Consider the following 121,931-nt stretch of genomic DNA (forward strand, 5'->3'; position numbering starts at 1 on the left):
GCGTTAGCTATTGCTAATAAAGCTTGAGAGTCCCATGGGATTCTCTATGTAATAAACGTCAATGACTGTTTACTCGACTGCAGAGCTCAAACTATGATTTGCTACAGTATGTAATAGTTAGACAATAACACTGGTGAGAAGTTATTACGCACATCTAATCGAACCCACCAGACAATATGTTAACGCAAGCAGTTTAATTTAAATACATTTTTTGCTAAGCAGTTTTTCAAGTTAAAGATCACTCATGGGAGATAAGGTTGTCTGGGCACATTGTGCTGCTGGCATTTGAAAACCTGTCAACTTTTGTGAGTTTGAGACTATGTGTGTATGTGGGGGGCATACCTTATTACGTAGCGTAGGCTTGTGAATCTTCAGGGGGCGAAATTAACAGAAAGACAAAAAGTTTACGGATTTCTCACACTGATGTTGAGTGGTTGTGTCATTCAGCATAAACCACATAGTTATTCCAGTTGCCTAGGATGGTTTGTCCCTTGGTAAAGGCCCAAAATGGGGCATAATACAATGTTTTCATACCTACAGAGACCATGAAATGGAATTTTTTGTTTGTGTCACATTCATTTTACCAAGTCATAAATCATATTTATTGGTGGAACGTTCACAAAAGATACCCTTCATACGCTGTGGACTCACAAAGGACAGTGTTGCTATCTTACTTCCCACACACCCTTTACCAGCTATATATGCACCACAAGCTGACTTGGACAAGACTCCGAAGTATACAGTAGAACTGAAGAATGTCAAAATAAAGGCAAAACTTACCATAAGAGTAAAGAATGTGTTTGTGTTTTCAAGACTGGTTGAGATGACGATGATGATGAGTCTTCAGTGGGACTCTGATAAGGGAAAAGGCAGAGATGCAGATATGAGACTTTATATTGCTTTCAATAATGGGAATTGTACATAAGATGGTCCGTTGCATATCACAGAACAGTTAGTGTATGGGTTGTTTGAACAGTATTGACAGCAGTTGACCAACCAGTAGCCTAATCTTTGAGTCTTTGTCTTTTTAATCAGGGTTGGGCTCAATTCTAATAGAACAAATGCAGTCAATTTGGGAAATATTGAATTTATTTTGGGCAACAGACATATACAACAAAATGCACTATGTGGACCCAGAGGATATCACTTGACAGTATTAATTAAAATGCATGTTTCCAAAGTGGCCGATGGTAAAAACAATAACACATATAATATACTGAAATTCTAATTCAATAATTGAACAAATGTCATCTGTTTTCAATTAGTTCTCAATTAACTGAAAAGCAGAAGCTTGTTTCAAAAGTTTTTACATTTTTGAATTTTAAATTCAATCACTTCCTGAATTGACTGCCTTCAATTCAAATTGACTCCAACCCTACTTTTAATGTTGATGAATTAATTGGCTGTTGAATGCTACAATATTAGACCATTTTAAAATGGTCAAAAGAAACAGAAAACGCTTTTTAGCGAACAGCAATTTCTCAAGCAAAAATGTAGCTAGAACTATCTGGGAGTGGTCTGAATGAGGGGACTAATTGGACGAGGCTAACGGGAAGGAGATTTAACCTGACCTAGCTGTTTTTGGCAAAGAGGTTTGAAACTGTCTTTGTTATTGGTCAGGCAGGCCAAATCTCCATCCCACCAAAACAGGCTGAAATTTCAGGCAGTCTTTTCAAACAGTTCTTACACTAAAAAGGCACTATCATAATTGTCTCAATTTCACACTATTATTCCAACCTCATAGTGTGGAAATACATATAAAATTCAGGGAAATCGAGATTTTGAATGCATTGGACCTTTCAAACCGTTTAAAACAGTGTACAGTAATTGTATTTGTTAAATTATTTTGATGTGATATGAAAGTAGAGGGCTTTATATTTCTAGAACCATATCGCAATTGAGAATCGATTCATGTTAAGATTGAGTATTTGACTGTTTTGGCTGCAAGAGCCAGTTTACCTCTGAACATAGTATATAAGGTCCTTAGACATTAATGGAGTAGGCTCACCTACACTCCTTAACAGTGCATTCTTGGGCTATTGTGGCCTTAGCAGGCCAAAGCAGGCTAGCTACTATTGGCTAGGCTAGGCCTAGCATATTCTAAGTGGCAAGCAGCAAACAATGTAAGGCTCATAAGCTCATAGGCAAGCAAGCAGCATCAGCAATTAAAGATCATATCTTCATTTCTATAACTTAAATAAATGCACAATCCTTCAGGTGCAAATAATTATTGAGTGTCAGTTACGTTAGGTTGTTGTCAATAACGTTATATCTCATTCCATTTCAAACGTTCATTACCATGGGTGTATTCAATAGGAACCAAACGAGACGAAACAGGGAGGACCTACCTGAATTTGTCCAATAGAAACAAATTTTCATTGCAAAAACGTTTTCCATTTGGAGTTTACGGTTTCCATTGCAAAACATTTTGGACTAATGATTACACCCCAGCTGGGGGGCAAGCGCCAGCTCCACTGCAATATAATGCAGAAACACAGCTGGATTAGCTAGCATTACAGCCCTATGTCTCAATATTGGCCAACATTAATTGGATATTTGATTGATATACAATAAAAGCATTCTATACCTTACAAGTATGTGTGGTTTAAGTACATTTTCCATCCAATATGGGCTATGCAAGTAGCAGAAGTATGCATTTGCCTATGTAGCAATAATGTATCTACTGTACCTAGCTAGAAATAATATTAAGCTAGCTAGCTAAAAACGTAGCTAAAGATTCCTAAACATTGCTGTGAGCTTACTTTTTTCTCCAAATAACGTCAATTATCAAATAATTTTCAACATAAATAAAGTAAATTAATCAAGTGATATAACAGTTGCTGTAGGCTTACTTGCAATTGGACGTTAAACTGATTAGCTAGCTAGCTAGCATGTTAGCAGGCAATTAGTGGTCGAAATGTTACAAAAATTATCTTCGTGCCTGGTGAGTAGGCTACACATTGTTGTCGTTTTCAATGAAATTAGAATTCAATAAAATCACTGACCATAACAAAATGCCATGCGGCCGAATATTTGATTTTATTCATTTTGATTTATAACAGATATGTATTCAATTGGTCAACTGAGTCAGTTCTGTTGATTTACATTGTTCCCCTCTTACAGTGAGTAATTCAATTAACGAACCTGGATCAGTAAAGACAACGGTGGACAAATGACCTGATAGAGCTGTCATGTTTCCCAGTGATGGAGCGGTTACCAGAGAAAATAAGTCCAATTCCACAAAGAAAGACAAATGGCTGACGCGGTGGTGCACGGCTGGAGAGATCTATCAATAGCTAATTTAGTTGATTTTCTGTCTTAAAATTTGTTGAATTAAACATTATTTATTTATGACATACACAATATGTATTACTTATTAAATCACATGTAAAGCTCATGCAGTTTAACAACCTCCAACAAAGCACATTTGGTAGAAGAAACAAAACATCTGCAGGGAGTGTAGCTTGTACATGCTGAACAGAAGTACATTGAGTGGTGTCGGCTTAGGGTGTATGATGAATGTCTTAATGTAAATGCCACTAGAATCGATTGCCTACTGTCTTGTTTGTAGTGAACAGGTGTGCAGTTGTGCTGCATCCTTGTTGCAGCCAGAAAATGTAAATCTAACTTTATATTGTATCTCTGTGGTTACAGCACTCTCATTTCTTCTACTGTAATCCATTTTTGTTCAACTCACCATTATTCTATGGTGCAGTAGCCCACAGTGTAATTGTGTATAATATGTGTTAGGGATATGGTTTGCAAAGCCTCTTAATGTAGCCCTAATTTGTTTGGGAGTTTATTTTCTGTTTCTACTATACAGTAGGAAGATACTGGTCATTTCATTTCCTGATGAAATATACCACACACTTCCAATCTTGCACCATAGTGCAGTATGCCTGTTTCGCCTCTCTCTGGCCCATGTTGGCTGTCTGTTGTGTATGATTGATAGAGCGACTATCAATCAGGAAGGACTCTGGGAGACGGGCATGGCGCGGACTTTCCATTCTTAACCCGGTGACAAATGTAACCTCTAAGTGTCTGTGACAGGCCCTGATCCTATAGGACCCTTCGTGTTAGATATTGGAGCGAGATTTTTTTATTGACTCCAGGTGTACGGCCCGTCTCATCCTCTCTGCCGTCACAGGCCCGTCTGAGTCCCCCACCACCCCCACAGACACCCCCACACACACACGCACACACACACACAAGCATGCGCACACAGCACCAGTTTTCCCTTTCCGCTCCGTCAAAACAGTGTCCACCCAGGGAGTCTCATGAGGCCCTCACACAACACCAAACCCACACATATAGCATACACAAAGGCCACAGAAAGGCCACAGAAACAAAGGCCACAGAAACATCCCGCCCCAAGAGAAGACAGAGAGGAGGCCCAGTTTTGAGTACCTTCTTGTGAATGTCCTTGGGGGAACTCAAGGCTAGGTTCCCCTTGGGTGGTCACAAGGGAAAGAAGGGATGGTTTGGTGCCACTAGCGGTTCTGGGGGGGGGGGGGGGGGGGCAGTGCCCCTGTGACAACAGGCCCCCTTGTGGCCCCCCTAAATGTGGAGTATTAAATAATTTTGACATAACACATTTTTACTATCGTTCTTTTTTTTACATCCGTTAGTAGACAGTGGCAACGATGATGATTATGAACATGGTCTTTTGCCTGCTAATGCCTGCAATGCAGTGAAGAAAAAGATATCACAACAATAACGTCTAATGTAACTGGCCCCTCTAACAGTACAACTGGCCCCAGCTTGGCCCCCCCAGTTGAAATGGTCTAGAACCGCCACTGGTTGGTGCCCCACTTTATGAGATTCCAGAGTAGTCTACAACTTTACTCATGCCCCCCTAGCTGAGCCTATGTAACTGCTTTGAAATGCAGTGTTTATTTACACTGACTGAAGCATTGTACTGTTAGATTAGAGTTATTGGTGCAACATACTGTAGCTCTTGAGAGACCATATGTTACAGAGTGGCAGTTCTGTGAAGTATTGAGTGTGTGGTTGTAAATGTCTGACTGTCTGCCACAGTACAGATACAACCTGTCCCAAAGCCACTCAAAATGAACGGGCATCCAAGTATGTTAATTGGACATGGTGGCAGCACTACAACACCTAAAACTTTTATGTGGGAGAGACCAACTGAACGACTCCCAGGGGGGTTCCATTATAGCTGAGTTCATGGAGTCTGTCACTGTGAGATTTGGTTTGAGCCATTGTGGGTACAATTATCAAGCTATCATTATTTTTTAAATAGGCCTTGAGACACACTTTAGTTTGATTTTAAAAGCCTAAATATATTTCTAATCATTCTCTGCTCAAGGACTCAGGGAACGAAACTAGAAATAACTTCATAAATAGCTCCCGGTCATTCTAAACAGGATAAATGTCTACAATTCTGATTATTTTATGATACCATTAGAGCTACCTCAACACGGTCTCTAGTCTATCTGGGGAGAAAGGTGACAGAGTCACAAAAGCAATTAAAATGAGTGTTGAAAAGAAAATATTTCCAATTAGATGGTGGAGTTTGTACCACAGGCTAGTGCAAGGAATGACTGTACGGGTGAGCTGTATGGTGCTTTTATTATTCTCTGCAGAGGGTTGTATTGTTATTCCTCACAGCAGCAGTCACTAGCAGGGGCAGAGGGAGGTCACGATGACGACTCCACAGCACCTGGTGCTTTACTATTGTACTTCCACAGGGCAACATATCATCAACAGTCACACAGGGTTAATTGAGACTCATTCACAGTGTTCAAAGCTCCGGAGCACCGGAAAGATATTTCAAAGCAGCTACTAAAGAGTAATTCTCTCCTTGCCTGTGGAAGATTAAAGAGGTGAAATACTCTTATACTTGTTCAGAAAGCCAGCTTTCCTCTCATGGTAGTCTCAGTTCTCAGAGCCCCAGACACCATTTATTCCCAGTTATCTCTCCCAGTTCCCCGGGATGGTGGGATACAGCGATTCAGAGACTACTCTCTAAAGCCCATGCTATTACACTCCAGTCTGATTCAACGTGTGTGTGCATGCGTGTGTGTGTAGGTGCACCCACACCATCATTAAACCCCAGTTGGCTGCTGCCCCTGGTGAGGGGGGTCTGGAATTAAGCTACCAACCCAGCAGGCGATTCAGTCCCTGAAATTCTGTGTGGCGTGAGAAGGGGGACTGGGGCTCAGATTAAACCCACACAGGCCATGCTGGCTGTAATACACTGTTGACGGGAAGAAAAAAACACACTCACCCACGTGTTGATGAATCAGCCATCCCTGCTGCTCCTGAGCTGTGAAAGCTGATTTTCGAGCTCTTTAAATAATCAGGTTGGGATCTGGGAATAGCCAACTGGGGCAGCTGTGCCAGTGTGCTGCGTGTCACTACCCCCCTCCCTCCCGGGCGGTGAGGCAGCAGGTAAGTCAACCTGACCACCCAAAGGGGACAGGTGCCCTCAGCGAATGATCACGAACAGGGACAAATCATTAGGGGACTGCTGGGTGGCTGCGTTAGCTGTAGTGCAGGTTATGAGCACAAACAGTCCACTGTTTACAGTGCGCCCGGGGTGACATAGATAAAATGAGCCATGCACTTATCTTCAGCAGAACTCTATATGAGACCTTCTGCTTATTCAAAATAGCTTTTAACAAGGTGATGCCGAAGTAACAAATACATAATCATAGTCTATGTTTGAAATAGGGATAAGTCATACAACGCTAAAATAATACCATTCTAAATTTGGCTTAACATCAGAAATAACTGTAAATATGTTAATGACAAAAAGCTGATATGTTCAAGCAAAGTGTCATGTTCATAGGAGCATTTAATGTATACTGAACAAAAATATAAAAGCATCATGTAAAGTGTTGATCCATGTTTCATGAGCTGAAATAAAAGATCCCAGAAATGTTCCATATGCACAAAAAGCTTATTTCTCTCAAATGTTGTTTACATCCCTGTTAGTGAGCATTTCTCCTTTGCCAAGATAATCCATCAACCTGACACGTGTGGCATATCAAGAAGCTGATTAAACAGCATGCTCATTACACAGCTGCACCTTGTGCTGGGGACAATAAAAGGCCATCCTAACACATGCAGTTTTGTCACACAACACAACACCAATGGGATCATCTGAGACCAGCCACCCGGACAGCTGAAACTGTGGGTTTGGACAACCAAAGTATTTCTGCCCAAACTGTCAGAAACCATCTCAGGGAAGTTCATCTAAATGCTCGTCGTCCTCACCAGGGTCTTGACCTGACTGCAGTTTGGCGTAGTAACCAATTTTAGTTGGCAAATACTCAGCTTCGATGGCCACTGGCACGCTGGAGAAGTGTGCTCTTAACGGATGAGTCTGGTTTTCACTGTACCGGGCAAATGGCAGACAGCGTGTATGGTGCCATGTGTTGCGAGCAGTTTGCTGATATCAACATTGTGAACAGAGTTCCCCATGGTGGCGATGGGGTTATGGTATGGGAAGGCATAAGCTATGGACAACAAACACAATTGCATTTTATCAATGGCAATTTGAATGCACAGACATACCGTGTCCGAGATCCTGAGGCCCATTGTCGTGCCATTCATCCATCGCCATCAGTTGGATAATACACAGCCCCATGTCGCAAGGATCTGTATACAATTCCTGGAAGCTAAAAATGTCCCAGCTCTTCCAAGACTTGCATACTCACCAGACTAGTCACCCGCTGAGCATGTTTGGGATGCTCTGGATTGACATTTTTGTTCAGTGTATAATCATAGGCTAACACTAATGGAAGGAGTTGACAGTACATCAGATGCATAACAATACCTCTAAAAACATTACTATTCGTTCAAATCCATTTCACAAAACCTGCCATGAGGGTTCAATGCATTATCTCAGTGAAAATGTCACTGCATTTAATAAATCAATTACAATGAATGTAAACAAACACTGATGATAGGCGTCATTCACATTTGGAATGGATTCAGTCCCAGCCAAATGTGTACCCTAGTAGAGTGCTAAGTGATTTTTTTAAGTGATTTGATTTGATGATTTATGTTTGAGTGCTTTGAAAGAGGAGAGGTGAAACATTCATCTGCCTTAAAGTCTGTTTTCAAGTCCCATGACAGGCACATCCCAATGGGAGTGTGTGTGTGTGTGATTATTGTTACTGCATGAGCATCTGCGACATCTTTGATAAGACAGCCGACCGCCCCATATTCTCACACGTTCACTCTGCCCTAGGAAAGTTTCCCAAAATGTCATCTACAAACTGACAAGACAATATTAAACCCGTTTGAACTTTTGACAATTGGACTGAAAATAGCAGCCGGAAACCTACTCGAAAAGGGCTATGTGAAACTATCTTAGGGGGTGTTCATCTCTTTTGAATGAGTGATAGAGGACGCAACACAATAACAGAGACAGGCAGCCGTTTGTACTGTATTGAGGGACTAGTATTTGGAAAGGCTGAAGTTGTCAAGTGCTTGTGTAATGAGTGAATATAATAGGAAACAGATAGACAGTCTGTAGCGGTAGTAGTCATCCATCAACCATAATGGAGGGAAAAGAAGGAAGTACAGGTACGGGTAACTGCCAAATTAAAGGAAACACGAACGGCTTCGATGCACCTTGGCATAGATTCTACAAGAGTCTGGAACTCTGTTGGAGAGATGCGACACCATTCTTCCACAAGAAATTCCATCCTTTGGTGTATTGTTGATGATGGTGAAAAACGCTGTCTCAGGCGCCGCTCCAGAAGCTCCCATAAGCGTTCAAGTTCGTTGAGATCTGGTTACTAAGACGGCCATGGCATGCGGTTTGCATCGTTTTCATGCCATATCAAACCATTCAGTGACCACTTGTGTCCTGTGGAATGGGACATTGTGATCTTATGGGGGCATAGCAATGGTTGCCAAAATAATGGCCTGTTCAGCATTTTTTTAAATGACCCTAAGCATGATGGGATATTAATTGCTTAATAATTAACTCAGGAACCACACCTGTGTGTAAGCACCTTTCAATATTCACTGAACAAAAATATAAAACGCAACATGCAACAATTTCTAAGATTTTACTGAGTTACAGTTCTGAGTTACAGTTCAGAAAATCATTCAATTGAAATACATTCATTAGGCCCGAATCTATGGATTTCACATGAATGGGAATACAGATATGCATCTGTTGGTCATAGATACCTTAAAAAAAAGATAGGGGCGTGAATCAGAAAATCAGTCAGTATCTGGTGTGACCACCATTTGCATCATGCAGCGCAACACATCTCCTTCACATAGAGTTGATCAGGCTATTGATTGTGGCCTGTAGAATGTTATCCTACTCCTCTTCAATGGCTGTGCGTAGTTGTTGAATATTGGAGGGAACTGGAACACGCTGTCATACTCATCGATCCAGAGCTTCCCAAACATGCTCAATGGGTGACATGTCTGGTGAGTAGGCCTCTAAAATGATATTGGAGGTGGCTTATGGTAGAGAAATTAACATTAAATTCTCTAGCAACAGTTCTGGTGGACATTTCTGCAGTCAGCATGCCAATTGCATGCTCCCTCAAAACTTGAGACATCTGTGGCATTGTGTTGTGGGACAAAAATGCACATTATAAAGTGGCCTTTTATTGTCCCCAGCACAAGGTGCACCTGTGTAATGATCATGCTGTTTAATTAGCTTATTGATATGCCACACCTGTCAGGTGGATGGATTATCTTGGCAAAGGAGAAATGCTCACCAACAGGGATGTAAACACATATGTACACAACATTTGAGCGAAATAGGCTTTTTGTGTTTATGGAACATTTCTGGGATCTTTTATTTCAGCTCATGAAACATGGGACAGACACTTTACATGTTACGTTTATATTTTTGTTCAGTAGACGTTGTATCCCTCATTTACTCAAGTGTTTCCATTATTTTGGCAGTTACTTGTACATGTAATGACATCTGTCAGTACTCAGTGTACAAGTGTGGGTTGGTTTCCATGGTGAACATTGATTAACCAACCCACCTTATCTCTTTCTTGTCCCTTTCTTTCTTTGAGTGATGAATGCTAAGCTTCAAGTGCCTTGAAAAATAAACCAGTACGTATATGTCTCTATATACTGAGTCTACCAGACTCAGAACAGCCTCAATTCATCAGGGCGTGGACTCTACAAGGTGTCGAAAGGGTTCCACAGGAATGCTGGCCCATGTTGACACCAACGCTTCGCACAGTTGCGTCAAGTTTGCTGGATGTCCTTTGGGTGATGGACCATTCTTGATACACACAGGAAACTGTTGAGCATAAACAAATTAAATCAAATCGTTATTTGTTACATGCGCCGAATACAACAGGTGTAGTAGACCTTACAGTGAAATGCTTACTTACAAGCCCTTAACCAACAATGCAGTTTTAAGAAAAAATAAGTGTTAAGTAAAAAATCGATCAATTAAAAATAACAGCAACAAATAATTAAAGAGCAAAAGTAAAATAACAATAGTGAGGCTATATACAGAGGGTACCGGTACAGAGTCAATGTGCGGGGGCACCGGTTAGTCGAGGTAATTGAGGTTATATGTACATGCAGGCAGAGTTAAAGTGACTATGCATAGATAATAAACAGTGAGTAGCAGCAGCGTAAAAGGGGGGTGGGAAATGCAAAGTCTGGGTAGCCATTTGATTAGCAGTTCAGGAGTCTTATGGTTTGGGGGTAGAAGTTGTTAAGAAGTCTTTTGGACCTAGACTTGGCGCTCCGGTACCGCTTGCCATGTGGTAGCGGAGAGAACAGTCTATGACTAGGGTGGATGGAGTCTTTAACAATTTTTTTGGCCTTCATCTGACACCACCTGGTATAGAGGTCCTGGATGGCAGGAAGCTTGGCCCCAGTGATGTACTGGGCCGTACGCACTCCCCTCTGTAGTGCCTTGCGGTCTGAGGCCGAGCAGTTGCCATACCAGGCGGTGATGCAACCAGTCAGGATGCTCTCAATGGTGCAGCTGTATAACTTTCTGAGGATCTGAGGACCCATGCCAAATATTTTCAGTCTCCTGAGGGGGAATAGGCGTTGTCGTGCCTTCTTCACAACTGTCTTGGTGTGTTTGGACCATGATAGTTTGTTGGTGATGCGACACCAAGGAAGATGAAACTATCAACCTGCTCCACTACAGCCCCGTCGATGAGAATGGGGGCGTGCTCGGTCATCCTTTTCCTGTAATACACAATCATCTCCTTTGTCTTGATCACGTTGAGGGAGAGGTTGTTGTCCTGACACCACACTGCCAGGTCTCTGACCTCCTCCCTATAGGCTGTCTCATCGTTGTCAGTGATCAGGCCTACCACTCTTGTGTCATCAGCAAACTTAATGATGGTGTTGGAGTTGTGCCTGGCCATGCAGTCATGAGTGAACAGGGAGTACAGGAGGGGACTGAGCACGCACCCCTGAGGGGCCCCCGTGTTGAGGATCAGTGTGGCGGATATGTTGTTACCTACCCTTACCACCTGGGGGCGGCCCGTCAGGAAGTCCAGGATCTAGTTGCAGTGGGAGGTGTTTAGTCCCAGGGTCCTTAGCTTAGTGATGAGCTTTGAGGGCACTATGGTGTTGAACGCTGAGCTGTAGTCAATGAATAGCATTCTCACATAGGTGTTCCTTTTGTCTAGGTGGGAAAGGGCGGGGTGGAGTGCAATAGAGATTGCATCATCTGTGGATCTGTTGGGGCAGTATGCAAATTGGAGTGGGTCTTGTGTTTTTGGGATAATGGTGATGATGTGAGCCATGGCCAGACTTTTAAAGCACTTCATGGCTACAGATGTGAGTGCTACGGGTCGGTAATCATTTAAGCAGGTTACCTTAGTGTTCTTGGGCACAGGGACTATGGTGGTCTGCTTGAAACATGTTGGTATTACAGACTCAGTCAGGGACAGGTTGAAAATGTCAGTGAAGACACTTGCCAGTTGGTCAGCGCATGCATGGAGTACACGTCCTGGTAATCCGTCTGGCCCTGCGGTCTTGTGAATGTTGACTTGTTTAAAGGTCTTACTCACATCGGCTACTGAGAGCGTGATCACACAGTCGTATGGAACAGTGGATGCACTCATGTATGTTTCAGTGTTACTTGTCTCGAAGCGAGCATAGAAGTAATTTAGTTAGTCTGGTAGGCTCGTGAAACCGGGCAGCTCGCGGCTGTGCTTACCTTTGTAGTTTGTAAAGGTTTGCGAGCCCTGCCACATCCGACGAGCGTCTGAGCCAGTGTCGTACGATTCAATCTTAGTCCTCAATTGACGCTTTGCCTGTTTGATGATTCGTTGGACAGCATAGCGGGATTTCTTATAAGCCTCCGGGTTAGAGTCCCGCTCCTTGAAAGCAGCAGCTCTACCCTTTACCTCAGTGCGGATGTTGCCTGAAATCCATGGATTCTGGTTGGGGTATGTACGTACGTACAGTCACTGTGGGGACGATGTCATTGATGCACTTATTGATGAAACCAGTGACTGATATGGTGTACTCCTCAATACCATCGGAAGAATCCCGGAACATATTCCAATTTGTGCTAGCAAAATAGTCCTGTAGCTTAGCAGCTGCTTCATCTGACCACGTTTTTATTGACAGAGTCACTGGTGCTTCCTGCTTTAGTTTTTGCTTGTAAGCAGGAATCAGGAGGAATTATGGTCAGATTTACCAAATGGAGGGTGAGGGAGAGCTTTGTATGTGTCTCTGTGTGTGGAGTAAAGGTGGTCTAGAGTTTTTTTCCCTCTGGTTGCACATTTAACATGCTGATAGAAATTAGGTAAAATGGATTTAAGTTTTCCTGCATCAAAGTCCCCGGGTACTAGGAGCGCCGCCTCTGGATGAGCGTCTTCCTATTTGCTTATGGCGGTATACAGCTTATTGAGTGCGGTCTTCGTGCCAGCATTTGTTTGTGGTGGTAAATAGATAGCTACGAAGAATATAGATGAAAACTCTCTTGGTAAATAGTGTGGTCTACAGCTTATCATGAGATTCTCTAACTCAGGCGAGCAAAACCTTGAGACTTACTTAGATTTCATGCACCAGCTGTTGTTTACAATTACACATAGACCGCCACCCTTGTCTTACCAGAGGCTGCTGTTCTATCCTGCCGACAGAGTTTACAGTGGCAAGAAAAAGTATTTGAGCCCTTTGGAAATTCCTGGATTTCCTCATAAATTGGTCCTAAAATTTGATCTGTACTTCATCTAGGTCACAACAATTAACAAACACAGTTTGCTTAAACTAATAACACACAAACAAGTATACGTTTTCATGTCTTTATTGAACACACCGTGTAAACATTCACAGTGCAGGGTGGGAAAAGTATGTGAACCCTTGGATTTAATAACTGTAAAACCCACCAGTTGTATGTTATTCATGTCGTCGTTCAGCCACGACTTGGTGAAACATAAGATCTTCGTTTTTTATGTCCCGTTAGTAAGTTATATGTGCTTGTAGTTCGTCTATTTTATTATCCAGTGATTGTACATGGCTAATAGGATCAATGGTAAAGGCAGATTACCCACTCGCCGTTGGATCCTTACAAGGCACCCAGACTTACCTCCCCGATATCTCTGTCTCTTTCTCCTGCGAATGACGGGGATGAGGGCCTTGTTGGGTGTCTGGAGTAAATCCGACTTGAACCCAGAAAAATTTTTCTTACAGTACGGGGTGAGTAATCGCTGTCCTGATATCTAGAAGCTATTTTCGGTCATAACTGGCGGTGGCAGAAACATTATGTACAAAATAAGTTACAAATAACGCATAAAAACACACACAATAGCACAATTGGTCAGGGGACCGTAAAACAGCAGCCATCTCCTCTGGTGCCATTATGTTCACAGACCCAGCAAAGTTGCAGTTCTTGACACAAACCGGGGTGCCTGGAACCTAGTACCATACACCACTCAAAGGCACTTAACTCTTTTGTTTTGCCCATTTACCCTCTGAATGGCACACATACACAATCCATGTCTCAATTGTCTCAAGGCTTAAAAATCCTTCTTTAACCTGTCTCCTCCCCTTCATCTACACTGATTGAAGTGGATTTAATACTGATTGAAGTGGATTTTCTTAATGTTTTGTATACTCAGTATATATCAACCATTGTTATTAACTGGCAAATATTATGTCAATATATTTGTCACTTTAAACATCATGCTGACCACAAACTGTTAAATGGGTCTGTGAATGAGACTAAACGTGTTTTTTTTTATTTCACCTTTATTTCAAATCAAATTCAAATCAAATCAAATTTATTTATATAGCCCTTCGTACATCAGCTGAAATCTCAAAGTGCTGTACAGAAACCCAGCCTAAAACCCCAAACAGCAAGCAATGCATGTGAAAGAAGCACGGTGGCTGGGAAAAACTCCCTAGGAAAAACTCCTGAGAAAGGCCAAAAACCTAGGAAGAAACCTAGAGAGGAACCAGGCTATGAGGGGTGGCCAGTCCTCTTCTGGCTGTGCCGGGTGGATATTATAACAGAACATGGTCAAGATGTTAAAATGTTCGTAAATGACCAGCATGGTCAAATAATAATAATCATAGTAATTGTCGAGGGTGCAGCAAGCACGTCCGGTGAACAGGTCAGGGTTCCGTAGCCGCAGGCAGAACAGTTGAAACTGGAGCAGCAGTATGGCCAGGTGGACTGGGGACAGCAAGGAGTCATCATGCCAGGTAGTCCTGAGGCATGGTCCTAGGGCTCAGGTCCTCCGAGAGAAAGAAAGAAAGAGAGAGAGAATTAGAGAGAGCATATTTACATTCACACAGGACACCGGATAAGACAAGAGAATACTCCAGATGTAACAGACTGACCCTAGCCCCCCGACACATAAACTACTGCAGCATAAATACTGGAGGCTGAGACAGGAGGGATCAGAAGACACTGTGGCCCCATCCGATGATACCCCCGGACAGGGCCAAACAGGCAGGATATAACCCCACCCACTTTGCCAAAGCACAGCCCCCACACCACTAGAGGGATATCTACAACCACCAACTTACCGTCCGAAGACAAGGCCGAGTATAGCCCACAAAGATCTCCGCCACGGCACAACCCGAGGGGGGGGGGGGCGCCAACCCAGACAGGAAGACCACGTCAGTGGCTCAACCTACTCAAGTGACGCACCCCTCCCATGGACGGCATGGAAGAACACCAGTAAGTCAGTGACTCAGCCCCTGTAAAAGGGTTAGAGGCAGAGAATCCCAGTGGGAAGAGGGGAACCGACAAGGCAGAGACAGCAAGGGCGGTTCGTTGCTCCAGCCTTTCCGTTCACCTTCACACTCCTGGGCCAGACTATACTTGATCATAGGACCTACTGAAGAGATAAGTCTTCAGTAAAGACTTAAAGGTTGAGACTGAGTCTGCGTCTCTCACATGGGTAGGCAGACCATTCCATAAAAATGGAGCTCTATAGGAGAAAGCCCTACCTCCAGCCGTTTGCTTAGAAATTCTAGGGACAATTAGGAGGCCTGCGTCTTGTGACCGTAGCGTACGTGTAGGTATGTACGGCAGGACCAAATCGGAAAGATAGGTAGGAGCAAGCCCATGTAATGCTTTGTAGGTTAGCAGTAAAACCTTGAAATCAGCCCTTGCCTTAACAGGAAGCCAGTGTAGGGAGGCTAGCACTGGAGTAATATGATAAAAATTTTTGGTTCTAGTCAGGATTCTAGCAGCCGTATTTAGCACTAACTGAAGTTTGTTTAGTGCTTTATCCGGGTAGCCGGAAAGTAGAGCATTGCAGTAGTCGAGCCTAGAAGTAACAAAAGCATGGATAAATTTTTCTGCGTCATTTTTGGACAGAAAGTTTCTGATTTTTGCAATGTTACGTAGATGGAAAAAAGCTGTCCTTGAAGCAGTCTTGATATGTTCTTCAAAAGAGAGATCAGGGTCCAGAGTAATGCCGAGGTCCTTCACAGTTTTATTTGAGACGACTGTACAACCATCCAGATTAATTGTCAGATTCAGCAGAAGATCTCTTTGTTTCTTGGGACCTAGGACAAGCATCTCTGTTTTGTCCGAGTTTAAAAGTAGAAAATTTGCAGCCATCCACTTCCTTATGTCTGAAACACAGGCTTCTAGCGAGGGCAATTTTGGGGCTTCACCATGTTTCATTGAAATGTACAGCTATTTAACCAGGTAGGCTAGTTGAGAACAAGTTCTCATTTGCAACTGCGACCTGGCCAAGATAAACGCATAGCAATTCGACACATACAACAACACAGAGTTACACATGGAATAAACACAACATACAGTCAATAATACAGTAGAACAAAAGAAAACAAAAAGTCTATATACAGTGAGTGCAAATGAGGTAAGTTAAGGCAATAAATAGGCCATGGTGGCGAAGAAATTACAATATAGCAATTAAACACTGGAATGGTAGATGTGCAGAAGATGAATGTGCAAGTAGAGATACTGGGTTGCAAAGGAGCAAGATAAATAAATAAATAAATACAGTATGGGGATGAGGTAGGTAGATAGATGGACTGTTTACAGATGGGCTATGTACAGGTGCAGTGATCTGTGAGCTGCTCTGACAGCTGGTGCTTAAAGCTAGTGAGGGATATTTGAGTCTCCAGCTTCAGAGATTTTTGCAGTTCGTTCCCGTCATTGGCAGCAGAGAACTGGAAGGAATGATTGCTACAGAATGTATTCTACTATTAGGCCAGACAAAATTGATTCACTGTTTAATGGATTTTCCCCCCAGAAAAGTGAGGTGAGTGAGCAAAAAATACAAATAAAAATAATAAGGTGGATAAGGAATAACAACTTTACCACCTTGTTCTAGGCTATATGGACATGAACAATAGGCAAAATATTCAATTTCAGACTGATTTTCAGATTATTATTATTAAAACACAAATTAACATTAATGAACATTATTCACACAGGATGTATAATAGAATACAATATTCTATCATCTAAAAAAAATAAAAAAGTAATGTATACATTATCAGTTCATTAATCTACTAAATTGTATTGTCTAACAAATTCAAGAATGATTAACAATAAATAATTGTAATCAAATTAAAATTATGCATAATGAGTTTATTACCTGAATGCATCTCTATAGACTAGGCATTAACAAAATATTCATACAAATACGATAAGGCCTCTCAGACTAGTAGGCCTTGTAGAAAGAGGGTCAATCAAGTTAGGTCTGCCAAATTAATGCAGCAGTGGAAAAAATACATAAATCCAGCCATAGACTATAACCTTTCATCACAAAAAAGAATGTTTATAACATGCACAATTAGTAACATCAATCTATATAGAGCATGCTGACTCAATTCGAGCCCAGTAACTTTGCTCAACGCGTCCTCCTTCGATTGTCTCGTCTGGCTGCCACGAAAAGCCCCCACCTGCTGATCTGCACGAAGTGTGTGCGTGCCACTGGCGATGTACTTTGCTGGACAAGCTAGCTGTTCGCGGCGGTGCATCATCACTTCAAACGTATTCCGTCATGGTGTTATCGGTTGGCCTATTACTACTGGTAGTACCTGTAAAATGTAAGTTATGAATCGCAAATCTGACACACTTCGAGTTCATCAATCATTTTGACTTCAATTTGGTTGTCCAAAATACTATCAGTTTACACTGCGTCTTTGCTGATGAATGCCCTAATCTCTGGCCAGTACAGATGTTTGTTTCGTCTATGAATCGCTTCAAATATATCTGAAAATGATGCAATAACCATACATTTTACCGACTGTTTGTTTATGAGGGACGTCCCACGTTCAACCTGGACACATAAGGAATTAGCGCCGGCTTCAGCCATGACTGCATGATAGAATTGAAACATCTGTACGTCACCTGCAGGCGCCAGCGTGTGTTTCACTGTCCAAACTGAGGCTGGAACATGATCTGAGCGCATGATCTGAGGCTGTTAGGTCTCTTGGACGTCAACTTGGGAAAGCCTCAAGGGAGAGCAGACAGTGCATTATAAACAAAGAGCCGCATGTATTGGCCAAAAAATAACACATCTGATTATTCTTAATTTTTTTTCGGGGCGTGGAGAAAAGTGAGGCGGGGCATCCGTTAAACAGTAATTCAACTTTGTCTGGCCTTATTTGTTTGCTATTTATACATGCAGCATAAATAAGAAACTGAAGCCGAAACGTAATCACCCTTGTCCAGTGATTTAGATTGTTGGTTTTGTGAAAGTCTTTGCAGGGATAGTTAGAGACAGTGAGCTCGCCTCCTTCATTTAACACACAATGAAACTCGTTCTCGCTATAGGGCGAGGTAATTGAGCGATGAATTACTTTTTTCATGAGCAACACACAATGGCACTGATTCTGGTGTAGTTATCTCCCATTATGGGGTAATTCATCCCTCTAATGACAACCCAAAGGAAAATGTACAGTCTTCTCCTTTAGGGGTGGCAGCGTAGCCTAGTGGTTAGAGCATTGGACTAGTAACCGAAAGGTTGCAAGATCAAATCCCCGAGCCGACAAGGTACAGTTCTGCCCCTGAACAAGGCATTTAACCCACTGTCATTGAAAATAAGAATTTGTTCTTAACTGACTTGCCTAGTAAAATAAAGGTAAAATAAAAAATCAGACCTGGAAAAACAAACTGCCCTCATCTAGGGGAAAATGCAATGTATTTGAGTTTCATATTTCCAACCCCTTTTGCATGGGGGCTTCACATGTTTTCCTGTTGAAAGTATGAGTTTGAAGGCCTATGGAGGTGCCTTTTCATTTTATGGAGTCAAGTCTTGGGAGTTTGACTTTCGTACATTGTTGTTCCCTCGGGAAAGGAAATAAATTAGTTTTACATTGAAAGTAATGCAATTAGCCTCTGCCAGACGTAGATCTCCCAAAGTTGATTATATCAGCAATAATTGAGTAGATGACTCTACCCAGAATTACATTATAATAGCAAAGAGCAGGGAGCAGTGTGGAAGAAGGATATAAAAAATATATAGGGAGATTGAATGAGAGGGAGGTAGAGGGAGAGTAGTACATGTGTAGGAGGGCGGGCTCATTGTAATAGCTGGAATAGAATAAATGGAAAGTTATCAAACCTGTTGAGGACAGACGTTCCGCTAGCGGAACGCCTCGCCAAATATCCAATGGTAGAGCGTGGCACGAAATACAAAAACCTTAAAAATGCTATAACTTAAATTTATCAAACATATCACTATTTCACACCATTTTAAAGATAAGACTCTCGTTAATCCAACGACATTGTCCGATTTCAAAAAGGCTTTACAGCGAAAGCAAAACATTAGATTATGTCAGGAGAGTACCCAGCCAAAAATAACCACACAGCCATTTTCAAAGCAAGCATATATGTCACAAAAACCCAAACCACAGCTAAATGCAGCACTAACCTTTGATGATCTTCATCAGATGACACTCCTAGGACATTATGTTATACAATACATGCATGTTTTGTTCAATCAAGTTCATATTTATATCAAAAACCAGCTTTTTACATTAGCATGTGATGTTCAGAACTAGCATACCCACCGAAAACTTCCGGTGAATTTATTAAATTACTCATCATAAACGTTAACAAAATACATAACAATTATTTTAAGAATTATAGATACAGAACTCCTTTATGCAATCGCTATGTCAGATTTTAAAATAGCTTTTCGGCGAAAGCACATTTTGCAATATTCTGAGTACATAGCTCAGCCTTCACAGGCTAGCTATTCAGACACCCGCCAACTTCGGGGCTCACTAAACTCAGAATTACTATTACAAAAATTGGATTACCTTTGCTGTGGTCCTGTGTGGCTCAGTTGGTAGAGCATGGTGTTTGCAACGCCAGGGTTGTGGGTTCGATTCACACGGGGGACCAGTACGGGGAAAAAAATGTATGAAATGTATGCATTCACTACTGTAAGTCGCTCTGGATAAGAGCATCTGCTAAATGACTAAAATGTAAATGTCTGTTCTTCGTCAGAATGCACTCCCAGGACTTCAACAACACGTTGTTTTGGTTCCAAATACGTTCAGGTCACTATCCAAAGGGTAACGCGCGAGTGCATTTCGTGACAAAAAAATTCAAAATATTCCATTACCGTATTTAGAAGCATGTCAAACGCTGTTTAAAATCAATTTTTATGCTATTTTCTCGTAAAATAGCGATAATATTCCAACCGGACGTTGTATTCATTCAAAGAGGGAAAGAAAAAAAATGGCGAGGTCTCGTGAACGCGCATCTCCAGTCTCTCTGTCCCCAGGCAGACCACTGACAAACTGTGCTGCTGTTATCTGCCCAGAGACAGGAGATGCGTCAATCCGCTTTCTGAAGGCTTTAGAGAGCCAATGGAAGCCTTAGAAAGTGTCACGTAACAGCTCAGATGCTGTAATTTCGATAGAGATGCAACAGGACTACAAATTGTCAGACAGGCCACTTCCTGCTTGGAATCTTCTCAGGTTTTTGCCTGCCATATGAGTTCTGTTATACTCACAGACACCATTCAAACAGTTTTAGAAACTTTAGTGTTTTGCATATTCTAGTTTCTGGGCAAGAGTAGTAACCAGATTAAATCGGGTACGTTTTTTATCCGGCTGTGAAAATACTGCCCCCTATCCACAACAGGATATTATCAAACATTTGGAAACCACGTTTCATTGTTCCATTTATTCTATTCCAGCCATTACAATGAGCCCGTCCTCCTATAGCTCCCCCACCAGCCTCCTCTGAAGTATACATAACAGTGTTTCAGTGAAGAACAAACAGGCGTCAAGTCAACAAGAAAAAGAGGACAATCTTTATTTCAAACCAGTAATAAAGTGTGACAATCTCAATTCAAACCCAATGAGCAGAGTTTGGCAGAGAATGCTAGGCAACTACAATGACCAGAATGCAAGGCAAGGGTATGTTGGTTTCCATAGTGCAGTTTCACAGTTGTCTTCTGAAAACCAAGATTAGTACTTGGGTTCGGGTGCCTAATTTTGTCAACTAAACGCTAGACACAAGCACAATAGACGGGTTAGCCGACGTCACGAAAACGATGCGCGTTCTTCAAGGGGTCAGAGGGCCGTGTGTTGTGATTCTGGATGGCCAGATAGCTAGCAACAATGACAAGGAGCTGCCATGTGAGGAATCGTAGCTAGCTAGTTTTATCTTGTTCTTGATACCATGTCTTGTTTTTGAGGTGCTTTGACTGAAGTCATGTCTATGCTAATATGGCTCAAATTTGCTAGCCAACTAACAACTGTAACGGTCTATTTGAGATAAGTGCTCATTGTGCAAATGTATTGTTTTCGATAAACATTGGAGACTAAATATATAACATTTCGTCATCAATCTAACACAATCTGTTTTGCCCTATAGTTGCGCACGTGTCGGTTTTGTTTCTAAACTATCAACACGTCTGTGAAATACGCTAAAGAAAAAAGTTGAACAAAAACGTAACAATTGTTAGGTAATATAGTTTTACTGGGTAACTTAACGAGAGGGCTGGAGATCACGTTTTTCGTAATACTTATATGACCTTGATCTAACATTTCACAAACATTTCATTAACATCAGTATGCCATGTATCCATAAGACAAACCGTTGTAGTGGTTGATCTGGTATTGTTCATCAACCGTAGGTCATATCAAATACATGGTTTATGTCACGTCAATGCTTATGTAGGCCTAAGAATATAAACGACAGTGTACCCCTTTAAACGCCACATGACCCTTTTATTGCAATGTACTGTCATTAAGTACTGTAAAAACTCCCAACAGGTTTTTGTCAGTGCATTGAGTAAACTCACACTGAATTGTATTGTAATCAGTGCATTTGGATGCAATCTGATACCATTTCCTTCCCAGAAACATAGCCTACCATAACTAGTGATGGACAACAGGTGGTGAAGATCTTTCAGAGGAGAGCAAAGAGCGGACCATTTTGGATCTGATCAGCCATTGTCTTCAAGTGTATTACCATTCCATGTTTGCATCCAAAATGGCACCCTATTCCCTATATAGTGCACTACCTTTGACCAGGCTGGTCAAAAGTAGTGCACTATATATAGGGAATAGGGTGCCATTTCAGATGAACAAACCCATATTGATGTCATTAAGCCTGTCTCCCATTACATTAACCATCTAAAATAGAGGAAAAACAACTTACTGTACAGTGTGTCTATTTAAAACTACAGCAGGGTAAATAAGCCAGACATCCCTTCAACCTTACATTATCCAGATTGTGGGCTCTATTTATGTAATTGTTTGCATCATTTCCACTGTTGTACACTGTTCTATGAATAAGTGTCCGGAGTTAAACGTGAGATACCATTTGAAATGCATGAGAATTCATTTTATGGCAAATTTTCCTTCATGGGCACTTCCTCTGCAGTCGACTATGGGTAAATTGCAACATTGGGGGGGGGGGGTTTAATCAAAAGCTTTGATTAGGGAATTCTAAATTCCAACAGAACAAAGTGTATAAATCAATATCAAATATTTCAATGCCCTTGGACATGGGAAAAATGGGTCACCTTTTTTTTAACACAAATGCTACCTGATTCAAAGTATGGAATGACCCTGTGTAGTGGTTGTTTAAGAGACGATAATAATACATTTAGCTAAAATGTGGCTTATTTCCTTCCTTTCTTCTCTGCAACACTTATCAATGACTAATCTTTGTAATTCCATTTCAAAAAGGCTAATTTAATAAAGGACATGATTTTTTTTAGTGCTTTGCCTAGCGGCTGACCTAACTGACTTGAGATTCAATAGCAATAAAAAACAGTCTGCGAAAAGAAAACAGTATGGCAGGGGGGAAAAAAGGATGATAAAGATGAAAAAAAAATATAAAAACCACACATTGTTGATATGTGTCTGAGTTTCATGTTGCTGTATGTCAATAGGCCTGTTCCTCCGCCTCCACTACCCTTGGCATTAATCTGCTTTCTTGTCGACCGGGTTCTTCTCCTCCTGCTCCTCCTCTTCCTCATTCTCTCCGTCCTCCTCGGGGCCCTCCAGCTCTCCGGAGGCCTGCCGAGGCTCATCCTCCTCTTCGTCCTCCTCCTCGTCGTCCTCCCTCTTCATGAGCTCCATGTCCTCCTGGCCATCGTCCGACTCGGCTGTGCAGATGCCATAGCACATCAGGCTGATCACGCCCAGCGGCAGACCAAACAGGAAACAGCCCAGCACTGGGGAGCTGCGAAACACAGACTGAGAGGAGGGAGGGGTGATCGGGGGAAAAGTTGAAGAGGAAGAGATGGAGAGATTGATAGAGAAAGAGAGAGGAGGTTTGGCAGTGGTGGACAGAAGGTAGGGTGGAACAGTGGAAAGAGTCAAATAGATTTATGCTGTTGGATTCTGGGTTAAACTTGGAACATTGCTATCCTAGAGACATGATACATCAGAAGTAAGACTATGGTATCTGAGGGGTGATACACTGGTTTTTACATCAGAAGTTAATGGTTATCTGTAGGAGCCAGATGGCTTTGGAATGTGCTGGGTAGCCGGGAGGCAGTCACATGATTGCTATGGGTGGAGATCTTTGGGTTAGGCATCAAGGGGTTTGAGGTCAGATCACCTTAAGGGAGAAGGAACGGTTTATTACCCCATCACTTCATCTTCCTGTCGAATCATAAAAGATTGGAGAGAAGGAGGAGCGCCTAAATTGGAGTATATATACTTGTGGTGGTGGAAACATGTTTTGTCTAATGCAGCTGTATTGATCCTCTGGGAAGAATTAAACTTGGTTAAGCTTTCATAGTGTTTTTTTTACTCTGATAATTAGATCCTAACAATGCCCTCTAAGCCCAAAACATAAACACATATTCAATGCCAAACATATCATTACCTAACATGCACTTTTTACACTTGCCTTGCTCAGTTTTCCCTTCTAAAACAAGCTAAACGACCCTCACCTACAGACACACGCGGTCACACACACAACCCCAGGAACCTCAAACATGACTGTATAATTTGCCCTCTTTGCTCAGCGTTCCCTTATAAACCAACCTAAATTAGCTTCACCTACGGGCACAGATGAGCTCAGGGCACTACTCCAGTGACGCACAATGTCTTCCTCTAAAATATAGATGAGTGGCAGTGAATCATTGGGCCTTAATAGAGCGGGTTGCAGGGGAGACAATGTGCCGAGAGGCAAGACATTCGGTCAAAGGCTGCTGTCATCCAGGAAGGAAAGGAAGAGAAATCCTGCCGACAACGCCAGGGGAAGAAGAGGGATGGTAATTGCCAGGCGTGTAATGTTAAAGATGGGTGTGCTATGCTAACTCATGCAGCATCATGAGTCATTGGGTCTAATGCGGACCGTTGCTTCCTTGCAGTGATGTGTGTTTGTGTGCACTCCGAGGGCAAGGTGATAGCTGCTTGCTCATCTCGTTCACTTTGAGTGACCAAGACTAGCATGGGCACTACTCAAAAGAAACAACTGAGTGCTTCACAATAAAAAATTATGACATTCAAACTGAACAAAAAATAACGACATCCTTCTTTCCCATTACAGATTTTAGTGAGGCATGCTTGAACTTCACACAAAAAAAAACTGAAACTTCAATACAACATTTCAAAAAGGTAATTTTAAACAAAAAAAAAACAATTTCCCTTTCCCCCCCTCAGGTGACCATTTTTCCATCAATTTATTTTTCGTGCCAGATTACAATTTTTCTAAATATAATCTATCATTTTCTTTTCCATTTGAGGGCACCTTTAAGGTTTATTCTTGGTTCGGGTATAGTCTACTTTCTGTATAGCATTACGCTACTACATCCCATTTTCATTCATATCACACAGTCAGTCAAATAAACACTAGTCCTCCCTGTTACGAAACCAACTAGCTAGCCTACTGACTTCACTACACTCGCTAAGTCTAGGGGTCCTAGGCCTAGCTATAACCTGATTTGATGTGTGCGGACCGTGATGTATGCATCTGCCGAGGAGACAGCAACCTTACTTGGGTCCAGGGCTTGCTCAGTCTTGACTCCTTTGTCAGCCAGCTCAAACAAAGTTATGGATGTTCAAAGTGGTGACAAAAATATATAAATACAAAAAAGAAAACTACACAAAAGACATGCCCAAAAAATAACGATTCAAACCAAAGGCCCAAATGGCCCTCAAACTGCAGCAGCCTCACGGCTATGCAAGCTGCCACACTGACTGATTACCCACACCTGTGCACAATCAACACTTAACAAAACTTCCTGGCAGAGCACAACACCTGACCCAGTTGGTGCTGTCACCTGGGGATGGAGTGTGAAAGTGGTAGTGTAGTGTCTAATTGTACTATAAGAACAGCTCCAACAGTTCAAAGAAAGATTTATTTTCTATCCTTCCTCATTCCCTTCCCTCTCTTTCTGTTATCTTTTCTCTCTGTCACAGTTGCCACTTCCTTTTTCAATACACCACTCTTCTATTGATGAGTCATCTCCTTGTCATACTGGTAACTATCGGAATAATAGTGGGCCTTATGACACATACTAGGGATGCACGATATATCGGTGAACATATCAGAATCGGCCGATATAAGCTAAAAATGCCAACATTGGTATCGGCCCAAGTCTAGTTTAACCGATGTCGTGCATACCTATATTACGTAGGTTCATGACGTAATGACGCCATGTAAAATGTTGCGCTATACGTGCAACACAGCATTCCTAAACTAGCCCACAATGTATGATGTGTGGAGTAACAAAGAGTAACAAAATTTCAGCGAGACAAATCAAAAGCGAAATCCATTAAAGCCAAGATAATGGAAATTCATTGCCCTTGACAATCAACCGTTCTCTGTCATGGGTGATGTTGGCTTTCGCCAACTGGTCAAGCACCGGTACACAATACCAAGTGCGCTATTTTTCAGATGTTGCCCTACCGGAGTTACACAGTAATAGCGTCACTGCTATTAACTTCACCACATACATACTATGGAACGTCGTTTGGGTCTTTGCGTGTCAAAAAAGAAACAGTAGCACTGTCAAAGCTGTACAAAAAAAGCAAACCTCAGCCACGAACGATGTGTTTACAATACCGCGTTGGTAATAAAGCACAATTTGTTCAACCGCAACTTCTGGGGTAGCTAGCTTTAGCTTGGTACCTAGCTAGCACCAATACAACCAGCCTGAAAACAATGACCAGAAGAACCTGCAGTCATTTTCATTATTCTTAGCAATGATTTAGGAATCCTTGTGAGTAAGTATTAGCTAGGTTGCCACTTGTTCGCCTATTGAAATTGAACTTCAGTTCATGAAAATAACTAGCTGGTCAGCAACTTAAACCTGTTGCCCAAAGCTAACGTTATAATCTGGCTAGTGAGGCTCGACCACACTGGGTTATGTGTTGTGAAGCTAGCCACAATAAGGATTAGGCACAATAGTGGAATTTGCGGTTTGCCTTCAAAATAAAAGAACGTCATTGACAGTAATGCAAATGAATACAAATAGTACAATTATGCCATACTTTTATTTTGAAGGCTAACCGCAAAGTCCACTAATGTGGCTAATCCTTATTGTGGCTAGCTTCACATAGATGGGTCCGCCCACCATTAGTCAAATAAGAGACGAATTAGGGTTATTTTAGATGATGACACCAAGTATATAGTTAGCTAACTATAGCTACTGAAACATATGTCGTGTTATTTGATGTGTATATCTTTTTCGACACACAAAGACCGGTTTCTTTCATCCTGTTTTAATTGCTTTAATTGTTGCCATGCACCTGCAACAAGACTGCTCAGATGTGCGAGTGCCTTTTGAATCTTGCGACACACAAAGACCCAAACGGCGTTCCATAGAAATCCTGGTTGAGAATGAAACGACTGAACAAATGAACAACGAAACATCACAGCAAGTAAGTGAAAGAAATAGGTTTTGTGTGTCCATATGTGTTTTAACTATTTAACTGTACTAGAATGCTTAAAAGGCTGCTAAAATTGTAAATATCGGTTATCGGCATCAGGTTTTTTGGCAAGGAAAATATTGGATATCGGTATCGGCCAAAAATCGGTGCATCACTAACATACTGTAGCTAGCTACACAGGATATTGTACAGAGGGCTGTTTCCCTCCATATTCTACTTGTTATTCAGAAAATATAATGAGAAATATTATTCAAATGAAAAACGGCAACCAAATGTTGTTTTTTCTTAAATGTTTTGGAGACATCACGACAGCATTAAACTTATGCTGCATACATGGCCAATTTATCCTCCCACAATCATCTTGTTTTCCCATTTCCCCCTGCATTTCCCCCTGCAATTTGCCTAATGCTGATTGTGCCCAGCCACTCACCATAATGGTGGACTTGGCGTCGAAGGCCACTCGTTTGACCCTCTGGAACATGCCGTCTCCTCCCTGGGCCTGAGGGGAAACACACAGGCAGAGGATGTGGTGTTAGAGTGGAGCACTGGGGAGACTGGAATGTGAGTGTGAGAGAGAGAGAGAGAGAGAGAGAGAGAGACATCAGCCTGCCAGCGCTTCCTCATTAGAGTCTTTGACAGCATAGCAGCCATGAGGTGAGCTGGCACAAGCCTGGGGAACAGAACAGGGTTCTCACTCTCCACTGCTGTTTACTTGGTGGGGTTTTGGTTTGTTTTGCCAGGTGAAAAATAACCCTGCTGAACGCTCTGGGAAAGAGAAGGACTTCTGTTGTGTTTGGATTACGGTTTTATTCATCTTTGACTTTATAATAAACAAGAGGGGGAAAGGTTGTCACTTTTTCCAGCTGCCATGTAGTGGATTCAATGATCTATTGAAACCCCTGATGGCTGATGCTATGTATTGGCCATTGAGAGGCTTTAAAGCCACCGGTCGGCCATATTGGCCCTCCCTAGTAGGAGCAGTCCTCCATAGGAATTAATGGAATCCTACAGTATTTAAATTACATGTATTTAAGTATTTGGTTGTTGGAGTGGGGATAGTTACATAAGTCATCTCTAAATATTATACTTTAAGGAATTAAAAAAATATATATATTTTATTTGTATGTTTAGCTCACATAATATAATTTAAAAGTATGCATTAACCTGTTTGGGGTAGGGGGCAGTATTGAGAATTTTGGAAAAAATATGTTCCCATTTTTAACTGCCTCCTACACCAACTCAGAAGCTAGAATATGCATATTATTGTTCAGGTTTGGATAGAAAACACTCTGAATTTTCTAAAACTGTTTGAATGGTGTCTGTGAGTATAACAGAACTCCTATGGCAGGCAAAAACCTGACAAGGTTTCAAGCAGGAAGTACCCTGTCTGACAAGGAGTCGTGCGTCTTACCTCTTTTTATTGAAAAGTAAGGATCTTAGCTGTAACGTGACAATTCCCAGGGCTCCAATAGGCTCTCAGAGCCCGCGAAATAACTGAAGGTTTACGAGGGAACCTCAGGTTGAAATATATTATCGCCTTTTGTAAGTGGATGCTCGGAGGACCTTTCAATGATGCGCGTGCATGAGTCGCTTCTGAGGAGAAATTTTATTCGGCTGTTTAGGCTCAATGCATACTCCCGGTCGGAATATTATCACTTCTCTACGACATAAATGGCATAAAAATTGGTTTTAAACATCGGTTGACATGCTTAGAAGTACGGTAATGGAATATTTAGACATTTTTGACACGCCAATGCGCCATGCGCGACACCGCGAAGAAGCATTCTAGAACTCACGAACAAAACGTCGCTGTTTGGATATAACGATGGATTATTTGGGACCAAACCAACATTTGTTATTGAAGTAGAAGTCCTGGCAGTGTATTCTGATGAAGAACAAGCAAGGTAAGAACATCTTTCTTATAGGAAATGTGATTTTGGTGGAGGCTGACCTGGGTGGGTATCTAAATAGCTAGCCCTGTAATGCCGGGCTATGTACTTAGATTATTGCAAAATGTGCTTCATCCGAAAAGCTATTTTAAAATCGGACATATCGAGTGCATAGAGGGGTAATGTATCTATAATTCTTAAAATAATTGTTATGCTTTTTGTGAACGTTTATCGTGAGTAATTTAGCAAACTGTTAGTAAATTCACCGGAAGTTTGCGGTGGTTATGCTTTTTCTGAACGTCACATGCTAATGTAAAAAGCTGGTTTTTGATATAAATATGAACTTGATTGAACAGACATGCATGTATTGTATAACACAATGTCCTAGGTGTGTCATCTGATGAAGATTATAAAAGGTTAGTGCTGCATTTAGCTGTGGTTTGGGTTTATGTGACATGATATGCTAGCTTGAAAAATGGGTGTCTGATTTTTTCTGGCTGGGTACTCTGCTGACATAATCTAATGTTTTGCTTTCGTTGTAAAGCCTTTTTGAAATCGGACAGTGGGGTTAGATTAACGAGATTCTTGTCTTTAAATAGCTGTGAAATAGTCATATGTTTGAGAAATTGAAGTTATAGCATTTCTAACGATTCAAAAATCGCGCCACTGGATTTCAGTGGCTGTTACGTAGGTGGGACGAGTTCGTCCCACATGTACTAGAGAGGTTAAGGTGTCTCAAATAGAATGAATAGGGGGGGGAAATAATAAAGATGGAGGCATGGTGGCTTCAACACAGCACCCCCTATATGTCATCTAGTGTACATAAGTCCTTGAGTGGAGTATATTATAATGTCAAATACTGATACTGGAATATATTATATGCCAAATACTGACACTGTAAATAAATATTTAGGAGCCAGTGTAATGGCAGAAAGGCTATGTAGAAGAAAAACGATTCAACATAAATGTCAATCTCAATAAAGGATATTGCCAAAGAGTCCATCCAGTCTCATTGGAATTCCCTGGATAAATAAAGACTAAACAAAACATGGACAGCTGCACAAACAATTTGAGCTTTCTGTTGCAGTTAGAATGGTCAAATAAATAGGGGAAGGGAAAAGAAAACCAGCTGGAGCCAAAATGGCGGAGGGGAGTGAGAGAAGAGTAGAGTTGTGGACCTGAGCGGAGCCGTCTAGAACACTGTTGATGAAGTGAACCAGCTGCTCCAGGGTCTCCACGGGCTCGCTGGGCAGGAAGTACTGCTCATTAGACGTGTTGAGGATGATGATGGACGGCACTGACACCTCGCTGTGGGGGAGAGAGAAAGAGGAAGAGGAGATTATCATTCTAAAAAAGGTCACAGAGATATGGCAGATAACCAATTCAGAAGATAAACTATGCAGCAAAATGTCAATCTCAATAAAGGATGATTGCAATCGTTCGACTGCAATCATTTTTGCAGCGGAAGGATTGAGGTACAGGCAGGTGAAAGAAATAGATTGGAGGGTTGGAGCAGGGATTGAACCCCAGTCTATGGTGAGGAGAGCAGTATATATGTGTTTAAGCCAGGAGCATTAGCACTAGACCACGGACTCGGCCATGTACACTGCAATCTAAGCTCACATGTCCCAATTTGACCCCTAGGTCTTCAGATTTGACCTCCAGCACCTATTTCGAGACACTGGAATGTAAAAGTTTTCTATTTTTTATATACTGCAGAATATCCCTCTACGCATATCATATAGGGCCAGGAGTTTTTCCTGACCATGTGAGCTGACCAGAGAACTCAGGGCCCCACTTATCAAATCAAATTTTATTTGTCACATGCGCCCGAACACAACAGGTGACTGTGATTACAGGGCTACAGTAGGCAGGAGGCACTGGGCCAGTGGGAGGTCAGGGGTGAGGGCTCTCCATTTCAAGCACACTCACTACCTCTATCAAATCCAATCCCATTTTGTTTCTCACATGCGCCGAGTACAACCTTACCGTGAAATGCTTACTTAAAACTGCATTGTTGGTTATTGTTGTAAGGAAATAGATTTAAGCAAATATTTACTAAAGTAAAACATTTAATACGAGAAGTAACACAAAATAACTATAATGTGACTATGTACAGGGGGGTACCGGTACCGAGTCAATATGCGGGGGTACAGGTTATTGAAGGTAATTTGTACATGTAGGTATGAGTAAAGTGACTATGGATAGACAAACAGCGAGTAGCAACAGTGTAAAAATAAATTGTTCAGCTGTCTTATGGCTTGGTGGTAGAAGCTGTTAAGGAGCCTTTTGGATCTAGACTTGGCTCTCCGGTACCGCTTGCCGTGCAGTAGCAGAGAGAACAGTCTATGACAATTTTTTGGGCCTTCCTCTGACACCGCCTAGTATATAGGTCCTGGATGGCAGGAAGCTTGGCCCCAGTGATCTATTGGGCTGTACGCACTACCCTCTGTAGCGCCATACGGTCGGATGCCGAGCAGTTGCCATACGATGCGGTGATGCAACCAGTCAGGATGCTCTTGATGGTGCAGCTGTAGAACTTTTTGTGAATCTGGGGACCCATGCAAAATCTTTTCAGTCTCCTGAGGGGGAAAAAGGCGTTGTCGTGCCCTCTTCACAACTTTCTTGGTGTGTTTGGACCATGATAGTGTGTTGGTGATGTGGACACTAAGGAATTTGAAACTCTCGATCTGCTCCACTACAGCCCCGTCGATCTGAATGGGGGCGTGTTCGGCCCTCCTTTTCCTGTAGTCCACAATCATCTCCTTTGTCTTGCTCGTGTTGAGGGAGAGGTTGTTGTCCTGGCACCACACTGCCAGGTCTCTGACCTCCTCCCTATATGCTGTCTCATTGTTGTAGGTGGTCAGACCTACCATCATTATGTCGTCAACAAACTTAATGATGGTGTTGGAGTCGTGCTTGGCCACGCAGTAGTGGGTGAACAGGGAGTACAGGAGGGGACTGAGCACACATCCCTGATGGGCCCCCGTGTTGAGGATCAGTGCGGCAGATGTGTTGTTGCCTATCCTTACCACCTAGGGTCGGCCCGCCAGGAAGTGCAGGATCCAGTTGCAGAGGGAGGTGTTTAGTCCCACGGTCCTTAGCTTAGTGATGAGCTTTGTGGGCACGATGGTGTTGAACGCATATCATCCATGATGCCAATTAAATAGTAGATTATAGTGCAAGAAGCACAAGAAACAAAAATAACAAAGAAGCTTTATAGTCAAGATGGGATACACAGCTCTTTTCTTTTCGATGCGGCTCGACTTTTCTTGAGGGCATTGGTATTTGGTATGAATGAAAGGCAATGCGATGCAGAGTTTTTGGAGTGTCATCTTGATCTTTATGCAAACAGTGTGCGACTCTGGCGGCATCATGGGGCCACAGTTAAAGGAACCTTTACAAATTAGAGCTGACAACTGAATCAGAGGGAGTCCAGCACTGGGTGGCCACACAGCTGAGGTGACATATACAGTGTCACACAGACACACAGTGTAACCCAGAAGATCAGACACAACTGCACAGCTCAACTGAGAGAAGGCACACGTATAGATACAATGTACACGTGCGTGTGCACACACACAACTACACAGACCAGCTGAGATAAAGCATGTTGTGCATCACTGTGCACACCGCAGCTGAGCTTAGGCACACAAGCTGCGCACACACACTAGCTTTGTAGACAGCCCTCCACTACACCACCATTAGGCTGAGATCTGGAGCTGTGCATGCACACACACACACACCCCCCATCCACAAACCCTACGTGAGTACTCCATCTGACATTCAGCCGAGAACCAACAGATGGCAGACATTTTGAATCAACATGGATTAGCCCATTCACCTTTCAGAGAGCAGACTGCTGGGTCTTTTCAGCAGCACTTCCACTCTCACTCTGCCTGCTTTGCCCATGCATATTGCAGAATGGCTCTCAGTCATAGCAACGGCCATTACGGAGAGTGCGAGAGTCGCCACGGCTCTGGCTCTTCCAGTTTCCACCCAAACACAATGCAATGAATGCATACCAGATGCACGGCTGTGATGTTGCAGCAGCATTGCTAAGGCGCTAATCCTATACTCAAACAGACGGGCAGAAACACTAAAACCAGCCTCAGACGTTAAACTACATTGGACTAGGGAGTGTGCGTGCTTGCGTGTGTGTGTGTGTGTCTGCCAGATATGACTGGGCGCTTCTCGCTGCCAGAGAAGGAGCCCAGTAATCTGTGTGATGAAGGAGGGGAGGATAAAAAGCCATCAGATTTATTTCCCTGGCCTTCCTAAAGGAGCGGGATTAGTGGCCATTGACAGGCCGGGATTTTATTCCTCAAAGGAGGCCAATTAATCCTGGGCAAACTCGGTCCAGGGCCGTCCAAAAGAATCACAGAGGACACACACACACACACACACACACACACACACACATATCCAAACAACTGTGTAATCACTACCCACCCTATACACATGTTAATATGTATGTCTATTATAATCCCCCATCACAGTATCAGCATTACACATAGACACACACACAGTGTACTTCGATCACAGACATATTCACAGTAACACATTTGCTGTCATCACAAACACACACTGTAAGCCCCTGGTGTGATTAAAAGAGCATGATTACTATAATCTCCCTCACATAAACAATAACATTCTGAGGTATTTAACCCCCCCCCTCTCCACATACACTAGGGTTGTCATGATGCTAATATCGCAATTCATCCGAAATACCGTGTTAAGGAAACAAAAACATGAAGCAGACTTGTTTTTGGAGGAAAACAGTCAATGTTGAAAAAAGATATAGATTTTACAGAAAGTGATTTTTTCAAGGACCATCTAAATCAGTCTGCTCTGTGTTTACTTTTTTGCCATGGAAAATCTGGTATCACGACAACCCTAACCACACACACACGCTTTGGTCACGCTCATATTAAAAAAGCTATGATCCCTTATTGATGTCACCACGTCAATCAGTGTAGATGAAGGGGAGGAGACAGGTTAAAGAAGGATTTTTAAGCCTTGAGACATGGATTGTGTATATGGGCCATTCAGAGGGTGAATGGGCAAGAGAAAAATATGTAAGTGCCTTTGAACAGGGTATGGTAGTAGGTGCCAGGCACACTGTTTTGTGTCAAGAACTGCAACACTGCTGTGTTTTTGACATAGTTTTCTGTGTGTATCAAGAATGGTTCAGCACCCAAAGGACATCCAGCCAACTTGACCCAACTGTGGGAAACATTGGAGTCAACATGGGCCAGCATCCCTGTGGAACGCTTTTAATACCTTGTATAGTCTATGCCCCGATGAATTGAGGCTGTTCTGAGGGCAAAGGGGGGTGCAACTCAATATTAGGAAGATGTTCCTAATGTTTGGTATACTCCGTGTATTATTATTATTATTATTATTATTATTATTATTATTGTATGTATGTATGTATGTATGTATGTATGTATGTATGTATGTATGTATGTATGTATGTATGTATGTATGTATACATTACACACACACACACACACACACACACACACACACACACACACACAAGCTAGAAACACACACCATGTCCTGTGCCCCCGCTGCGCTCCTGCTGGCCCTGCCAGGCTTGGCGGTCCGGGCTAATTAACAGTGTGGTGGTGTCAGAGCAGCGGCAGCACAGGCCTCTCAGAGCATGACACCACACCACGCAGCAGCGAGCCCTGTCACGCAGCTCCATACTGGGGCTTACTGCATCATTAGCACAGCTCTCCCTCTGACAGCCATTAAAGCACAGGCCCAATAAGACTCTAATCCACCAGCTTCATAGGTAAACCTGGCAGGGAGCTAGCATTAGTGATGGGGAAAAAAATAAAAATAAAGTTACATATCGGGATGTTATTTTTTTACAATATATTGTATAGTTTTGACAACGTCGCAATATTTTTGCGCTAGTTGGCTGTACCTGCACCAAAACGGCAGTATTTGTCCTTGATAGCTTGTTCTCGATCTTCTTAAATAGGGAGCCATTTTGTTTTTAGCACTTTTATTTCCCTGACTGATCAAAACTCATTCTCATGGCTCTCTCTTGTCCCTCTGCAGCAGACATATGGTGAGCAATATGTTTGGAACATCGAATCGCACTAAAATCACAGTATCGAATCACAATACATATAGAATCGTGAGAATCGCAATACATATCGTATCAGCACCTAAGTATCATGGTAATTCTGGCAATTCCCAGCCCACTAAAAGCAAATGACGGTCAGTCCCGGGTAATTGACGGATCCAACAGAGTGCATTTTAATAGCGGAGGCCGACTTTAAATTGCGGTTTTATGGAGTCTGACAGTGTGAGGTTACTGCGGTAGCCTAGGAAACCTGAGAAGGGAGTAGGGGGAAGAGAGGAGGCGGCAGTAGAAGGGAGGAGGAAGAGACAGGAAGGTGGTGGTAGAAGAAAGGGGTGGTAGAGGAGAGGAGGAGAGGAAGTACAGAAGAGGAGGTAAAGAAGCAGAGAGAGAGAGGAGAAAAAGGAGGAGACGCTCACCCCATAATGAGGCTGTTGATGTAGTCGTTTCCATCCATGTGGCCAAACTGGAAGTCTCTGGGGAGATAGAACAAGACAAGCAACAAAGTGAGACACAACATGCATACAAACGAGCTCATTTATGACAAACAACTCATCATAAGACCAACAAAATGAAAGGAGACCAACTCATATAAGCATTGCTATCCTAACAAGAGTCATAACACAAGACCTAGTTTCCTATGAAGACTGAACCAAGGACTCCCTTCTCTCTCCAACGGCACGTCATAGCGAAATAACACAAAATTCCCATCTTCTTTCCAAAAAAGTATCAGATGATTTACCTAACAACGGTAAGGCAGAGGAAGGAAGAATTCCATTTGTATCTCATTGTGTTGTTCTGTGTCGGCGCCTGTGTGATGCATTGTGGGAAGAAAGCAGGCGATAGGGATGGAAGGGGACTAACCCAGTCATTTGCACTGAGAGACGGATTATGGCCGCCTCAACATATATATTACATTCATATTGAATCATGGTTCCATCTGGAACACCTGTCCCCTGGGTGCCAAACGATACAGCCGGTGACAATATCAATGACATGTTTATGAAGACACTCAACTATTATTAAACCCGATCTAATCTGGTTAGGCTGAAGCTCAGTCAGATAATATTGGGCTAAAGACTGAGTACTTGAAAGAAGTGAGGCTTGTTGAATTCTTATTTTAAGATACCAAGCAATTGTGAGACATTACTCTTACCCAAGAGGAAGCTAGTTTATGGACTTCAATGAATGAATTCAGTGTGCGTGTGCGTACATGTGAGAGACTTTTGGAAGAATATATTATACACATTTTATGTGGCGAGCGTGTCTATAAATGTCAGTTCATCATAGCAATCACCATAGCTCTCCCCGCTCAACCGCATAAATATTGCTGTCTCCCTCCCGTTCCCCCTGTCTTCACCTCCCTCCCACTCTCTTTTCAACTCCCTGCTGTGCAACAGACCCACAACGCTAACTCACAATCACTCAAATACATATATCCCCAAACCATAGCACACAGAAACACACACCTAGCCAGCACCCAAACACACACAGAGAGAATAACACACACCACACACACACACACACACACGTCTCCTTGGGTAGTCTCCTCTCAGAGATTGCATTTATCGCTCTGTCACACTGTTGCGGATGGAGGGCGAGCTGAATGCCACAGTATTCATTACCGCCCTCACACACCGCCTCAATCATCCAAATGACATCTATCTGCCTCAGTCTCCGTGTCTGCCCCAGTCTCCGTGTCTGCCCCAGTCTCCGTGTCTGCCCCAGTCTCCGTGTCTGCCCCAGTCTCCGTGTCTGCCCCAGTCTCCGTGTCTGCCCCAGTCTCCGTGTCTGCCCCAGTCTCCGTGTCTGCCCCAGTCTCCGTGTCTGCCCCAGTCTCCGTGTCTGCCCCAGTCTCCGTGTCTGCCCCAGTCTCCGTGTCTGCCCAACAGAAGGGGCACTAACGAGGGAGGTGTGACGTAATTACAACGAGCCATCTAGCATTTAGGTTGTGTCAAAGCACTGGGCTATAATCTAACTGTAAATCAGGAGAGTGTGATGACTTCAAAAACAAGGCGCGATAGCGTGGCAGATAGTCTAACTGATGATAGGGATCTGTGAAATTCAATCAGCTCTAATGTGGCTGCCTGGAGAGGAGAAGAAACACTTTGATCATAGAGATTTTAGATAATACCTCTTCATTTAGCTAGAGGGCCAGCACCGGTGAATAAACTAGTAAAGAGAAAGAGCAATATGGAGTGTGTGCCAAATATGGTGAGATTCTGTACATTGACACTAATATGTATGACTATGTATGGGACGAGGGTCTGTACTACAGCGAATGCATTTGATGTGCGTGTTCGTACGCATCAGCCTTATGAAATCCCATTTGGAGTTTGTTGCGAGGTAGATCACTTCTTAATTAAAGCTAAATGAATCCATTGTACGCACCATTCTGTAATGTAGTGTTCCATTCACACTGGTGATAGTTTAATAAGGTATTCTTACAGGAGAACAAAGTCTCGTGAGGTAATAAGTTCCTCCAACTGTGCAGCGACTGACAGCTCCAGAGGAGCGCCTATTTTTGGTAAGCCTGACATTTTGCATAATTACCTCCCCACTGATACTGAATGAAACCAGACATGTCCTCAAAGAAGTATAGCTGGTTAGGCTGTCTCCCCACAGCGATCCCTTGTAATGTGTGTGTGTGTATATACACTTGTTCTTCTATCCTCGTGGGGACCTGAAATCTCCAAATGTTCCCACAAGGATAGTAAAACAAGTACCATGAAGACAAAAGACTATTTTAAGCTTAGGGGTTAAGTTTAGAGTTAAAATAAGGGTTAGAATTAGGGGGTAGATTTAGGATTAGAGTTAGGGGTTAAGGTTAGGGATTAGAGAAAATAGGATTTTGAATGGAAATACATTTTAGGTCAGCCACAAGGACAGAAAAACGAACGTTTGTTTGTGTGTGTGTGTGTGTGTGTGTGTGTGTGTGTGTGTGGTTATGAATATAAGAATGACTCATCTTCATCCAAACACTCTTACCTGTTAAAATGCTCCCTGTATTCCTTTGCCACTCTCTGAATCAGAGTCTTTAATCTAACAGACAAATCAACAACAACAAAAAAAAGAGAAAGGTACCACATTAGTTCACATCAGTCCACATCGTGATGCTCTTCCCACATGCATCAATTTGTGGGCAATCCAAACAATAAATGCAGCGCTTATCTTTAGTTGAAAAAGCTGGGCGTTTTTAAATGCCGCCGCAGCGGTTTCCATGGAAGCGTGCGATTGTAATTTGTCTAGCAGCACTAGGCTTTAATTTCAATGTTCTTTTGTACCTGCCGCTTTCCTCTGTCGGGTCTTTCTCGTCGATGACTGCAATCGCCACCAATTTGCCTGTAGAGGGAGAGAGGGATTACAAATCACACTCACAAACAGACAGAAGAAGAGAAGGCGGGAGGACAATAGCCTGAAGATAAAAGGCTTTGGGGGAGATATCGCACATCACTACAGAAGCAGCTAAAACAAAGAAAGCACCAACCAAGGTTTCAATTCATTTGTCATTCTGCATTTGGTGACTTCTTGGTGGTTCTAGAACCAGTGTGCGGAGGCTATTCAGGTGCAGTAGAAGGAGAAGAAGCCCATAAGAACAAGAGAAATGGACTCATAAAACAACTGCCATACAACTTAAGATGGGTGTACATGTATTGTTCAGTGTTCAGGCTTGTGGACTGATGCAGGAAGGAAGCACTTGGTTGGAAATGGTAAGAACTGCTCCGCCCTCTGCTGGCGTGTCATGTAGCATTACATGACAAAGCCTTGGTTGAGGTTATTATGTTGAATGTAATGATAGGATGCAATACGGGGGGGGTGGAACAATCCCAAATCGACCCCTTGACTCTGTGCACTTGTGGAGATCTGAGAGACTTTGATTGGTGTAAGCAATAGGGTAAAACGTCCACCTAGAGGGCAAGTTGGAGCTATTACCAAATTGCTTACACCTGTCAAATCCACCTAGATAGCCACAAGTGCACAGGATCATGGAAAAGGACTATACCGTGCTTGTCAGTATGTTGGTAGAGTACAGAATGTATACTGTACCTGTCTCTCCCAGTTCATACAGGGTGAAGCCATCGATCTGCAGGTAGCTCTGAAATCGCTCTTTGTTAACCCAGGAAGACAAGCCACCGTCCACGTACTCTGCAATTACAGAGAATAACAAGACAACAGAGAAATGTCAAGCATTGATGATCAATTGAGAAAACAACAGTTTACAGAGAATGGTTCAATTGAGTATTGACGCGTGGTTGGGAAGTAGAAGGTCAGACTAATTACTTACTTACTACCTGTTGATATTCGCTATGTGAGGAAGACAAGCTCGCACGCACGCACACAGTTTCCCACACATCCAGACACTACAAAGAGGGCCACATACAGTGGAGATGTGGCTGGACCATCGACGCCACCTTTACTCAAGCTAGTCCTATACTGAACTGTATTATTATTATTAAAATATTTTTGTTTTTACAGATTTTGTATGAAAATCGCAATATAAAATAATCATCATCATCATCATCATCATTATTACGTGCTATTGGACCAGTGTTCTGACAGATATTTGTCTAAGGGTGAAGTGGTCTGGTAGGATACATTTCAGAACTGCTGCTTACTATAAACTTTAGTAGTATACTGCAGTATACTATACCGCATACTGTAATAACACTTGATTACGTAATGTTTACTTAAATATTTTTAGATCGATTGGACTGCTAGATAGCTTTTCTGCTAGCTGCTAGCGTTGTCGATGCTGTTTTGATTTAAACGTGCTGTCCCTGGGCAGCTCATGCCGTGGATTTCCTCTGAGGTTCCCACTCGATCGTGTAGTGCTTACTATAGAACTTTGTAATATACTGTAGAATACTATACTCCACACTGTAGTCTCTTGATAGATTGATTTGACTATTTAAAAACACAAATACAAGCACAAAAGTGGATGCAATGCATTAAAAATACAAAATAAGTTTAAAATGTAGGGATGCACGATATAAAATCAGTAAGCATATCGGAATTGGACGATATTAGCTAAAAATCCCAACAATGGCATCGGCTCTTTGTATATATATAACGCCGATGTGCAAAACCGATGTCAAAGCTGACGTGCATACCTGTATAACGTAGGTAGATGACGTAATGATGCCACAAAAAAAATACAGCGCAACACAGCATTCCTAACCTAGCCCACAATGTCTGCTGTGTGGATCTATTTTGAAGTTTCAAAGGAAGATAACAAAAAGGCCCGTATGAGGGTGACCGGTAGCGTAGTGGTTAGAGTGTTGGGCCAGTAACCAAAAGGTTGCTAGATAAAATCCCCGAGCTGATAACGTAATAATCTGTTGTTCTGCCCCTGAACAAGGCAGTTAACCCACTGTTCCTAGGCCGTCATTGTAAATAAGAATGTCTTTACTGACTTGCCTAGTTAAATAAAAAGGTTCAAATAAAAACATTTGTTCTGCTATTAGTGAAATATTTCAATACCACAAACCCAACTACTCATTTGAAAGTGCAACACCCCCAGACGTTCAGCGACTACTTAGAACAAAAGCAGGAAAAAACTAAGAGCACACTTCCAACAACTAAACAAGTTCAAGTCGAGCAGTCATTTGAAAGAGTAAGAACATTTCAGCTAGACAACTCAAAAGGTCGAAATCCATTAACGCCAAGATTATGGAATTCATTGCCCTTGACAATCAACCCTTCTCTGTCGTGGACGATGTTGGCTTTCGCCGACTGGTCGAGCACATTGAGCCCCAGTTCACACTACCATGTAGGCGCTTTTTCTCAGATGTGCCCTACCGAAGTTAAACAGTATTGTTGAAACGCACATCCATGAGCTACTTGCTATGGGCGTCACTGCTATTAGCTTCACGACTGACATTTGGACCAGCGATGTCAGCCCCATGAGCATGCGGAGTCTGACAGCACAGTGGGTCGATGAGGATTTCGTACTGAGGAAAGCCGTATTGCAAACTCAAGAATGTGCTGGTTCTCATATCGCTGCTGCCATTTCAATGGCATTTGAGAACATGTTTGAAACTTGGAAAATCCCCAAGAACAAAGTACACGCTGTGCTACGTGATAATGCACGTAACATGACAAAGGCTTTGGAAGAATGTGGAGTCGCCAGTTTGCCATGCATGGCACACACGCTGCAACTGGATGTGAACATGTTTTGGCCCAACGAAGATAGTGGGTCATGTTGAATGCATACAGCCGCCTGCAAGCAATACAGGAGCAGCTTGGAGTGAAAACAAAAAGGCTTAAGCAAGACGTTTCCACCAGATGGAACAGTACTTTTTACATGATGGAGAGCCGTTTCCCCATCCTAGCTAAAGCTGTGTGCAAGTATCTTGGTGCTCCCTGTACTAGTGTGGACAGTGAGTGCCTTTTCAGTGCGGCTTCACACATTGTAGACAAAAAAAATAAACAGACTCTCTTGTGACAAAGCCGAGCAGGTCCTCTTTGTGAAGAAAAACCACCCCCAAATGTTACAATTGGAAAAAGCCCAATGGCTTTTCTTTTGTTTATTCGTGGCTGGTATAGGTCAAAATTTTCATTTAATTTAAAACAAAGCATTTTTGTTATTTTGTTAATTTCCTAAATGAAAGATGAGATGTGTTGTAAATTTGCTCACATTTTACTAGTCAAGACAGATGATCACATTTGAAAAGTTTAACCTGTTGGGGCTAGGGGGCAGTATTGAGAATTTTGAAAAAAATATGTGCCAATTTTTAACTGTGCCATTTATAGCAGTTTATGACATAACCTAAAGACAGTCATTTTTCAAGCAGTTCAAGCTAAAATGATTAACTGCATTTTAGTTTAAACCAATATTTATTTCAAAGCATTTTTTCGTTTCTCCATACGGTCAAGATTGGATAGTAAGAGCCACCAACAACTTAACCATCTTTGTAATATTTGTGTCATGAATATCTGTTGTGTGATAAAATACATTCAAGGATTTGTCATTTACAAGTTATTAAACAATCTGTTACTAACTGAACATATGAAACTTTGTTTCAACTATTTAACTGTACTGGAATGCTTAAAAGGCCGCTATCGGTATCGGCCAAAAATGTCATTGTCATGCGTGCTCCCTCTCCGGCCTCTAAGTCACCAGGCTGCTCATTATGGCGCACACCTGTCACCATCGTTACGAACACACATCAAACTCACCTGGACTCCATCACTTCCCTGATTACCTTCCCTATATGTCACTCCCTTTGGTTCCTTCCCCAGGCGTCATTGTTTCTGTTTCATGTCTGTGCGTTGTTTGTGTTTCTTGTTTTGTATTATGTTGTGTTTATTTATTAAAAACACTCACTCCCTGAACTTGCTTCCTGACTCTCAGCACACATCGTTAGTCATATTGGTGCATCCCTATTAAAATGTATTTCCATTGTTTTCCTAGTTCACATTTACACCTAACCCACATGAAAAAATGCTAAAGCCAGTGCAATAATGTCCTTTTGTTTTCAGTGGGTTTGTTGGGAGAGGCTTTGCTGGTTTGAGGTCCAGGCAGTTTACTGGCAGCGCCCTCCAATCAGTTGACTGTCTAAATAAAGTAATATGTATTTATAAAATATCAATTGTTTATGTAAATGCAGTGGTTAACTGTTTATTTTCTACCATCAGAAGTACAGTACTGTTTGTCACTGTTTTTGGTCATCTGAATGTAAAAGCACTGTTCTCTCAGAAAGCCATCTAGTGTAAGTAACAGATCTAAGAAGTCACGTTGGTGTACTCTTAATGCATGTTATGTGTCAAATAAGCAAACCTAAATCTCTAAGCTTTAAAGTAAATTTTCTTGCAATTATATACATTTAGCCATGTCTAATGTGTATTCATATGGTATTTGATGGGGGCCACTGCGCTAAGCCAGCACTTCAACTTAAAAATCAGCCCTGTAGTCTATAACCTGGTCAAGTTAATAAACTTTACTTGTTCTTTATATCTGACTCTGAAATGCTTACCTATAAATGGGCCTAGAACCTAAAGTTTAGATGTTACAATTGTAATACAAATTTTACATTTTTGCTGAAGTGTTGTCTGATCTGTTACATTGCTCAGAACCGTTGAATCAACTCAATAGGTGGCCTGTCACGAACCAGTGTGTCTTATGTTCTGGTTGAGGTGTTCCCCTCAACAAACAGTAACTGGCGTAGTCTGGTAGTTGTGCCATTTTAGTTAAGGTGTTACTACAATACGGTCATGTCCGCAAAAACACTACAGTAAATACTAGTCACGTAGGCGAAAACACTACAGTAACTAAACAGTATACTACAGTCATGTCTGCAAAAGCAGTACAGTAAATACTATAGTTTATATAATACTACAGTATTTAGACTAGTATACTATATTATTTTTTTATGTGGGTGTGCTGTGTCAAAGCTGGCATGTTGAGGATCAGGGTGGCTAAAAACATCTGGAGGAAATGGTAATGCGAATAGTTTTCCAAACATGAAAACAGTTTTGTTGACGCACAATTCTATGAATGAACAACATCAGACCGAAGATGTAACTTAAGCATTTTAGAAGAGTCTGATTCACAAGATAACGAACACAGGTCTCAAATTCTACTGTGCAACTGTGTAGGCCTGGATTCTTTTCACACTGTGACATCTGGATGAATAATACCCTCCCTCTCCCCCGACCTTATTAGCCTAACAATTTTGTTTCTGTATACAACCACACTGGTGAATGACTCAGAGCAAAAAATGCCATTCACACTCAGGAAGTAGCTAGTCTGAGCTCTTTTCAATTTTACAGTGCATGCATAACTCCCCCGCTTCATTAAAACCGCAATGACAAATTGTCATATTCAACACTACAATTTCCTGAGTGCAAACCAACCCCATGTTGTTTTTCTTTTTCTGTGACCCCTTTTCATTTTTCTTAATTGGGGGTTACAGGTACAATATACAAGGAAAAGAAACAAAAATAAGTGATCCTCCACCCCTAACCTCCCATCCCATTCACCCAACCCAGCCTCCCATGCGAGCACAGAAAACATTCCACATACCACCCCTTCCCCGTGGGCCTGACAGCAATGACAGTAAAATACAACTAAAATGTAATGCATATATACAAACATATACAGTACCAGTCAAAAGTTTGGACACACCTACTCATAACAGAGTTTTTCCTTTTTCAATGAACAGGTGTGCCTGGTTAAAAGTTTAATTTGTGGAATTTCTTTCCTGCTTGAGACAATCAGTTGTTGTGACAAGGTAGGGGTGGTATAGAGAAGATAGCCCTATTTGGTAAAAGACCAAGTCCACATTATGGCAAGAACAGCTCAAATACGCAACGAAAAACGACAGTCCATCACTACTTTAAGTCAATGCGGAACATCGCAAGAACGTTTTGAAAGTTTCTTGAAAGTTTCTTCAAGTGCAGTCACAAAAACCATCAAGCGCTATGATGAAACTGGCTCTCATGAGGACCGCCACAGGAAAGGAAGACCCAGAGTTACCTCTGCTACAGAGGACAAGTTCATTGGAGTTCACTGCACCTCAGATTGCAGCCCATATAAATGCTTCAGAGTTCAAGTAACAGACATCAACAACAACTGTTCAGAGGATACAGCGTGAATAAGGCATCAATTGCTGCAAAGAAACCATTACTAAAGAACACCAATAAGAAGAAGAAACTTGCTTGGGACAAGAAACATGAGTAATAGACATTAGTAGACCGGTAGAAATCTGAGTCCAAATTTGAGATTTTTGGGGGGGAATATATATTTAGACTATTGTATGTACACACATTGGTCCTACCAATGTTGCATCTGTCTGTAAAAGTATGGGTTTATTCGTCTTCTTTTGTGTGAGACGCAGAGTAGGTGAACGGATAATATTCGCTTGCGTGGTTCCCACCGTGAAACATGGAGGTGTTATGGTGTGGAGGTGCTTTGCTGATGACACTGTCAGTGATTTATTTAGATTTCAAGGCACACTTAACCAGCATGGCTACCACAGCATTCTGCAGCGATACACCATCCCATCTAGTTTGCGCTTAGTGGGACTATCATTTGTTTTTCAAGAGGACAATGACCCAAGACACCTCCAGGCTGTGTAAGGGCTATTTGACCAAGAAGGAGAATGATGGAGTGCTGCGTCAGATGACCTGGCGTCCACAATCACCCAACCTCAACCCAAATGAGGACGAGTTGGACCGCAGAGTGAAGGAAAAGCAGCCAACAAGCACTCAGCATATGCGGGAACTCCTTCAAGACTGTTGGAAAAGCATTCCAGGTGAAGCTGGTTAAGAGAATGCCAAGAGCGTGCAAAGCAGTCACCAAGGCAAAGGGTGGTTAATTTGAAGAAAGTTTAAATAAACTTGCACTTACATGCACTTAGGTTGGAGTCATTAAAACTCCTTTTTCAACCACTCCACAAATGTCTTGTTAACAAACTATAGTTTTGGCAAGTTGGTTAGGACATCTACTTTGTGCATGACCCAAGACATTTTTCCAACAATAGTTAACATAGATATTATTTCACTTATAATTCACTGTATCACAATTCCAGTGTGTCAGAAGTTTACATACACTAAGTTGACTGTGCCTTTAAACAGCTTGGAAAATTCCAGAAAATTATGTCATGGCCTCAGAAGCTTCTGATAGGCACATTTTTAAAATTCATTTTACCTTTATTTAACTAGGCAAGTCAGTTAAGAACAAATTCTTATTTTCATTGACGGCCTAGGAACAGTGGGTTAACTGCCTTGTTCAGGGACAGAACGACAGATTTGTACCTTGTCAACTCGGGGATTCGAACTTGCAACCTTTCGGTTACTAGTCCCAACGCTCTAACCACTAGGCTACGCTGCCGCCCCGATGTGTGTGTTTTTTGACATCATTTGAGTCAATTGGAGGTGTACCTGTGGATGTATTTCAATGCCTACCTTTAAACTCAGTGCCTCTTTGCTTGACATCATGGGAAAATAAATATAAAAATCAGCCAAGACCTCAGAATTTTTTTGTTGTTGTAGACCTCCACAAGTCTGCTCCCAAGGATGAACCAATCTCCAAACACCTGAAGGTACCACATTCATCTGTACAAACAATAGTACGCAAGTATAAACACCATGGGACCACGCAGCCGTCATTCCGCTCAGGAAGGAGACGCGTTCTGTCTCCTAGAGATGAACGTACTTTAGTGCGAAAAGTGCAAATCAATCCCAGAACAACTGCAAAAGACCTTGAAGATGCTGGAGGAAACCGGTACAAAAGTATCTATATCCACAGTAAAACAAGTACTATATCGACATAACCTGAAAGGCCGCTCAGAAAGGAAGAAGCCACTGCTCCAAAATAGCCATAAAAAAATGAGACTACGGTTTGCAACTGCACATGGGGACAAAGATCGTACTTATTGGGGAAATGTCCTCTGGTCTGATAAAAATAAAACTGTTTGGCCATAATGACCATCGTTATGTTTGGAGGAAAAAGGGGGAAGCTTGCAAGCCGAAGAACACAATCCCAACCGTGAAGCACGGGGCTGGCAGCATCATGTTGTGGGGTGCTTTGCTGCAGGAGGGACTGGTGCACTTCACAAAATAGATGGCATCATGAGGTGCGAAAATTATGTGGATATATTGAAGCAACATCTCAAGACATCAGTCAGGAAGTTAAAGGTTGGTCGCAAATGGGTCTTCCAAATGGACAATGACTCCAAGCATACTTCCAAAGTTGTGGCAAAATGGCTTAAGGACAACAAAGTCAAGGTATTGGAGTGGCCATCACAAAGCCCTGACCTCAATCCCATAGAACATTTGTGGGCAGAACTGAAAAAGCGTGTGCAAGCAAGGAGGCCTACAAACCTGACTCGGTTACACCAGCTCTGTCAGGAAGAATGGGCCAAAATTCACCCAACGTTTTAGAACACCTCCATTTTTATAAAAGTTCACACAGTTTGTCTTCATGTACTCTGAAATTAAAGCATAGAACAAATAATCAACTGGAGACAGAAAATAAATCAGGGAATCTTTTTGTTTAACAAAATGTTATCGTCAAAGTAGCCACCTTTTGCAGACATAACAGCCGAACACACTCGTGGCATTCTTTCTACAATGGAAATCAAATATCATTCGGAAAGTTCCGTGTGTTGCACTTGTAGGTTGCTTTGCTTTCACCCTTCTGCCCAGTTCATCCCAAACCAGCTCGATGGGGTTTAAGTCTGGAGACTGTGCTGTCCATTTGATGTGCTGACCATTCCATGATTTGAAGCCTACCGTCTTGTTCTTTTCTTATAAGGTACACTACAGTTCAAAAGTTTGGGGTCACTTAGAAATGCACTTGTTTTTGAAAAAAAAAAAAAAAAAAAACCTTTTTTGTCCATTAAAATAACCTCAAATTGATCAGAAATACAGTGTAGACATTGTTATTGTAAATTACTATTGTAGCTGGAAACGGCTGATTTTTTATGGAATATCTACATAGGCGTACAGAGGCCCATTATCAGCAACCATCACTCCTGTGTTCCAATGGCACGCTGTGTTAGCTAATCCAAGTTCAAAAGGCTAATTGATCTTTAGAAAACCCTTTTGCAATTATGTTAGCACAGCTGAAAACTGTTGTACTGATTAAAGAAGCAATAAATCTGGCCTTCTTTAGACTAGTTGAGTATCAGCATTTGTGGGTTTGATTACAGGCTCAAAATGGCCAGAAACAAAGCACTTTCTTCTGAAACTCATCAGTCTATTCTTGTTCTGAGAAATGAAGGCTATTCCATGCGAGAAATTGCCAAGAAACTGAAGATCTCGTACAATGCTGTGTACCACTCCCTTCACAGAACAGCACAAACTGGCTCTAACCAGAATAGAAAGAGTGGGAAGCCCTGGTGCACAACTGGGCAAGAGGACAAGTACATTAGAGTATCTTGTTTGAGAAAGAGACGCCTCACAATTCCTCAAATGGTAGCTTCATTAAATAGTACCTGCAAAACACCAGTCTCAATGTCAACTGTGAAGGGGCGACTCCGGGATGCTGGCCTTCTAGGCAAAGAAAAATCTGTATCTCAGACTGGCCAATAAAAAGAAAAGATTAAGATGGGCAAAAGAACAGACACTGGACAGAGGCACTCCGCCTAGAAGGCCAACATCCCGGAGTTGCCTCTTCACTGTTGACGTTGAGACTGGTGTTTTGCGCTTACCTTTGTACCATTTCAGGTTATTCACTGGATTTAAACTGCTTAAATTTCAGTGAAAACTGGAAAAATGGGGGTGTTCTAAAACTTTTGACCGGTAGTACATTTGTGCAGGCTGCAATTGTTCCTTGACTAGCACCAATCATTCTCATTGTTGTTAATTCTAATGTTGTAACTTCTAATATTAACTGTTTCCACTGGCGAATTGGGAGAAAGGTGATTGCCATCTAAGAGCCAACATCTTTTTTTTGTGGCAGTGCTGCCTGCTAGCAGTGCTACCTGCCAGCAGTAATCTTCTCTGATTGATTGAGAGATTCAAGGAGCCATCATCGTTGATTAACACAGCAATATTTACATTCATGCACTTCGAAATGTATGTTGTAACTTTGTCCCAGAAGCATTTAATTGAAGGGCACTGCAACATCATATGAAGAAATGTGCCTAGCTGATTTGAAGGGACACAGTGAACAGTTAGAGCCAATTTCATCGTAAAATGTTTCCTTGATGTTAAATACAGTCTGTGAACAAAGGTTAAATGTTTGATGGTTCGGATTACGGAATGCCAAGGTCAAGTTTTTCCATATTCTGTTCCAGTTAAAGTGCTGTTCAGATTCACTTAGATCTGTGGATCATATTTTAATGGCTAGCTCAGAATATGAGCTTTCCAAAAGTAGATTATACATTATAGAGATCAGTCCTTTCGGGAACCCAGATAATTTATTTATAAATCCCATCGTTGGATGGTTCGGTAGTTGGGTTTCCCAAGAGTCCCTAGGCCAACATAGCTGACCTAAGTTGTAAATATAGAAAAAAAGGAGTTGCCTAGTAATGCGTCTTTCAAATCTTTACTGTCCATGATAATTGGTAAGGGTACAGATTACACATTTGGACCTTTGGGAGGATGCAAAAGGCCGTCCTCCAGATCACAAGGCATTATTGTGAAATATGATATGTCTAACAACGAGTTGCAAGTTATTTTTTTATTTTTTTTTACCTTGACATGTGGAACAGGCGTTTGAACGGAAAATACCTTATCTAGTTTCACCATCTGCCACTAGCAAAAGTGAGCAGCGGGGAAGCAGAGCCAAGCTTGCCTACACTGTTCTCCCAGAGAAAGAAGCAGCACACGGGCACCGGATTAAATGATTGATGTCAAGTACAAGATTCCATTATGAAATGTTAAGTTAACAAGACCTCGTTGGGTAACACCAGCTGGCTAAAGAATAAAAATAATGCTGTAGGTGTGAACACATTTATAATAAGCTATTAGTAGGACTCCCTCCTACAGGAGATATGCGTTGACCACCCAACCATAATACCTGTACTAAACTTATGGACCATCATGGTCATACAATGCTAATACAAGTTCTCCTCATGTAGCCAAAAGCTAAGCTTTGGCTGCATATACTGTATGCAACGGCGAGTCATCCCTTTGCCGTTACATACTGTACAGTAGGTTATATGTAGTCATAGCAAGACGTTCTTCATAGCACCGAGTCAGACGTGGGCAGACTGGCATTCCAGAAAGTTCTCTCCGCAGCTGCTTGGCCTTTATAGACAGCAGGTGGGCAGGCGGCAGCTTGAAAGTTTATTCTTCCTCCCTACTGAAGCAGTGGGGGAGACAGAGAGGGAGAGAGGAGAGAGGGTAGGCATCACGCTGAGTCCAGCAGCCTGACTGGGCCTCGTTCACCTTGAAACAAATTAGCTCGCGACTAGCGCTCGTCTCTGCCTGGGTCGAGCCCTGCAATCTCCACATACACCAACACGAGCCTGTCAGCCCGAGTTTCACAAATCAGGAGGGGTCGAGGGAGGGTGATAAGCCAGCGTATTTAGTTTGAAAGTGAGATGCAGGTATGACATATGCCTGGTAAAGGAAGGTTAATGGTGGATTGTCCCTCTGAGACAAAGCAGACTGAAAAGGAGAGGAGGCTCGTGTTAAGGGCCTGACTACCAGGGATGTCACTCACACGGTAAGAGAGCACAACAAGCCAAAAGATGGGTTGGGATAGCTTGGCAACATCCATAGACCAGATTATAATGATATCTGGCATGAACATCAGCAAAGGAGAGAATGGTTACCGTGTGCTAGCAAATGATATGACAGGCAGGGCACACGACAGAAAATGGTGTGCAGTAGTGTTGTACGGTATACCAGTACCACGGTAATACCACGGTACCAAAACGTCATGATACTTAAGATACCAACACTTCAGAATATAAGCATTTCGCTACACCTGCAATAAAATCTGCTAAATATGTATGTGACCAATAAAATTTGATTTTCATATGACACTACCAAGTTTTTCAGCCCTACCGATCTAAAGAACCGGTTGGCGCCCGTTATAAAATGTTTATAGTCAATTTTTAAAAATAAATTCAGTTGAATTTAAGCAAGTCACTAGTCTCTTGTATGCACAGATCCAATAATTAGAGGTCGACCATTCATGATTTTTCAACACCGATAACGATTATTGGAGGACCAAAAGAAGCCGATACCGATTAAATCGGCCTATTTATTTATTTATTTGTAATAATCACAATTACAACAATACTGAATGAACACTTATTTTAACTTAACATACATCAATAAAATCAATTTAGCCTCAAATAAATAATGAAATATGTTCAATTTGGTTTAAATAATGCAAAAACAAAGTGTTGGAGAAGAAAGTGCAATATGCGCCATGTAAAAAAGCTAACGTTTAAGTTCCTTGCTCAGAACATGAGAACATATGAAAGCTGGTGGTTCCTTTTAACATGAGTCTTCAATATTCCCATGTAAGAAGTTTTAGGTTGTAGTTATTATAGGAATTATAGGACTATTTATCTCTATACGATTTGTATTTCACATAGCTTTGACTATTGGATGTTCTTATAGGCACTTTAGTATTGCCAGTGTAACAGTATAGCTTCCGTCCCTCTCCTCGCTCCTACCTGGGCTCGAACCAGGAACACATCAACAGCCACCCTCGAAGCAGCGTTACCCATGTAGAGCAAGGGGAAAAACTACTCCAAGTCTCAGAGCGAGTGACGTTTGAAATGCTATTAGCGTGCACCAGCTAACTAGCTAGCCATTTCACATCGGTTACACCAGCCTAATCTTGGGAGTTGACAGGCTTGAAGTCATAAACAGCGCAATGCATTGCGAAGGGCTGCTGGCAAACGCACTAAAGTGCTGTTTGAATGAACGCGTACAAGCCTGCTGCTGCCTACCATCGCTCAGTCAGACTGCTCTATCAAATCATAGACTTAATTATAACATAATAACACACAGAAATACAAGCCTTAGGTCATTAATATGGTCGAATCCGGAAACTATCATCTCGAAAACAAAAAGTTTTTCCTGTCAGTGAAATACGGAACCGTTCCGTATTTTATCTAACGGGTGGCATCCCTAAGTCTAAATATTCCTGTTACATTGCACAACCTTCAATGTTATGTCATAATTACGTAAAATTCTGGCAAATTAGTTCGCAACGAGCCAGGCGGCCCAAACTGTTGCATATACCCTGACTCTGTGTGCAATGAACACAAAATGACACAATTTCACCTGGTTAATATTGCCTGCTAACCTGGATTTCTTTTAGCTAAATATGCAGGTTTAAAAATATATACTTCTGTGTATTGATTTTAAGAAAGGCATTGATGTTTATGGTTAGGTACAGTCGTGCAACGATTGTGCTTTTTTCGCAAATGCGCTTTTGTTAAATCATCCCCCGTTTGGCAAAGTCGGCTGTAATTTGTTAGGAAGAAATAGTCTTCACAGTTCGCAACGAGCCAGGCGGCCCAAACTGCTGCATATGTTGATGTTGATTTTGACTCTGTTTGCAAGAGAAGTGACACATTTTCCCTAGTTAAACGAAATTCATGTTAGCAGGCAATATTAACTAAATATGCAGGTTTAAAAATATATACTTGTGTATTTATGGTTGGAGCAATGTGTACCTAAGCGATTATATGCAACGCAGGACAGGCTAGATAAACTAGTAATATCATCAACAATGTGTAGTTAACTAGTGATTATGATTGATTGATTGTTTTTTATAAAGATAAGTTTAATGCTAGCTAGCAACTTACCGTGGCTTCTTACTGCATTCGTGTAACAGGCAGGCTCCTCGTGGAGTGCAATGTAAAGCAGCTGGTTAGAGCGTTGGACTAGTTAACCGTAAGGTTGCAAGATTGAATCCCCGAGCTGACAAGGTACAAATCTGTCGTTCTGCCCCTGAACAAGGCAGTTAACCCACCGTTCCTAGGCCGTCATTGAAAATAAGAATGTGTTCTTAACTGACTTGCCTAGTTAAATAAAGGTTCAATTAAAAATGTATTTTAATATGCAGAGGCCATATCTCCGTAAATGCTGCACGGCCGATGCATGGAGCGCCTGATTTCACCTGCTTCTCTCCGTCCTCTCTTCACACGGGTCTATTCCTCCGTCAGTTTTTTGGGGAAATAATTTAGCTGTGATGGCGAGAGGGGATGCAGACCCAGATCAGTCTTGTGTTATTAGATTTCTACATTTGTTACATTGGAGCAGTGCGCAAAGCGAACAATGTTGATACATTGTATAATTTAATCGCCTGTTATAACCAAGAGCACAGACCAGTCTGAGTAGACTTTGCAAGTTCACTGTCATGCAGCCTCAGAGTGTCAGTGGGAAAATGGAGCACCACTTGGTGACAGGCATACTTGCAGCTTCAGAGCAAAGAAAAAGTCTGTCTCTAGCCTAAATTGTAAAAAACATAATAATACCCATATTACCCCAGATGCCTTTTTATATAATTTCACAAATCATAACGCTGGCCGTTTTAAAGTAATCCAGAGTCGCTAAATATTGGTGTGTTAACAAACAATGTTGTTCAGTAATGTTAACTAGCTAGCTAACAACCTGGTAACTTGACAGTAAGTTTAGGCAAATTTGATTGGCACAGGAAGAAAGGAAAAAGGGTCTGCTTCAAAAAGGTAGGATTAATTTAGGGCTAAAGTAAGCCTAAACTATCTAGAAAAATCTATTTCTTTCTGATGCTCCTTAAATTCAGTTTGGTGCCTAACGTTTCAAAAGTTGGAAGCAGTGTGTGTTTGTGGGAGAGAGAGTGGTGTGTTTATGAGAGTGAGGGAGACAGAGAGAGGAAGAGTGTGTGTGTGTGTCTGTGTTAACTGAAGAGTAAATAAGGTTTCATGCAGTGTTTTCCCCTTACTGACACGCAGGTCCTTATGAATGTATATCACAAGAGGTTGGTTGAACCTTAATTGGGGAGGACGGGCTCGTGGTAATGGCTGGAGCGGAATCAGTGGAACGGTATCAAACACATGGTTTCTATGCCTTTGATGCCTTTCCATTTGCGCCGTTCCAGTCATTACTATGAGCCATCCTCCCTTCACCAGCCTCACTAAATGAATATTCTGGGAAGACCTTTGCAAATATGAGCAAATCAGCCATTCTATGCAGTATTCCATTATACACTGAACAGTATGAAGTCAAATTCAATGTGTTGTAACGTGAACAAGCGTCCGGGGGGGGGGGCGACCAGGATGCTAGGCCACTGATTTCTTTCCCACCGTGGTATCACGATACTACTCGGTGTCGTGATACTTGGCCTGGTATCGTATCGTTTGTAAAATGTTGGTAGCAGTGTGCAGTGCATGCTTCATTGCCATAGAGGGAAATAGGAATCATTACTGAAGTTCTGTCATCCTTAAGAGCAGGTTATCTATCCAAAACATTCATATAAACCCATTCATTCATCGCACCTCACTGACATACTCCCACTGAAACATTTGCAAACTAATCTTGCCTTGATGCAGGGCTTCCAGGCTGTAATACCATAAACCGCACCACATAACTGGCTATATAAGCATAAAACTGCTGAAATGTTCCATGTACAGCCAAGCGAGACATTGTTGATATGATCTCATTAACAGTATGCTATATATGAGCCCAGCTTTAACAAGGGGAAAGGAAAAAAAGATGTCAAAAGGCTGGAGACAGAGAGACAGAGAGACAAAGAGAAGAACAAACTAGTAACCCTACTGTCTAGCGTCTATTTCGGTCTTCATTATAACCATGTTCAAGTCTAGCATGCAGCCCATTATCTTTCACTGAACACAGACTTTATGTAAGATTAAAAACTCCATATCTAGTCAAAGCACTTCTCCTGTACAGTATATTCAGGCTGTAACATTATCAAAGTCGAGTAGGACTTTGTCAAACTTCCAAATCGGAGCACTTAGGATGTTAAAAATGGATGAACCCCTGTACTTTTTGGTTGCCATGGCACCTGATGGCAGCCTGTGTAGTTTACTTCTGCTAATGTATCTGTAATTTTTTGTTTTATTTGTTCATATTATGTGCATTGTTTTTAATATATTTTTATTTTTTTATAGCTAATCAAGTATTGAACACATTTATTTTTACCAACAAGGTTAAGTTAGTTATTTTTATCAACTCCTTTAATCAACTAGCTAATGGTTCGGATTCGAAAACCAGCCCAAATCTTCAAAAGAGCCTCATCTCATTTTCTTTCAGCCTGGAACAAAGACTCAGAAACGGCAGCAAACCTCATTCACTACACAGAAGGGGTTAACCTGTTGAGGAAAGACCCAGTTCCGCCAGGGGAACCCCGTTCCGCCAAGGGAACCCCTCGCCAACAGCCAATGAAATACCAGGGTGCCAAATTCAAAACAACAAAAATCTCATAATTCAAATTTCTCAAAACATACAAGTATTATACACCATTTTAAAGATAAACTTCTCGTTAATCCAACCACAGTGTCCGATTTCAAAAAGTCTTTACGGCGAAAGCATACCATTAGATTATGTTAGGACAGCACCTAGACAAGAAAAACCACACAGCCATTTTCCAAGCAAGGAGAGGCGTCACAAAAACCAGAAACAGCTAAAATGACACTCCCAGGACTCAATGTTCACAATACATGTATGTTTTGTTCGTTAACCTCTCTAGGGTAGGTGGGACGAAATCGCCCCACCTACGCAACAGCCAGTGTAATCCCGTGGCGCGTTATTCAAATACCTTAGAAATGCTATTACTTCAATTTCTCAAACATGACAATTTTACACCATTTTAAAGACAAGACTCTCGTTAATCTAACCACACTGTCCGATTTCAAAAAGGCTTTACAACGAAAGCAAAACATTAGATTATGTCAGCAGAGTACCCAGCCAGAAATAATCAGACACCCATTTTTCAAGCTAGCATATAATGTCACATAAACCCAAACCACAGCTAAATGCAGCACTAACCTTTGATGATCTTCATCAGATGACAATCTTAGGACATTATGTTATACAATACATGCATGTTTTGTTCAATCAAGTTCATATTTATATCAAAAACCAGCTTTTTACATTAGCATGTGACGTTCAGAACTAGCATACCCACCTCAAACTTCCGGGGAATTTACTAAATTACTCACGATAAACGTTCACAAAAAACATAATTATTGTAAGAATTATAGATACAGAACACCTCTATGCACTCGCTATGTCCGATTTTAAAATAGCTTTTCGGTGAAAGCACATTTTGCAATATTCTGAGTAGATAGCTAGCCCTGTGATGCCGGGCTATTTAGACACCCACCAAGTTTAGCCCTCACCAAAGTCAGATTTACTATAAGAAAAATGTTATTACCTTTGCTGTTCTTCGTCAGAATGCACTCCCAGGACTTCTACTTCAATAACAAATGTTGGTTTGGTTCAAAATAATCCATAGTTATGTTCAAATATCCTCTGTTTTGTTCGTGCGTTCAAGACACTATCCGAAGGGTAAATAAGGGTGACGCGCCCGACGCGTTTCGTGACAAAACATTTCTAAATATTCCATTACCGTACTTCGAAGCATGTCAACCGCTGTTTAAAATAAATTTTTATGCCATTTTTCTCATAAAAAAGCGATAATATTCCGACCGGGAAACCGTGTTTTAGTTCAAAGACACAGAAAATAAAAACACGGGGTCGCCTCGTGCACGCGCCTCAGTCTCATTGTCCTCTGATAGACCACTTACCAAAGGCGCTAATGTTTTTCAGCCAGGGGCTGGAATTACATCATTCAGCTTTTTCCCGGGTTCTGAGAGCCTATGGGAGCCATAGGAAGTGTCACGTTACAGCAAAGATCCTCAGTTTTCAATAAAGAGAGCCAAGAAGCCCAAGGAATGGTCAGAGAGGGCACTTCCTGTACAGAATCTTATGTTTTTGCCTGCCATATGAGTTCTGTTATACTCACAGACACCATTCAAACAGTTTTAGAAACTTTAGGGTGTTTTCTATCTATGCATATTCTAGTTTCTGGGCAGTAGTAATAACCAGATTAAATCGGGTACGTTTTTTATCCGGCCGTGTAAATACTGCCCCCTAGCCCTAACAGGTTAAAGTTCATATTTATATCCAAAAACCCCATTTTACATAGAGCGTGTAATGTTCAGAAATGTTTTGTCTCCAAAACTTCCGGTGAATGAGCACATCAATTTACAGAAATACTCATCATAAACGTTGATAAAAGATACAAGTGTAATGCATAGGATTATAGATACACTTCTCCTTAATGCAACCGCTGTGTCAGATTTCAAAAAAGCTTTACAGAAAAAGCACACCACGGAATAATCTGAGTACAGCGCTCAGACACCAAAACAAGCCATACAGATACCCGCCATGTTGTGGAGTCAACAGAAGTCAGAAATAGCATTATAAATATTCACTTACCTTTGATGATCTTCATCGGAATGTACTCCCAGGAATCCCAGTTCCACAATAAATGTTTTTTTTGTTTCGATAAAGTCCATATTTATGTCCAAATACCTCCTTTTTGTTTGCGCGTTCAGTTCACTATTGCAAATGCAGAAGGCGCATGCACTAAGTCCAGACAGAAAGTCAAAAAAGTTGCATTACAGTTTGTAGAAACATGTCAAACAACGTATAGAATCAATCTTTAGGATGTTTTTATCATAAATCTTCAATAATATTGCAACCGGACAATTCCTTTGTCTGTAGAAATGAAAAGGAACTCAGCTCGCTCCCATGGCTGTGCGCGTGACTGAGAAGACGGCATTTTGCCAGACACCTGATACAATCAGCTCTCATTCTCACCCCATTCACAGTAGAAGCCTGAAACAACGTTCTGAAGACTGTTGATATCTGGTGGAAGCCTTAGGAAGTGCAATATGACCCCACAGACACTGTATATTGGATAGGCAATCACTTGAAAAACTACAAACCTCAGATTTCCCACTTCCTGGATGGATTTTTTCTCAGGTTTCTGCCTGCCATATGAGTTCTGTGATACTCACAGACATCATTCAAACAGTTTTAGAAACTTCAGAGTGTTGTCTATCCAAATCTACTAATATGCATATATTTGCCTCTGGGCCTGAGTAGCAGGCAGTTTACTCTGGGGACGCTTTTCATCTGAACGTGAAAATATTACCCCCTATCCCAATGAAGTTAACCAAGTCCAAGCACGTGTTTCCAGAACTGGAAAAACATCGACCCAGCCAGCTTGTCAGAGGACATCTTGAACCTGTCTCTTCCAGCTTTTTCATCAGTGAATGAAACTGTGGAGTTTTACAACCAATCCCTGAGCAGTGTGCTTGACGTCCATAAAAATATTGGACATCGCATCCGCTCGCTTAGCTCCCTGGTTTACTTCAGAACTGTGAAAAACGAAATCCACTGGTCGCATCATGGAACGGCATCTCAGAAACTCAGACTTCATCGTCCACAAATGGGCCTTTCAAGAGCACCACATGGCCTATTCCAAGGCCATGAAAGAGGCGCAGTCAACGTTCTACTCCAACCTCATCAATAACAATCCTGGAAACTCAAAGCACCGGTTGCCCACCATAAACCATCTTTTGAAAACCCAGTCCCAGATGGAGACAACAGAAGAGCAGTGTAACAGCTTCATTTACTTTTTTTTTTTTTAAACAAAAGTTAGCAACATCAAATCTTTCATCTCCTGCTCTACTACTCCGTCTCCTCCCGCCCTCGACCCACCACGAATGCCACCTCAGCCCCTCTCCTGTTTCCTTGACCCAGGGAGGTATTAATGGAAAACCTACTCCTGTACCTTGGATCCTATTCCAAAAGCCCTGCTCAAACCATGCATCCCTGCACTGATAACCCAGATTGTTAACCACTCCCTCCAATCTGGCAGTGTCCCACCTGCATTTAAGACCACTGTCATCAGCGGTCTTCTGAAGAAGCCCACCCTAGACCCAGAAGTGCTAACCAATTACAGGCCAATACCCAACCTCCCCTTTCTCTCCAAGGTGTTGGAAAAAGTGGTGTCTGTACAGCTCCAGGAACAGCTCAACCAGAATAACCTGTTTGAGAAGTTCCAGTCAGGTTTCCAGCCAACACCACAGTACTGAAACAGCCCTACTCAGGGTCACCAAAAACCTGCTGATGGCAGCTGATGCAGGCACTCTGCGTCTCCGGATCCTCCTGGACTTGAGCGCAGCGTTTGACGCTGTCGACCACCCCATCCTCCTCGAATGCCTCCGGGACACTATCGGAATATCTGGACCACCAGCTCTAAGTTAGTTCCACTCCTACCACTCAGACAGGATTGGCAAGATTGTTGTTTTTAGAATTTACGGATAGCCACGGTCACACTCAAGACATAATTTACAACAAAGAATGTGTTTAGTGAGTTCGCCAGATCAGAGGACGTAGGGATGAACTGGGATGTTCTCTTGATAAGTGCGTGAATGGGACCATTTTCTTGTCCTGCTAAGCATTCAAAATGCAACAAGCACTTTTGGGTGTCAGGGAAAATGTATGAAGTAAAAAGTACATTATTTTCTTTAGGAATGTTGTGGAGTAAAAGTTAAAGTTGTGAAAAAAATAGTAAAGTACAGATAACAAAAAAGTTATACTTAGTTATTTACACCACTGCCCAGCTGTCAGTAAAAACTGCCCCAAGTCCCTATGATGCATGTGCCGCCTGAACACCTACCTTGAGGAGATAAAGGCATGGATAAAGCAACTGAACAGCAGCAAAACCGAGGCCTTACTCGTTGGCAACCCCTACCAGGTAACTCGTCAATAACACACCTCCAATCTGGGTGTAAAGCTTGATTCCTCACTGACCTTTGACAAACACATCAAACAACTGTGTAAAGCATAATTCTATCACCTCAAGAACATTGCCAAACTTCATCCCACCCACACTCAGTCTGATGCAGAGAAGCTCAACCATGCCTTTATCTCCTCAAGGCTGGACTATTGCAACGCACTCATCGGGATCCCTGGCAGGAGTCTCCAGAAGCTCCAATACATCTAGAACAACACTGCCAGAATCCTGATGAGAGTGCGGAAACACCATCACATCACCTCCATACTGGCATCTCTGCACTGGATCCCAGCCTCATTTCAGATTGAAATCAAAACCCTCGTGCTGACTGTCCAGTCTAATTATGGCAATGCCCCTCCTTATCTCAAAAAACTGCTCTCCCCCCAATAGCCCCACCCTCGGGTCAAGTGATAGCCTGCTCCTCCATGTCCCCAGGACCAAGCTCCGCTCCTTTAGGGGCCTTTCTATTATAGCTGTGCTCCTTGGTGTCCTTGTAGCGTCTGCTGTGTTCTTTGTGTCAGTTGCCATGTCTAGTGTCAATTATTACTTTTTTTGATCAGATTATTCTGTAAAATGAAAATAATTATTATTACTTGTATTCCGTGTGAGCGTTCATGCTCCAAAATGGACTGCTAGGTTGTTTGTTCTGTGCAGCAAGCCGATCAGAGCTTGATGGCATTATGTCAAATAGTGTTTACACAAAGTAGGGCTGCTGTATTTGGACAACACTAAAACTGCGGAGTGGGAATACTGAAGGGGTGTTCTGTGTAGACCATTTCAAATTCTGGCAATGAGTGTACAAACAGGAATTAACACAAAACACTACACATGTAGAAATAGACACTGGAATTATCACAAAAGCAAGCCAATATACGTGTCCAAGCTAAACCCCACAGCTATTCATAACACAACTAGAAGCTACAGTAAATGGTGACGTACTAGTCTCATATTTGAATGAGCTGATTGCATGTAGTTGTAAATGTCACTATGTTCAATGCAAATTCTGACCGTCTGGCGATGATAGTAACTTGCATATGTGGTGGAGGGGAGATATCGCGTGTACGTCCCAAATGGTACCCTATTCCCTATATAGTGCACTAGTTCTGACCAGAGCTCTATGCACTACATAGATAATAGGGGGCCATTTGGGAAGTAGCCCAACACATGCCATAAAAATGTGTCATAGAGCACCAGAGAGAATGTGAACATAATTTCAGTGGCTGCTATGCTACATTAGAGGAACTCGCCTGTTAGGCACAGAGCACAGCCCAGAGCAGAGCACTAATGGCAGGACTCCCAAACCAGGGACCATGCTGAGGAAGATTCAGGTAAAATATGCATCACACTGACTAAATACAAGGTATTATTGGAAAGGCTTTTAGGTCATTATACCGACTAGAGCATTTCTCTTAGAAGCACTATGAGATGTGTTAACCAATCAAAATGTGAATTTACCATTCCAATTTTACTTTTGGATTGTGTACTACTGTTGTTCTTGAAGTAACAGCCTTCAAAATCCTTTTCATTGTGCAGAGCCTGTGGTCTTGCAGTAACGCACGCTCTCAGTATCAGAATAACGGTTCCCAACCGGAGACCGGGATACAATTCTACTGTTCTCCCACTTGCCTGTCTACCCCCTCTGTTTCCAAATGTCTAAAGATGAAGTGTAGATGAATGTAAAATATATATATTTTTAAACTTAAGTAATAAAAATATGTTATCTATCCCAGAACCACTTATGTTTTCCAGTAGAGTGAGATAACCAAGCTGCATGTTCAGAAAAAAGCCAATCATCTGTCATATCTTGTTGCTCCGGCTCTGATTTCCCTAGCTTATCTCTGGCAGTAACCATGGCGATGCAAGCCATACAGAACATCCTCGTTATCAGGGTCCTAGAGGACTCGCTGGAGTGTGGTATTTTCGTGGTGACCGTCTGCTGTGAAGACCGCCTCCTGCTGGACTTCTGGTGGCGGAAGCCCCCATTTTGGAACAGCCAGGTGGAACAGACAGACATCCAGTGCCAGGCTGGACCAGAGCCAAACCAGGGGATGGATTTTGTTCTGCGGGCCCTTCACAGAGCGCCTAACCTCCCCAACATACACTACTGGGGCCCCTTTGTTGTCGGCCTGTGCCTGGACGCGCTGCCCTTTCGTTTTCGCCTCCCTCCCGAAGCGCTCGGCGGCGGAATACAGGAAGTGATGCAAGAATGTGGCGAGCTGGTGCTAATACGCTGAGGGGGCTCTGAACTGTATTGGTGGCTTTAGCATATCATTCTTTCCGACTGACTTTACTGGGCAGCTCTGACTCAGACATGGCCGAGTCAGACAGTCAGTCAGTTCCAGATGGAAACCCAGCCCACCCTGGTTCCTCTGGACTGCACTGTGGTCTCCCACCACCCCACGCCCACTCAGTTATATCCACCATCCATCCCCCAATTCATCCCTCCCTCCTTCCCTGTTCCTTTGCCTGCTCTGTGTCTGCCCAGAGACAGCCACCACCACGACATCACTGGCCTGACCACAGAGACGATAGTGGGAAGAGCCGAACCGCTTTATAACGAAGGAGTCACCACTTCAAAAGGCAGTGTGGTGAAGCCGGATGAAAGATGAAAGAACAGACACTCTGGTTTAAGACTGGGGAAACAAAGCCTGAGCAAACAAGGCTAGTAGAGGGAGAGGAGGAGGAGAGGGGGGAACAAAAGAGAAAATGGCACCCTTGCCTTGCCCAAATTAGACTGACCTCCTTTCTAGGGAAAAGCTGGTCCTCAAAGGCCGATATCACACATAGTTACTCCAAGCGAACATTTTATGACAAGCCATAGGCTTGTCATAAAACAGAAAATGATTTCTATTTGGAAAGCGCAAACAAAATATTACTCAAGCGTATCACCCACCACCCTAGCCCTGTAGCCCCGACCAGATACTTACCATCATAGGTAAAGTAGGCCCCGTCCTTGAAGACTACAACCGATGGAAGCTCTGGCAAAGTCACCGACTGGATGGTGAAAACACATAAAATACATAATTCAAAGCGAATTCCATAAATCATCCCTTAGTTTCTTAATTTATGGGCACCTGAACCATACGAGACAGCAGTCCTATTGGCGGCATGCCATCCTAGGAAACTGTGGACCTCATGCCAAATAAACCGGCAAAAGCAGCATGCTCACAGGCTTCACTGTCCCTATGGCATTTACCATATCATACTGCATGGAAAATGTCACTGTAGCACTGCTGGACTTTCACTTGTGAGTGCTGCCTTATAGCTAGCTATATGACTAAAACAATTATCAAAATCACAATAAATCCCTAATTAGAAAAGTGATGAGAATGAAACTTTCAAATGCGCCGTTGATAAGTTCTCCTCTCTGAAATGTTATGTGGGAAAACAACCTAACTGAAGAGCCAGGGGACATGCCACATTCTCAAGGCCGTTACCTCTGGTAAGACGTCTTCAGACGCAGAGAAGAAGTATGTATACACAATCAGCTCCGCAGCCATGTCGATATACTTCTCCTGCAAACGAGAAATCAACACAAGTTACAAGCTTCTTCTTCTCTGAGAATTGCCCTCTGTGTTAACTTGGTATGGGACATTTATCAAGGTTGTCTAGCACGTTGTATAAATGGGCCTTTCCTCACTCTGAGAGCGCTTGGCAGCAGCAGTGTGAGCAGAAGCTTTATGATCCAATCAATAAATTCTAGCTAAATGCCGTGACAGCTTTCAGTGGCATTGATTGGATGATAAGATAACATTTCAGACCCACAGAGAAGTGATAAACATATGGGGGGAATGCATATCGAATTACTCAGAAAGAACATAAGTTAAATCAGGATGGTAGCTAACAAATACGTCAATGAAGTATGGATCGTCTTACTATATAATGTGTACTTTGTGAGAGCTCCAACCAAGAATTCCTATTTCTTTTTACACCTCTGAAGGGCAAATAACCTACTTGAACTGACTGGAATAAATGTATCGTTAACAAATTCCCATGACCACACTGGGAGAATATGAATCCTACTATGATTTCATGCACTGAATTACTTAACATAAATGTTTGTTGATTTGTATATTTTTCACTCAAAATGTCTGAAGGTATTGGGTCAAAACAACTTCACACATATTATATTGCTACTTCCAGAGCCCCTACCTTGAGTGGAGACTCCCCGCCGAAGTATACAAAGAGCACGTCATGTCTCTTCATCATATGGTCAAACATCTGTTTGCTTGGAAGTGCTCGGACTGCTGGCCTGAAGAGGACAGAAGACATGTACACAAACAGAAACACTATTGTTTTGGATTATAAGATAAATGTGTTTTCCATTAGTTAAATTGCCTGAAGTTGAGAAAACGTTTTCAAACAAAGTGAAACAGAGAGGAACTAACCTGAACATCTCACATTAGAACACCAATTTATTTATTGCTGCGGACTGCCTACTGAACACGGCCATGTTTTTTTCTAGTTGAACTCTAGTTTAACGTGTATGGTTCTGGTGCCATCTAGTGAACATCGCAGAAGCATGCAGTCAGAGGTGAAAACCCAGCCAGGTCTTTGACCCACCATTCCGACTGATCAGTCATCACGGGTCTAGTTTGTATTTTCCCCTGAGAGGAATCTCCTCAGGCTAAACTATTAACTGGCATTTGAAGAGACTTTGAAGGGCTAGGGTGGAAATTCACTGAATTCTACAGGGGGATATAAGACATTTGTATAGAGTTCCATGTGTAGCCCATACAGCATAATGTCCTGTTTAGGTGATCACAGTATTCAGGGCATGTATAGCCATTTTTGTCCAATCATATTTATTCATATAGACTTACAAAAGTGATTACGTACTCATTTATATCACCCATAAGAGATGTTGAAGCAACAGCGCATATGGTAAGAGACTTACCCTGCTACCCTGTTGGCGAATTCTACGATGTCATCCTTTGTCCTTGGCCCCTTGTAATTATAGGCAAGATCACCCTTTAGCCTGAGAAAGGAGGAGTGAGTGTGGCGAAGAGAAAGAGATTGAATAACACCAAGAAAAAGACCATGAATTTCCTTCTTTATGCCAGTCCTTTTGTGAGGAGAAATGGACAGAATGGTACATTTGCATGAGAGAAAAACAAGATAAAAGCCTTTCATTTGGCCCTTTAACTGTTACGCTCGATATCTAGTGCTTGTATGTGTGCATTCTGACAACCCACTCTGGGGTTGCTCTTTGTAGTGCTGTGAAAAGGCACGATAACAATGCCAAAGCTAAAAGAGATTACACTTCTCCAGCAAGTGTGAGTCAAATCCAAAACTACTCAAACCAAAAGGCAGGTCCATGGGTCAAAGCGATCCCTTTACCCAGAGGTCAGGGCTGTATGTATTAAGCGTCTCAGAGTAGGAGTGCTGATTTCGGATCAGTTTTGCCTTTAGATCACAACTAATGACATTACATGGACAGGGGTAAACCTAATCCAAGATCAGCACTCCCACTCAGAGATACTTGACACTTTCAGCCCCAGAATATCTCTATTTGATCAGCGTTTTGGATAAGCGTCACCCAATTTCCAATAGCAGTACAGGAGAGAAAAACAAGGGCCCTCTTCTCTTTCATTATAGAGTTACATCAACCACAACACTCCTAGGATCAGACCCCAAAAGACCTGACAAATACATCCAGGAGTGTTTGCTAGGGATACGCCAGTACACAAGGCTATTTGGATCTATTCTAACGAACTCTGGGAGAGATGGCGTCTCTATATTTCTCTCCGGGGGATACTACCTAGTGTAGTCCCCTGAGAATATTTCATCACTCGCTTGGTTTAATGTGATGATTGCCCCCACTGTGATCATCTAATAGAGTTATCATGTTTGCTCAAACAGAACCTAAGTGTCCTACAGAAGCCTCAAATAAATGAATAAAAGATTATACTGTGTTGTCTGAAGAGGCCACAGCTTCTACTTCCTCAGGGATTTACAGTGTCTTGCAAAAGTGTTCAGACCCCTTGGATGTCTTCACATTTTGTTAGAGTGGGATTAAAATGTATTTAATTGTCAACAATCTAACAAAAAATACGCTGTGTGAATAAAATGGAATCACTAAAATATGGTCGTTGCGCAAATATTCAGCACCCTGAGTCAATGTTAGAAACACCTTTGGCATCGATTACAGCTGCTAGTCTTCTTGGGAAGGTCTATAAACTGTGCAATATTTGCCCATCATTTTTTCTTCAAGCTCTGGCAAGATGTTGGGGATCATGCCAAGACAGCAATTTTCAAGTCTTACCATATATTTTCAAGCAGGTTTAAGTCAAAACTGTAACTTGACCACTCAGGAACATTCATAGTCTTCCTGGTAAGCAACTCCAGTGTAGATGTGCCCATGTGATTTAGGTTATTGTCCTGCTAAAAGGTAAATTCCTCTACCAGTCTGGTGTTAACCTGCTTCAGTCTGCTTTCCTCTCGGATTTTGCCTGTGCTTAGCTCCATCCAGTTTCTTTTTATCCTAAACAAACTCAATTTAGGTCATTGTGGAGTCACTAAAATGTTATGGTAACACTTTACTTGACACCCAGCATCATAACACGGCAAGACATTTCATAACAGCATAACTTGTCATCATACTGTCATGACACATATTTAGACCTGTTGTGACTTATATTGTGTTATTTTATTGCTGGTTTTGACACCTACATAAGAGTGTCAAACCCCACCCCACAGGGCAAAACATTCCAGATTACACCATAGCCTATGTGTCAACAGTATGTTTGTTACACAAAAGTGACCATATTTGAAATTGACCATATTAAATTATTGTAATTACACACACAATTGACACACATGCACCTACTCCAATTCTCTGTTGCTGATGACTGGGATGAATGAAGGAGCAGATTTCAGGAGCAGAAAAAAAAAAGACACCCTCTTTTTGACTGATATAAGGGCATGCACGTGATAATCATATAAACCAGATATAGGCCTATGATGGTCATAATGCTTCTTGACAGTGTCATAAAGTGTATTTTCTACAAGTTATTAAAAATATGAACAAAACCTGACTATAAATAATACATTACAACAACAAAAAAACGTTTTAAAAAAACCAACTTTCAAAATGAAAGGAAACTTCTTGGCAGGGAAAAAACTAATTTGAATAAATGTGGGTGTCATAACTTATGTAGGTGTCATCACCAGCCATACAATAACAATATGTCACAACCGGTGTAAATATATGGGTCATGACTGTTATAACATTATGATAATGATTATGACCGTGTTATGACACTGGGTGTGAAGTAAAGAGTGACCAATGTTATTGATCTATCCTCAGTTGTTTTCTCCAATCAATCACAGCCATTGAACACTGTAGCCATTTTAAAATCACCAATGGCCTCATGGTAACATCCCTGAGTAGCTTCATTCCTGTCCTGCAGCTCAGTTCAGAAGGACAACTGTACCTTTCATGTCTCTTGGTGGTTCAATAATCCATAATCCACAACCTAATTATTCATTTGACCATGCTTAAAAAATTTTTTTTTTAAAAACACATTCAATGTCTGATTTGTTATTGTTATCCATCTACCAATCACTGCCCTTCTTTATGAGGCTTTCAAAAAGCTCCCTGGTCTTTGTAGTTCCATCTGTGATTAAAATTCAAAACTTGTCTGAGGGACAAAAGTTGTCTCAAACTGAGGGATTTCAGTTTGTGACAAAACAAGCAAGTACAGCGTAGAGAAACATTAATCTAAATCGCTGTGAAATATCTTCACAACCAAAAATATTACAACTTTACCTGTTGTGTTTATATTTTTGTTCTATATACACAGTCCATTCGGAATGTATTCCCCTTCCCTTTTTCCACATTTTGTTACATTAAAAGCCTTATTCTAAAATGTATTAAATATTTTCCTCATCAACCTAAACACAATACCCCATAATAACAAAGCAAAAACAGGTTTATATACATTTTTGCTCATTTATTACAAATAAAAAACAGAAGCACCTTATTTACATAAGTATTCATACCCTTTGCTATGAAACTCAAAATTAAGCTCAGGTGCATCCTGTTTCCATTGATCATCCTTGAGATGTTTCTACAACTTGGAGTCCAACTGTGATAAATTAAATTGATTGGACATGATTTGGAATTGCCCACCCCTGCTATAGAAGGGCCCACAGTTGACAGTGCATGACAGAGCAAAAACCAAGCCATGGAGGTCGAAAGGAATTATCCGTAGACAGGATTGTGTCAAGGCACAGATCTCAGGAAGGGTACCAAAACATTTCTTCAGCATTGAAGGTCCCCAAGAACACAGTGAACTCCATCATTCTTAAATGGAAGACGTTTTTAACCACCAAGACTCTTCCTAGAGCTGGCCACCCAGCCAAACTGAGCAATCGGGGGACAAGGGCCTTGATCAGGGTGGAAATGGGAGAACCTCCCAAAAGGACAACCATCTCTCCATCAATCAGGCCTTTATGGTAAAGTGGCCAGGCGGAAGCCACTCCTCAGTAAAAAGGCACATGACAGCCCGCTTGGAGTTTGCAAAAAGGCACCTAAAGGACTCTGACCATCTGATGACCATCTGATGAAACCAAGATTGAGCAAAGTACAGAGAGATCCTTGAGTGGCCCAGCCAGAGCCCGGACTTGAACTCGATCGAACATCTCTGGAGAGTCCTGAAAATAGCTGTGCAGTGACGCTCCCCATCCAACCTGACAGAGCTTGAGAGGATCTGCAGGGAAGAATGGGAGAAACTCCCCAAATACAGGTGTGCCAAGCTTGTAGTGTCATACCCAAGAAGACTCGAGGCTGTAGTCACTGCAAATTTTTTTTTCTAAAAACCTATTTTTGCTGTCATTATGGGGTGTGTAGATTGATGAGAAAAAACAAACAATTGAATCCATTTTAGAATTAGGCTGTAACGTAACAAAATGTGGAAAAAGTCAAAGGTCTGAATACCTTCCAAATGCACTGTACACACACATTCTGCTCCACTGCACTCAGTATATTTGACTGGCACCTTGGATTACCTAAATAGATGATCAAACCATCATATCTTAATGATACAATACCTCATTAGGCCATGTACTGCCCTCAAGGTAGGCGGCAACAACACCTTAAATCCCCCATTGGCTAGCCCCAGGGGCCTATGGGGAGCTTTATTCCATAGGTCTCATCATCAGGCCTAATGCTGACAAGTCAAGTCACAATGGACAACTCAGTTCAGTAAAGACATGATCATTGTGAAAGAAAATATTGGGTAAAGCATTGCTCGTTATGTAAACTTCTAACAAACGGCAATGGTCAGTGTATATCGTCTTCGTATGTGCTCATACTTACAATTTGATTGTGGGGTATCCTCGTACTCCAAATTCTGAGGACATGCCTGAATGGAAAGTGACAATATTTAAACAAAACTGAAACATGTGTCAATACATTTCCACAACTACTTCTTATAAAAAAAATGTAAAACCCTAGCTGCATATCCCATATGGAACTACAGAATGGGACAATAAGGAATAGAAATTCCATTAGAACTACAGTAACCATAATCCGCAGTTACTTGTCTTGGACTACATTTTAAGGACCATCTCTGTCCTCAGAATGCACTTTCCCTAATACCTGAAAGCTGTCGTCACCTGTCGATTAGGTTTTAGTAGCCTCTTAGTTAGCCTAATCTTGGACTGCGAGTAAAGTCAGCGACAGTCATGTAATCTGTCCGTGGAATTTTAATCTGGTTTATGAGTGATTAGCCAGAGTGAGAGGCTAGGGGTCAACAACATGAGAGAAAAAGATTATGAGATCCTAATTAATGAAGTCAGTCTTGGCAATAGGAATAGTGCATCTTTAACAGCCAGGTGAAACCGATAGCAGAATGGCAGTTTCAAGGGAGGCACAGTAAGACATAGGGGAAGCTGTTAACTTCTCTTGTGCATCCCAAATTGCACCCTATAGAGAGGACCACTTTTGACCAGAGCCCTAAAGGCCCTAGCAGTGCATTATACACGGAATAGGGTGCCATTTGGGACTCTGTATGCTCAATTAGATGGAAGATATTTACACTACAAGGCCAAAGGTATGTGGACACCTGCTCGTCGAACATCTCATTCCAAAATCATGGACATTAATATGGAGTTGGTCTGCCCTTTGCTGCTATAAACAGCCTCCACTCTTCTGGGAAGACTTTCCACTAGATGTTGGAACATTGCTGCGGGGACTTGCTTCCATTCAGCCACAAGAGCATTATTGAGGTCGGGCACTGATGTTGGGCAATTAGGCCTGGTTCGCAGACGGCGTTCCATCCCAAAGATGTTCAGTGGCGTTGAAGTCAGGGCTCTGTGCAAGCCAGTCAAGTTCTTCCAAACCAATCACGACAAACCATTCTACATGGACCTCGCTTTGTGCACAGGGGCATTGTCAGGCTGAAACAGGTAACGGCCTTCCCCAAACTGTTGCCACAAAGTTGGAAGCACAGAATCATCTAGAATGTCATTGTATGTTGTAGCGTTAAAATTTCCCTTCACTGGAACTAAGGGGCCTAGTCCTAACCATGAAAAACAGCCCCGGACCATTATTCCTCCTCCACCAGAGTGTACAGTTGGCACTATGCATTCGGGCAGGTAGCGTTCTCCTGGCATCCCAGATTAGTCTGTTGGACAGCCAGATGGTGAAGCGTGATTCACCACTCCAGAGAACGCATTTCCACTACTCAAATCAAAGTTTGTCACGTGCGCCGAATACAACCTTAGAGTGAAATACTTACAAGCCCTAACCAACAGTGCAATTTTGGTTAGGCCTTCTGTGGCCTACCACAGCAGCTGAACCGTTGTTGCTCCTAGATGTTTCTACTTTACAATAACAGCACTTACAGTTGACCGGGGCAGCTCTAGCGGACTTGTTGGAAAGGTGGCATCCTATGACGGTCCCACGTTGAAAGTCACTGAGCTCTTCACTACGGCCCATTCTACTGCCAATGTTAGCGTATGGAGATTGCATGGCTGTGTGCTCGATCTTATACATCCGTCAGCAACGGGTTTGGCTGAAATAGCAGAACCCACTAATTTGAAGGGGTGACCACATACTTTTGGCCATGTGTATTTGGTATGCAGACAAAAAAATTGTAATAATCACAGCCGGCCCAGACAAAAAAAAAACAAGTATTGGCATCAGCTGATATTGCACAAATTAGATTCATTACTCTACCTTAATATGGCGGCCTATGCAGTCAAACAGGTTCTGCACACACATTCTCTGACGGCTGCCACACGCAAACTACGCACTGGGGTTCTGGTGACATGCTATTGCTGTAACGTGTTACTCGTCATGCATGTCTGTTTTCCCAACCCACGCCAGCCTCCACCTGTTTGGGCTCTGCTTTTGTTTTGGTCAGGGGGATTTGTACAGCGTACCTTGCTCACTGCCTGTAATAATAATTATAATTATTATGCACTCTGGCAATGAGCTACCCCGAAGGAGCAGAGCTTAACACCAAGACTAACGTATGCATGTATTGTAATTTTGATCTAATAAATGTTTAAAGGAATACTTGGCGTTTCCTGTCTGAACTATAGACAGCTGTGGTGTCAACCCGATAGACTGCATGTTAAACCATATATGCGTACTGTTATTTTTGTCTAAGACTTAAAGCTGTTCAAATGTACTTACATTGACAAAATAATGTAGTCAAGACTACAGGCAACCAGGAATATGTAGAGAAGCCATTGACATGGTCACTGCAACAGAGACTCACCAGAGTACGCAGTGCCGTCCATCTTGCCCACTCGCACAGGCGATCCAGAGCTTTTCAACTCGACGCCGACGTCATACCAAACGGGCTCCAGTTTTTTACAGTAGCCACACCACGGTGCATAAAACTGCAAAGGCCCAACAACACTGTCAGTCACAGTAAAAACAATGAAATAGGCCTAGCTCTAAAAACTATGAACACAAATACACACACTGTTCAGAAATAACACGCATGACGTCAACACACTCAGGGACATCAACTGGGTATGGCAGTCGCCATATCCTAGCTCAACCACAACAATTTTAAATAGGCAACTAAAATCATTCCAAATCCAATTAAAAGACAAATGCATTTTAGCGGTATTAGCGGGCTGACTTTAGGACCACGAGGACACCGTCGGAGCAGGCAGATGAACAGTGAGACTTTTCTCTCAAAACAGTGCAGAGGTGGAAGATGGCTGTAGACAGCTAGGACGCTAGGTAGGGTTAACTGCAGTTTGACTTGATATAAAACAAAACTAGTTTTTAATCTCGATGCAGAGCTAGTGAGTAGCAAGTTAAACACATGTCAATACAGCAGTTGAGGTGAATGAAGCTACAGCAGCCAAGGTGGTAAATAAAGTCCCTCCAAGATTTCGCAGGGATTTTGTGTGATATTTGCGGGCAAAAATACTTAATTTTACTTTGCCAATTCTGACATTTTGCATGGCAATAGGCAATGATTTTGTCCAATTTGTCGCAAAAATGAGCTGACAAAGAACCATATGTGGTAAATGTGTGGAGATTGGTTGAAATTGTGAGCCCTCTTTTGGCACTGCCGTGATGGGTCAGTTCTATGCAATAATTTGACAGTTTTATCCAGAGATATTGCAGTGATTGGACAAATTTACATAATATGCAGGGAACTTTCGATTTTGCCAAAAAATATATATATTAGATTGCAGAATCCTGGAGGGACTGACAAAGCCTGGAGTCAATTTTGCTGTTGGCAATTCCACGGTAACAATGTGAAGCAGAGACACCCTTCAAAAACTGTATGCCATAAAAAAAAAACATTGATGGCTAGGTTTAACAAACCATACACCTACAGTGTATGCAGAAGTCTACTTTTACCAATTCCCACTGACATGTTTACTAAAACACATGTACCTGAGGAACAGAGCAGATGCAAAGTTGAACAGAAAATCTGAGGGAGATTTTCTTCATATTACCACGTAAATATCTACTCCGAATTAAAATTCAAACATGTCTGCAGAAAGAATGCGGTACCAGCTAGGATGACACCTTCAGTTTGAAAAAATATAGATTTTGGTTATTGAACTAGAGTAACACTCATTAACATAACAGAATGATGGTAACATAATGACATCATGGGATCTGTACTATACAGTCATTGTCTTTAAGGTGATGTATCCAGAAAAGGTACAGAAAGCTAGAAAAAAATGATATCACTCCTTTGCATATTATTCTACACACTGGCTATTATTCTAATGAGCTCAGCTCCCAAACAAGATCAAATTTGTTTGGTCCAGACCAAATCTGTACCAATCATAAACTTATATGTTCCACAAGTTTTGACACCACAGTAAAGTTCAGTACAATACAGTTCTGTACAGTAGAGCATAGTAGAGTACAGTAACAAAAAAAAATAGAGTATAGTTCAGTATATTGCATTATACTGCACTCTTCCCCTGTGTTCTCTACTGTACCTGTGGTTTGTGACTATGATTTCCCAATTCAATTGCAGTAATTTCATTACAGTTTTTGGTCACTGGTACCAATTTGGTAACAGAGTGACACGTTTTAATCATTTAATAATTCAGAAACAAAATAGTTATCAGTAAAAACCCTAACTCATTTGTAAGTCTATCTTTACTTGTTACTTCTTTCATAATCCTCCCTCCTCATCAGGGAGAGAAATCAGAAAATATTTTAAAGATATGTGGGTTTGTGGTAACAGAAACATTAGGTAATATTTCTTAAACTTACAGAAGGCAAATTATTTCTGCAAAATTAAATATACATTTTGATATTAGTTGGCAGGGGCCTTTACTTCAACATTGTGTTTTGATGCATTTCTAATACCTTTTAAGACTTTTCTAGATGTTTTTTTTAAGACTCCTTTTTCATCTGTGTGACCAGTAATCAAAGCCTCTGCTTATTCCACATTTTTAGGATGGAAAAATGGTTGAAAAACATATCTATGCTTTAATTCCCCCAAAATATAGACTCAGCTTTCATTTGACACCACATTATATATGCTCCTGTAAACTTAACATGTTGCACTCATGGGACCTGTTCTCCAAATAGCATTTTAGAGGGTTTTTTAACTGTGTAGAAATGCAGTAGGCCTTAAAGAGCTTCAACCCCAGCCTGTCACTTTGCTATACCCTGGGTTTACTTGAAATGACAACCCTGAGCACACCACCAGCCCAAAAAGTAGAATTACAACATTTCAATAAAAATCTCCCATCTTTGTGGCAATGCTGTACTTGGTATTGGGATTGGCATTTCCACCTAAGCATTTTTTTTGCCTGATAGTCAATGCACAGCCCTGTTCTGTGTACCAGACTACAAGACTGTGTTTCCGGCTGTGTCTGTACCTGCCTATAGTGATCCACATCAGTGTATATCGTACGACTGCTGTCACTCCATTTCTCCTCAAGCGGTCAGACTGGTCTGGACAGGGAGTGCCAGCTTTGGGTGCCAGCTGGATTTGCTCAGGCCCCAGACATGAACCCTGGGCTCTGGCATAAACCCCCCCAGAGCCCCCAAGCCAGGCGCGCCGCCCACCATGCATGACTTCTCATTGACTAAAACACACACAGTAGACACACCTCCCCCCTTCCCTCCCCCACTGCCACTTCCGTAAGGGATGAGCTGGACACTGGTGTCGGGACAAGGGTCTAAAGCAGTGCTGAATGGGCTCATTCAGCCTCGTCACGTCAGTATGATTGCTGTGTGTGCGATGCAAAGCAAACAAGACTCACGTCCACCAGCCAGACATCATCTACTCTGGTGTCTTTAAATCTGAGGAAGAAAAAAAATTAAAAATAATCAGAATTCATAACATTTTGGCTTTATAATTTAACCAGTACCAAAGCTATTAAAAGTGACTTATTCGAACCATGAAACTTCACAATAACCGGTATGAAACTTTGAAAATCACGCCATGTCGGAAACTCGGGGCCTCGGAGTTAAAATAAGCAAAAATGATTTGCGTTCAGTTTCCTATTGGTTGATTCTGATATTTCCCAAGTGGGAAACGTATCTTTCTACAACGAGTAAGCAAGTCAGACATTTTAGTTTCCAATATGATGTGAACGAGGCATTATAGACACAACTAAAATGAACAAGACATACACTGCGTGCACAATTATTAGGCAAGTGAGTATTCTGATCTCATCATTGTTTCTATTCACATTTCCGAACTCCAAACCATATAAACTTGAATGCTTATTGGATTTAATCATTTTCAGGTGATATGTATTTGTGTAATGAGGGAGGGTGTGGCGAAAGTGAATAACACCTTATATCAAGGTGTGCATAATTATTAGGCAGCCTCATTACCTCAGGTAAAATGGGCCAAAAAAGAAATTTAACTGACACTGAAAAGGCAAAAATGTAAAATGCCTTTCAGACGGATGTGACACTCTTTAAATAGCTAAACTATTGAGGTGTGACCACCGGACATTCAAACATTTTGTTGCGAATAGTCAACTGGGGGCGCAAAAAACGCATGGGGAAGAAAAGGCGCAAATTAACTGTAAAAGACCTGAGAAGAATTAAACATCAAACTACCAGGAACCCATTATCCTCCAGTGCCACCGTATTCCAGAACCGCAACCTACCTGGAGTGTTCAGAAGTACAAGGTGTCAAGTGCTCAGAGACATGGCCAAGAAGACTGAAACAAGCCCATTCCTGAATAAGATTCACAAGTTGAAGCGTCAAGATTGAAAAATCTGTCTTCAGGTATTTATTTTCCCAAAGGTTTTATGGACAGATGAAATGAAAGTGACTCTTGATGGTCCAAATGGATGGGCCCGTAGCTGGATCAGTAATGGACACAGGGCACCACTTTGAGTCAGGTGACAGCAAGGTGAAGGAGGGGTACTGGTATGGGCTGCTATCATTGAGGAGGAAGTAGTTGGACCTTTTCGGGTTGAAGATGGACTGAAACTCAACTCCCAAACCTACTGCCAGTTTCTGGAAGATTCTTTCGTCAAACAGTGGTGGTACAGGAAGAAGTCCTCAGCATTCTAGAAGGCCATGATCTTTATGCAGGACAATGCTCCATCACATGCATCCAAGTACTCCACTGCTTGGCTAGCCAGCAAGGGCCTCAAAGATGCCTGAATAATGACCTGGTCCCCTTCCTCACCTGACTTAAATCCTATTGAGAACTTGTGGGCCCTTCTCAAACGTGAGATTTACAGTGATGGAAGACAATACACCTTTTTGAATTTGGGGAATTTGGGAGGCTGTGGTTGCTGCTTCAGCGAAAATTGATCGTGAACAGATCAAGAAACTGACAGACTCCATGGATGGAAGGCTCATGGCAGTTATTGAAAATAATATATATATTGGTCACTGAATATTTTTGAAAGGCCAAAAATGTTGTATAATTGTCATTTTGTGTTACTTATCTGTTACACTTACTCTAAAAATTGAGAATAAACAAGTGAGTTGAGAGAAATTATTTTTGTAATTTAGTTGCCTAATAATTCTGCACACTTATATTTCCCTGAGAAAGACAAAACTCACTTTTCCTTTGTTAAACATTCAGGTTTGAGGTTCAATAACATTTTGGATTGACTGAGAGCATTGTGTTTGTTCAACAATAAAATGAACACAAGGAATACAATTTGCCTAATAATTGTGCACGCAGTGCACTGCAAGAAGGATGTAATGAGCAGGCCCTTAATTTCCAATTCGACCCCTGCAAGTTATTTTCCCACCGTAGTTACTGGCTTTCTGTGGCTTTACACAACTACTCAATTCCTAATTTTATGATTGGATCCTCCGCCGCCAAATATGCTTTGGGCTTGTAAGAACAGAGCAAAAGCTCCGCTCTTTCGCTCGCTCCTCTTAACAAACCCTTAACTTTGTGAGCTGACTTGTAACAAATGAAGACTGTTACATTTAACATGGTAAATTCATAAGCACGAATAAGATTTATATAGAAAAATAAAACATTTTATGTTTAAGTTTCTATTGCAAAGTGACAAGATTTTCTCAAAATGAGTGATAATTGGTAACGGTTGTATTGGGCTCAATTTTGTGAGTTCAAACTACTTTGGTAGTATTATAAACTTGAAACAACTGGTTTCTAGTAGGCTACAGAATTAGAGAAGGGCTGTTTCTCTGAACCTCTGGCAGTAGGCAAGCCTGTTTCTCTCCCCAGTCAGAGGTAGCATGCCTGTCTCACATACTATGGCCAGCAGCAGCAACCTAGAAAACAATTTTGAAGGCCAAAATTCAGGGAGGAAAGCATTCATCATGTTTATGCAACCTAATAGTCACCCTATGAGTACTTCCAGAAACAACTTTATATTTTTAATAAGGATACATGTGACATTGCACAGCAGTAAGCTGGTTTATTTGTCATTTATCATTTTCTCTTCTTGATTTCAATATGGAAGGGAAACCAGTTACTGGTGTTTGTATGTACGGTTTCTTGATGACTAAAAAGTATTCTTATAACATAATTTTGTGGGGAGGTTAAGGGGGCATATGACGTTCCCAATGAGAAAACGGGGCCATGACAGAAAACACAAAAACAGATGGGCAACCCCATGCTTCAGTCTATTTATTTATAGCCACTATAATGCATCAGTTGGGCTACAGGTGATAATGCTTATTGCTTAATATCGACCAAAATGTTGTTAGGCTCAATTTTGGATTGTAAAATTATATTTCAGTGGTGTCACCATCATATTACTTTAATTCATTTTGGAGTAGAAAAAAGACAACAAGGGCTGCATTCAGTACAAAAATAAAAGGCAACGTTGTTCTGAACAACCAGTTAAAAAAAAAAAAACGGGCAGGGGTTGTGGGTTCAAAATTCACCACTGGCCTTCAAATATGTCACTCACTGTTTCAAGCCACACCCACCAAACACCACCATCCGTTAAACAATGTAGCAAACGTTCAATCAAACTGAACGCACCCCAGAACTGACTTTCTCACAGTCCTTCTACCAAAAAAATTGCCAAGCGTGGTTACTTTCTGAACTAATTTGTTATTAAATATTTCACCTTTATTTAACCAGGTAGGCTAGTTGAGAACAAGCTCTCATTTACAACTGCGACCTAGCCAAGATAAAGCAAAGCGACACAAAACAACACATGGAATATACAAACATACAGTCAATAATACAATAGAAAAAAAGTCTATATCCAGTGTGTGCAAATGAGGTAGGATAAGGGAGGTAAGGCAATAAATAGGCCATAGTGGCAAAATAATTACAATATAGCAATTAAACACTCGAGTGATAGATGTGCAGAAGATGAGTGTGCAAGAAGAGATACTGGGGTGCAAAGGAGCAAAATAAATAACAGTATGGGGATGAGGTTGTTGGATGGGCTATTTACAGATGGGCTATCTACAGGTGCAGTGATCTGTGAGCTGCTCTGACAGCTGGTGCTTAAAGCTAGTGAGGGAGATATGAGACTCCAGCTTCAGTGATTTTTGCAGTTCGTTTCAGTCATTGGCAGCAGAGAACTGGAAGGAAAGGCGGCCAAAGGAGGAATTGGCTTTGGGGGTGACCAGTGAAATATACCTGCTGGAGCGCGGGCTACGGGTGGGTGCTGCTATGGTGACCAGTGAGCTAAGATAAGGCAGGCTTTACCTAGCAGAGACTGGTAGATGACCTGGAGCCAGTAGGTTTGGTGACGAATATGAAGTGAGGGCCAGCCAACTAGAGAATACAGGTCGCAGTGGTGGGTAGTATATAGGGCTTTGGTTACAAAACAGATGGCACTGTGATAGACTGCATCCAATTTGCTGAGTAGAGTGTTGGAGGCTATTTTGTAAATGACGTCGCCGAAGTCAAGGATCGGTAGGATAGTCAGTTTTACAAGGGTAAGTTTGGCAGCATGAGTGAAGGATGCTTTGTTGCGAAATAGGAAGCCAATTCTAGATGTAACTTTGGATTGGAGATGCTTAATGTGAGTCTGGAAGGAGAGTTTACAGTCTAACCAGACACCTAGGTATTTGTAGTTGTCCACATATTCTAAGTCAGAACCGTCCAGACTAGTGATGCTGGACGGGCGGGCAGGTAGCGATCGGTTGAAGAGCATGCATTTAGTTTTGCATGCATTTAAGTGCAGTTGGAGGCCACGGAAGGAGAGTTGTATGGCATTGAAGCACGTCAGGAGGTTAGTTAACAGTGTTCAAAGAAGGGCCAGAAGTATACAGAATGGTGTGGTCTGCGTAGAGGTGGATCAGTGAATCACCAGCAGCAAGAGCGACATCATTGATGTATACAGAGAAAAGAGTCAGCCCGAGAATTGAACCCTGTGGCAGCCCCATAGACTGCCAGAGGCCCGGACAACAGGCCCTCCGATTTGACACACTGAACTCTATCTGAGAAGTAGTTGGTGAACCAGGTGAGGCAGTCATTTGAGAAACCAATGCTGTTGAGTCTGCCGATAAGAATGTGGTGATTGACAGTCGAAAGCCTTGGCCGGGTCGATGAATACAGCTGCACAGTTTTGTCTCTTATCGATGGCGGTTATGATATCGTTTAGGACCTTGAGCATGGCTGAGGTGCACCCATGACCAGCTCGGAAACCAGATTGCATAATAAAGTTAGACCAACAGTTTAAAGTAATACCAAAATGATTGGTATTTCAGTTGTGGTTGGGATATATTGACCAAATTATCAGAAGTTTGGGATGTATTTCCCCCCCCCAACCACCCCAATATAACAACACAAAAGTTACGCCCTTGGTGATGGGTACACTGAGTCAAACTCAGAAGTCTAGAATTTTGTTTACAAACAATATTAACATACGTTTCTGTGTACAGGGAGAGTGACTGGTTTGAGATTGGAATAGCTTATGTTATCTTACCATAAAATAGTTATTCATTGGGTCTATTATATTAACCAAAATGGTCGTCAGGTGACAACATTCGCATACATACTAGGGATTGACGTTAAACAAAAAGACAGGAAGATTCCACAAGCGAAATAGATTAGAGCATCACTTACGTGTCATCGAGTTCTTCGACAATTGCAAGCACCGTTGAACATAGAAAAAGCCCTACAATATAAAAACAAAATGAACAGTTAATGTGAAAATCATCACGTTAACATTTAAGCAACAGTTATACGAATGCTTCTGCAATTTGAGATATGCCGCTATCGTTACCTACGGCTTTCAACCTCATGATGCATCAGCTAGAATAGCTCGCGCCCTTAGCTAGCTACGTTACTGTTACTGTCCGTGCATTTTGCACCACAATTCCACCCAAGCAAGAAAAGAAATTGACAAGTTATCAAGGTAATGCAACGAATAACGCATTCGTTAACAGAAACAGAAACGGTTAGAAAGTGTAAGTACCTGCACAAACCAAGGTGGCTTTCACTTTTGCCATTGCTCCGAAAGGAAACACCAAGCAGGAAATAAATACAAGCAGTATTTTCCGTCTGTCTGAGCATGCGCTGTGATTACGCTGCATTAAATCGGAAGCATCACAAGGTTGCAGGCATCAGAAATGCATAAATACTATTACTTTTATAATAATAACTTAAGGCCCATGTAGTCTTTCAGTGTTCATCATAATTACATTTACAGACAATCTCTTTCTTTGGCATATTTATTTTTATGCTGTTAAATTAACGTACTGTAGCCTACAATTGATTCCGTTTAACCAATAATTAATAATAATTTATTACATTTGTAAAGTGCTTTTCCTCATAAAGAATAATAAGTGTATGGAATAAAAATAAAAAAATATATAAAAAAATGGACACAACTAGACACTGCAACTGACACAAAGACTACAGCTGACGCTATGGGGCAAGGACACCAAGGAGCACAGCTATCAACACAAAGCCTTCCTAAAGAGAAAGGACTTTAGACCCATTTTAAAGGAGCCCAGAGTTTCCTTCAGGTGGTCTGGGAGGGCATTCCAGAGGCTGGGGCAGGCCAATGCCTTATGGGGCCGATTCCGACCTGAGTTAAGCCCTGTAAATTGAATGTAATTCCCTTCTTATGCACTTTTCTCTCTATGACTATTCTGACCTTCAGTTTAAGCATGAGAATGGAATTCTATTCTCCCGCTATTCGTTGGGGGTGGAGATCTAAGAAATGAAGTTGTGTCTACAGACACACCTTATTTTGACCTTGAATTCACTAATAATTCCATCACCATGAATAAAGTCTAGTGAACCTGCCGGTTCCAAAAGGAAGAAGCATCTACTTCATTTTTTTGGTAGAAATAACAGCATTCTCCATGCACTGTGATTTATAAACTGGTAAGAGCTATTGACAGTGGAAACCCGTCATTCAGGGCCTGTTTTGAGCCCCACATAAAAATGAAAATAAAGTTATTTAAAAAAATATATAAAATTAAAAAAAGAAAATATATATATATATATATATATATATATATATATATATATATATATACACTGCTCAAAAAAATAAAGGGAACACTAAAATAACACATCCTAGATCTGAATGAATGAAATAATCTTATTAAATACTTTTTTCTTTACGTAGTTGAATGTGCTGACAACAAAATCACACAAAAATAATCAATGGAAATCCAATTTATCAACCCATGGAGGTCTGGATTTGGAGTCACACTCAAAATTAAAGTGCAAAACCACACTACAGGCTGATCCAACTTTGATGTAATGTCCTTAAAACAAGTAAAAATGAGGCTCAGTAGTGTGTGTGGCCTCCACGTGCCTGTATGACCTCCCTACAACGCCTGGGCATGCTCCTGATGAGGTGGCGGATGGTGTCCTGAGGGATCTCCTCCCAGACCTGGACTAAAGCATCCGCCAACTCCTGGACAGTCTGTGGTGCAATGTGGCGTTGGTGGATGGAGCGAGACATGATGTCCCAGATGTGCTCAATTGGATTCAGGTCTGGGGAACGGACGGGCCAGTCCATAGCATCAATGCCTTCCTCTTGCAGGAACTGCTGACACACTCCAGCCACATGAGGTCTAGCATTGTCTTGCATTAGGAGGAACCCAGGGCCAACCGCACCAGCATATGGTCTCACAAGGGGTCTGAGGATCTCATCTCGGTACCTAATGGCAGTCAGGCTACCTCTGGCGAGCACATGGAGGGCTGTGCGGCCCCCCAAAGAAATGCCACCCCACACCATGACTGACCCACCGCCAAACCGGTCATGCTGGAGGATGTTGCAGGCAGCAGAACATTCTCCACGGCGTCTCCAGACTCTGTCATGTCTGTCACGTGCTCAGTGTGAACCTGCTTTCATCTGTGAAGAGCAGAGGGCGCCAGTGGCGAATTTACCAATCTTGGTGTTCTCTGGCAAATGCCAAACGTCCTGCACGGTGTTGGGCTGTAAGCACAACCCCCACCTGTGGACGTCGGGCCCTCATACCACCCTCATGGAGTCTGTTTCTGACCGTTTGAGCAGACACATGCACATTTGTGGCCTGCTGGAGGTCATTTTGCAGGGCTCTGGCAGTGCTCCTCCTTCTCCTCCTTGCACAAAGGCGGAGGTAGCGGACCTGCTGCTGGGTTGTTTCCCTCCTACGGCCTCCTCCACGTCTCCTGATGTACTGGCCTGTCTCCTGGTAGCGCCTCCATGCTATGGACACTACGCTGACAGACACAGCAAACCTTCTTGCCACAGCTCACATTGATGTGCCATCCTGGATGAGCTGCACTACCTGAGCCACTTGTGTGGGTTGTAGACTCCGTCTCATGCTACCACTAGAGTGAAAGCACCGCCAGCATTCAAAAGTGACCAAAACATCAGCCAGGAAGCATAGGAACTGAGAAGTGATCTGTGGTCTCCACCTGCAGAACCACTCCTTTATTGGGGGTGTCTTGCTTATTGCCTATAATTTCCACCTGTTGTCTATTCCATTTGCACAACAGCATGTGAAATGTATTGTCAATCAGTGTTGCTTCCTAAGTGGACAGTTTGATTTCACAGAAGTGTGATTGACCTGGAGTTACATTGTATTGTTTAAGTGTTCCCTTTATTTTTAGTGTATATATACGCATTAATGCGTGTCAGTTTGCAAACAATTTAAAACATATACACTTGAAGTTGGAAGTTTACATACACTTAGGTTGGAGTCATTAAAACTCGTTTTTCAACCACTCCACAAATTTCTTGTTACAAACTATAGTTTTGTCAAGTCGGTTAGGACATCTACTTTGTGCATGACACAAGTCATTTTTCCAACAATTGTTTACAGACAGATTATTTCACTTATTTCATTGTATCACAATTCCAGTGGTTCAGAAGATTACATACACTAAGTTGACTGTGCCTTTAAACAGCTTGGAAAATTCCAGAAAACGATGTCATGGCTTTAAAAGATTCTGATAGACCTCCACAAGTCTGGTTGATCCTTGGGAGCAATTTCCAAACACCTGAATGTACCACGTTCATCTGTACAAACAATAGTACGCAAGTGTAAACACCATGGGACCACGCAGCCGTCATACCACTCAGGAAGGAGACGCAGTCTGTCTCCTAGAGATGAACATACTTTGGTGCGAAAAGTGCAAATCAATCCCAGAACAACAGCAAAGGACCTTGTGAAGATGCTGGAGGAAACAGGTACAAAAGTATCTATATCCACAGTAAAACAAGTCCTATATCGACATAACCTGAAAGGCCGCTCAGAAAGGAAGAAGCCACTGCTCCAAAACAGCCATAAGACTACGGTTTGCAACTGCACATGGGGACAAAGATCGTACTTTTTGGAGAAATGTCCTCTGGTCTGATGAAACAAAAATACTGTTTGGCCCAAAAAACTGTTTCGCCATAATGACCATCGTTATGCTTGGAGGAAAAAGGGGGAGGCTTGCAAGCCGAAGAACACAATCCCAACCGCGAAGCACGCGGGTGGCAGCATCATGTTGTGCACTTCACAAAATAGATGGCATCATGAGGACGGAAAATTATGTGGATATATTGAAGCAACATCTCAAGACATCAGTCAGGAAGTTAAAGCTTGGTCGCAAATGGGTCTTCCAAATGGACAATGACCCCAAGCATACTTCCAAATTGTGGCAAAATGGCTTAAGGACAACAAAGTCAAGGTATTGGAGTGGCCATCACAAAGCCCTGACCTCATCCTATAGAAAATGTGTGGGCAGAACTGAAAAAGCGTGTGCGAGCAAGGAGGCCTACAAACATGACTCAGTTACACCAGCTCTGTCAGGAGGAATGGGCCAAAATTCACCCAACTTATTGTGGGAAGCTTGTGGAAGGCTACCCGAAACATTTGACCCAAGTTAAACAATTTAAAGGCAATGCTACCAAATGCTAATTGAGTGTATGTAAACTTTTGACCCACTGGGAAAGTGATGAAAGAAAGAAAAGCTCAAATAAATCATTCTCTCTACTATTATTCTGACATTTCACATTCTTAAAGTAAAGTGGTGATCCTAACTGACCTAAGACCGGGAATCTTTACTAGGATTAAATGTCAGGAATTGTGAAAAACTGAGTTTAAATGTATTTGGCTAAGGTGTATGTAAACCTCCGACTTCAACTGTATATATAATTGAGTTAATAAAGTCGCATACAAATCAGTCAATCAATAAAATGTATTTATGTATCCCTTCTTACATCAGCTGATGTCACAAAGTGCTGTACAGAAACCCAGCCTAAAACCCTAAACAACAAGCAATGCAGGTGTAGACGCACAGTGGCGCGGAAACACTCCCTAGAATTGCCGGAACCTAGGAAGAAACCTAGAGAGGAACTAGGTTATGAGGGGTGGCCAGTCCTCTTCTGGCTGTGCCTGGTGGAAATTATAACAGAACATGGCCAAGATGTTCAAATGTTCATAGATGACCAGCAGGGTCAGATAATAATAATCACAGTGGTTGTAGAGTACGCAACAGGTCAGCACCTCAGAGTAAATGTCAGTTGGCTTTTCATAGCCGATCATTCAGAGTATCTCTACCACACCTGCTGTCTCTACAGAGTTGAAAACAGCAGGTCTGGGACAAGGTAGCACGTCCGGTGAACAGGTCAGGGTTCCATAGCCGCAGGCAGAACAGTTGAAACTGGAGCAGCAGCACGACCAGGTGGACTGGGGACAGCAAGGAGTCATCAGGCCAGGCTGACCTGAGGCATGGTCCTAGGGCTCAGGTCCTCTGAGAGGAAGAGGGAGAAAGAGAGAAAAATAGAGAGAGAGAATTAGAGAGAGCATACTTAAATTCACACAGGACACCCGGATACTCCAGATATAACAGACTGACCCTAGCCCCCCAACACAAACTATTGCAGCATAAATACTGGAGGCTGAAACAGGAGGGGTCGGGAGACACTGTGTCCTGAGACAAGTCCGAGTATAGCCTACGAAGATCTCCCCCACGGCATGAACCCAAGGGAGGGCGCCAACCCGGACAGGAAGATCACTTCAGTGACTCAACCCACTCAAGTAACGCACCCCTCCTAGGGACGGTATGGAAGAGCTCCAGTAAGCCAGTGACTCAGCCCCCGTAATAGGGTTTGAGGCAGAGAATCCCAGTGGAGAGAGGGGAACCGGCCAGGCAGAGACAGCAAGGGAGGTTCGTTGCTCCAGTGCCTTTCCGTTCACCTTCACACTCCTGGGCCAGACTACACTCAATCATATGACCTACTGAAGAGATGAGTCTTCAATAAAGACTTAAAGGTCGAGACGGTGTCTTCCCTGTGGCTCAGTTGGTAGAGCATGGTGTGTGTCACGCCAGGGTTGTGGGTTTGATTCCCACGGGGGGCCAGTACAAAAGAAAAAAAATGTATGAAATGTATGCATTCAATGTAAGTTGCTCTGGATAAAAGCGTCTGCTAAATGACTAAAATGTAAAATGAGACCGAGTCTGCGTCTCTCACATGGATAGGCAGACCATTCCATAAAAATGGAGCTCTATAGGAGAAAGCCCTGCCTCCAGCTGTTTGCTTAGAAATTCTAGGGACAGTAAGGAGGCCTGCGTCTTGTGACCGTAGCGTATGTGTAGGTATGTACGGCAGGACCAAATCGGAAAGATAGGTAGGAGCAATCCCATGTAATGCTTTGTAGGTTAGCAGTAAAACCTTGAAATCATCCCTAGCCTTAACAGGAAGCCTGTGTAGAGAGGCTAGCACTGGAGTAATATGATCACATTTTTTGGTTCTAGTCAAGATTCTAGCAGCCGTATTTAGCACTAACTGAAGTTTATTTAGTGCTTTATCCAGGTAGCCGGAAAGTAGAGAATTGCAGAAGTCTAATCGAGAATTGACAAAAGCATGGATACATTTTTCTGCATAATTTGTGGACAGAAATTTTCTGATTTTTGCAATGTTACGTAGATGGAAAAAAGCTGTCCTTGAAACAGTCTTGATATGTTTGTCAAAAGAGAGATCAGGGTCCAGAGTAACGCCGAGGTCCTTCATAGTTTTATTTGTGATGAGTGTACAACCATGAAGAATAATTGTCAGATTCAACAGAAGATCTTTGTTTCTTGGTACCCAGAACTAGCGTCTCTGTTTTGTCCGAGTTTAAAAGTAGAACATTTGCCGCCATCCACTTCCTTATGTCTGAAACACAGGCTTCCAGGAGGGCAATTTTAGGGCTTCACCATGTTTCATCTAAATGTACAGCTGTGTGTCATCCTCATAGCAGTGAAAGTGAACATTATGTTTCCGAATAACATCACCAAGAGGTAAAATATATAGTGAAAACAATAGTGGTCCTAAAACGGAGCCTTGGGGAACACCAAAATTTACAGTTGATTTGTTAGAGGACAAACCATCTACAGAGACAAACTGATATCTTTCCAACAGATAAGATTTAAACCAGGCCAGAACTTGTCCGTGTAGACCAATTTGGGTTTCCAATTTCTCCAAAAGAATGTGGTGATCGATGGTATCAAAAGTGGTCTAGGACCACGAGGACAGATACAGAGCTTTGGTCTGACGCCATTAAAATGTCATTTACCACCTTCACAAGTGCAGTCTCAGTGCTATGATGGGGTCTAAAACCAGACTGAAGTGTTTCGTATACATTGTTTGTCTTCAGGAAGGCTTTATTACTGCCACTTTTAGTGAGTTTGGTACACATCCGGTGGATAGAGAGCCGTTTATTATGTTCAACATAGGAGGGCAATGCACAGGAAGCAGCTCTTTCAGTAGTTTAGTTGGAATAGGGTCCAGTATGCAGCTTGAAGGTTTAAAGGCCATGATTGATTTTCATCAATGTGTCAATAGATATAGTATTAAAAAACTTGAGTGTCTCCGTTGATCCTAGGTCCTGGAAGTGTTGTGCAGACTCAGGACAACTGAGCTTTGGAGAAATACGCAGATTTAAAGAGGAGTCCGTAATTTGCTTTCTAATGATCATGATCTTTTCGCCAAAGAAGTTCATGAATTTATCACTGCTGAAGTGAAAGCCATCCTCTCTTGGGGAATGCTGCTTTTTAGTTAGCTTTGCGACAGTATCAAAAATACATTTTGGATTGTTCAATTAAGTTGGAAAAATAGGATGATCGAGCAGCAGTGAGGACTCTTCGATACTGCACGGTACTGTCTTTCCAAGCTAGTCGGAAGACTTCCAGTTTGGTGTAGCGCCATTTCCATTCCAATTTTCTGGAAGCAGCTCCAAACATGGTCACTTTTTTGTTTTCTTGAGTAAGGCAGCTCCAAAATGCAGGTGTTTCAGCCTAGGTAAGTGCTTTCTGTGGTGGTGGGGCAAGCCAGCAGAATATACAGAGCGTTGCGCCATGATTGGCTCAGTGTTCTGTCACTCATGGGGACACTAAGTCACTGCCAAGTCTATGAGAAGAGCTACAAAATTGTAGCCCCTTGGGTGCTGCCATAGAGTTACATTAGACGTGCCCATCCAAGAAGGCTCAAGGTCATTGGCCACAGATAAAATGAGTAGTTTGGAAGGAATCAGTGACAGTGACTAACTGCTAGTATTGCAAAGTGGATTGGCTGTGTGGTCCCAAATCTGGGATTTAGGGGCTCTTTTCCAAGTTTAAAATGAAAAACATTCAACATTGGCCACGCTGTCAACGAAGCATGATTTGTGCCGCGCTCAAAACAACTGCTAACTTGGAACTGCGAAAACTTGACTTCAGTGAGTTCAAGACAACTGGGAAGTCGGGAATAAATGAGCTCCGACTGGGAAAATATGTTCTGAATGGTCATCCACCTTGGGAATTGTAAATCCGGCCTCTTTCTAGAGCTACGACCTGAAGATCAATGACACCATCATGATTCGACCTTGTTTTTTTCCGAGTTCCCAGTTGTTTTGAAAGCACCATAAATCAAGAGAATGCCAGACTTTGATGACAAAATTTGCTCACGAAGGACTGCCGCGGCACCTTCCTGTTCAAGTGAGCACAGCACAACAAGGTGAGTCCAAAAAATGTATTGTATGCTGCTGCATAAATTATGTAATATGCCTGGGAGATATGTATACTGTAGCTAAGGAAGTAATACTAAGTGTACATTATGTTGTGTAGTAAGTTGTTAGTAGCCCATGTGCCTCACCCTAATAATTTGGTCTAGTTACCCTTCTTAATTTTTCCTACTGTCCTGACTTGGTGGTGCACATGTAGCCTATAACCTGTTTTAGAGAAATGTAATCATCAAATATTGTAAGAGCTTTCATTGTCTATTTATATGCCCCCTTCATTTATCCTATGGTTCTGACTTGGTGTACAGGGAGAACACTGTAAGAACGGCCCATGTTCTGAATTATGTCGCTGTATATTTCAAAAGTGTTAAACAAATAGTTATATTGACTACGTCCGTCCTAGCTCGCTCATTAATATCTTAATCGAAATTATGGATTTCCTCTTATCTGCTTGTCGTCCCCTTATGCCATAGTTTGTACATGTCAATTCTCATTAGAAACCACATTTGTTTCAGCAAGTCAGCCCTATCAGCTATGTCACGTCCTGACCAGTAAAAGAGGTTGTTTGTTATTGTAGTTTGGTCAGGGCGTGGCAGGGGGTGTTTGTTTAGAGTGCTTCGGGGTTTGTTGGGCTATGTCCTTGTTAATCTATTTCTATGTTAGTTCTAGTATATCTATTTCTATGTGGTGTTTATTGGGTTGACCTTCAATTGGAAGCAGCTGCTCCTCGTTGCTTCTAATTGAAGGTCCTATTTAAGAGGGGTGTTTTTTTTTCGATGGGATTTGTGGGTAGTTGTGCTCTGTTTTGTGTTTGTGCACCTGATGGGACTGTTTAGTGTCGTTTGTTGGTTTTTTTATACGTGGTTTCCTTCTTTTAGAAGATGAGTTTACACGTTCCTGCTGCGTTTTGGTCCGATCCCTACGACACCCGTGACAAGCTATGTTTTTTTTAAAAGGCAGTAAATGAGGCTGAATGAACTGTTTCGCTGATAGCCAGGTGTAGCAGTGGTAAGATGTTAGGACTGCTGCTGGGACAGCTTTATGTAGGCCCTAACAGTTTGTGGGCACCGTTTGTCACCGTTATAGTGCAATTCATGTATTGTTTAGTGTTGTGTTGTACTGTGTAGTGGCTTTGCTGGCATGCATCCACTTTTTTTTTTTTTTTTGCCCAACCAAGATTTACATGTTAAAATTGCCACTGTCTATTGATAAGAGCTAAATACATTTGTAATCCATTTGGAGAAGGGGATTATAAATACACATAGCAATTGCTTTAGATAATGTTTTTATGAGTCCTATAGACCAATGTGAAACCAGTCATGAAAGCAACCTGAAATCATATCAACCTTGACATGTATTGCAGCCCCTTTTCCACAGTGAAGTAGCCTAGGCTATAAATAGCTGTCCCATTATTCTGGATTTTAATTGTGTGCCCTCATAATTTGCTTAGAGGAAATATTGAGACACAAGCTATAGGCTTCTTTAGGGCTGAACATGCTGAGCTTTAGAACGTTTTAATTATATGCCCAGGCTTTTCTCCTTTTTATTTGACAATTTGCATCATGTAAAATATTAACCACTGTTGGGAGCCATCGCCAGTAATACCCACATACATTTATATCTGTTACTTTAGTGTTTGTTTTCTTAAATTTGTAGCATACATTTTGAATCAGTCCATTTCATTTGTGTTTCTTTCCACTGTCATGTCCGTGAAGTTGTTCTGAGGGTCGTTAGCATTAGTGGAACATATTAGGCTAACGTTGCGCAATCATTTGGGACATGTAGCCTATTTGAATCCCTATGGAACTCAGACCACATGTAGCAGGTTAAACTTGGAGCCTGCCGTACGGTTCACGACGACTGGACCATTGTCATACAGTTCCATGATTAGTGAAGATTAGAGTAGATTTATAGGACTATTGTTCAACCCCTATTGTACACTTTTTTCCACCTTCCAATAGTTCATGGATTGAACTTGAATATGACAACTTTCAGGATAAATCAAACCACTTTATTTCTGATTCAGCAATATATTTCGTGCATAAAGGCATTCTGAATGATTCATACATACTTTCCAAACCTTAATGTGCCTATATTATCTAAAAGATCAGAATATTTTTTTATCCACCAGTTGCTGCTGAAACTGGGACACATATTTAATGGCGTTCTTTCATTGGACCTATATTCTGAACCCAAGTCGGTTGACAAAATTGTAATTAAAGGTTTAAAGGTACACCGTATATAAAGGGTTGGCTTAAGATAAATGTACTGAAAACCCTATTGAAGGAAAAATCTACAAGACAATCTGTTGGCCAGCAAGTGGGAGGGTTTCCAGCATTGAATTAAATGAATATAGTGCATGCAATGAAACCATGCACCTGCATGAGGTAAGTCTGCATACCAACTACTGAGAAGTGTGTAGGAAAGGCGTGCATTTAAGAAATCGGAATCGGCTCCTGAGAGTTTATAACTGTTTTACCCAGAGATAGAGGACTCATCTTTGTATCTGTGACAGCATGGGCATCGCCATTGAGGCTATCTCCATTTTGAAGTAATCAATTTTCTTCTTCACGATTGGCTGATCCCTCCTGATGACTCGGTTGGACATGACGCCAACAGGTTCACCAGGAGCGATCAGCCAATAAAGTTGGAAGCCCCAGACAGTTTACATTAAAATTATGGAAGCCCTCAATGGCACTGCCCATGCTAATACAGCCTTTTGGCCACTAGGTACCTCTATCATATAACCTAAAATATAAGGTTTTATTACTCCATTATTTATGTTTTGTTGTCATAGGAGTCTTTGTAGACAAACAATGTACATCCATGGAATTAGATTCTGATTGTGTGTGTAATTCTGATACCTACCACAAGATGGCTCTGTTTCACACATCCTGAAGATGTACGCCTTGATTTGCAGTATCTGTTGCTTTTCCCTTCTTTCATTGAGGTATAACTCTCAGATATTGTCACAATGATCAATTATGAAACAGTAACTGTCAAGGTAAATTTTTTTATTATATAAATGTTTATTATAAAAAATTTATATAATTGTTACATAGCCTAACAATCATAGGCAGAATCAATGATTCTAAATAAGTATTAACCCTTGGTTTACAATGTCCGCACTCCTGCGGAAATCTAATTAACATTATACAAAAAAAACATAAATCTGTCTGTTTAAGCTAGAGATTTTTTTTTGCGTGGGCTGCATCTCAATCCATCGTATCTGCCGATATCACGCATCTGTGGTAAAAGGTGGCAGAGCTAGCGCAGTGTTTGTCAAACCATGAGACATCCCGAAAATCGGTCTCCTCACGAAAACGTCTGTAGCGTCCGAACCGTTTGGCCTACAAACTATTGAAAGATGACTCTTACGAACACGACAATGTTCTCCGTTTTGCTCTACCATTCCCACCAGCCTCACAAGACTCGTCTGAAGTCAGTATAGCCTCTCATGCCAACTTCTGTCTGTAGCGTCCGGAACGGTCGTCCCTCTGCGGAAAGCTGAGACTCTCACAAACATGACGATGTTCTCCGTTTTGCTCTAGGACGCCAACAAGCCTCACAAGACTCATCTGAAGGTCCCGGTACCAGTTAAAATAATATATTGAAGTATATATGGAGATAGTTTAGTGCCTAAAATAAGGGGATAAATACATGTAAAAACACATTTAAAAATAGTTCCCTGGTCTTTATATCTCTCAGATATTGGACAGACACTTCATAATAAACTTCTTTAGAATATTTTTTGAACTGTTATTCAACGCGTTTCTATTGGTTAATAACAGTAGGCCTAATGCCAAATTCAATGTTTCATCCAATATTTTTGGGGGGGATCAAATAGCTAATAATCCTTGTTATGACCATCTTATAACAATTCCATATGTTAGTTTAGAGCCCCCCTCCAGACAGGATTTAGACTCTAGATTAATATAATTAATAATACTAAGCAGATACAGTATGTTTCAAGATATGTCTCACTGGCCGTAAGCATATCAACAAGGTTTAAGGCGGGTCACGGTTAGCTTAGCGATATGACAGCCAGTCTGTCAAACATTTGGACTATAAAAATAAATAACCTCTAACATTATATTAAATTATAATATCATTGTCATAAAACAAAACAAAAAGCATCATCTTCCAAATGATCACACCGATGTCTGACATTGTTGAACTTGACATACTGGTGTGTTCAAAGAGTGTGGCGGAGAGACCAGAGTACTGGAGTTTGGTTGGGTACTCCTGGGAACACGCGGGATTGGTTGAGTACCGTTTAGCCATGACTGGTGGATGGATGCATGCACACTGCACAAGGTCCTTCACGAATCAATGTCTACTGTCTAGACTGACTCGGAACAGAAATGAATACAATCAACTGTTCCATACATTTTAAATAGTCCAGTTCCTTATTTCAGCATAGAGTTGCTAGTGGTGGGATTTTCCTTCTCTCCCAGGGAGCATTAAGAAGGATGTGGTGCCATTTCTCCAATGCAGCCAGTCAACAAAACCACCTCCAGTGCCCAAAAATATGTGCTTTTTCCTCCTCTTTAGGCTCTCTACCTCTGGGAAAATAGAGAAGAAAGCAGGAAGAGAAAAAAAGTGGGATAGTTTCACATGTTGAGAAAGACCTGGGTTTTTCTCACGGGCTGAGCAATGGGCATGACTGTGTTGCTAACTAGGGGAGGGGAGTTTAGGGTTGGGTAAAGGCCCCATGTGCCAAGTTTCAGAATGTTCAGCGCCTGTGGATTCAGGGGAGGGCAAACCCCTGTGGCTACAGAACAATACAGAGCAGAGGAAGACAGACAGCTAGCTAGCTACGTAGCTACCTACCCAGTAGCCAGAGGGCTCAGTGCTGCTGCAGCTTCACACATAGAGAAAAACTAGACTCACTTCTGTAGGGAGACAGGGACACGTGTGAGCGACTAAACAAGTTACCACTACAGGACTGCTGAATGTGCAGACAGCTGGAAAACCTTCAATGGAAACAAATGCTGAGTCAATTATTTAGTTTTTTTAAATCTTTAATTTGACTTGAAATGTGGACAGAAACAATGTTGGGGCATGCCATATTTTCAAATGTGCCATTCCCACATGTTTGGTGTCAAATGATGTCTTATTTAGTGATATTGGGGAAATCACATTGTGGCTGTGGTTAAACTGGTGTTTGTCGAACAACAGGAAGAGGAAAATCCAGTGTTGGCCTAAATTCCCTTATAGTGGTTTTCCACACAACATTGTCATTTGTTTTCTTTAGAAACAGAGAAGATTTGTTCCTCCAGTGGCTGGCTACGCTGCCAACTCCCACACAGAGACTATAGTCAGCTGTTGGGCTGAGTTGTGGAACTACAGTAGCCTATACAGCATAATACAGGGTCTGACATGGCCTTGCTTGAACCAGCAAAACACTGCTTGCGTACACAATGCACATGATAACAAACCCCCTAGATGAAGATTACTCAACTGTTACATTTTTGCTACTCAAACCAATCTGGTAATGTCATTCATACAGTGATGTAGTGTTCCGATTTGATGTTTTGAACACAATAACACCCCTAACCTGTCGTCCTAACAATAGGTTTGGTGAGGGAAAAGTCACATTGAACCAACAAATAAAAAAGTTAATTTCCCATTCAATCCCAATTAGAAAAGTCAAGCTATCACTCCACATAAAACAACAATCTTTCATAATACTGGTTGTAATGACAACACTGCCGTTTAAGGCTGATACTGAACACAGTTCTATGGAGTACACCAAGTTCAATCCCACAGAAAACTATAACGCACCATTGTAGCGGAGAGACACAGGAAGCAGTTTGATGAGCAAGAAATGGGCAATCTCCTTATTTCCTTATAACCCCATCTTGAGACATCAACTTGAGGATAGAGGGTGAGGCACACTGGTGATATCACAGACATTGGACTTTGTAAGCCAGTGATATTAAATCTCTCTATACAATCTTTCTGTGAGTAATACTACAGTCTGTCTGTCCATACAGCTGCTGAACCCCAGGATCTGCTCTCCGATTCGACAGAGACAAAGCTGCCATGACAAACGTTGGCCTATAAGCAGCAGTAGCAAAGTTAATCGGTGCAGTTGTAGAGCTACTGAAACATTTGTGGCCAACATGCTGGACAGAGCTGTCCACAGCTAGGTCACATGATGTGGGTTGGTTTCTGACAGCATCTGAGCAGGCAGTGATGCTAACCGTCAGCCATTTTGGCTCCTCATTCCAGGATGTCCGTCTCAAAGGGGACCAGATGGTAGTAAGACAGGTTTGTGACGTAGGCATCTGAGTCATCGTCACTGATGTCTGGTTCCACCGTCAGGAACTCCCTGCCATCCTCGTACCTAAGAGAGGAAAACGCCAGACATGGGTATCACTCAACTCACTGGGCACACACTGGTTGAATCATAGTTGTTTCCACGTCCTATTAATTCAATTACGTTAAATCAATGTGGAATAGATGTTGAATTGATGTCCGTGCCCAATAGGAATGGACCAAGTGGTCAACCCATACTAAGACACAAAATTGACTAAAACATGTGTTCAATACACTGAATCCAAACAGCAAAGCACTATACAACATCATGAAATTATCTTCCAATCCTGCCTACATTCCTTTATTTACAATAGCATCACCATCCCACTGCTGTGATGAATTCTAACTATAGGTAAGATTGTCTTGTATGATATGATCATGCACTTGTGTAACAGTTGAGAAAAAGTTCTCATTTACAACTGCGAGCTGGCCAAGATAAAGCAAAGCAGTGCGACAAAAACAACAGTTACACATAAACAAACGTACAGTCAATAACACAAAAGAAAAATCAATGTACAGTGTGTGCAAATGTAGAAGAGTAGGGAGGTAAGGCAATAAATAGGCCATAGAGGCCAAATAATTACAATTTAGCATTAACACTGGAATGACAGATGTGCAAGTAGAGAATAGAGATACTGGGGTATAAAAGTGCAAGAGGATAAGTAACAATATGGGGATGAGGTAGTTGGGTGTGCTATTTACAGATTGGCTGTGTACAGGTACAGTGATCGATCGGTAAGCTGCTCTGACAGCTGATGCTTAAACTCAGAGAGGGAGATAAGACTCAAGCTTCAGTGATTTTTTGCAATTCGTTCCAGTCATTGGCAGCAGAGAACTGGAAGGAAAGGAGGCCAAAGGAAGTGTTGGCTTTGGGGATGACCAGTGAAATATACCTGCTGGAGCGCGGGCTACGGGTGGGTGTAGCTATGGTAGCCAGTGAGCTAAGATAAGGCGGGGCTTTACCTAGCAGAGACCGGTAAATGACCTGGAGCCAGTGGGTTTGGCGACGAGTATGAAGCGAGGGCCAGCCAACGAGAGTGTACAGGTCGCAATGGTGGGTAGTATATGGGGCTTTGGTGACAAAATGGATGGCACTGTGATAGACTGCATCCAATTGGTTGAGTAGAGTGTTGGATGCTATTTTGTAAATGATATCGCCGAAGTCAAGGATCGTCAGCTTTACAAGGGTATGTTTGGCAGCATGAGTAAAGGATGCTTTGTTGCGAAATAGGAAGCCAATTCTAGATTTAATTTTGGATTGGAGATGCTTAATGTGAGTCTGGAAGGAGAGTTTATAGTCTAACCAGACACCTAGGTATTTGTAGTTGTCCACATATTCTAAGTCAGAACCGTCCAGAGTAGTGATGAGTAGTGATGCTGAATGGGCGGGCAGCGATCGGTTGAAGAGCATGCATTTAGTTTTACTTGCATTTAAGAGCAGTTGGAGGCAATGGAAGGAGAGTTGTATGGCATTGAAGCTCGTCTGGAGGTTAGTTAACACAGTGTCTAAAGAAGGGCTAGAATGGTGTCGTCTGCGTAGAGGTGTATCAGAGAATCATCAGCAGCAAGAGCGACATTATTGATGTATACAGAGAAGAGATTCGTCCCGAGAATTGAACCCTGTGGCACCCCCATAGAGACTGCCAGAGGTCCAGACAACAGGTCCTCTGATTTGACACACTGAACTCTATCAGAGAAGTAGTTGGTGAACCAGGCGAGGCAGTCATTTGAGAAACCAAGGCTGTTTAGTCTGCCGATAAGAATGTGGTGACTGACAGAGTCGAAAGCCTTGGCCAGGTCGATGAATACGTCTGCACAGTAATGTCTCTTATCGATGGCGGTTATGATATCGTTTAGGACCTTGAGCGTGGCTGAGGTGCACCCATGACCAGCTCTGAAACCAGATTGCATAGTGGAGAAGGTACGGCGAGATTCGAAATGGTTGGTAATCGGTTTGTTAATTTTGCTTTCAAAGACCTTAGAAAGGCAGGGTAGGATAGATATAGGTCTGTAGCAGTATGGGTCTAGAGTGTCTCTCCCTTTGAAGAGGGAGATGATCGCGACAGCTTTCCAATCTTTGGGAATCTCAGACGATACGAAAGAGAGGTTGAACAGGCTAGTAATAGGGGTTGCAACAATTTCGGCAGATAATTTTAGAAAGAGAGGGTACAGATTGTCTAGCCCAGCTGATTTGTAGGGGTCCAGATTTTGCAACTCTTTCAGAACATCAGCTATCTGGATTTGGGTGAAGGAGAAATGGGGGAGGCTTGGGTGAGTTGCTGTGGGGGGTGCCGGGCAGTTGACCGGGGTAGGGGTAGCCAGGTGGAAAGCATGGCCAGCCGTAGAAAAATGCTTATTGAAATTCTCAATTATAGTGGATTTATCGGTGGTGACAGCGTTTCATAGCCTCAGTGCAGTGGGCAGCTGGGAGGAGGTGCTCTTATTCTGCATGGACTTTACAGTGTCCCAGAACTTTTGAGTTTGTGCTACAGGATGCAAATTTCTGTTTGAAAAAGCTAGCCTTAGCTTTCCTAACTGCCTGCGTATATTGGTTCCTAACTTCCCTGAAAAGTTGCATATCACGGGGGCTATTCGATGCTAATGCAGTACGCCACAGGAAGTTTTTGTGCTGGTCAAGGGCAGTCAGGTCTGGAGTGAACCATGGGCTATATCTGTTCCTGGTTCCATTTTTTTTTAATGGAGCATGCTAATTTAAGATGGTGAGGGGGGCCCTTTTAAAGAATAACCAGGCATCCTCTACTGACGGGATGAGGTCAGTATCATTCCAGGATACCCCGGCCAGGTCGATTAGAAAGGCCTGCTCGCTGAAGTGTTTTAGGGAGCTTTTTACAGTGAGGAGGGAAGGTCATTTGACCCCAGACCCATTACGGATGCAGGCAGAGGCAGTGATCGCTGAGATCTTGGTTGAAAACAGCAGAGGTGTATTTGGAGGGCAGGTTGGTCAGGATTATATCTATGAGGGTGCCCATGTTTACGGATTTGGGGTTGTACATGGTAGGTTCATTGATAATTTGTGTGAGATTGAGGGCATCAAGCTTAGATTGTAGGATGGCCTGGGTGTTAAGCATGTCCCAGTTTAGGTCACCTAACAGCACGAGCTCTGAAGATAGATGGGGGGGCAATCAATTCACATATGGTGTCCAGGTCACAGCTGGGGGCAGAGGGTGGTCTATAGCAAGCTGCAAGGGTGAGAGACTTGTTTCTGGAAAGGTGGATTTTTAAAAGACAGAACTCTGCAGGGTATCTCTGCAGTAGATTGCAACTCTGCCCCCTTTGGCAGTTCTATCTTGGCGGAAAATATTATAGTTTGGGATGGAAGTTTTAGGGTTTTTGGTGGTCTTCCTAAGCCAGGATTCTGACACGGCTAAGACATCTGGGTTGGCAGAGTGTGCTAAAGCAGTGAATAAAATAAACTTAGGGAGGAGGCTTCTAATGTTAACATGCATGAAACCAAGGCTTTTACGGTTACAGAAGTCAACAAATGAGAGCACCTGGGGAATAGGAGTGGAGCTAGGCACTGCAGGTCCTGGATTAACCTCTACATCACCAGAGGCACAAAGGAGGAGTAGGCTAAGGGTACGGCTAAAGGCTATAAGAACTGGTCGTCTCGTACGTTCGGAACAGAGAGTTAAAGGAGTAGGTTTCTGGGTGTGATAGAATAGATTCAAGGCATAATGTACAGACAAAGGTATGGTAGGATGTAAGTACATTGGAGGTAAACCTAGGCATTGAGTGATGAGACAGATATTGTCTCTAGAAACATTTAAACCAGGTGTTGTCATTGCATATGTGGGAGATGGAACTAAATGGTTGGTTAAGGCATATTGAGCAGGGCTAGAGGCTCTACAGTGAAATAAAACAGTAATCACTAACCAGAACAGTGATGGACAAGGCATATCATATTGATATTAGGGAGAGGCATGCATAGCCGAGTGATCTTAAGGGTCCAGTGACTGGTTGGGCTGGCTGGAGACACGGCGATTCAGACTGCTAGCAGGCCGGGGCTAGCAAGCTAGCCGAAGGGTCTTAGAGGGACGTCGCGACGGAGGAAAGTCTGTTTTAGCCTCCTCGTGCGGTTCCGTCGATAGACCAGTCGTGATGGATTAGTAGGGTTCCGTGTATCAGAGGGGTCTAGTCCAATTGGCAAATGGATCTATTCAGCTAACAGTGCAATATGCTCTAGACAGCTAGCGGGCCACGGCTAGCAGATGGGCATTCAGGGGACGTTGCGACGAAGGGGCCCGTTGGAAAAAAGACCCTCGGGCAGATTACGTCGGTAGTCCAGTCGTGATGGATAAGCAGGGCTTCGTGTGGTAAAAGGGGCCCAGGCCGATTGGCAAAATAGCAATAGTGGTACAAGAAATTGGCCGATGTACCTATTAGCTAACAGTCCGATATGGTCTAGACAGCTAGCGGGCCGCGGATAGCAGGCTAGCAGATGGGCATTCAGGGGACGTCACGACTTAGGAGCCAGTTGAGTAACCCCCTCGAGCAGATTACGTCGGTAGTCCAGTCGTAAAGAATTGGCGGGGTTCCGTACCCTGTAGCGGCAGTAAAAGGGGTCAGGAGTGGCTGATGGACCTCTTCAGCTAGCCGGGAGATTGGCCTAGCTCACGGCTAATTGGTGCTTGCTTCGGGACAGAGATGTTAGCCAGAAGTAGTCACTCGGATTGCAGCTAGCTAGCTACGATGATCCAGGTGAGAAGGTTCAGTTAAAGTCGGAGGTTTACATACACCTTAGCCAAATACATTTAAACTCAGTTTTTCACAATTCCTGACATTTAATCCTACTAAAAAAATCCCTGTCTTAGGTCAGCTAGGATCACCTCTTTATTTTAAGAATGTGAAATGTCAGAATAATAGTAGAGAGAATGATTTATTTCAGCTTTTATTTCTTTCATCACATTCCCAGTGGGTCAGAAGTTTACAGTCACTCAATTCGTATTCAGTAGCAATGCCTTTAAATTGTTTAACTTGGGTCAAACGTTTCAGGGAGCCTTCCACAAGCTTCCCACAATAAGTTGGGTGAATTTTGGCCCATTCCTCCTGACAGAGCTGGTGTAACTGAGTCAGGTTTGTAGACCTCCTCACTCGCACACGCTTTTTCAATTCTGCCCACAAATTTTCTATAGGATGAGGTCAGGGCTTTGTGATGGCCCCTCCAATACCTTGACTTTGATGTCCTTAAGCCATTTTGCCACAACTTTGGAAGTATGCTTGGGGTCATTGAACATTTGGAAGACCCATTTGCGACCAAGTGTTAACTTCCTGACTGATGTCTTGAGATGTTGCTTCAATGTATCCACGTAATTTTCCTTCCTCATGACGCCATCTATTTTGTGAAGTGCACCAGCCCCTCCTGCAGCAAAGCACCCCCACAACATGATGCTGCCACTCCCGTGCTTCACGGTTGGGATGGTGTTCTTCGTATTGCTAGCCTCCCCCTTTTTCCTCCAAACATAACGATGGTCATTATGACCAAACAGTTCTATTTTTGTTTCATCAGACCAGAGGACATTTCTCCAAAAAGTACAATCTTTGTCCCCATGTGCAGCTGCAAACCGTAGTCTGGTTTTTTATGGCGGTTTTGGAGCAGTGGCTTCTTCCTTGCTGAGCGGTCTTTCAGGTTATGTCAATATAGGACTTGTTTTACTGTGGATATAGATACTTTTGTACCTGTTCCCTCCAGCATCTTCACAAGGTCCTTTGCTGCTGTTCTGGGATTGATTTGCACTTTTCGCACCAAAGTATGTTCATCTCTAGGAGACAGAACGCGTCTCCTTCCTGAGTGGTATCACGGCTGCGTGGTCCCATGGTGTTAATACTTGTGTACTATTGTTTGTACAGATGAACGTGGTACCTTCAGGCGTTTGGAAATTGCTCCCAAGGATGAACCAGACTTGTGGAGGTCTACAATTTTTTTCTGAGGTCTTGGCTGATTTCTTTTGATTTTCCCATGATGTCAAGCAAAGAGGCACTGAGTTTGAAGGTAGGCCTTGAAATAAATCCACAGGTACACCTCCAATTGAATCAAATTATGTCAATCAGCCTAACAGAAGCTTCTAAAGCCATGACATAATTTTCTGGAATATTCCAAGCTGTTTAAAGGCACAGTCAATTCACAATTAACAGTTTGTACATGGGACGGGACAAGACAACAGAAGTCTGACTGCTACGCCATCTTGGTATCACTTGAGCAATATGACATTTCCGCATTGTAATATTTGGTGAAAAGTATTTTGTTGTGGAGACTGAGTAAATGCCCCTCCCTAGCTTCCCTCCTCAAACCCCACCCAGGGAAGGAAGAGGTGCACTGAGACACTTCCTGAGGAGGGGGACCATGGAACCGCTTTGAAATTCAAGGAATGCATGGTACTCACATACTCAAAAGGGCACACACAAACACTTGTGATCCTAAAAGGTCCCTGTAAGTGTTTGTGTAGTAAAGAGAATGTGAACTGTACAAAAAGTAACAGGATATATCATGTTTGTATAATAAAATAGGCCTAAATTCAGGAGAAAACCAGAATGACTGAGGTTGAAGAAGAAAACGCGTAATACTGCCATGCTTCTCTGGTTTTGTGGTGCAGGGAGTTACAGTCCAAAGTCAACATTATATTAGAAATATAAAAATAACTCCCCCACACACAATTTCACCTTTGTTATGAGGTTGAAGAAATGCCCATTTGTCTCAATACACAATGACATTGATACTGACTGGTAAGGTGAATCTAACAGGTAAAACAAGTCGTAAAGTCACGTGTTACTTACAGGTGTTCTGCAGAGCCAGCAGCAGAGTCAGTGGATGAGGGTCTCTCTTCGTCTTGTGGCAGACTCTCATCAAACACGATTGTCTCAGTGTTGGCCAGACAGAAGCCATTGGAACGCATGATCTCTGTAGGGCACAGAACACATTCTACAGTTTAGGACATGAACAGTCTACCCCATGTTTTGTCTGTTGTTTATATGTCCTGTAAGGAATTCTTTATAACGCAAGACACATTTCTGTGAAAAATGACAATACAATTCCAGCTTATCTTATCCTATATTAACCATTACTCAGAGGTTTCCTGGTTCAGATGTCAAGTGGGGCATGCTGTTGTTGTTGAATTGCATAGGTTGTTTGGGTGGTTAAAAGGAAAGTTACTTCATTTTTTATTTTATTTAACTAGGCAAGTCAGTTAAGAACAAATTCTTATTTACAATGACAGCCTACCCGTCATGGCCGGTTGTGATACAGCCTGGAATCAAACCTGGGTCTGTAGTGACGCCTCTAGCACTGAGATGCAGTGCCTTAGACCGCTGCGCCACTCGGGAGCCCAAGTTAATACTGGGAAGAAAGCAGAGTGTTTTCCCTGTGTTTCACCACGAATCAATACCTGATATCTTGTATGGACTCTGGAAGCATGGCTGGATCTTGTGGACGTTGTCATTCTTCAGCACTTGGTCCAGCGGTGATCGCTCAAAGAATGTCAACACCACCTCTGACCTAGAATACTGTGGAGATAAACAGTACAGATAGTATGAGCATGGGCTCTATTTATGAGAACCATACACAATGCATTATAATTAATCTGAGTCAAATGTTGTAAGGCGTATAAATGAATAGGTTTGCATACATGTTAATCAAATCCAATGTGTACAGAGGGCAGTACTAGACTAGTAGTGACCCACCTTCCATGGCATGTTGATGGCATTGTTCAGTAGCTTCTCCACCTCATTTAGTTTCAGCTCAATGTCATTGGCCTCTTTAATCTTAACCAGACCTAAACACAAAATGACACAAACATAACGCAGAATCAAAGGTTATTACCACTTTTTTTTATTGTATTAATCTCACAAACTGAAAAGCTTAGGTCTGAAGTAAATTCTCAGGTAACAAACAAGGTACACATTTAAAATCGATTTGATTCCCAAGACAAACCACACGCCATCATTTCGAGACAGCCTGAGCTTTCAGATCAAAATAACTCTCCTACTGAGAGAACATGAGGTAAATCCTATCTGTGCATCCACCATAACAATAGGGCAGCTACTTTGACCTTTGTGTCAACTAGCATCTTATCTATCCACAGGCCAGAACACACAACAAAGGCTAAATGGGAGGAGGGCCCAATTCAACTTTACTCATGTAAAAAAGGTCGCCAAAAACAATATAATTGAAAAGGTGGCAATCAGTTAAATGAGATAACCTTTATATTCACAATATTTTTTTCTGGGCATGGCAAGTGCAGAGAAACACAAATAGACTTCTTTAAGTTAAGTGGACATAGTTTTAAGAGCACGCAACTGCACGTGTCACAAATAGGGTAACCAGCAAGAACGCCAACATGGCTCAGTAAATGCTAGGTAATAGGCAGCACAGAATCTGAAAGTGGTAACAGCAGAATATAGGGAAACTGCAGTATAGACGTACAGTACACCTATCTACCTTAGCAGCATGACACATGGATTAACAATGCAAGGTATAAGAGAGGTTTTAGATTTAGAAGCTGGGTGGAAAGTTTCACTTTGGGAATAAGCACTAGCAATGAGGACTTTAATATTGACAAAGTATGAGATGTACAAGGGATACATCTGAACACATGTCCAAACAAAAGAGTGGAAAGTACCCCGCTTAGTTGGTTTGGACCCATAATAAACAGGGGGGGTGTGTGAGTGAATATGTACTTAAGCCTTTACAATCCAATGATGCCGAGTGAAAACTAGTGACTATGACGCATTAGTCATTAGTTCCGCCTTCCAGTTCCAACTAGTCCCAAAATATCATGTACGGCCATTCATAGTCCTGATGACTACGATAGTGAGGTTGATGATGACGATCCTCCAGAAAACTACTGATGAGGTCTTACTGAGGTGATGTGACTAGTACGCACGATGCAGCCACAGAGCTGCTCCCTTCGGATAGACAGAGGGCTGCGTAAGAGGATGTGAGGCAGCGCTCTGCTGATGTAACAATCTCATTCATTTCTAATGGCCCATAGTCATGACATTATGCCCCAGGGTTTGAGGAGTGATTAGGTCATGAAATGGTTGTTTTTAGTTTTTAAAAAAGTAGTGCGCACTGTATAGGGAATAGGGAATATGAATATGATACCCATATGATACCCATAGAATCCCCCACCCAGGGCTGTACCTCACAGGGTTCCAGGATCCTATTCTTCTTTTTAAGAGATAAACAGCTCGGTTTGTCCAAACCAGCAAGAGTCTATAAAAAAAAAGATATAACGACCAATAAGTGCTTGTTTGTCTACGAATAAGAGGTTTATTGTATTTTTTATTATAGGCTTAGACGTATGATTAGTATTCTTGGTTGTCATGGTAGAGTTACAGTGTGCCATTTTGAATATTATATGGTCTTCTCTTCTTTATTGGAGGTTTCATTTGAAAGACATGCCTAATAACCCAGGGAGCATAGCCTCAAGGAAAAAGCAACAAATCTACGCCACACATGGTGGTTGCTCAAATGCAACAAACATGAAGATAACTGTCCTCAGACAAAACTCGAAACCGCCTCGCTGTTTTCCGTGTAAACAGATGTTTGGAAATCTGTCCACAGGATTTCACCTTTGATATGGAAACGTGAGCAACATGAGCGCTGGCGTGGAATGCCAAAATAAAGTTGCAGATTTAAAAATGGAACACAACCACTAAACATATTCCTCTCTCAATTAATTATATTTCAAAGTTGAAGCTAAATATATAGAAATGGTGGTCGTCTGAAAATAAGCCATTAAATATTTTGAAACTAAAACCAGCTGTGTTTGTTCCGACCAGGCTCCCTGAGTGCATGTCCTCACTTCCTGTGGCAGAGTCCTTTTCCTGTCTCCACTTCCTGGAATCTCATTGAAGAGGGAAACACTAAACTTGTGTTTTCTGTTCTCCTTGTGTAACACTATAAGTATGGGGCCAAATTGGTCTAATAATTGTACTCTTTACCAGCATTCTGGCCATTCAAACTGTTCCCATGTGCACATCAAAGAATTGCCTGTAGCCAAGAAATAGGCCAACAGTAGTTCATAGCCTACATTTAGTTGAATGAGGAACACTGCATAGATACTGCTAGTATCTTTACCAACACAAAATCATGTTTTCCTGCCCATTGTAGCGAGCATATTATTACTTTCTCGCTTTTTTAAGTGTAGCTACAACCATTTATGGTGGTAGATTTTGTAATTAAACAGGCTTACAATGTAATGAAAAAGTGTAGTTACACAATTAACTACATAATGTGATACCTGTTTGTGCTGTCATTTGCATATCAACCATGGCAGGAGGACAGACAACATGACAGGAAGCATGACCCTCCGCGTCATCCTTACACATGATATTTCAACATTTATTAGACATTATCAACAGCTATTTCACAACAACGTCCTACAGCACATCAGACCAGCCCATGTCAGCATGATACTACAACATTATAGCCTTTAGTAGTGTCACGTACTGCAACATTATCTAACCACCATCTCCCTGGTTAGATTAGTATGTTCCATAAGGTGTTGCCGTTTGATCATTAGATACAGAGCATCAAATTCCATAATAAGTCTTTGGTTAAACCTTTAAACAGAGTTCTCGGCTGTCCTCTCCGTCACCAATGTGAGTCAGTTATGTTTGGGCGGTGCCCTCATGACTGGCTCTCATGCCAGCAGAACCAGCACGTCACTTCCTGTCTGTGATGCCCACTCCAGGGTCACATGTCAGGTGACTGATGATGAAGGCCTAAGCAGGCCACAGTAGGGGCTAGCCTAAATATAGGAGGCCCACTCCTTCAGCCAGGCCTGTGTATCACCCTCTCACCACAATGACCTCAGCCTGAAAGTTCCCTAGATGTTCTGCACGCCTCTCTTGTTGCCTAGGTACTGCACAGAAACAAGAGTAGGGCCAGAAACAGTGTGAATAAAGAACACAGCATAGGGAAGCAAGGACAGCTAGAGCTATGTCCACTTTTCATCTGAGTGCCAATTAGAAGACGGATCTAAATAAAATATCGAGCCGGGGTGTAAATTAAAAGAAGGGCATGGGGAAATGGAATGGGATTAATCTGTGGCCAACTATCCATCACTGACATGATTCAACTCTACCGACGCCACTACTGGAGTAACACTTGGATGAAGTCCCTATTTCAATACCCATCTCCCTCTATTCGTCTCTCAACCAACAAGACATGAGAATGGACGATGAGACACCAGGAAAAGAAGAAGTGCAAAGTGAGTCTTTTTTGCCCCATGTTTCTCTCGTCCAATCATGCATCACACACAGCCGAGAAAGGAGAAGAGCCAATCCTCAGCAGTGACAGCTATTTCGGTGTATGGGAAGGAAGCAGAGCCTTCCAGTCACCACAAAAAGGCTGGCGTGGGGGGACAGTTTACAAAACACACTTACTGTAGGCTGAGCGGACACAGACAAAATAGAAGTACCAGAGAGGCTGTGCAGGGTGAACACCCAGCTATCAAATTTGGTTCCTTGGAAGTTGTGGGAACATATGTTTTTGGTTTCCCATTGGTTCTGGGAACGAAGCCATAAGGTTCCTGACTGATAAAACTGAACGTTTCTTTAAACGTTCTGAGAACAAAATATTTTTTGGGGCCTGTTCTGGGAATGTACATTTTTTAGGTATAGCAGGGAGGTTCCTTTCATTGAATGTTTCAATAAGAGTTTTAATAACACTGCTAGCTTAGTTTGGATAACTGTTTTCAACTCCAAGCACAGATAAACATTTAATTGCTTATGCTTTAACATGCAAACAGATGTATTTTTTTTTATTGTGGCATGGCATCAGTGAGATTCAAACATATGATATCCTGTTCTCTATCCAAGGAATTAGCCCACTGCGCCACCAGGATGGAGCTAGCCTGCCATGTTTAGTTTTTTTTAACTCATACGAAGCTGTTCATTTTAGTCTATTCAAACAGGCTCTGCTTCCTTTCAAAGGAAATAAGCACTCATTAAGATCAGGTGTGGCCAATTAGTGGGCGCGGCCAACAGACCTGCAGAAAATGTTATGCTGAAGTACTGAAATTCACACAGAAGAACGTTGTTTCTTAACATTCTCTGAACATTGACTTTAAACAGAACCATGTGGAAACCTGCAGAAAGTGTTAGGCTGAAGATCCACGCTCTCACCAAGCTCTAAGAAACATATGGTTCTCAGAACATTATGTGCTAGCTGGGCATAGACGTGGCATGCACTGGGCATCCTGCCAGACAGCACCCAGTCTGGGCAATGTCAGGGCACCATCGTGACAGACAGGGCAGCAAGAGGTACACAACCCAGGGCCGTGTGTTTGGCTTTCATGTGTCACAATCCTTTCCAACTGTCTGAGGGTTCTGTTTATCTTTACCCATTACTACGGGATAGGGTCTGCTTCTATTGCAGAACAAGCTGGTCAACAATTCAATCACACAGGACATACAGTAGATTAGCCTAATCACAACCTAAACATTTGATAACATTTAATGCAGTACTAAAATGGTCCACAAACACTCGATAGGGGGAGTAACTGAGCCTTTCAGCGTTACCTCGACATTATTAAAGCCAATATGCAATGGATAGACCACCACCTAATTTATCCAAAACTTTCACTGACAAATCCACATATTAACCTTTTCCAATATGATTTTAATTTTGGCAGTTAGCCCGTGCTATTATAAACCTAACCCATAGCCTCCAGCTCTGAAAACCAAACAACCAAAAAGGTGCTGCTGATAAGTGATAAAGGATAGCCTAGTGATAACAAGTTAAATCAGTCCTATTACTCTTGACTTAAGTTCCAGTCAATCATGTTAGGGGGTTCCCAGAGAACCTAAAACAGTATCCGGAATCATGTAGACCAAAGAGCAGCTATTTGATAGGTCTGATATTATGTGTCACTCCAAAGTGGACCTAATTAATTATTAAACAGACAGTGTCTACCTGGGTCATGAAAACAACAATTAGTCATTATTTATCCACTGTAAATAATACAGCCTCTGTATCAACTGATCTATCTATATCAGATGTGCCCATATAATTCCCACCTGTCAAAAATGCCCATTTGAATACAATAATTGATGACAAAGTTCTCAACGCTTCAAAACATTGGCTGATCTTTTTTTTTTGTTAACTAATTGGTCTTTTGACCAATCACAGCAGCTATGAAAAAGAGCTGATGTGAAAAGATCTTATGTGATTGGTCAAAAGGCCAATTAGTAGAAAAAACATCAGAATTGTATTGTGGCTATTGTCTTCAAATGACCATATCATTTATTAATTCATTACTTAATTTATTAAACCCAATTTCCAGTGGCATGGAGTACACTATACCAACCTTCTATAAGCGGGGACTTGGAGAGAGCTCTTCTGTCCTCAGGGAATGATTCAACCAGTCTTTTGAACAATCTCCCAAAATCTGAATAACTCCTGTGCAAATACAAAACGTTTCTGTCTGACCACTCGGTTCTGATCTCGTAGAATTCTTCTTCCTCTCCTCGCTGACTTATGATCAGTCTCCGGATCCCGTTCACCCAGCAATCCTTGACAAACATGTTGACCAGAGACGTCCCCTCGAATATCGCCGATGCCATTCCTCAGCAGTCAGTCCAGCATTCTGAGAAGGAGTGGGACGTTGGAGTGAAGTCATGGACTTTGGAACGAAGTCATGGACTTTGGAATAACATTGCCCACCCTGAACCGGGTAAAATAACTATTTCAAATAAATCATTAACTTGTAGGCATATGGGGGGAAACCTCCGACATAATTCTAAAACCGTTACAATGTAGAAAACCAACAAAATGATTTCTGTTTCGCTTGCTCAGCCCATCACAGACGCAGTCTTAAACGTGGCACTGTCACCGCCTTCATAGTCATTAGTCATCACAGGGTAAGAAAATCATACGTTTTTACTTGATAATCCTCCCAGAATTCAAATGGACTCGAAAATAGCTACTTAGCTGTTGTTCAATTACAATGATTTATTTACTAGTCCACTTTATGTTCAGGGTCACAGACGATGACGCCTTAAAACAGTTAGTTGCCCTTCCCAAAATGATGTTAGTATTGTTCTTTTATCGTCTTACTGTTCTTCTACGAGTCTTCTGATTAACTTCATGCGTAGAAGTGAATGCAAAAGAGTTGCATAGTCGATGTGCTGTTCTTCAAGGCTTTACTCCCCTGACAGTTTGTCGAGGTTTGCCTTTAGAGGATGCATCGTGCACACTGATTCCAGTGTTGACGGCTTTTGTCGCTCAGGCGAAAAATATCCGTCGGTTTCCTCCCCTCGCAGAAGTTGACTCCTCTCTCCCTCCCCTCTTCTTCTTCCTCCCTCCTTGTCAGTGTGGATACTATGCAAGGAATGCAACTGCACAAAGAGAGACCGAATTGTCCATGTAAGCTGCCTAGGCTACTTCAAAACTTGCATGGCTTTTCTTTCTGATGTACAGTTATGTTCAGCAGTTATAGTATGTCAACCTGGACTCAGGGGTAGATGTAATAACCCTCATGAAAAAGTACTACTGAATTACTACTCACTACTACACAAGATCTACACAAAACCAACTGGTATTACTACTTATTTGCTTTTGAGATGTGTAGTAAACGAGTAGTGAGTTATGTAGTAATTTCAGTAGTAATGACTGATAAATTGGGACGTTTCACTACTGGTGAACACTACATATTTCTTATTCAAATCTCTACATAATTCTCCCTTAATGACTACTGTGTAACTACTGAGCTGATGGGTATCTACTACTTAAAACCTACACAACTTCTACATGTTGAATGTAGAATTACCACGTAATGCCTACACATTACCGCTGTATGCCAACTCAATCCCTCTTGAATTACTACTGCCATTTGTCTGTGTAGTGTTGTCACTACTGAATTGCTCCTTATCCTTTTTCATTTCCTACATAAACCCTTTTGAATTACTATTGAAAACGGACACATTTACTACCGTTTGCCTATTCGAAATCACAATTGACATCTTGTTTCCCTACTGTGCCACTACTAGACGAGTGCACATGTTATTTCCTAAAGTTTAACTTTAAACAATCAATAATAAACATATACACATGCAATTGAATTAGTTTTAATTCAAATGAATTACATATTCAATTACATATTTGCACTTTTGTTTATCGCTTTGAGGCCTTATCTATTTTCAGCTTTTACTTAACTATCTATCTTCAGATCCTTTTTTGTGTTGCAACTACATTTCTCCACCACTTAACCTTTTAGAAAATAACGACAAGCTCAAGAGACAACCAATTATAATCCATTATCAATCATCTGCTAACAGAGGTCAGATAAGACAACACAGAAAAACATTTGATAAACAATGTTAATCTTACCATCAATGTCCTCCAGTCTTATGTTGAGGGCCTCCTTGGCAACGGGTCAAAAGAGGTAAGTATACCAATATGAACATACTACTGTACATTTGCAAACTAGTACACATACAGTCCCTTCAGAAAGTATTCCCACCCCTTGTCACGACTTCCGCCGAAGTTGGTGCCTCTCCTTGTTCGGTCGTCGTCGCCGGCTTTCTAGCTGCCACCGATCCACGTTTCTTTTTCCATTTGTTATGTCTTGATTGTTCACACCTGGTTCCCATTACGTTATTATTATTTCCCTATTTAACCCTCTGGTTCTCATTGTGTTCTGTGTGTGATTGTTTCCTGGTTTTTGTGTTAGTCTTTTGTGTTAGGGTTTGTTATCCCTGCGTGGATTTATTGGCTGGTTATTTTTCAGAGTAAAGTACGTTATTTTACTCAGTTCTGTGTCCTGCGCCTGACTCTGTCCTCACCTCTGCACAACTGATACTTGACACCCCTTGACTTTTTCCAAATTTTGTTATGTTACAGCCTTTTTCTGTCACTGGCCTATACACTACCTCATAATGTAAAAGTGGAATTATGTTTAGACATTTTGGCAAATTAATTCAAAATGAAAAGCTGAAATGTCTTGAGTCAATAAGTATTATGGCAAGCCTAAATAAGTTCAGAAGTGAACATGTGTTTAACTTCGTCACATAAGTTGCATGGACTCACTCTGTGTGCAATAATAGTGTTTAACATGATTTTTGAATGACTACCTCATCTCTGTACCCCAGACATACAATTATCTGTAAGGTCCCTCAGTCGAGCAGTGAATTTCAAACAGATTCAACCACAAAGACCAGGGAGGTTTTCCCATGCCTCAAAGAAGGGCACCTATTGGTAGATGGGGAAAAAATAAAATACATTGAATATCCCTTTGAACATGGTGAAGTTATTAATTACACTTTGGATGGTGTATCAATACACCCAGTCACTACAAAGAATACAGGCATCCTTCCTAACGCAGTTGCCGGAGAGGAAGGAAACCGTTTAGGTATTTAACCATGAGGACAATGATGACTTTAAAACAGAGTTTAATGGCTGTGGTATGAGAAAACTGAGGATGGATCAACAACATTGTACTGTAGTTACTCCACAATACTAACCTAATTGACAGAGTGAAAAGGAAGCATGTACAGAATATGAATCTTCCAAAACATACATCCTGTTTGCAACAAGGCACTAAAGTAATACTGCAAAAATGTTGGCAAAGCAATTAACTTTTTGTCCTGAATACAAAGTGTTATGTTTAGGGCAAATCCAATGCAACACATTGCTGAGTACCACTCTCCATATTTTCAAGCATAGTGGTGGCTGCATCATGTTATGGGTATGCTTGTAATCGTTAAGGACTGGGGAGTTTTACAGGATAAAAAAGAAACAGAATGGAGCTAAGCACAGTCAAAATCCTAGAGGAAAACCTGGTTCAGTCTGCTTTTCCACCAGACACTGGGAGATTAATTCACATTTCAGCAGGACAGAATCTAAAACAGAAAGCCAAAGCTACACTGGAGTTGTTTACCAAGAAGACAGTGAATGTTTCTGACTGGCCGAGTTACAGTTTTGACTTTTGAAAATCTATGGCAAGACCTAAAAATGGTTTGTCTAGTAATGATCAACAACCAATATTACAGAGCTTGAAGAATTTTGAAAATAATGTTTGTCTCCTCCAAATGTTTCACAATCCAGGTGTCGAAGCACTTAGAACCTTACCCAGAAAGACTCACAGCTGTAATCGCTGCCAAAGGTATTACTCATTATGAAGATATATTAGTGTTTTATTTTTCATAAATGTTTTACAAGTGTTAGAATTTGTATTCCACTTTTACATGAGTATTTTGTGTAGGTCATTGACAAAAAATGACAATTCAATTAATTTTAATCCCACTTTGAAACACAACAAAATGTGAAAAAAGTAAAGGTGTGAGAATACTTTCTGATTAGGTCCTGTAGTATGACGAAAACAGAGGCTACATAGCTACATTTAAATGGGGCTAGCAAACACAAGACACAAGACTGTTTTTGCTAGCAATCTTTTTGATCTGGTAAAAATGTACAGTACCAGTCAAAAGTTTGGACACACCTACTCATTCCAGGATTTTTCTTTATTTTTACTATTTTCTACATTGTAGAATAATATTAAAGACATCAAAACTATGAAAAAACACATATGGAATCATGTAGTTACCAAAAAAAAAGTCTTAAACAAAATAAAACAAATTTTTTAGATTCTTCAAAGTAGCCACACTTTGCCTTTGACAGCTTCAAACAAATCAGATTTTATTGGTCACACACGTGATTAGCAGATGTTATTGTGGGTGTAGCGAAATGCTTGTGCTTCTAGCTCCGACAGTGCAGTAATATCTAAAAAGTAATATCTAATAAATTACACAACATATACCCAATACACACAAATCTAAGTAGGAATGAATTAAGACTATATACATATGGACGAGTGATGTCAGAGCGGAACGGACTAAGATACAGTTGAATAGTATAGAAAAAAACAGTATACACTGTACATATGAGATGAGTAATGCAAGATATGTAAGCATTATTAAGTGAATGAGATACCGTAGAATAGTATAGAAAACAGTATATTCACATGAGATGAGTAATGCCAGATATTTAAACATTATTAAGTGAACGAGATACTGTAGAATAGTACAGAAAACAGTATATACACATGAGATGAATAATGCCAGATATGTAAACATTATTAAAGTGACTAGTGTCCTAGTCTATGCCTATAGGCAGCAGCCTCTAATGTGCTAGTGATGGCTGTTTAACAGTCTGATGGCCTTGAGATAGAAGCTGTTTTTTAGTCTCGGTCCCAGCTTTGATGCACCTGTACTGACCTCGCCTTCTGGGTGATAGCGGGGTTGAACAGTGGCTCGGGTGCTTGATGTCCTTGATGATCTTTTTGGCCTTCCTGTGACATCGGGTGCTGTAGGTGTCCTGGAGAGCGGGTAGTTTGCCCCCGGTAATGCGTTGGGCAGACCGCACCACCCTCTGGAGAGCCTTGCGGTTGCGGGTGGTGCAGTTGCCGTACCAGGCGGTGATACATCCAGACATGATGCTTTCAATTGCGCATCTGTAAAAATTTGAGAGTTTTAGGTGACAAGCCACATTTCTTTAGCCTCCTGAGGTTGAAGAGGGTCTGTTGCGCCTTCTTCACCATACTGTCTAGGTGGGTGGTCCATTTCAGTTTGTCAGGGATGTGTACGCCAAGGAACTTGAAGCTTTCCACCTTCTCCACTGCGGTCCCATCGATTTAGATGGGGGGTGCACCCTATGCTGTTTCCTGAAGTCCACGATCAGCTCCTTTGTTTTGTTGACTTTGAGTGAGAGGTTGTTTTCCCAGGCACCACACTCCTAGAGCCCTCACCTCCTCCCTGTAGGCTGTGTCGTCATCGTTGGTAATCAAGCCTACTGCTGTTGTGTTGTCTGCAAACTTGATGACTGAGTTGGAAGCGTGCTTGGCCACGCAGTCAAGAGTAAACAGGGAGTACAGGAGGGGGCTGAGCACACACCCTTGTGGGGCCCAAGTGTTGAGGATCAGGCGGAGAGGAGGTGATGTTTCCTACCTTCACCACCTGGAGGCCCGTCAGGAAGTCCAGGACCCAGTTGCACAGGGCAGGGTTCAGACCCAGGGCCTCGAGCTTAATGATGAGCTTTGCATACTCTTGGCATTCTCTCAACCAGCTTCACCTGGAATTATTTTCCAACAATCTTGAAAGAGTTCCCACATATGCTGAGCACTTGTTGCCTGCTTTTCCTTCACTCTGCGGTCCAACTCATCCCAAACCATCTCAATTGGGTTGAGGTCGGGTGATTGTGGAGATCAGGTCATCTGATGCTGCACTCCATCACTCTCCTTCTTGGTCAAATAGCCCTTACAAAGCTTGGAGGTGTTTTTGGTCATTGTCCTGTTGAGAAACAAATGATAGTGGGACTAAGCGCAAACCAGATGGGATGGCATGTTGCTGCAGAACGCTGTGGTAGCCATGCTGGTTAAGTGTGCCTTGAATTCTAAATAAATCACCGACAGTGTCACCAGCAAAGCATCCCCACACCATCACACCTCCTCTATGCTTCACGGTGGAAACCACACATGCAGAGATCATCCATTCACCCACACTGCGTCTCACAAAGACACGGCGGTTGGAACCAAAAATATTAAATTTGGACTCAACAGACCAAAGGACAGATTTCCACTGGTCTAATGTCCATTGCTCGTGTTTCTTGGCCCAAGCAAGTCTCTTCTTATTATTGGTGTCCTTTAGTAGTGGTTTCTTTGCAGCAATTCAACCATGAAGGCCTGATTCACACAGTCTCCTCTGAACAGTTGATGTTGAGATGTGTCTGTTACTTTAACTTTGTGAAGCATTTATTTAGGCTGCAATTTCTGAGGCTGGTAACTCTAATGAACTTAGAGTTATAACGATACAGGGCGAGACCCAAATGCAGACACGGGAGGCAGATGGTTCGAGTCTCTGGTATTTATTATAAAACAAGGGACAGGCAAGGGACAGGTCGTGGACAGGCAAAAGATCATAAACCAGGTCAGAGTCCAGGAGGTACAGAGTGCCAGGCACGCTCGAGGTCAGGGCAGGAAAAGGTCAGAACCGGGATGACTAGAAAAGCAGAGACTTGGAAAATGCAGGAGCACGGAAAAACACGCTGGTTGACTTGACAAGACAAACTGGCAACAGACAAACAGAACACAGGAATAAATACCCTGAGAAAACATGTGACATCTGGAGGTGGGTGGTGACATCTGGAGGTGGGTGGTGTCACGACTTCCGCCGAAGTCGGCTCCTCTCCTTGTTCGGGCGGCGTTCGGCGTCACCGGGTTTCTAGCCATCGCCGCTCTATTTTTCATATTCCCATTTGTTTTGTCTTGTTCCATACACACCTGGTTTTCATTCCCTAATCACACTGAATGTATTTAGTCCTCTGTTCCCTTCCATGTCTTTGTGTGAAATTGTTTTGATGTTATGTGGGTATTGTTACGCGCCAGACTTTTGTTTATGTTCCGTGTTTTGGGCACGTTATATGTCCTTATGTGCTTTCGTTTGGACCGGAATAAAAAGTGCCCCTGTTATCTACACTCTGCTCTCCTGCACCTGACTTCGCCTCCAGTACACACCCTTAACATGTGGAGACAATCACAAAGACAGGTAAAACAGATCAGGGCGTGACATCTGCAGCAGAGGTAACTCTGGGTCTTCCTTTCCTGTGGCGGTCCTCATGAGAGCCAGTTTTATCATAGCGCTTGATGATTTTTGTGACTGCACTTGAAGTTTCAAAGTTCTTGAAATGTTCCGCATTGACTGACCTTCATATCTTAAAGTAATGATGGACTGTCGTTTCTCTTTGCTTATTTGAGCTGTTCTTGCTGTAATATGGACTTGGTCTTTTACCAAATAGGGCTATCTTCTGTATACCACCCCTACCTTGACAGAACACAACTGATTGGCTCAAACACATTAAGAAGGAAAGAAATTCCACAAATTAACTTTTAACAAGGCACACCTGTTAATTGAAATGCATTCCAGGTGACTACCTCATGAAGTTGATTGAGAAAATGCCAAGAGTGTGCAAAGCTGTCATCAAGGCAAAGGGCGGCTACTTTGAAGAATCTCAAATATAAAATATATTTTGATTTGTTTAAAACTTGTTTTGGTTACTACATGATTCCATATGTGTTATTTCATAGTTTTGATGTCTTCACTATTATTCTGCAATGTAGAAAATAGTAAAAATAAAGAAAAACCCTGGAATGAGTAGGTGTGTCCAAACTTTTGACTGGTACTGTATACAAACGGCTAAACAACGACATGAAAGTATCCATAAAACATAAAGGAAAGTTAAACTTACAGATGGTGCAGTGTCAGCACAAGGGCTACGAAAGACAGGACGATGAAGGATGGCAGATGATTACAAAAGCCTGTGTAGTCTGGCTGTAGAGTTTTGACTATGTATTTATTACCAACATAAAGTAGTAAAAACCTCTCCACTACTGTTTTCCTACAGAACACTACAAAACTCTACTTGTGTATATTGAGTAGTGCATAAACTAGACATTCACTACACAAACCCTACAACTTTCTTCATAGTCACTACTGCACACATAGGTTTTGTGTAGTAATTCAGTAGTACTTTGTCATGAGGGAACATATGAAACGTAAATCTATCCCTCCATTTAGTATGATACACTATATATACAAAAGTATGATGACACCCCTTCAAATTAGTGGATTTGGCTATTTCAGCCACACAAGTTGCTGACAGGTGTATAAAATCGAGCACACAGCCGTGCAATCTCAATAGACAAACATTGACAGTGGAATGGCTCGTACTGAAAAGCTCAGTGACTTTCAACATGGCACTGTCATAGGATGCCACCTTTCCAACAAGTCAGTTTGTAAAATTTCTCCCCTGCTAGAGCTGCCCCGGTCAATTGTAAGTGCTGTTATTGTGAAGTGGAAACATCTAGGAGCAACAACGGGTCAGCCATGAAGTGGTATGCCACACAAGCTCACAGAACGGGGCCACCTAGTGCTGAAGTGTGTAAAAATAGTCTGTCCTCTACTGCAACACTCACTACCAAATTCCAAACTGCCTCTGGAAGCAACGTCAGCACAACATCTGCTCGTCGGGAGTTCATGAAATGGGTTTCCATGGCCGAGCAGCCACACACAAGTCTTAAGATCACCATGCGCAATGCCAAGCGTCGGCTGGAGTGGTGTAAAGCTCGCCATCATTGGACTCTGGAGCAGTGGAAACGCATTCTCTGGAGTGAGGAATCACACTTCCGATGGACGAATCTAGGTTTGGTGGATGCCAGGAAAACACTACCTGCCCGAATGCAGAGTGCCAACAGTAAAGTTTGGCGGAGGAGGAATAATGGTCTGGGGTTGTTTTTCATGCTTCGGGCTAGGCCCCTTAGTTCAAATGAAGGGAAATATTAACGCTACAGGATACAATGACATTGTTGTCCATGACATGTTGTCCATAAAGAGATTCGAACACAAACCTTGGGGTTGCTAGATGTTCGCGTTATATGCTCACCCATCCAGCCCGACCAACCACCCTCCTTTTGTTTTTGCCTTAAGTAAGGGACCAGTCGAAATTTACACAATTGTTACCCTGGGAGGAAAATGGGGGAGGGTCATGCTTTTTCAATTTCAGTCAGAAGGAGGGTTTAGTATTTTGAATTTAGTCCAGAGGAGGGTCATGTCATTTTTTATCGATTTTAAATGTCATATTGCTCAAGGTTTGAGCATTAGTTGCTTATTATATCTTGACGTGTGCCCGATGATGGCCCTCATCCCTGATTCTCTTCTGGGCGAGCAAAATCAAGTGCGCCTAGTGTGGTCTCAATCAAATGATCCATAGCCTATACAGTAGGCCTAGGCTATACGAAGAGCATGCTCGGAGAAACACAGGGCAAAGACATATTTCCGAGAGAATGTACTTCCTTCCCAAGTTTTTACCTGCTGGGATGGTGTACCTGTATATAAAATTACACAACACTGCATTACACACTGCAGTGGATAGGCATTCCCAGTCATGAGCCCTGGCCTGCCCTGCTCTTGCTGATGTAAACCCTTTTGTGCTGCCTAACCAATGACTGATGTGTATGTAGCACTTCAGGAGGCGTGTGGAAAAGGCCTATATGTTCTGTTTAGTTTGAGAGGGAGAATGCAAAGATGAGATGGAGGACCAGAGGTAAGCTTGCTATTGCTATAATTGATTATAATAAAAACAATATGTTTTGTGGCACATAATGAAGCTATTTATCAAAGTTATTAACCTCGGAAAAAGCATATTCATGTAATTTACATACATTACTATGAAGCGGCAGCTGCGGAGATGGACAGCGCATGGGCGCTGAAAGTAGGCTAATTCATTTAAAAAGTCTTCATTTCAATTTTACTTTAGGATACTAACAGCAAGAGGGCGTTGTGATGGAGCCTATTTCTTCCTATTCAAGAAATAAGCTGTAGGCCTACCTGTTTGACAGACAGAATTATAGTCTACTATCCCTACTAGATTTTGTCAGCCAATTCCTTCAGTCACCATGCACTCCTTAAATATCTACATGTCAGTGATAGGCATGGTATGTTAAGTTAAAACCAGGGCTTGAATTGAGGGGGTATGTAAGGGTATTGTGGCTTTTGTTAAAGAAAATGGCTAAAAGCATAGGCCTACCCCTTGATAGCTTAAGATAAAAAATATATATATATTTGGTTTGTCTATATGACATTGAGGCTGCACTACAACCTTCTATAGCCGAGGAGACAAAAAATGTACTTTGCTTGGGAAGTAATGTGTGATTCTGTCACTATCAATTGACATTCAACATTTCAACAGGCTATTAAACAACATGCTAACTCTAAATCAGTCAGGTAGCCTAAGAAGGAACAAAAATGTATTATTTAGCCTATATTATTTCAAGGCTACAGCCTGCCCATTTAAGAAGTAAATTGTGAAGCATTTTTGACATGCTACAGCAGGGATCATCAACTAGATTCAGCCATGAGCCGATTTATTATTGATCAGATGGTCGGGGGGCCGGAACATAAGGCCTGAGGGGGTGTGTTATATGGCCAATATACCACAGCTAAGGGCTGTTCTTATGCACGACACAACGCGGAGTGCCTGGGTACAGCCCTTACAGCCCTTAGCCGTGGTATATTGGCCATATACCACAAACCCCCGAGGTGCCTTATTGCTATTATAAACTGGTTACCAATGTAATTACAACAGTAAAAATAAATAAATCATTTTGTCATACCCGTGGGATATGGTCTGATATACCACGGCTGTCAGCCAAGCAGCATTCAGGGTTCGAAACACCCAGTTTATAATTACAAATAATTGGTTGACTGCAAGAAGCCCAAACAGATATAATGTTTGACTAAAACATAATCATTTCAAACCTTACTTACATTTGTAAACCCTCTTAGGTCTTAATCCCCCCTATCTGAGATACCTACTGCAGCCCTCATCCTCCACATACAACACCCGTTCTGCCCGTCACATTTTGTTAAAGGTCCCCAAAGTATACGCATCCCTGGGTCGCTCCTCCAGCAAGTGACTGAAATGAGCTGCAAAAAACACTCAAACTGGACCGTTTTATCTCCATCTCTTCATTCAAAGACTCAATCATGGACACTCTTACTGACAGTTGTGGCTGCTTCGCGTGATGTATTGTCTATATCTTCTTGCCCTTTGGGCTTTTGTCTGTGCCCAATAATGTTCGTATCATGTTTTGTGCTGCTACCATGTTGTGCTGCTGCCATGTTGTGTTGCTACCATGTTGTTTTCATGTTGTGTTTCTACCTTCTGTGTTTTCATGTGTTGCTGCCATGCTATGTTGTTGTCTTAGGTCTCTCTTTATGTAGTTTTGTGTTGTCTCTCTTGTCATGATGTATGTTTTGTCCTATATTTTTATAAAAATATATATTTTGAATCCCAATCCCCGTCCACGCAGGAGTCCTTTTGCTTTTCCGTAGGCAGTCATTGTGAATAAGAATTTGTTCTTAACTGACTTATCTAGTTAAATAAAGGTTAAATTAAAAAAATATATGATCATGTGTCTCTGTGCGTGGAAATAAGAATTATTGCATTAAAATCACTTTCAGCTCATTTCCTGGTGTTTACACAGTCTTTAATGTCCAATAATGAGATTCAATTATTTTGGGGGGGCCAAATAAAACCACCCGCGGGCCAAATTCGGCCAACGGGCCGCCAGTTGGGGGATCCTTTGCTACAGGATGGCAAGCGCATTCAGCATTTCAACAACACATCAACAACAGCACTTCAACAACATGCCTATACATTTCACATTAAAATTCTCAAAAACAATAATAATACTTAGAATTAAATAATAGCCTAATGAAACAGTCATTCTTCTCACACCCTGATCTGTTTCACCTGTCTTTGTGATTTGTCTCCACCCCCCTCCAGGTGTTGCCCATCTTCCCCATCATCCTCTGTGTATTTATACCTGTGGTCTCTGTTTGTCTGTTGCCAGTTCGTTTTGTTTCGTCAAGCCTACCAGTGGTTCCCCCTCTGTTCCTGGCTCGCAATTGTTCCTGGTTTCCCGGTGTTGACCTTTTCTGCCTGCCCTCCTGTACCTTTGCCCCACCTATCTGAATTACTGACCTCTGCCTACCCTGAGCCTGCCTGCTGTCCTGTACATTTGCCCCACCTATCTGGATTACTGACCCCTGCCTGCCCTTGACCTGTCTTTTGCCTGCCCCTGTTGGATTAATAAATCGCTGTTACTTCGACGTTGTCTGCATCTGGGTCTTACCTGAAACGTGATACATTCTACAGTGCCTTTGAATTTACTTTTACAAACGTGAGTTTGGCCAGCCTGGTTTGAGGATCATGCGGTGAGCTATGTATGCCTAGTTTGTTCATTTACCCTAGCAGATGCTTTTATATTCCATGCCCTAATCACAGTCAACACAAATCTATTTTGTAAAAACAATATCATGGAATTAAATAGAAATAAGAGCGTATAGGCCTGCCGGTTGATATGTGTCTGCTGTGTTAAAAACCAAATGGCTTTTTCTAAAATTCATTGATGATCACGTACTTCGGTTGTAACTGGTTATATTGCGGTCAATGTTTACAGTTGATAGACAACTTTATCACTGTTTCAAACTCAGACTATCCTCTTCTCTGATTCAGAGGGGTTGGGTTAAATGCAGAAGACACATTTCAGTTGAATGCATTCAGTTGTACAACTGACTAGGTATCCCCCTTTCCTTTCCCTTTTTTAACAATAGCCTGTATAGAAATCAAAACGTCTCCAGTGCTGCAGTATGCGCTCATTCGTTGTTGCTCTGTTGTGGTATTACATTTTTTTTAGAAATGTAGAAATGCATGTAATGCGTTTATAAACTTTATCGGACCGCAAATAAGGTTTTCTTATAATGGAGATCTTTTCACCCCTACCTGTGTCCGCAATGGTCTGCGAATCCACAACCTTCTGCCGTGTATGCTTACAAAACGAACAGTTTCTAAAACAGCATATCTAAGGCTCTGGTCTGTCCTAGGAGTGAGGGTAAACAGTAGGCATGCTCTCTGCTATCCACTTTGTTTTAATTATTATTTTGGGTATAGGGGAGGTTCTTTTGGGTATAGGGGAGGGCCATCCGTTTCAATTTCAGAGATCTGTTTCTTTCAGGTATCTCTCATTATAAATAATGTACAGTCCCTAACCTTCTGTCTTCTGTAGGCCTAACCATACCAAACGTAACATATCATACTAATTTCAGTACCCGGATTTACGTTTACTATGTTACATCTAGACAATGAGTCCAGGCTGGGTATGCGTGTCAAATGTTCCCTTTTCTGACATATCTCATGACATGCAAACATCCCTTTTTATTTTTCATATCGACTTCCCCCTCCAATTCTTTTGCATAATGCTGTTCCTTGCTAGTCTGTTGATGTATTTTCAGGTTTAAACCCATCACAGCTTTTAACCCACCAGACAACAACAAAAAAGTGTCAACAGAACCGAGACAACTAACCCCCCCAAAAAGTCTGAGATTATAAGGTGATCAGACATGGAATATTCTGTAATAGAACATGATCTCTGTCTCTGCAACATCAGTTGGTGGTGGTGATAATGGCCCAGTACATGACAAATGAATAAAGTGCTCAGATACAGTGCTACCCGCAGACCTTTCGTTGTCTGTGATGGTGTTTGAACTTTGGCAAATGTTGTTTTCTTTAACCAAAGGATATCACTTGGCAGTAGAAAACGGAGACTGTAGAAGTGCTTTGTCATAAGGTTTACAAAGAGGCCATGCATTCGAAATCGGTTGTCAAGAATGGAGCAGCTAATGTCCCGCGTTTTAGGGATTCTCAGCTGGGCGATTTCGTGAAGTTACCTCTGCAAGAGTTGACTCAAAAGTTGTGGCTGTGTCCACTTTGACCCTAGCCTTCTGAAACCAGCCTGATCTCACAATTGCTCTGCTTGATCAGGCTAGTTTGACACCCAGTTTGTTTTTCGTCAGTATTCATACAGTAATAGAAACGTGCTTTATTTTGCAACTCTAGAATACAACCAGAATACAAATGAATGCCCACCTACAGTCCAAGAGAAGAAAGGAACTGTTCTACAGTAAGCTAGTTATCCACTAATCCATGGCCCATTAACCACTATACTATACAGCCCGGTAATGTTTTATTACTGAGTGCTTTAAGGAGTGGCTGGCTGGGTCCAGTCTACTGGTTCAGAGGAAAACCCATAACCATTCACCGTAATGAGGATTGAGCTGTATTCTCAATGACTGTCTCCAGGCTATCACTGCTGGTAAACGCTATTAATGACAATTGATTATACAGGAAATTACGAGTTAATTGCAAGTGAAAACAAGTTGTAAAATATATGCTTACTCTATTGGTCACATAGTAACAGACACACACACACAATACAAGATGGCATGCTTTAGTGAGAACAAGTATATGTATGATTATAAATGTAGAAGAAGATACGCATTTAAAACAGAGCTAGAGAACATTGAAAAAAGCAACTCCCATCTAATGTGCGTGTAGAATCTCATGAAACAGAACAGATGTGGGGTGTAAAAGTGCACGTTCGCATGCTCACAACTTCCCTCGGAGCGGCACTCAATTGCACCTCTGTGGTTATTTCACCATCGCCACGGATGACAAGTACATCCCAAATGGCACCCTTTTCCCTATATAATGCACTACTACCATATGGGCCCTGATCAAAATGAGTCACTACATACTGTAGGGTATAGGGTGCCATTTGGCACTGGAAGAGAGGAAATGGGTCCAGTCAGGTGAGTATAATGTAGTGTAATGTTCCAGTGTGCCAAGCGCCACATAAAATCTTCTATCGTAATGACTTTATCATTCAAATGAACACAAGGAGGCCCTCTTT

The 121,931-nt window shown here is 42.0% G+C and overlaps 2 protein-coding genes and 1 long non-coding RNA gene across 3 annotated transcripts; 1 reads left to right on the top strand and 2 right to left on the bottom strand.

Moving 5' to 3' along the window:
• Window positions 1-20,688: 20,688 nt before the first annotated feature.
• Window positions 20,689-79,381, bottom strand: LOC115195726 (protein disulfide-isomerase TMX3). Its single transcript, XM_029755895.1, has 16 exons — window positions 79,284-79,381; window positions 78,932-78,983; window positions 73,706-73,745; window positions 70,720-70,843; window positions 68,310-68,355; window positions 63,885-63,965; window positions 63,140-63,239; window positions 62,425-62,502; window positions 61,915-61,981; window positions 38,800-38,898; window positions 38,037-38,094; window positions 37,741-37,794; window positions 35,172-35,228; window positions 29,831-29,960; window positions 27,194-27,262; window positions 20,689-23,112 (listed from the first exon to the last, which is right to left on the bottom strand). Exons 1-16 carry the CDS (start codon window positions 79,315-79,317, stop codon window positions 22,837-22,839), a joined length of 1,365 nt encoding a protein of 454 aa, XP_029611755.1. The 5' UTR covers window positions 79,318-79,381; the 3' UTR covers window positions 20,689-22,836.
• A 12,907-nt stretch (window positions 79,382-92,288) lies between these two features.
• Window positions 92,289-107,871, bottom strand: pxdc1b (PX domain containing 1b). The gene is made up of 6 exons (XM_029755897.1): window positions 107,687-107,871; window positions 106,938-107,216; window positions 101,302-101,393; window positions 101,007-101,124; window positions 100,399-100,522; window positions 92,289-93,634 (listed from the first exon to the last, which is right to left on the bottom strand). Exons 2-6 carry the CDS (start codon window positions 107,191-107,193, stop codon window positions 93,511-93,513), a joined length of 714 nt encoding a protein of 237 aa, XP_029611757.1. The 5' UTR covers window positions 107,194-107,216; window positions 107,687-107,871; the 3' UTR covers window positions 92,289-93,510.
• LOC115195728 (uncharacterized) lies at window positions 107,217-107,655 on the top strand. Its single transcript, XR_003878736.1, has 2 exons — window positions 107,217-107,303; window positions 107,426-107,655. It is a non-coding gene; the product is annotated as an uncharacterized LOC115195728 (long non-coding RNA).
• Window positions 107,872-121,931: the final 14,060 nt, after the last annotated feature.

Source organism: Salmo trutta, chromosome 6 (assembly GCF_901001165.1).
Source record: "Salmo trutta chromosome 6, fSalTru1.1, whole genome shotgun sequence".
NCBI classification, from domain to species: Eukaryota; Metazoa; Chordata; class Actinopteri; order Salmoniformes; family Salmonidae; genus Salmo; species Salmo trutta.

What these genes read in the sequence shown, in the direction of transcription:
- LOC115195726 (XM_029755895.1), bottom strand. Translation starts at nt 79,317, where the DNA reads ATGGCAAAAGTGAAAGCCACCTTGGTTTGTGCAG. An exon ending in AGCCACCTTGGTTTGTGCAG is followed by an intron (nt 78,984 to 79,283) that starts GTACTTACACTT and finishes TTTATATTGTAG; the next exon opens with GGCTTTTTCTATGTTCAACG. An exon ending in ATGATGTCTGGCTGGTGGAC is followed by an intron (nt 70,844 to 73,705) that starts GTGAGTCTTGTT and finishes GGGCCTTTGCAG; the next exon opens with TTTTATGCACCGTGGTGTGG.
- pxdc1b (XM_029755897.1), bottom strand. Translation starts at nt 107,193, where the DNA reads ATGGCATCGGCGATATTCGAGGGGACGTCTCTGGTCAACATGTTTGTC. An exon ending in GAGTCCATACAAGATATCAG is followed by an intron (nt 100,523 to 101,006) that starts GTATTGATTCGT and finishes TGTGCCCTACAG; the next exon opens with AGATCATGCGTTCCAATGGC. An exon ending in GCTGGCTCTGCAGAACACCT is followed by an intron (nt 93,635 to 100,398) that starts GTAAGTAACACG and finishes TTCCTCTCTTAG; the next exon opens with GTACGAGGATGGCAGGGAGT.